Source organism: Folsomia candida, unplaced genomic scaffold, assembly GCF_002217175.1.
Source record: "Folsomia candida strain VU population unplaced genomic scaffold, ASM221717v1 Fcan01_Sc010, whole genome shotgun sequence".
Taxonomy (NCBI): Eukaryota; Metazoa; Arthropoda; class Collembola; order Entomobryomorpha; family Isotomidae; genus Folsomia; species Folsomia candida.
In genome coordinates, this window is record NW_019091202.1 from 4,979,425 (window position 1) to 5,118,769 (window position 139,345).

Below are 139,345 nucleotides of genomic sequence, written 5' to 3' on the forward strand. Positions count from 1 at the left end.
ATTTTATGGGCCATGAGCCTTGTAAGAATTATTCATTGAATAAATATTATTATTATTATATTATATATGTATGTATTTCAGCACGATGGTGGTCGCACCCAAAATGCGAGGCTGCCGCTACCTTCAATAAAACCTGGATTCCAATCGCAACTTTAGTCAATGCCATGCTCAACTTGACTCCGATAATTCTATTTCTGCACATACTCTGGCTACCACGACATCCTATCCACTTTCCGAACCTCTTCCCGCCCGACACCTTCATCTACCGCATCGTTTATATGGGCTACGTACCTCTTTTCGCGTACTCCTTGTTCCATTGGGCATCCTTCACTAGAACGTACGTCCTTGGGTTTGCCGCGCTAACAGTATTCCTGCTTCCCCTTCTAAATGAAGAGATACACTGTCCGAGTGGCAAATCTGGTCGTAATAAATCCAGGAGAAAGTTCCAATGTGCTCCTGATCTCATGGCGTGTCCGGAAAACATAGCAGTTACATTTCGAGGTTTACAACTGATCACGAAACAATTATCGTTCACATGCGGACCTTTTATTCCAATGGTGCAAGCTTTATTCGGGCAAATTTCGATAACCGCGGGATATATCATCATTGTTGAATGGAATCGTATAGACGCGTACAACCGTGTGGCGATCCCAGCCTTAGCAGTGATGATTTCTGTCTTCTGGGCGGCGTTTCTGACATTCGCGGGAAAAATGCATAAAAGTTCGGCGGCCTGTGTGAAATCGTGGAAACGTGGAGGGGAACAGTGGAGTCGGGCGGATGCGAAGTACATGGGGAGATTTAGGAAAAGCTGTAAACCCTTGTTTTTCGGGTATCCTGGAATTCTGACAATTACGCATAAAACGGTGATAAAGTTTTTACAAGGAATTGTCCGGGGGGTGTTTAGGACAGTTTTGGCATTGAAGGAATGAGCAGGATTAAGATAAATAGAGTCGAAGTACGAATACCTGTTTTGTCGGAATTTTTCAAACTTACATACTCATGCAATAAAACAAAGCAGCTGCACTGTTAGCTAAACTCATTTGCATATTTTTAACAATTTATGCATTTATTTAGGTCTTAAACGCGCTAAATTGAGCTAAATATATAAATGATAGTGTGCACATCTATGTTTTTTCCATCCCACACTCATCTTTTGGCACGTAGTCCACCAGATTTTCTGGATATCTTGTTGGCCTTAGTTTTCCACCACATTCAGAGATTTGATACCCGTTTAGTCTTTCATCTTTATACACACGTAAAAAGTCTTCAGTCCAGTTAAACTTGGAGGCGACGAGGTCGTAATAATCCCCCGCGATGGAGATTGGTGTATCCACGATGTATCTCAATGACGCCGCTAGTTGCACGGTGTGATAAGTTTCGACGCCAAAATCAGCCAAATGCGTGTCCACGTCGTAGCGAGACATGCATTCCAACCGACTTCTCGGATAATACCAGAGGACACCTTGGCACATTTCTTCATATGTGGAACGTCCTCCGATCACGGGCTTTCCCTTCCGCCAGATGGATGAATACGTACATTCGACGGATAGTTGGTCTCCAGGCAGAATTTGACGCGTTTCAAGGAGAACTTTGTTCTGCTGGAAGTTAAAATCGTACTGGGTGTCAAAATCGATCCAGGGAAGTTCAATGTTCCCGCGGAAATGGCGCGTCTTCATTTTTCGACCTTCAAAATTCAAACTATTAAGTTAATCAAATTTTCCAGAACTCATAGGAAATTCACATTTGATATCTTGTATTTTCCACCTCATCTATATTATAATTTGGAAATGTTTGTGTGCAACGGAAGTGAAAGTAATTTTCCGTAACGGAAGTGAAAGTAATTTTCCGTAACGGAAGTGAAAGTAATTTTCCGTAATGGAAGTGAAAGTAATTTTCCGTGACTTAAGTGAAAGTGGATAAAGTTTCACTTCCTTTGCCAACAGACATTCACAGCAGAATTATATACAATATAAATAGATACGCAAAAATATTTCGGTGGAAGTATGAACAATCCCACTCAAATAAGCTCTTGCCCAGCGGGAGACGGGCTGATACGCTAAACTTAGAGAACGATGAGTAATAAAATTCTTAACATGCCTTAAATATGAATTTTTCAAATTTAGGCACTTAAGTTTAGAAAACAACAGCTGGTACTTTAAATTGAAAATTTTCTGCCATCCATGCAAATGTCAAGCTACTTTTGTAATTTTTTATATTCACCAGATTTGTGTGAGTGCAGCATCGAGGCGAACACGGTGATCCCTTCGGGTTCTAGCGTCTCATGGGTGCACTGGGGACTACAATGCCCAACGACCTTGAAGGCATCCTGATTTGGCGGGATGGTCAGCGATATATCCACGGATTGGCCGATACCAAGTATTCCCGCGTCGACAGATCTCAACTCGGGCGTGTAATACATGACCAAACCGGTTTCAAAGAAGGCGCCCTCCAACAGATGTGGATTATCGTAATGAACTTCGACCATGTAATACTGCGCGGTAGGCGTTTCTCCAATCGGGAAACCAACATCTTCTGGGAAGATCATCATCTGCATATTTTTTTTTACATATACAATCGTGGAAATTAGGATGCCCAAAGTTTGTAAATCAGTGGGATTGAAACTCGCCCACTCTTAAAAATTCACTGGTGCAACAAAAATTCAAATTGGCAGATTCACCTTGCCACCCTTCGCCCACGTGTATACAATCGAGTCACACTGCGCAATTGGAAAGTATTGTGTCGTAGAGCAGTGATCTCCTATGACCCCGTTGGTATACGTGAATCGATCAAAGGCCTCCTCGTCCGTCTGATGTGGGGGCGCCTGACATGAGTAGACGACAAAGTGATGAGTGTGTTGAATCGAGTGAAAGCTAGGGAGCAGGGTGTCGAACTGGAATAAAACAAATAGTCGTCGACCATGAAGCTATAGTCCAATTTATGCGGATATATTTAGTAATTCGGGGGGTATAAGACTTAAACTTTTTGTCACAATTCTGGCAAAACCTGTACATATTTTCATAACACTTCAATCTCAGAAATGATGCTTCTATTTTGAAAAGTAAATCCACTAAATCTAGTAATTTAGACTATACGCTACTCTGGATTTAATATAGTTTACGTCAGAATTTTCATCAAATACCTGTCAAATTTGTCACATTCCGGGTACGTAATCAAGAGTAGAATCGTTTTAGTTTGAGGGATCGGTGAAAGTGAAAAGAAAGTAAATAGAGAAAACCAGGTTTTATACACACTTATAAATAGTGTTAATGTTTGTAACGTAAACCCCAGTTTGAATATGAGATGAAGCTATTAATTTAGGTAACAACAAATTTAGGTTGCATTAAAATTTAAAACGGATAACATAATTTTTAGGTAAAAAGACATCAAGCTAATTCTGCAGCGGAAAATTACAATTAATAGTATTAATTTAATAAGATTAAACCATGGTTCTCACCGCCACGATGTGGTGCTTTCTATTCAAAGTTGGTCCTTTATGGAAGGTGCACCAGTATGTTGTGTCAATCGCTGGCATTGTGATGTTCATCGCAATCGTGCAACGTTGTAAGGATGACATATTCAGTTCGGGTGTTGGCTCGGATCAAATTCAAACTTTTAGTCCCTCGGTTGGTCGCGCCGTGATAGGTGATCGTATCCGTGTCCCCGAGCGCCCAGATAATTCGGGTAGTGTCATTCTAAAAGCAGTAGCTTAAGTAGTCAGTGACTTAGTTAAGACATTAGCTAACCAACATTGCCAGTTACTTGCAACATGAATTATTTACCCCGATTGCAAAATCTTGCTCATTACACGTGTTCAAGAAACGGGAAAACTTTAAAACCGTCTTGTTTTCCCCTGATAATACATACGCTTCTAGCAGCCTCCAATCCTGTTGGGTATCCAGGACAGGTGTGGTTTGCCCGGTTGCATGGAAGTCCTTAAACACAAGGCAAAAATTTCAGAAAATTTTGTTTTTCAGTTTGAACTTAGTGTTTTTCATGCAAGTTGGGTAATCACATTTATGCAACTTTATAACTATTCCAAGTTTTTGATAACTTGTTAGAGAATCAACAAATGTGCTTACCAGACCGTACGTTGATCCATCCGGGCGCACCCCAGCGATAAAAATGTCCGCTCCAGTCATTCTTCCCGAAGGAGAAATACCAAACCCGACGAATCCCAATGTTCCCGCGACCACTTCAAACTCGATCCGATCTTCGACCACGTCCCATCTCAGGACATACTTTCCCTCACCATCTAACGTTTCTTCATTCATGTAAATAGAGGAACAAGGGGGAAAGATGTGCAGCAGTCCCGTGAAGAGAAGCAGGGTCAATATTTTTGCCAACATTAAAAAATATACGGTGTTCTCCGTGGTACTGCTTAAATACTTCAAATGCGAGCAATATAGCCGAGTCGCGCGGAATTTATGTATTCATCGCTAATTTGCGAACGTGATCCATCGTGCAAAACAAATAGAATAAGGGTTTCACATATATATGTATACCTAAAATCGAGCTGAAAGCAATATATTTTTTTTCATGGTACAGTTTGCATAGAGTATTTACGCACGTACTCCCATTCGGACGGTGCATTAAGGATGTATTTTATGTATTTATCGAGCCTGTCATAAACTTGAAGCAGGTTCTGATATTCTTAAACACATACATATTTATGTATGTTCTTCTGGAATCCGTGATATATTGAGTTGTGACTAAAGTTGAGAAACGAATAAAATTTGACAAGCCTTACGAAACAGTTTTAATTAAATGTGCTGATGCGAAATTCATGTCAGGCTTTTCGCCAATAATCTAGTTTAACATTCGAGTTTGGGCCACACGCTACACACATGTTTAAAACCACTTTACTCCCACTGATGCTTTCCTCCATACATATATACATACACAAATAGTTTACATTTTGATTAACATTTTAATTAACCTTGATTAACGAGTTATTCATAATTTTAACTTTAAAAGAACTCAAGACATGTGCAGGCATAAGGTCAAATTATGTGTTTAGAACTTGCATTCCACTCATCAGTCAGAAAGTATTCCTAGTAAAAGTTTAATTGGTCATATTGACCTTTGTAATTTTCAAGGCTAATTTACCACTCGAGTTCAAGGACGATGTTTGTGAAAACCATAACCTACCACAAAACCTGTGGTTTGTTTAAGCGATATATATGATGTGTACAGAGTGACGCAATAGTCGTAACATTTACCCAGTTGATTAAATAAAGATATACAAAATAATGCAGAGTTTAGGCAAGAGGTTTCTACTGAATCTACATGTTTGATTAGGTGTTTATTACATAGATAATTATTGTGGACACAGTTCGATTCTGAGATGTCCTTGCATAATAGTGGTTTCGAGAATGGTAGAAAGTCATGGATTCTTTAGGCGTCAAGCAACCAAATTTTAATCATAACATTTTAACCTTTTCGACTAACGAATTTCGTAACGGGGAAGGAAGATGTAAAATTGTAACGCTTAACGTTTCTGCATATGTACATACATAAGTGCTGATACATATGTACATATATACTTTGATTAACTGCATATGTAGAATGTTTTTCCCGAATCAGATTTGTGTACATATGTGACCCACTTGCGTAAAAATGCAATAAAGATTATATTAAACACTACAACTAATATTAAAGAGGTAATTATTTCCTAGAAATTAATTGTTCAAAAAAGAGTAGATTTAAGATCAATAAAATTACATGTACATGTGTATACAGAATTGTTTGTTTAATGTGTGCTTAATAGGTGTGAATATACATAACTACATACATAATAGATATACCTACCACGAGGGAAATTTACTAAACACAATTGATAAGCTATGAGAAAATTTAGTTTGTACACGGTTGAGCAAGGGATGAATTTACCATAAAATAGATTAATTACTATTCTTTTACACACTAAACACTGTGTAACTTACACGTACAATAGTTACACACTAATTCATTTACCCACTCAGCATCTAGTGTAAAACTATGGACACCAAATATGTAGTTTCTTTCTCGTCGTCATACATGCATAATCAGTGATTATTAATCACACGAGCACCAACAAGCTGACCACTATACTGACAATGCCTGCAATCGTGTCATACATCGCACTAAACTTGACAATTCGGATCGGATCTGATTGAATCCCAAATATTTTGAGACTCTTGACCACTCGGGACCAGTGCTTGTTCAGCCTTCCAGTTCCACTTCCGCCGCGATCTTGGCCGAATTTTATCCTCCCCAAGCACACCTCCGACTGGGCCGATACGGTACCGAACAGGTGCAAAAATCCGAATATCAGTTCCAACCCGATAATCGCGAGGACCACCATTGTCGCCAAGTCGGACGGGACGAGAACCGAGTGCAACCTGACGGATCCAAAGATGCCCAAAATCGTCAACACTGCGCAAGTCCACATCAAGTGAGGTATCCGACGGAAGGAGAAGATCCGTTGAGTTTGGTTTATAATGTAGAGGTAGGTGTAGTAGCGGTATTTCGAGGCGAGTTTGAATTTTGATTTTCTGTTAATAAATAATTAAGAAAACATTAGAGAAGTGTTTTTGCAGGCATAACTTTTCGCAAATGTGTAATAAATTAAACCAATTGGTGTGACTTCGGAGAAATATGTACCATGGGATTAAGCGTGATGCAAATACGTTGCCCACTAGGTGGCGCCTATTTATTGCCATTTTGTATTTTGTATAGTAAGCGGAAATTAAAACAATTGCGGAGAGGTGACAGAACTCGAAAGCTAATATAGGTACATGCAAATCATATTTTTGAACACGAATGGACATGGGCACGAACACTGGGTGGTATATACGTAAATACATACATAAGGAACATTTTGAATTTATTTGTTAATTCCATGTCCACGTAGACGCAAATGTAAATAAGTATTACCCGATTTTTAGCTTGGAAGAAACCCACATTATGTTAATTAGCATTTTCTGTCTGGAGGCAAATGTCAATTAATTATTTAAGACATAAGTTCTTGTCTGGTATCCAGCGAACTAAAGTAGTGTTAATCTCGGATTTGTCAAATTTACGCATGTGGTACATATATACCAGTGGGAAGAATTATTCGACACCGTATGCAAGTAGTATTTAATAAGCTTTTACTCCGAGAGCAACACTACAGTCCTTCACATTGTTCAATGTCGTCAGAATTTATTTAAGTTCTAGACATTACGAACAACTTGCATAAGTAGATAGTGCATTGAACTGGGTAAAGATGTTGCTCTTGCTTCGAAACTATTTATGTATTCTCACCAGAGGGCGGATATGTATGTATTTCTAACTTTTTCATTCCCAATCAGATCTTACTATAACTTCGTATACACACATCCTATCGAAGCATGATTTCAAAAATTCAAACATGGTTTTCCATATTTTACATATTTTAGGGTTTTCGTACATATACATATTTTCATACATATTTTGAGGTTTTTTCGTAAATACACATATTTTCCTACATATTTCGAGCATTTTCTAAAAATAAACATTTTAATGCATATTTCAGGATTTCCTGAGGAAAAAATATTTTTCTTCATTCAGACGTTAAAGTTGGATAAAAATTATACTTTCATGATAACGGAGTTTAATTCGTGTAAACGACTAGAAAATCCATTTTGCCCCATTTTTCAAGTCATAAAATTGCCCCTGAAAATCTCTAAATATGGCTAATGTCGTTTTACGGGTCATTACATGAATATTAAAATACAATACATAATAATTCATTAATAAGAGTGTTACAAATTTGAAACTTTTAGAAAATTAAATGCAAATATAGTAGAAAATTTCGGTTGAAAAATATGTTTTACGTGCATATTTTCGCGTTTTTTAAGTACATATGTACCTACCAAATGTGTCTACCAAATGTGAGTCTAATACAAACTGTTTTAAAGAACTTAGATTCGGAGTGTCATATTATTATAGCACATCACAGCCTCAGGTCTGTTCGGTGAAATAGGTACCAAAAGAGGGATTTATATCTATAACCTGCCCCCTTTAAACATGCCATGGACAACTTATGAAACTCCATACAATTTTGGGAATACGACTGGTGCATTCGTTACTTCTCAGAAAGCGCAGTTTCCTTGTTTTATCGGTGTAATCATAACTCCAAGACCGGAATTTAATATCCAATCGGCCCAAGTGATAAGCCAAGATGAACTCGCGTTCATTAGTAATAATCAAATACGTTATATGTACGATATTCTTTACGCAAGGTTGGCTGATGTTACCTATATCGACGAAATGTCCAATAGCAGAAGTTCTCTATTTATCAGGGTTCAAATCAACTTTAGGCGTATCATCATTTCCTCGCCCTTCATGGAAAATGTGTTTCAATACTTCACAACCCTTACCATCATAGATGATAAGGGAATCTGGTATCGCATGTGTTTACCGTGTCGAAAAAGCATGTATGGGGTGAATGTTTTGGAAACCGAGAAAGCAATTCTGGCTATAAGTAGCCACGCCAAGTTCTCATTCCTGCTTGACCAACCTAGTCATCTTTCGCTGGTCAGCAAACAACTGGTCGGCTACTTTAACATGAAAGAATCCTGTCGAGCTTATAAAATCGGGCCTTTTCAACTTATCCGAGAGGAAGGATATCAGGGACGTGCTATATTGTTTTTTACCCTTGCCTGCTTAGGTAATTTCACATGTGGAGAAGCAAATCCCAGTTGGGAAAGAACTGACTGGAAAATTGATGAAGAAGAAAGTAAAACGTACAAATAATTCATTTTCGTGGACGAATATCGGGAACGATTTAATGCACCTTTGCTTTATTTTACAACCATGAACCAGGGAGTTTCTTTTCTTACGTGTCATTCAATACAGCAACTATCGTTCCTATTATTTCTTAAGCCGTTTAAACCTGCTGTTTGGTTTGTTTTTCTTGTTTCGTTGGTCATGATTATCTTTGTTCTGGCGATTTTATTAATGATATATCTTAAATTTACCGCCTTTAAAGCGATATCATTTGCCAAGATGGTTGTGGTATCAATTGTGTTGGAGAAACCTACCCAAATTCCACGAGGTTTAGAGAGGAGAACTGAATTCAGAATAATGGTAGGTATATGGATGCTAGTTCAACTAGTTTTGACGAACGGCTATTTAGGCCTTAATATCACATCACTTTCGGCTCCACTAGAAGCCAAATCGGTAACCCAATTCGGTCAGTTGGCTAAGCCAGGATGTGCATCAGGCAATGATAAGTGCCACATTGATAGGTTAAATCGCTTGAATCAATACATCGCTAGTATCGACAACCATGTACAGGTATTCTGGCAACGATCAGCACATGACGAATCATACTGGCTGGAACAAATTGAAAATACTGGCTGGCCTCTCACCTACGACAGAAACAATACTTTGGAATCTATTCGAAATCAATCGATTCGCAAATTCGATGGAAATACGGATTTCATTTTGCTGCCATATTCAGTTGAGACAGACATGACTAAATCCTTTATATCAGACAATGACTTCTACCTCCGGCTGAGCGTGCACAATAACAAAACTGCATGGGATTTACTTCACCGATATTAACTACTTAAGGACACAATTGCCCATGGCAATATTGAAAATCTGCGGCTTCTCGATTTGCTGGATCCGTGGCACATCCCAAACCAAATTATTGGAAATTTGTCTGACCTGGCGCAACTTAAGAATAACTGGGACATTGAGCATCTCTTGGTCCAATGTGGTAGAACAGCCCTAATCCTAAAGGAATTTGAAATTTCTAGGGAGATCCGTTATTTTGAAAAGAATTACCCATGGTTGAAATTTTTTCGTTCAAAACTCCCAATTCTGACGGCCGAGTCAGGATGGGAATTTAAGGTTCAGGGAAACTCTGTCACTCCAAAATTATTTAGCAAATTGTAGGTCGCAGGAATTGTCCAACTATTAGAAACTTGCCCTTCGAGGGTTACTCAGAAACGGACTGAAATAACTAAAAAGGTCCACAGCTTAGTGGGAAGGAGAAACTCGGAGAGTAATGTTAGGAAGATAGCAATTAACGGAAATGTGCAGACCGTTTTTTGGCTTTATTTGATTCTTGTTTCAGGATCACTAGCAGCTTTAGGCATTGTTGAGTTAAACATTCTCAAAAAGGTAGTGGCAATTTTTCGTCTTGTGCATATGTTATTCAAGGTTAAGTGGAAATTTGTGATGGATTATTTGCTAACCTAGGTGAAAATGAATTCTTATCAATAAATGATAAAATGACATAACCTACTAAACTTAGCATTCATAAAAAATAAATTGATACACCATGTTGTAATATTTTGTTTTTGAGAATAAAAAAATGAATGAACGAACTCAAGCCCATTTAAATGAAACAATAAATATTAAAAGATGCTGACGCTCAGCTCCTTCGTTTTTTCGCCAATTCTCATACGTGCATGTATGCAATTATCAATTTGGACATAAAAAAATATATACCTATTCATATATACATACATACATATGTACGAGTCCAGCGTAGTTAATGTAGAGTACAACAGATTAGCCTAAGGTAGGAATAAACTAGCCCACTGATCTATGCAGTAACGTCAATTACTGTCATTATCAAAATCCACTTACCCCAACTTCTTCAAAAGTCGGATCACCACGAGCAGGTAGAAGATTAGCACGGCAAACTCCAAAAACATGCTGATCAGCATGACCGTGATGCAGCCAACGTCCACCCCCATCAAGACCTTTCTCTTCCAACCATTAGCCACATGTGCGGCTAGATTTTGCGGGCCATTCGGCATCAAAATAGCGGATCCATTGCAAGCCAACCAGTCCATAACAAATGTCAGCTTACATGCAATCAATGTCACGGTGATCCAGTCATGGCGACGAGGTGCGGATGGGGGCGCTAGTCCTAAATAAGTACATACATGTTAAAAACCAAATGTCGCACAAAACCTTTTTCCATATTTCGCATGAGAAGGTGAGGCAGAGTGAGAAAACTGGATGGTGGTGGGTATCAATCAACCACCATCGCGTATTCATGGTCGTTTGTCACATATGTGACAAAATCCGTAAGTTTGTAAAAACATGCGGGTTTCTGAAAAATTTTTAAGCTGCTCATAAGCCGTTAAAAAAACTCGAAAGAATATAAACTTTCACGCAAGTAAAGCATAAAGATATGTACGGATTTCCATGGCTTGCAATGAGGGAATTTACCGAGTCCTTGGTAATATTTCAAAATTCGTGAGCGCACAAACTTTCAAACTTTTACAAATCGTCAAATTACGCCGTATGTACATATTTAGAATTTTTATTGTAAAATAATTGCCAGACATTTCTATGGCCTTGTATGTAAAAATGATAGACAGAAAAAACTCGATACCGTTTTGGATATGTAGAAAATTGTAGAATTGATTGTGAACTCTTGTCAGAAATTAGAGACTTTTGTGACACTGATAATTTTCGGGGTCAATAAAAGTTCTGGGAGTGTATCTGACTTTTCATTGAGACAAGTTTTCTAAAATAACGAGTCAGAGTCCGAATCGGGTAGATTTAGTCGTCTTTCGCAACAAATATTGTCGTTCTATCGTTTACTGAAAGTTATCAGACTTACATATTTACTGCTTTTACAAGTTACCAACCACGGCGTGAATTGCCTCAATATTCGATTTAAGAGGACTTATTATTTTTCAGTATCGAGACACCATTGAAGGAAAATCATTACCATTTTCACGATCCATACTTCTCCCGATGGTGGTCAGGGCGTTGAGGAAATCTGCAAACTCTTCTCGGTTAAAGTAGCAGTTCAGAATGACCGAAACCGACCAGAAGTAGGCCTGCGTGTAGATAACAATCCAGCTCAGGATGATGTACCCCTTATGACATTTTTTGCCATGGTGAGAATTATTCGACCCCGATTTCAGAACACATTGTCCCAACTCGGTCCAAAAGAAGAAGTGGAACATTTGACCAAACATGTACACAAGATGGAGCGACATGACCACCACGATACAACGAAGGCCTAAATTTCGCTTTCTCGAACGCGAGATTCGAATAGGACGTTCCATCGAAGCGTTCCATTTAAACGGGAGGTTAAGCACGGTGCGACTATATTCAATCCAGGAGCCAAGTTCGGACAGACATCGGGATGAAATTAGTTGATTCATTTTCGAAAATTTTGGAAAATTGTGTTTTTTTTAATTTTGTGAAATGTATCTTAAACGTTTGTACTGTTACCCGTGTCACGTTGGAAATGAGAATGAAGAAACCTTAAAGAAAACGGGAATTAGAGTAACTTAATAAATACCCACTTAAATATTTACAGTGGCAAAGAAAATCATGACAATTTACTTAATATCGTGACGAACATTGTCACGTGTAGTAAATATTTGATCCTATTGGCCATATATGTACATAACTGTGTGTGCAAAAATTAATTGTGAAATTAAAAGCTGTTGTCGTATTTAATGTTAATTATAATTTATTGTTCGATAGACAATGTTAAAAATTAATTACGATGACATTCGAGGTCTATGTATCATTTTAATTATTTGTGACCAGTAATTATAGTAATTTCAGATATAAATATGTACATCACAAACAGTAAATGATGATTTGGATTATATTGCTGGTATCGTGAATATATTTATCGGCAATTAGATAATCACGACAACTACGTTTCTTAGCACGAGGATCATTATTAAAGAAATTCGCGGAAGAAAATTGCAACGTTTGTATGAGAAATAAATAAATATGTATTTATTGACTCAGGATTGCTTGGATTATGTTGACTAATAGTTCCAGTTGTCGTAAAAACAAAACCCGCAATACAAATAAATAATCCGTAAATATGACAAAGTTAGTTCATATAAATAAATAAAATAACGTATATTGATATTATATAATAAAAATATAATACAGTTCGGGTAAATATTTGTGTATATATGCACCCAAACCAAATTGAAGTGAAGGTGAGACTCTAATATAGGGATCTTGTAGGTTAGTCACTAATCATCAATTTTATATAACCCCCTTTTTATGAAATTTTGCATTATTTTTATTGTCGCTACATACTTTGCAAGGTTAAGTTAGAATTTATTATCGGATTAAATGGATAATGATTGCTAGATATGCATATGTACATATATATACCTCTTAGGCTCAAGAATGATAATTGTGTAAATATGAAATTTGGGAGGAATACATACATACATAAATACATAAATATGCTTTGTTCACCGTCACACGTATGTAAATATGCAATTCTCTTAAATTTTGCAATCTTTTGAGCATGCTCTTTTATGCGAGATGAGAAGACTTACCCGAATCGTGCACTCAATTTTAAGGTGATGATGTCCTCCGAAATTGCAACGTCAGAAATGATGTACTATGTAACTGTCCGGTTCTTTACAAAATCAAGGGTTTAATTTATGCTGCATATGGATATGTTATTCGTGCATATATGTATGTAAATAAATTCGAATAAACAACGACATATTCCCATTTTGAAGAATTCAATTTTGTTTACTTTTTGATCTTATGAACATAAAATTCGCTTTTCAAACATTAAAAATCTAGAATACATGTTAAATAAAATGATACATACACATTTGCTTGTATTGATGCTTGTGATCCTAATTTCTATGATTAACTTAATTTACTTGACATAATTACAGATAATTTTCATGGTTGTGAAAACGAAAATCTACTCCACAAAATGAGTACAGTTAAAAGTGTGGCATATTTATTAATTAGTACATGTACATATGTATGGTACTTAAGACATTGTATTATCAACTTAATTACGTTTATGCAGTTGTAGTGTTGCCTATCCTACATTAGTGGAATACATAGGTTGAAAAAGGTAATTTAATACTATTTACAAACTAACCACTTAAATGGTGCAAGCTTTGTGAAAAAGTGAACTTTATTAACAAATACTTAACAATAACCCAATCCACATCTGTAGTAAATATGTATTTTACACAAGTATTAGGCTAATACTTGTGTAATAATTGTGCTAATACTATTAGCATAGAATTATGTACAGATTGCGATGGGAAAATACTTGATAAACGTCTTCGTTTAATGCATAACCGGATTTGTAGACTACTTGATAAACTGAATAGACTAAAATAGTCTCCGAATGTTAATATTTATCAAGATGTGTGTGTACATACGAATGAATTTACTCCATATTTTCCATTCTATGCGAATATAATTCTTTATATTAAGTTTTTAAGAAATTTCAGATTTCTAGAAATTTTTATAGACTAATTTGACTGAGTATAAAATTCACTTTATTTCCTGCAATACGCAGTTTTAAGACAAATGTCAAAAAACAAATGTATGTATTTTACTGAACTCGAATGCTTCATGAATATGATTTTGCGAAACCAGATACATAAATCATGCAAGGATTATGTGGCTCACTCCGTGCACGGTGGGAATGAATTTAAGACGGGCGAAATATGTTAATCTGGATTATGACTACTGTCTCAAGCCTGCAGAAAAAGTGGTCGAAGGTTAACAGAAACCGTATCATAAAGCAAAGTATTATTTGGCATAATTAAGTTAATTAGTGAAACTCCTAGGTATGTATGTTGTCTGTCGGTCCTCCCACTTACAAGTTTCGGTTCAAGAGGGACATACCATACTAAATGGAAAAATTATTTAGATTGCCTCGACCGAAAATAAATATTTTGCGGTAATATTTGCCTACATCATTTATTTATAAGACGTTCACAAGTTGGCCTCTATGTTAGTGAAATGAGATTAGCGTATCTGTTCATGCAACTGGAAAACTGTAAAGTATTTAACTTTCTCGAATACGTACAATTATATTAACGAGAATCTATTTGCCTTATGTACTTAAATTCAGGGTCAAAAACAACCAATAATAATGTAATAAGAATTGGGTAGTGTGAATGTGTTACCATTTGAACTTGGCGCTGGGTTTAGTAACCCGTTTAGACGGGTTACAAAACTTGTTGCTAATAAAGGATGAAGGTAGGATTGCGAATTTTCCATAGAGCGTACCTCTTGTCGTGAAATGAAGGTGAAACGATCAATATACCAGTGGCCGCTTCTTAGGGTAGGAAAGATAACGCTTAACCGCAAATACCAATGCAAGACTGACCCTGATGACGCTTGATTGAAAACCGGAAACAAACGGCGGACAGTTGGAATTTCCAGTCAATTTAGACAGAAATCTACAACAACCACAGTACCATCTACCGAGGACCCAAAAAATTCTCAGGGCTTTTGGAGAAAAAAATTCAGACCGGATTTGAGAGCAGGGTACCAATTGTTCACTACACCGGGAAAAGAGGGGAATAGTTGCACCAAAAATACCGGCATTTGCCAGGCCGCTTTAGATGTTTTTTTCTAAAACGGACAGATTCTGCCCTTATTAAAACATAATTGGTTTTTTATACATCCCTGAGCTAGAGTATGAATTCGTGACTACTGAAAAACTTTTCGCTGGCATGCTTAATGAAGCAGTGAAATCTTTGTATGGGTTTCAAACAACCCTTAGTTCCACTAACGAAGGCTGCTACCATTATACTGCAATACAGTTTAACGCACTACCACACATTTATCCATATACATTCACAGGAAACCTCTTAATGCAGAAATGGGCTGCTACATTCCTACGGGGTTTGCTCCATCAGTTGTATTGGAAGAAAGACAGGAAGCAGCTAAACAACATTTGCAACGTGCAAGCTCGGATGAAGATATGATAATTGCCACTGAATAATTCGCTATGTACTACACTATGAACTTAGCTCTATGTCTACTGCCTGAAGCAAAAATATTCAGAAATTTTGAACTATTTAGATTTCGTTAATTTTTTCGTAATGCAAATATCAACAAACGAAAAAGGTACTACACACTAAGAAACCCGGTAACTAAGTTATTACCAGGCGGAGTATCTATGTGACTCTACCGCATGGTAATTAATTCATTATTGAGTCGTAGAAAATTAGTTACCGACTGGTAATATTTTCAAATTTCGCGATCGGGGTTATTACCGGTTTGGTAACAAAATGTCTACCACTCAATAATAAATAAATTACCATGCGGTAGAGTCATATAGATACTCCGCCTGGTAATAACTTAGTTACCGGGTTTCTTAGAGTGTAAGTATGTATACAAGTGCGCATTTACGCCACTCAAGAGGATTATCTTAGTCAATTACTACATGATCAAAGAAACTTTCTATTATTGCTAAGTAATTCAGATATACATATGATTTGCATATTGATTTTTACTCGCCTTATTGATTTAAAATGAGCGCAAAATTACCTTCTGACGCAGTTATACTTACTGCCAACTATTGAAACAAGCTATTTAGCTAAATTGTATTCAAAAATAGTCATCATTCTGTATGTTGGTAGTTAAATAAAAGACCAGCATCGGCTGAAAAATGAGAAAATGCGCAAAGTTTTGCGGACAAATTTTAAAAAAATCCGTAATGTCATTAACAAGATGTAACTTTCTAACTTTCTGTTGCGTCAAACGTCGACCAAAAGTAACTGCCAAACTAAATACAAGGAATCAAGATACATACATATTTATGTAGATATGGTAGAAAAAAATCGGAAACTGTCAATTATGTACTATATAAAAAAAAACATTTAAATGTTTCAAAATTTTACAAACCATGAAATTTCCTCGATTTTTGTAAGATTAACATTGAAATTATTTGGATAGCTCTATACTCATGTACGTAGAAAAAATTTAGCATAAAGAAGTAAATGCTGATATTTAAATTGTCTCTTTAGCCTATAGGCTAAATAAAGTTGTGCACACAGGTTGAGTAAAACCGAATTGATGAATTTTTACCCAACCTTGAGTAAACTTTGCTCAACCATAAACCAAAAATGATCCAATGAGGTTGCATGAATCGATATTTACACAATGTTGTAAATTTTGTAATCATAAATTGTGTAAATTGGAGTTTAAACAAGATAGATTAAAATTGTCACAATTGTTGAATAATACTTATAAGTATTAAATCACACAATTGCACTTGCCAGCACGAATATATATGTAAATATTTGACGATTATGTATACATATGTATGTATGTATCTATGTTAATGACAATTAAAACTGACCCAAATAAACTGATTAAATGTTACTTGTCGATGGACATCTTCGTTGGATGAGAATATGATGACAGCCGTTTACCGATGTCAAATTGATGGCACGGGCTGCAGGCAACGAGCAGTGATTTGGCAACACCGATAGGGGTAGCTTTAGCTTCCTCCGCATTACGATGTCCATTTATCTATGATAATCAGGTGGATATCATAATAAATTTGAACATGATATATTAGGGTGAATGATACAATAAACAAGGCCCCAAAAAAGGGAAATCTTAGTGAGGCTTGGTGTGACTACAACTAATAAATAAAATTAGATTGCAGAATTTTTGCATCACCGCTCTCAGTACCATTCTTTACTGGAAACATTAAGTAATCATTGAATAAATGACTCCCCTCAAACATTCTTGTAATTTCATGAGAATAAGAATTAATAGGATATCCAGATTATAGGATTATCCAGAAAATATTAAAATTAAATACTTGCAACTTTTGTAGCATATTTGCAACTGTTTGCATCTTAAACTTAAAGATTCGTAGTTCACAATTGTTACCCATTAAATTTATTCCAGGTAATTTACCAAACTTCTCATTCACTGCTAGAAACGTCTTCTCAAAAGCCAAATTAATTCAATAAATGTAAAAATGCATGTGTATGCGAAACAAAATTTATATTGGATCCAGTAAGAACGGTACAGAGAGCGGTGATGCAAAAATTCTGCAATCTAATTTTATTGATTAGTTGTAGTCACTACAGATTTAAAATTAGTCCAACTTTCTAAATCTGACGGGTAGTCCGACCCCATCGAAATGTAGCACGATTCCATACGTGTACCGGACATCTTCCAATTTAAGGTCAGTTGAAACTTCAAGTTTGGCCAGAATTTGGCACAGTAGAACTTTGAGCTCCATGTTTCCAAATTTTTGTGCTAAACATGGAAAATCAAGATAACAATTTTGAACGAATTTCAGAATCTATATATTATTTTAATTACCAGGGCATGATCTTGGACCGTGAGAAAATGGGAGGTAGGCATATGGGTCCCGGCCTATCAAATTTTCCGGGAGAAATCGGTCCGGGTTGAAAATTTTGGGATTTTCCCAGATCTCGGGATCGTTATGGATATCCCACGCGAGGAAGTGGACGCTCGTCCCTTTCGGGATTATACGACCTTGACCTGCATGAAATAAATGAGAAATAAGCCTGCTTTTGAATCATACCTAGAAATTAGACCACGTGGAAATTGACACGTGAAAAATGGAAAAGTACCACGTCACGTGGTCCACGTGGCATTAAATCTATGTAACATAATAAACATTAAGACAATTCAAGCAGAGGTTGCTGACATTGTAAAATCCGTAAATTCCATAAGCTTAAAAACTTAAAATTTTGCAAATACATATTTTCAACGAAAATTGCTTAGCTTACAAATTTGTTTACACTGACCAAGAGAGTCTGTTTATTATGTAAAAATTAGTTTTCAAAATTTTCGGATTTTACAAAGTTACAAAGGACTGCCTCAATTGCCTTATTATGAGTTTATCCTCGATTTTGCTCAATTTGTCGAGTTGAATTATGGAAAAACCGGAACCCAAATTGTCGAAAGATTGTTTACCAATGTCGACATCTTCTCCAACACATCGTCCATGAAGTGGGGTCGCTGGAAGTAGACGCATTGATTCTTTAAGAACTAGATCCATGTACTTTAATCTCCCGACGTCTTCCAATTTAACGTCAAAATCGGCCCCAATACCAAAAATGGCTTCAATTTCTTCTCTCAGCTTTAATTGGACTTCGGGGTAAAGTGCGATTAGGTAGAGAACTATTCTTAACACGGTTGATGGTACTTCTGTTCCCTATTAAAGCGATAGGCATCATTCGTATTTCAAAATTTTGAAACGAATTAATTTTGTTTCAAGAGGGCAAAATATTGACACTTTTTGATGATGCAAATTTGTTTGATACTTTTTTTCACACTTTGGCAAGTAATTCTCATTGCAAGTTTGTACTTTGATTGTACATGGTGTACACAATATTAAAGAAAATAATTTTGCAAATCAGTGTGCTAATTTTTTGCAAATTTTTTAACAGGTCATATGTGAAAGACTGAATTATCTATGCAAAAGGTTATGCAAATATTAATAATTTTACCCCCATAATAATAGTATTAAATTGATAAAATAATTCATCCACGTCCAGTTTATCACAGGTTGCGAGTCGTTGTTCGTACAATAAATGGAGATATGAAGTAAACTTGACGCTTCTTTTATCATCCGCCAACATTTTGCAGTGAATCTGAATAAAAATTAAAGAAATTTTACAAATTAAGGAGATGTACAAATATTAAAACAAAAATTTTTCAAAAACTAGAAAAATATGCACTTGCCTGATTGAAATGTTTCCTAAACATGGCAACATTCTCCTTTATCACTTTCGTATAACCGAGAAGATAAGCAGTCGGTGGTATATTTATCCATGGACGAATCAGTTTTGATTTGGCCACGTCCGAACAACTATTGCGAAAATATTTAGCAATATTTAAATTACATAGATGATTACCCTCTGCCTGAATAACACAAGTTTTCTTACTTTATTGCTGCTTTTGCAATATCGTGGGCAATATCTGGCTTATCGTGGATGGGATAATCAAACATGGTTTCTGAAAGAGGTCAAAGTTTCTGTAATTACTAACAATAATAAAATTCAGCTTTTTACGGTTTTATGCTTAAATTGTGAATAGTTTAAAAAGTCCATATCTGCGATTCCAAAATAAAATAAAATCTAAATATTTACATGACCTCCGAATAAGCCGAAAACTAGTTTCACCAAATTTTGAAAATTATAGCATAACTGAAAACCGCTTTTTTAATCTTCCGATTTTTGATGCTTTAGGCCTAATTTATACTCGTCATTTTAGCGTCATTTTAATTTCACTTTCACGATCGACTCAGTTTATACTTTTTCGGGTTCATTTTGCTTTCACGAAAAATTAACGCCATGCCAACAGCAAAATGATTGCAATTTATAGTTGCGTTCATTTCATTTTGCTTTCATTTTGGTTTCACTTTCACGCGGTTTTCCAAAGTTGAAAGTGTTTCAACTTTTGGAAAATGAAAACGGCGTTAATTTCTTTATAATCAACTGTAACTATGGTCGCACTATATCAGGCTGCATTGTAGGGTTTGTTTATTGTATTTTTACTTGTTACATCATGTATCCTAGGTTTTAATTTGTGGTATATTAAATATATTTATTCTATTTTGCTTCTCTGAACCGTAGTTTAGGGCAACAATTTAGATTCCTTCCAAATTCAGGATTTTAATTTTTAGTTGCTGTGAAAGCAAAATGAAATGATCGGAAAATTAATGTTTCATGAATTTCTGTGAAAAAGTATAAATTACAACGATGAAAATGACGCGAAAGCTATAGTGAAATTAAAATTAAATGAAAATGAAATGACGAGTATAAACACGGGGTTAATAACGTCATAGATTAAAAATTAAAGAAAAAAAACATACCAAAAACTATTTCCGTCGTTGTTTGGAACAAATCGACGTAAATATCTCGCCCTTTTCTGGTATCATTGTTAGAAAATAATCGGTCAGCTAATCGCTTCCCATTTTCGTTAAAAGACTCCAGAAACTTGGGAAAATTCGAGATCGTATTTAGTCCAGGATTAACCACTTTGCGATCCGCTTTCCAGATAGAAACTGTGGGAACATGTAAAATGTGAGATAATTTAGTAATTAGTTCCTTAATAAATAAATGTGAAGTGATGTATGCATGTAAATACAAACTTTTGTAAAAAAAAAAAAAAAACATAGTTACCTGGAGCTGTAACAATTGCATTTTCCCCGAGATAAAAATGACCCATTTTGTAGACAAATGCTTTATCGGAGTGTCGCGTGAATGGCAGTATTTTCTGTGGAGACATTTAATTGGATATTAGACGACTTGCGGGGAAAAAATTGTGATCTATCTTTTAATGAAGTATGTATGTAGATAAGCATCCTGCATATATTTGCATCGTGAATGGCACTGCGTATAGTTCAAATTTGTACATTTGTGAAATTAGAAATATTTACGTCTCATTTTATTTAGGGAAAGTTTGCAGAATAGATAATCATGCTAATTTAAGTGTTTATGTAGAAGTCACTGAAATTGTCGTAATTTCATGAATACAATGGATTACAAGCTTATGGTTTCCAGATAGCTGCTTTATTATACCGTCAATATGTACATACACTTATTTATAAATGTCCCACCTTAATCACTTCCGGTTCCTTTGTGAAGATAAATGACTTGAAGACGGCATCTACACAAAAGGTTGGGCCGCACCAAGTACACATCCACGAGATTATTCGCGGCCAGTCTGTAATGCAATGATTACCTTAGTATTTATCAAGAAAAGTTGAATTTTATATACAAATTTTTTAAATTTTGCCCAAATTATTGCTTACATTTCAGCGGTGCCAGAAAAATAGGGCCGTTTCCCAACAGCGGAAATGTTGGGGGAGTTGGAATTTTCCGTAATAATTTCCCATTTCGAGAAAATCTTGAAATTAACGTTTGGATTAAGATGAGGAAAATTAAAAATAAAATGCTACATGTGAAAAAGCTAGTCAGATAATTGGACTTGGTCAATAATTCCTTAAACTTGTCCATGGTTACAATGGAAGCTTTCAACTAATCCTTCCTAATGCAGCACATTTGGTGGATTATTGTGGTAGATAAGGACCAACGAATTCCAGGGTGCCAAACTCTTCAGGGTTCTTGTATGTACTTATGTGCATATTTACTTTTGTAGTACATGTATAATTATGGGCAAAATTACCATGGAGATAGCGAATAAATTATACAAATTAAAATAGTTTTTCTGTGTTCGATCTGCACTTTAAGAAATCCAGCATTAAAATTATACCAAGCGGTATAATTATTCTAATAGATGACTCGAACAAAGTGGTATTGATAAGTAATACCGTGTAGTAGTAATAGCGATGTATTAAAGTTTCACTGTATCGACAGCAAATTTTTACGGACCGGTATAATTTTAATATTAAGCGGTAGCAACTTTAGTTCCAAGAAATCAATACCTGCCTGACTGTATCAGACTTCTAACAGTTTACATATGTACATTTTTAATTGAACAAAATTGTAATAAATTTGCATCAAAGATTACATTTTTTTAGACCCAATAATTCCCTTGTTATTTGACTTTACGGGAAATCTACCAATTTAGTAAAATAATTAAGTTACAAAATTTCAATCACTAAATGAAATGCTAGATTTATTAATTTAGCAAGTTCCTGCATGTTTTTGGAACCCTATTTCTTGACGAGGATATTTACAAAACTGATTTTTATTTACAAGACCCATCATTAAGTTGCACATACATAACTACGTACATAACTACTAATGCAATTAATTTTTTGGCCAAGGGAAAATTGCCACACATTGCGCAACAATATTGGAAGTATCAGTAGATCCAGGTAGGTATAGAAACCTGTGTTCCTCCCTCGATGAGGAAATGTGGGTGCAATGTTTATGTAAGTTGTAGTCAGTTACATAAATATGTGCATACGTACGCAAATTATGTGGTAACGTGGGAATATCTGCAAGATGACGTACGTACATAAATATGTACATATGTACACACCTTCAGTTGCATTATACATGTAAGTACATATATGTAAGTAGACCTTCCTCAGTACCTGTATTTATTCTAAAAAAATTATATTAATTCATCACCGTCCGAAGAAGAAATTTGCATGCATATGTATATTATGACTCTGCCGATCCTATAGCAACGAATATTACCATTACAAAATGTTGTGATAAAAATTTCCTACTATGAGAAACAAACTGTTAAACATGCGGTGACGTTATGTACACTTCGTTCTGGTAATAAATTGCTCCCGAATTGGTAATAGTATGTTTCAGAGTGAAGAGTTTTCATTACCATAACTAGACGTTTACATATGTCCGTTATGTACTACCAGTGACTGTGACGGTATTTCCTGTGACGGTGAAGTCATTCATACGTACATGTTCTATAATAATGATTCAATACCATTTTCCTTAGAGTGTACAAAATTTAACACTCATAAACAAACTATGTATCACCACTCCGAAATGACGTTATTGCCAAAACAATACATGTGACTCTACCACCGTGTGAATTAATTCGTTATCAGACTTAACCGAGAACTTAACCGACGATTATTTGTTATATTTGACGCATGAACTCAAATTTTTTCAAATAAATATTTTTATTTGTGAACTAATGCAATCATATGATTTATCTCTGGACTACATAATCCAATTAGCTCAATTTTGTGAATGCACTTTCTAAGAACTTCTCACATAAATGTTATGAAATTTGTTTACATAACTCAAACGTTTTGAGCCAAAACTTTGAATTATGTATATATGTACCTTGAGTGTCGGAATACATATGTTCATACATAATATGTATATTATATATGTATATAATACATATATTACACGTATTATCTATGTGTAAAATCCCAATTATTTTTTTCCTCGCTTTCCACTTTTCCTGTGTTGCTCATGTAATAAGGGAAATTTACAACTTTTTTTCGATTAAATAAGCCCAAAGTAAGGGTGCATATGTATGTACATATGTATGTTGTACCAATGTGGATCACCCTCGCTTTGTTCATGCAGATTTCTGGACACCATTGTCCTCAACATATTTATTTACATATGTATGTATGTACATACGTTCATCCCTGCAGGGATGGGAATTTGCATATCCCAGGCAATTCTGAAACAGTCGAAAATTCACTAATCTGGTAATCTCATCATCTACGTGAATATCCAAAATAGAGAATCACCTAATTCCCAGTATTTTCCCAAAAAAATACAAAAGTAAAGATCAAAACAAGTATGTAGAAAATCAACTATTAGATGTTTTTGTCTAATGTACAATTACCTAAATAAATAAATGTGTAGGTAAGTATGTTACATATATCCTTGGCTACACATATGCAGATCAGGTTTATAATCTTCATGTGAATTTTACACATTTATGAAAAATTTCAAAATCTACATATGATGTTTGCTAATGTGCTTAAATAAACGTCATCAGTACTGACACATCATATGTATGTTCACGTCTAAAACCTATGTACACACTTAATAAAAAAACCGACAAGTTTTCATTCCACTTCATCTCTTTAAAATTAAATTTATTCCAAATTTCCCACCCCCGAAAATACAAACTTTCAATAACGTAGCGTCGCATCCGCCATTAATCTCAAGTAATGGTCATACGCCACAATTGGCGTTCTCTCCAAGTACTCTTCATCCCCCGGGGGACATTTCACCACGGGTTTAACGACATAATCTCCATCCGGGTTTATAAAATAGATGAAACTCTGCCTCGCCGTTTTCCGGATTCTTTCCACATCCAGGATCCGGACCCGGTGCGGGGTCGCCCGAAAAATCCCGGCTGACCAGAGTTCCATCAGTTGCGCGATGTTTACCAGGATCGAGCCCTCGATGGGCGTGGCTTCGATCCAACTTCCGTCCAGCCGCTTGACCTCCAAGCCCCCGACCATGTCCTGAAACAGGAGCGTAATTGTCCCCCAGTCGGCATGTTCCCCGCATCGGATCGCATTTGGCGGGATGCTCGGATCATTCGGTTCCATCGGGTAGTAGTGCAAAGTCCGGAATTGGGAATGGGTCCGAATTTTTGTCGGGTTGTTCATAAAGCTGTGCGCCTTGACGAAAAGCTCGTCGTCGTCGAGATGCAAATATTTTCCTAGGAGGCGAAGAAGCTTTTTGCCTACGTTGTTGCATTCGGGTCGAACGGCGTCAAAGGCGTCTTTATAGCCGGGGACTTCGGTGGGGAAATGTTTCTCGTCGAATTGCTCGAATCCCCAGGCGTCAAACATTTCACGGAGTTCGGTGGAGTTTTTTTCAGCTTCGTTTAGGCTGATGGAGAAAAAATTAGGTATAAATTGGATATGAATTCACATAAGATTAGGGACAAACATTACAGACATTGACCGCGGATATGTGAACTTATGGGAATACATTTAGTCACTTATGTAAATAATTTCCGCCGGTTGTTGTACAGAATACTTATTTTTTTAATTTAAAAATAAGTCTTTCTTCTCTTAAAAGGAAAACTATTAAAAATCTGCCGTACTGATGAAGGCATAGATTTCTAGGTTAAAGTAGCTATGGCTTGGTATTAAAGTTATACCGATCGGTAAAAATTTCTTAACTACTCTTACATAAATTCTAGACACGACAACTTTACATAACGCGTTGGTTACGTCATATTTGAATACCGCTTGGTACATATTAGATTAATACTGGATTTCTAAGAGTGTTTTTTTTCATGTTCTTGCACCATCCGCGGCTACTGATTACCTTTCATAAAATATCTTACAATTCATCTCCAGGTCCGGAATACCCGTGCCAGTTGATCGCAGCGTTTGGCTTCTTGTACTTATTTTTCGTCGCTGCTGACATAGTGAAGAAGCCTTTCGATAATTTGTGGATGTGTTCAATCTGAAAATTAATATTTTTCCATGTATAAAATAAAATACGAATTAAAAAAAATAGAAAACCGACCTTGTCCATATCCACGCCATGATTTACAATATAAACGAATCCAACTTCATTAAAAGCTTGTCCTACTTTTTCGACCAGTTGACCAAAAACGGCGTCGTTCAGGTCCTCATATTTTCCAGCGAGGGGGGAAAGATCCACGACCGGAATGGTAGAATCGCCTAGGCTGCCCATTTTAATTGCGAATTTAATTTTTGCAATATACCAGGATAGACCAAAATTCTGCGACAGACTGAGCATAAAGTGGTACGTGATTCAGTATAAAAAGAACTGGTCAAAGTCAAGTTTGCCCCATTGTTTTAGTTAATTACCTTGCAAGTGATAAGATAGGAGTGGCAGAAGTTATGCAAATATTAAATTCCCATAAAAAATTCTGCGCAAAAAATTAATGCAGAGTTGGATTGGAGTTTTGCACACGTGAAGTGATGCTGAGTGAGGGGAATTATTTGGGTGTCAGGTGTCTGGAATTATTTATATAAAACTGGTTGATCAATCGTGTCCACGTTATACATACAATAAAATAATTCTGTTTAATGTGGCGAAGAGGATTGACGATAAAAAATGATTTTCCATTGTATAACCTGGTTCAGGTGGATTTTTATAGCGGTGTTTTACATAAGGGTCATACATATTGTGTAATCTTTATGCAATAAATATTTTTTCACGGAAAGGAACTTTTTTTTTATAAAACTGGATATCCCAGAATTTTAGGAATGATTAATTAATTATTTTAGGAATGATTAACTCATGCATCCAATTGCTAATGAATGACAGGTAAGTAATCTGTATTTGTCCAGAATAAAGAACTATAAGCATATGCAAATTAGATGTCAAATTGACGATAAAACTTTTATTGTGATTCTCATTCTACAAGTCTGCAGGCATGAAATCCACTATTGTTTATATGAGAAGATGCTAGCCTTCAATTCATACACATGTGTATGTATGTAGGTACGTGTTAAATGCTGTTTTTCATGTTTTTAATGATCACCTTAACGGACTGTGCAGAAAGGATGTGATCGATTCGAGAAGGGAAGGGGTCATTCATGGCATCCTACATATCCTTCTCATGTTAATTATCACATGGCGCATATATGTCACCCCGAGGAGTAGGGGTCAAAATTACTTAAAATTGGATCACATGCTTTGTGTACGGCCCCTAAGAGTTGTAGAATAAGAGAAACTTATACGCATAAGGGCACTTTAATGCAAATACTTATATACATGCGTAGAGAAATTAGTTCGTACAATTTGTGACAAAATTTATTTCACTTCTTGCAGATATTTCCCCCAAACGTGACATTTTCTAAGCAAAAGTTTTACAATTGAGAATGTGTATGTACCAAAAATAAAAATAGAAAATGTTGTAATTGTCTTCCCATTTGTCACGTGCTAAATATTTCATCATATATAAATACATAAGTTTTGAACTATATTTTAGACGGGTTAAGGGTTCGTTGTGAAGTAATTGTACAAATAATGTGAAGGGGACACCCATCATCCGCGACGGCGCAAGAAAGCGCGCATTCCCTTTGACAGCGGTCGCACGCCGGGATGCGACGGGTACACGTGGCTGTGACACAAATCAATACAATTAGAACGATTTCATTGTAAATAGTCATTAATTTTAAGCATAAATAATGTCATGAATTTCAAATCAGTGACATGCTTTGCGCATTACCCCTTGCAAAAAAATGTGTCTTACTTTAAACTGTTCCACTCGGAGTAAGGCTTGTATCTAAACATTTAAATTGAAAAGTTGGATAAGCTTATCAAATTGGAGGAAAATTAATTCGTTATTATTTCTAAATACACTCTTAAAAATAATGTTGCCCTTTTGAAAAACAAATTAAGTAAACTATACCAAATCCAGAGTAACTTTTCCCTTTATCAAGTACTTAATGTTACTCCGGATTTAGCATAGTTTACCTAATATAGAATTAAGAATTTATTTTTTTTAAATGGTCAGGCTATTTTTAAGAGAATGGGAAATAATTTACCTTGCCATTGGTGGAATTGCGGGGGCGTGCATGCATTCACCGGTGTTGAAGTAGCGCTTATTTATTCCACCTAATAAAAATCAAAATCAATTTTCAATAACCAAAATTTCAGAAATTTATTTCTTTCTGAATGTTTCCGACTAACCCGGGCAATCAACCGGGACACACCGTTGTCCTCGGACATGCCATCCTTTTCCCGGTGCACACGTGACATCAAGTTCTTCACTTGTGCTGTCATCACCTTCTTCGCCCGATCCTTGACCAGATCCTTCCATGTCAACGGGAACTTTCGATATTTTCGTATCACTAATTCCCCCCTCCATTGGGGCAACTTGTGATACGTTAAAATTCCCGCCACGCACCCGCTTAATTTCCGCGTCCAGGAAGACGGGATCACTGTACCCGCGGAGGAGTGGAACTGACCCGCAGAACTTTGACACTAGGACGATCAGGAGGACGAAAGTGGTTTGATTTGCCATTTTTTTATGTAAAGTGCAAATAAATCAGCAAGTTGATAAAGCTCGATGCGAAACGGGAATGAGCTCAATTCATCAAAATGAAGGGGATAAATACGAGTACCAATTAATTTTCATATATGACTGACCTTAAGAGAGCGAAGTCACTTTAGTTAGCTGCGTAGATGCCGGATTTATTCGAAAAATATTACAAGTATACTTACTGCGGTCAAGCCGTCCGTCTGTCCGTCAGTCCGATAATTTTTTATACCCAAATATTCTTGCCCTTTACACTTCAATGTTCTATTTTCCGACATGAATTCTTTAAAATTTTTAGAAGTTATAAGAAGATCATACGCAAAATTTGAATATAATGAGGTCAATGTTACGCAAAAATATTTCATAATTAGCATTTTACCTCCGCTACTTTGCTGTATCCGTTGCTAGAATATATTATTAAATTCATGCCTTCCAGTTCTTATCGACGGGGGCGTTGCACAAGTACATGCGATAGATTCCCGTTTATTTAGTAATCAATGATTAGGTCAGAGTTTAGGAAGTGGATAATGTACAGAAAGCCTCAAGTTGGTATGCATGGCCCCCATTTTCGAGTACTCGACGCCAACCACGGTACCACAAAAAGACAGATTGACAACTACGCATATTTTGTTCTAGAACGGATACGAGTACGTGACCATGTAATTGGGAAAGATTGAGTGTATAAGTGGGCCATTAACAGAGTGGGGGACGGTGCACGAATGATGGGACAGACGTTTCTACACGAGTTTATTGTGGAGAAACTCGGACGTGCAGTGGTGATAACACTGTTAAGAAATCCAGTATTAAAATAATACCGAGCGGTATTCATATCGGATTCAACCAAATTGGTATCGACAAGTAAAACCGCCTAGTAATAGTTCGGTATTATATTTTTACCATATCATTAGCAAATTTTAACGGACCGATATAATTTTGAAACCAAACGGTAGCAACTTTAATGCCGAGAAATCGACACCTTTCTGACTATATCAGATTGCTAACAGTGTAAGAAAGAAATCCCTCCCAAGCGAATGACATCCTTAACGCTTGGTCCCCCCCAGTTGAATGAGAGATGAGTTGTTATTATTTTTTAAAAGTGATCTGTTGTTGTGACAGGCATACATATTGCTGATGACAAACTACACAATTAAGTATTTAACAGGGTTTATTTAGCTACATTGTATGTATGTACATACGTTGTCCACGTCATTTGAGATGATGTGATGTGTCAATTTTATTCCATTGGTAATGTTGCTTACTTGTATGACGAAAACCTAAAAATAAATAATATTTGAGTATTATTCGCATTATTTTCACGCAGACAGAAAGCTCTTAGTTTTATAACCATCCGTAAAAAAACGGGTTCTTTCCGAAAGACCCGAAAATAGTTATTTGCCAAAAAAATCGAGATGTGCGCTTAGATTAAATGAAATTCGCCAAAAATACTTCCATTAGTCCACAACGGAAATTGCATTAATCTGAAAATAAGTATGTATGTACATATTTAATCTGCTTTATTGGATTGGATTGGTTGACTAAAAATGCATGAATGTTTTATGGCTAATTTAATACTGGTTTCTTGCTGGGATTAAAAATATTTGTATAAAGCATAAAAACCAAACGAATTTTCCACACGATGACGCAGTCTTGAACTTAATGGAATTTTAGAACAAGAGGACATAAGGGACCTTCACAAACAATGTAAAAACCAAAATCGCTGTTTTCTAGACCCCCTCTTAACACGATCACTCGAGTGGTAGACCCCATCTCCGTCATTTCACCTTACATAATATATTAACCTCCCAACAAACGAACGTGATATCAATCTTGAAACTAAAATTATATATAGGCCAGCCACGTCAAATGCCAAGAGATCAATTATTATAAAATGTAATAAGAAATCAAATTAAAATATTACATAAACCTAAATAACTCTCTGTAAATATAAATGTTCGGGGAAACTATTTATTTCGTTAGTCTCCACGGTTAGGAGACCGGTATATTTAGTCCCGCGTCTACAGATTTCCCCGCACTAAAGTTATACCGATCCGTAAAAAAAATTGCATGAATACGGTTTGGTATTATTTTAATACTCAATTTCTAAAAGTGTACATCGTTTCACTGTTATACGAAAACTTTGCCATGTTTTACCAAGTTTTCTTCGGTATTGTGGAAACATTAAAATTTGTCTGGGCACCAAAAACTTTTAAAATATGGGTCCCAATATTTTTCAAAATTGCGGAAACCCTCTGCCTTTTGCCGGTACACTGGGACAAAAATAAATTCAAACTCGTCCTTTTGAGGAGCAAAGTGCGTCCCTTTATATGGAAATTTTTCGCCCTTTATAACACCTTCTGCTCAATTCTGGCCCTAAAAATTCTTAGGACGCTTTATCAAGAAAAACAGGATGCCGACAGCTTGATCAAGTTACTTCTTGACGGGACAGGGAGAATATTCGGATGCCTCGTAGTGGTCTGGATGGGACGAAATTTTAAGGAAACGATACCATTTTTTAATCAAGTTTACACCTTGCATTATCAACTGGCACAGAAAAGTAAGTCATTCCCAGACCTTGATACCATAAAAACTTATGTTGCCTTTTGAAAAGCGAATATGCCCATGTTCAGCATAAACTAAAATAAATCCCGAGTAAACTTTACTCTTGATCAAGTTGACGGTACCGTTTACTTAAAATAGAATTCAGAGTGAATCTAAATACAAATATTGGTATTTTTCAAAGGCAGCATTACGAATTTTTATGTAAGATTATGTATGTAATTCTGATCAATGAACTTGACAATTATGAAATCTAATATGTAAGCATGCATTAAATATGTAACAAGTAGAACAAGTAGTAAAAAATACACGTTTTGATTTCAGATAAACGAATACTGATAGGCGAGGATAATGGGCGTAATGAAGGTATTCCCTCTCCCCGCGTGAGTGTAATCATGTTCGTCCTCCTTGTTCCATTTTTACCGGTTGTGGAGCATCTAAAAGATCGTTGTAGTACCCGGTACTGGATATCAGGTGTTGTCCCTGGGAGTGTTTACCACTCCTGGTATGGTGAGTGCTCATTGAGATTTCACCGGTTTGAGGAAATTCTCTAAAGAAATAAGCTACATATATTTAGAAACCGTTAATCAAACATACAATAATTGTATTGTAGGAATTGTCATCACTGCCCTGCTGGAATTTGAGGTTACCGCCATTGGCTGGTACCTCGTGTTGTACGGCACTGCCACTCTCGTCTTCTACAGTGTATCAACCAAGTTCTGGCTAAAATGGGCTGTCAGGTATGTACTTACAAATTTAAGAATAAATTAAAGTACTTCATATTTATATTGAGGATATTCATGATTCATTCGTAGATATTCGTTGTATTCTTCGTATCGTAAAATTACGTACATAGTTGAAACGCTTACGAAATATTAACGTACCAACATTTACATAGGTTGGTGCGTACCAACCCCTGTTATCTGTCTAAACTGTCTGTTTCTTGTCTTATGTCTGTTTGGTTTCTACGTTATGCGTTAAACCCCTCCCTCAACTACCCGACAACGTTAATGTCCCAACGGCTTCAGCCACTTACTTATTTCGAATATCCTCACTGTTTTTAAATTTCGAACTTCCAATTTTCAGGGAAAATTACGCTGACTCGATGTTTCCGAAGAACTTGATGCTCTACAAAACTCTCGCTGTCCTCGCACGGGCACAAGATTCAATCTTTGGTCCTTCCGCGTGGCCAATTTTGCAATTGTGCTTGTCCGTCATGCACACGGCCAGTGCCGTTGCAACAATCCAGTCGTTCCGCGGGGTGGGCGAGCTCACCCAGGGGCTCTCTTTAGCAGTGTTGTTTGTCCTCTGTACCAAACTTGAGCACGCTTGTTTCATCGGGGCGGCGGAATTTTATCAACTTTCAGAAACTTTTAAACAAAGTATTACCCGGAGAGGGAGAAGGAACCGGATGGAATGTGTCACGGCAAGGTCGTTGAGGTCATTGAGGATGAATGTGGGATGTTTCTACTTCATTAAGATGGGGACCTTTAAGACCTTCATGGCTTCCGTGGTGGATAACACGATATCAGTGTTGATAACTTTCTTCTATTAAATATAGTTACGTGTAAATACATATGTGAATAAAATGTACATATGACAAATTATTTGAGTTGCATGACATATGTCTTGAGGATGCTATTAAATACCAAAAACGCTTAAACAGCACACCAGTTTCGGGTGTTTTTAGGATTTTAGGTGACCCTCGAGGTCCCCCTTCTATTCCGATAAGTTATTTGTTTCGCATGAAATACTTTATGAGGATATTGCCCAAAACGCCCATAGCCACAGCCACTTGAGGTGTTTTTTATGATTGCAGGTGACCATCGGGGTCACTCCTCTATTTCGATAAGTCATTTGTTCATTGTATAATTGAATTGTATGTTAATTTCTTGTTCTGAAAATTCGACATTGAAATATCGATATTTCGAAATTAAGACAAAAAATTTGTAGAAAACTTCTCATAAGACAATATGTTTAAACAAAAAAATCCCAACAATGCCGCACTACGTACAAAAATGTTCAAAATTATTTGGGGATTGCAGATCTGGGCAAAGATTTGCAAAAAGTCGGTATTAAGCAAACTTCAACATTCTGCCCCATTTTCTACAAATTTCATTTTTGAAATCCTCACTAAAATCGTCACAACTTTTTCAAAAATAATTTTAAACACGGACATTTTTGCCTATTGTTGCCAACCAATATACTTATTTACTGTTCATTGCTTGCATTGATATTGATAAATTGTGGAATATGTAGCTGAACTCCCCACGCACCTAAATAGTCTAGCTAGTCAATAAGTAATTGCTAAAAATTTTTGTTAGTGCATGTCCACGGGATTTTCATGACACGCAAGCATTACACAAGTCTTACTGTTGTTCATGTTTTTCATCATTATTTAATCACGCAGCTTGGTTTTATTTAAACTTGAATCCAAGTATTCTCGCTGTATTAAATATTGATAAGGCCAAAGGATATTTACTTACAACTTGATTAAAATACAACTACAGATATTTAAAAAAAATTCTACATAAGGTTAGGAACTACCTAATTAAAAACTTTAGAACAAGGGTATCGAATAAAATTTAAAATGATCGCGTTGAAAACTTTCATGTTTACTTTATGTATGTACTTATATTTACCAACTTTTCCTTCACACAGGGCTCAATTTGATGTAATAAATTGTAGTTATATGTATATATATATTTGGTAAAAGTTGATTCAGATTTTTTTCTGTCCTTCCCTTTTCTGTGATATTTTACTCCACTCGCGTATTTATTGCAAGTAAAAAATGCTTTCTAAGTCATTAGAAAGTTTCGAATTGAAAACTTTATATGGCTAAGAAGTTAAGTCGCATTTGAAACTTTCAAATATCATAAAATCAACGTATGTATGTGTAGTGGTAGAGTTCCGTAACGTGAAGAATGGGAACAATACATGGATTTGAAATTTGAAATTTTTTATTTCAAGAATTATTCTATAACCTTTTTTAGCTTTAGGCTTATCGGAAGTTTTATGACCTTGTCTTGATTTCCGAGTAACACTTGGCATATATAGTGCTTTTTCTTTTGTGGGTAGAACTTTGGCTCATCTAAGAATAATTCAGCGAAATAAAACACGCAAGTTTGAACTATTCAAGCTCTTGCTCTCTAACACTTATGTAGATATGTACTTGAAGAAAACGCTAAAACCTCCTTGATTTTGACTTTGACTTTGACATTGTAGATTTGTACTTGGTTGCGGATCTGTACACCGTTACAAAACCTTGTTTTACACGAACGGTAAATATCGCAATATTTCATCAGTTTGACTTGCTATCTTACTAGTTGATTGGGAACCTAATCTAAATCATGGATCTTGCCAACTTAGCCCAATACATTAACATATTCTCAGGATGTGTCGTAAATATCATTAACTACGAAAATATCAATATTCCATCCACAATATCAATCCCAATTTTTACAACCAGGTACAAGGTTTTGAATTTTTGCGATTTTGGGATGATACCCGGTAGTAGGGAACCCCTCGAATTCAAGATACTTCGACTAGATTCCGATACAAACTCAACGTTCCCCAGCTGCGCCCCATTCGAAACCAGTTTTGAAATACCTCTTCGAAAAAATGAGGGCCAACAGCGCGGTTGGAAATGTTTGACTCGGTTCTACATTTTACCCCCTGTCGAAGGAAAAATAGGTGTCATACCCCCAGATTTGTATGAAGAGAAATTTGCAACGGATTGGGACGTTATGACTCTCTACTATAGAAAAGGGTATCATATCCTAGTGCAGAAATCTGGAATGGATTTGGCGACTTGGGGCGAAGAAATGGCAATCCTTTTCAATGAAAATTCCGGGCTGGACATGCTCCTCCTGGTGGTAAATAATAATGCAGTCATAACTAATTTCCAATTTTGCTGCAGATACTGCAATGGCTGTTATCAGGTTTGTTACGAAATAATTTATGATCGAGTAGACGAAATAGAAATAGGCCAAGTGGCGCATAAATTTAACATAATTGGCAAAAATACACCTTGGTCAATTCTTCCCGATTGGTTTCACCCTCTGTGTAGAAACATTAGACTATCCGAAATCACAAAGGCAGGTGTACGCGTGGATGATGTATTGCTAAATTTGCTCTTATGGAGAAACTCTACCACAAAATTGAGAGAAATAAGTTGTTACAGATCTGGTCAAAATAATATACTAAATCTTACACAAAATAGTACACTGCTGCAAAACCAATGTTCAGTTTATGGACCTAAGCCTTCCATAATTGATGTTCGAGCTAGTCTTAACCTTGAACTGGTAACGAGTGTACGACCATACGGTTTTCTTAGTTGTTCTAAGCAACGTATTCGGCCAAGCTCATTGGAAAATTTAATACATGTATTCACATGGGATTTATGGACTCTGCTAATAGCTACCTGGTTTTTCCTAGGCTTCTTTGTCATGTTAACGTGGAAAAAGGATGTGATCCAATTATAAGTATTAACTACCGGATATAACATTTTACTCGAACAAGGTTCCTCCATTGTTCAGAATTCAAAGCGAGAAATCTATCTGTATTTTGTATTTGCACCATGGATCCTAATGTCGTTAATCATGACAAATTTAATCCGGGGTGACAACGTACAATCCACAATCGCACCACTTCGTGCAGTCCCGTAAGAAAATTTTAGTCAGTTGATTAACAGTAATTTCACATTTGTTCGTGGAAAAAGTATGATAGTTATGGATCGTCACGGCAGTGTATCTCGAGGTGATTGGGTTTTAGCATATATCTATTCCTTCTCAAATATTGAAACTTCTTCTAGTGTTATTTCTCACAAGGTGTATAAGCATTTGAGTAGCCATGTCAATTGGGACCATCGTCGTATTAGAGAGGAAACGAACCTCTGGTGGAGATATCCGTGGCAAGTTATTTCAAATTCGAGCAGATTTTCTTGCGCCACTGAGAAAATGGCATATTTGGGATGGATTAGTGAATTGGAAGAGGCAAAAGAATTATTGGAAAGGTATCGCCCAGGACCAGAGTATAGCATTGGAAAGGAATTCATAGGCTTGATCCCGACTGGATGGGAAATTCAGAATGTTGTGGACCCTCGAATTCCAGTGAGAATACGGGCCTTGCATCATTCTGGGATTGTCAGGAAATGGTTTTGGTACAGCGAGATGGCGGAAAAGTTGAGGAATCGGAAACCTTACGAGGCAGTTGGGCCTGAGCCGTTAATCATGGGAGGAAACATAGCACAAATTTTCGTAATCTTCTTTCAAGGCTCCCTTTTTAATGCGTTGATCTTTCTGGCCGAAAAAGGTTACACAACTTGCAGGAAAATTACATGGAAGGATTTGCGACAGAGGTATATTTTAGTATGTGTGACGTTTAAAAAAAATGATTGATATCACATACTACTATATCGTTTTGAATAATTTTGTCCGCATATTTCCAATCAGTATGGAAAGCTTTTCAGTATAATCCTGCAATGCGGTTTTTCGTGTTGCCGTTACCAAGTTTTACAAGAAAATAACATGGGTCGATAGGGTACAGTATTCTAATATAGCATATTTATTTGCATATCAGTATTTGCATATATTTGCATAGCATATTACGTCGTACTAATTCATAAAAGACCTAAGTGCAGGCGATGCTAAATTCAGAAAAGACCTAAGTGCAGTCGGTGTTTAATTCAGAAACGACCGAAGTGCAGTCGATGCTCAATTCAGAAAAGACCTAAGTGCACAGAAAAAAAGTAAAAAAAGACCTATGTGCAAGTATGTATTTACTTATGGCTAAATCGCGCGATATATATGAAAAATCATTTTGGCAAGATTTAGCCATATGTAAATACATACTTGCACATAGGTCTTTTTTTACTTTTTTTCTGTGCACTTAGGTCTTTTCTGAATTGAGAATCGACTGCACTTCGGTCTTTTATGAATTAGTACGACGATATCTATTATAGCATGTTATTCAAACCTTGCGGTGTGATAATTATGTATGCTTCATTGTAATTTATAATATATTTAAATTAAGTAATTACATTATTAATATGTATGTATCTTTAAAATTGCGTAACGTTAGAATAGCTCCCGGCCTTTGTGCATTATTAGAGGGGAATTATTACATGATTCTAACAATATTATAAATAAAAGTAAAATAAATCAATGCAAATTGACGTTATCCTCAATATTCATTTATTATCAATTCGTTAAATATGTGCATACAGATATGTTTCTACGTTTTTACATATTTAGTATGTAACCATTTATACGAAATCTTAGAATTTCTCTCTAGGTACGTACAACCTGTGTGATGAACTATGTAATGTCTTGAAAAATCTTGGCAACGTTAGTTGTGGTATTTCGAAACATCGATGACGTTACAGATTAATACATTCAGTTTACATTATTACATATCCATCTTTGAAATAAGGTTGGTTAATAAATTATCAGAAGAATGAATTAGTAATAAATACGTTTTTAAAAACATTGAATACTTTCCATCGTGCTTCTTGTAACCAAAAAATTAACCCTCATTTCTCACAAATTAGCTCAATCGGAGCTTTGAACTTGTACGACAGCCCGCCCGTATTTATGATAAGGACTTGATTCCAATCCTTCTTATCTTTCGGGCACTCCATAAGTCCAATTTCCACCGTGAATTTAACCTCCTTATCATAATCCAGTGGAATGCCGTCACAAGCGGACGTCTCCTTGGTTGAATTTGAACCCTTGTCTCACGACGAGTAAAACTTTACTTGAATTTCTTCTGTGGTGGAGCCATTTTGACGGGTAATTTCAATCCGGGAAGCAATCCTGCGATACTCCGTTTCCAACAGGTCGATCAAGTTAGAAGAATCGGAGGACAAATTCCCTACCCGTGAGGGTTGAAGGTCTTTCGATCGGTCGACGTAGAACTGATATGCCTATTCCGTGACGCCAAAGATGACAGTGGTTTGCGTTTCTGACATTAATTTGGCGAGGGAGGAAATCAACGGGTAGTCTAAGGTGTCTTTTCCTAGATATCTTCCATCCGGGGCGAGTCGACACGTTTCGTCGAAGGGTGAATCTTCTGCAAAGGGGGCAAGAAGATAACGTACGACTCGATGACTCATCAAAATTAGGACATTTTTCTATTATTTCTTGACTGGGAATTTATTTTAAAATTCTGGAGGACAAGATAGCTCATCGTTTCCATTAAAAAAATATACACTCCAGATATTGACAATTTTTGAAGGAGATCTTAAGGTTAAGCCTTCCGAAAAATTGGAACTCACCGAAAATGACTTAAAAACTCAAACCCATTCTACTAATCAAGTCACTGACCACAAATTCATCGTCCAGAAATTTAAAAGAAATTTCCAGAGCAGTAAACTGACTAGAAATGAGCAGATTTTGATGAATTTGGCGCTGAGTCGTCGAGTCCTACCTTAAGGAAATTATGACATTTTAATTAATAATTTTTAAATACTTAAGGGTCCAAAGCCGCCAGTTTGAAATGGAGCGTCCGTAACCAACAGTATAATTTTCCTGGTAAGCTTCCTCCACTTGATTTCGTCATTTATAGAGATTAAAAAAAATATAACCAACTCGTTTAAAAAAATTAAAATCTAATTCGTAATTTTAAAAAAATCGATGGTTTTATAGTGCAAAAAAGTAACTTTGCATTAAAGTATACAATGTTGCATTTACCTTAAAATTCATGTCATTTCAGGCATTTAAAGACATTGACAGGGCAGAGTAAGACAAAATGGACCGTGTAGTTATGGAATCTTAATTTCTTACTACTTACTCAACTTTGTCCGAAAACGCGCCAAAACCGAGGGTAAAATCTCTCGTAAATTTCTTCAATGCGTCCTCCAACCTGGAACTCAGGGCAACCACGGAATTCTTGTGGGGACCCATGGACCCCGAAATGTCCATCAGCAAGTACAAGTCTAACGCGTGGTGTTGAAGACGGAAGGAAATAGTGACGTTTTTACGATCCCCGGGTAACAGGTTGACAACCGGGTTTGACTGATTCGACGATCCGACAGGTTGTAAATTATTGGGTCCGTTATTACCCGATTTGTTGTAAATTTTGTTGGGGGAGCATCCATTTTTGGCCAAATTGTCGGCCGTGTCTCAGCGGTATTGTCCGGTAAAATTCTGCCCGACACAAAAAGAGCACTGGTTCGATTGGGTGGGGCAGGTTTGTGGCGTTGTGAAGCGGTGACACGGAGAACACTCGGGAGGAGGCTGGAGGGAGTCGTATTCCTGACAAAAGATGACATCATCCGGTTTGAAATACTTTCCGAAGAGACATTTCTTCCTGATGTAGAGGTTCAGGACGCAAACGAAGTAGGTGTGGCAGTCTTCAACGTCAGGGAAGATGCCGAAGGGGGTGGGACAGGTAAATTTGGCTGGAGGAAGAAGTCAAAAATTAAAATTTAGATTCACTTACACAAATATGGTTAGGGATCATCCATATATTATACGTCGTCTAAAAGGAGGGTTTGTGGTTTTGGATCGCTCATCTCAATCGTGTTAAGCATAACATGAGTAGGTTAAGAAATGAGAGGGTGGGTGGTATAAAAATCCGCGCCTTTTGATGACGTAATATATGTACGTCCCACACCCACTACAAAAATATAAGGACTGTGTAACGAGCTATGTTACAAAAATCGATGAGTACGAATCGTGTGTGCGATTTGCTTGGTGTAAATTAATGAGTGCAAATTGGTTGGTATGAATTGACCGAATAAAAAGATGTAGTTTATTTTCGCTAAAACCGAATAGCAGGATGGGACGAGGAAAATGTATTAGCCAACTCGTTCCGAATTTTATTTAAGATATTTAACTTACTTTGATTAATTGGCAATCGAATAAAGGGTAGAATATCGATCGGAGGAATTGTAGGGATTAAACTGTCCAACACAGGCAGTAGGCTGGGTACAGTTGGAGATAAGTTAATGGACCCATTTATAGACAATGATGGCAGCTGTGTTTTTAATTTAAAAAATGCTTTAAACCATATATATAATTGTAAGAATTTATTTTTTCTAGCGCATACCTGTGGAATTTGTAAACTCGGCAGGGTAGGAAGTTGGCATTTCGAAAAATGTACGACTTGCAGCAGAACTAAGGCTGAAACAGCCAGAGATAAAGTTAAGGTCATCATTCTGCTTAAACTTTTCAATCTCTGGAGAAATTTTGAATCGATATCGTGTAGTTTTATTACTTTGATCTATCAATCTCCTATCAATCGCAAATTACGCGGGTAATCTAACCTTGGGCAAGATCATTGCCACTAAATACGAAATTATTTGGGTTTAGTTATGTAAGCATTGGCGTAGCATCTTAAGAATTTTTGTACGCACGTCATTCCCCATGATTTAATGCGGCTGAATTTATTCTAAGCGTGGACCCGTCGTTCTTGTGATGTTTAATATTAAAAACTATATAACTTTTTACTAAAGTACTCGCTCTGGTTGGGTTAGGTAAGGCTTAGTAAAATTTGGGATAAGGATTGGCCAGGTAAAAGTTAGCCAATTATTAAGGGGTGAACCCTCTTTACATATTTATAAGATTGATACAAATACAAATATTTGCATATAGATATATTTGTATGTCTGTCTGTGCACGAGGTGACATAAGAACGCCTTAACATATTGACTTGAAATTTGGAACGTAAAAACAAAGGTTGACGTCAAAGAAGTAGATCACACCGGTCAAGGTCAAGAATGTCACGAAAGGTCGCGAAATGTTAAATTTGACAAATGCTTATTTATGTCAATTTAATGCGAAATTTGGTAAGATATCTGGATATTGGTTTTCCATAGTTAAACCCCAGGCTTACTCTGCAAAATTTTATATTTAAGTGGATAAAAAGTTTAATTTTTTAAGCAACTATTTAAATACACGTTCATGTAGGACGAACGAGTTTTTTCCTTGCATGCATATTTTTCGTTGGTGACAAAACGTCGTCTCCTGAATCATTACCCAAAAATAGAGCAGTGGATCTAGTGCCGCCGAGGGTGACGATTGATCTCCAAGTTATTTAGAGTGTCCAGATTATGTTTATGCCCAGTGGTTATATACACATTTCACTTCGTACATACATATGTAGTTCGTTTCAGAGTGGTGAATTTTTCATTGCTTAGACATTATTAAACCGTGATGATCGTTATTTATCATGGTGACGACGGTAGGTACATATGTATGTGTACTCCGGTCATTAATGATATAATACCAGTTTTCTAAGAGTATGCATATGTAAAAATATACCTATGTACAATTTGTATGTTATTATTTAAAACGTAAATAGAATCACTCTTAGCTTATCATTATACTGATAAGATAGTATTATTGAAAATTATGTAGGTTGGGTTCCAACATCTGAACTACATTTTATGTACATGCATGTAATAAATCACATCATGCAACACTAAGGACAAAGCGGTATTGGATATGTTTATTTTATTCTCTTAAATTTATTGGCAAAGGAATATTTACAATTTTTTTTAATAAATGCATAATTTATGTATGTCTGCACAAGACATGATTTTCCTTAATTAAGTGAACGGAGGATTTGGCCCGAGTTGCTTGTCGTACATCCCAAAACCTTGCTGGATTATGCCTGCATGCAATATCACACTTAAAAATGAACTATTAATTTCGTAGTGTGTTTACTTATGTTTGTCTGCTTACCTGCAGCTCCATCAAGTTTTGCCATCAAAAGTAATTCCACCAATTTGGACAGAGTAGCTGCCATCCCATTTTTTGTTACCCATCTTTGCAATATTTCCTTAATAAAGTTCAGCTTGTCATTCTCGTTAACTTGAACTTCCTCGGGCCAAGAATCATCTGAAAGGGCAGTCGCAAAACCAGACAGATTTTCGGTTAATTTCTTATCCCGAATTAGACGTCCTGCCACGTCCCGTGTCGGAAACATATTTTGTTCAAAATGGGAAGACAGGAAATGTGATGATTCCTTGATGCATGCAGTTTTCCAACTACATAATTTTAGCAAAGCTTATTTGGTCCACGAAGTTTATTTGTTCATGAAAATCATGCAAACCCCAGCTCATCATTCCAGTCCATCGTCCTTTCATAAATACATGCATAGCGACACGTTTATCAGTTGAGATAAGACGCTTGTAAATACATACCTACTTGCACCATTTGTAGTAAAGTGTTTTATTTTCGCAATTCATGATAATAAACAAATATGTACGTTCATTATAAAACGTTGATGCATACAAACATCTGTATATAATTGTAATGTTGGCAAGATTAATGAACTGCATGCAATCAGGCATATTTAGTTATGTAAATTTGTGCCTACTCCAAAACGCCAAGTTGGGGTCGCTATCCTCCAGCTTCTAAATAGCTGGAAATCTCATCCATGAAGTGTGAAGTTCACATTATGAATGAATCCAGAATCTGCGACGCAGGCTGAGTTCAACTCATTTGCATCATTCCTTCAAATAATGAAAGGTGCGATTTATGTAAAAATTGTTTTGATTGAGGATGCGCAGGATGTCGACTCGACTTGCTTATCGGGCAGTAGGCATGAATAAGTAAATAATGTCATTGTTTGTGAGCGAGATTATATCGAAAATCATCACGTATGTAGAATGGCATTAAGATTCTACTCGTTGTAAATAATCGACTACATATAATTTTCCCTTGTGAGCAATAATACTTTGAAAAATGTCTGTAATTAAATTCATTAAAGAAGCATTTCTTAAAGATAAAACCTTCCACAACAAATGGAGGGAAATATTTACGGAAATTTTGAGCGACGAAAAAATTGCCGAATTCGGGACCTGGGAGCAAAGCCTTATAGCAGGGTCTATGACCTTGGAACACCTCTACCAAAAATTGCTAGACCATGCGACAAGCGAACGTGGGGAGGCTCATATGTTGGGCTTGCTCAAGGAGACTCTTAAAAAGTCGAATTGTTTACAAATTTATGGTAAGGATTGATCAATTTTTCGTGCGGATGCTACCCAAAACTTGTATTTATAAGAGGGAAGAATAGGCAGCTATTTGTAAATTTGTCAGTGAAAGTGTCAAGTATTCAAAATAATTTTGAATAATCAATTAAAAATGTGTATTGCTTTTTATATAATTTTGTTTCAATTATTTTTTTATTTTTTACCTTAAAAATAAATTTTTCAATGATTTATACTAATCATTTTTTACGCATAATTTCTTTGTTCGACGTGTCTGTGTTTAAATTCTTGCGATTGTGGAAGGAATGCAAATTCTAGTATTATGAATAGCCATACATATGTACATCTTGAGGCATGTATGTAAAAGTCGGTACTGAAATGTTTAAAATTTGTATTTTTATCTGTTGCAGGGTCTGTGCAATCCTATCAAGGACACTCTTATCCATATTGGGTCAATATAAATAATGGCATAAATCCATTTTACGGTCGAGACAAACAAATTTCTAAACTGCTCAGGATTTATTTTAAACCTACGTCAGGCGAAATAGTAACACTGTGTGGATTACCAGGAATGGGAAAAACGGAACTAGTTAAACAATTTCTTCATAATGAACAAATAAAAAACAAAGTACCATGCATATGGATCGGCACAGACTCATTGCCCCGATTTAAGCAAGATTTAGCAAACGTGGCAGAGAGCTATCTTCCCAACCTCACACTAGACTTTAACAAGGGGGATCCTGGATCATTGTTAGTAACAATTGCAATTCATATTGGCAAAAGTACCAATCAAAAATGGATTCTGATTTTGGACGGATGCACAGCTGATACTGTCGCACCTAGTATTTTGGAAAACTTAGTGGATTCAAAGGCTATGGTCATACTGACTTGCCTCGATAGAAATTTATACTTTATTCAAAGGAGCCACTTGATTGACGTCACAGAACTTGACGAAGAATCAGCTCTAAAGTTTGTGAAATACTATTTGAAGTTAGAAACTGAGGCATCCATGCGACAGCTGTGCCAGTTTGTCAATAACTACCCGTTAGCTTTGGAAAAGGTTACCTTTTACTTGAAGTACAAACAGATTCATTATGTGTCAAAGGACACTATTCATGACTACATTGAAGAATGCAAATCAAGGTCGGAAACCTTGATTTCTATAGAATTCGCCCAATTTAGTGGGTCTAAGTACGGGAAAACAATACAAGAAACTTTAGCGACCACAATTGATCGAGTTCAAGCGCAAAGTAATACTGCGGATGGAAAGAACGGATATTCGTTCAAGTTGCTACAAATTATTGCATTTCTTGGACCAGATCATGTCGATTTAAAATTTTTGAGGCAGGCATTCACATGCTGGGAATTATCCTTTGATGATACAGTTTTTCAGGACAGTTTAAACTTCTTGAATGCACTGTGTTTAATAAAATGCGAAGCAGAAATCGGCCTGCAAATGAATACTACGGTTCAACAGGTAGTAAGATATCTTAAGCCAATAGACAGCCAAACCTTGCACAACATACTTATAAAACTAGAAACTAAATGCGAATCTGTATCGGAGATTAGACATTTTCTTTGTATTTGGGAACATGCAATGAAAGAGAAGGCTATCTGCTTAAAGTTGATTGTTATGGCTCCACAAATATCAAAACGCTTAGATCAGTGCTGCATGTACTCTGAGAGCTTGTGGTTTGCGCAACGCACAATAAATAACTTATGCGAAAGCGAGAGTTCACAAAATTCGGAACTGCTGTTGGAAATGAAGACCAATTATGGCCTAGCCTTACGGCGAGTTGGAAAAGGAGAAGAAGCTATAGCGTTATTCACTGAAATTATCAATGCTCATAAACCATACGACGAACCCTCTGACATACCATCCGACAAACCAATCGAAGGCATCTTAAAAATACAACAGCATCTGGCCAACTCGTATTATACAATACAGAAATTTGATGAAGCCCTAGATCTTTACGAGCAAGTTCTCGTCGGAAAAATTAAAATCTATGGGGAGAATAGTAGAGAAGTTAATCAATGTCATTCAAACATTGCCGGTGCACTAATTGGCATCAAACGATTTTACGATGCGGAAGTCAAACTTAAGGGGGTACTCAACTGGCAGAAAAGAAACAATATGCCCGAGGATGCCCTGAGAGTAACACATTCATTAGGATATTGTTATTACAAAACTAAAAACTATGCCCAAGCAAAAAATCAATTTGAAGTGGTTCTTCGTCAGCCGGACGATCGACTGCAAGCTAACGCCGCTAAAAGACTGATCACAGGGTATATGTTGGGGAGGACACTTTTTCATTTGAATGAGAAAAACTTGGCGGTAAAAACGCTGGAAGAAATCTTCCAAAAACAAGTAAACCTTATTGGCGCGGACAACCAAGATACGCTAGATACAAAGAAGAAGATTGATAAATACATGGTATGTTATAAAGTTTATTACTTTTACATAGATAAATAGAATTTGAAAAGTTCAATTAAAAGACAAGTTCAATTATTCTATTATGATATCTAACCGTTACAAACTTGCAAATAACTTTAGAAGGAGGACTGAAAATCAATATTAATCTGAATTAATAATAATTTTTGTCCTAGAACTGCATACTCTCATAAGTTTTAAGGCTGTTACTGATAATTCATGTTGCTTTGCATTCCTATATAGAAGCAAAATCATGGCGACAATCTAACAAAATTTGATAAAGTCAATCTCGAACATGATGTAGATTCCTTAACCTTTAGCGAACGTATGTGATTATTTGATTTTCCATTTATATGAATATTGAGCTTATGTATGTATGCATGAATTCTTGGCACTGGAATAGGGAACTCTATCCTAGAAGTGCCAATTAAACCCTTACACGCAGAAGAATTCCCAGATGGTGAACTATCCACGCAGCTTCGAGATGCAGATGATTTGACGCTACTTAAAATAAACTACCTTGAGCAAAAGAATCATCTGAAGCAGAAAAAGAGATTGATAAATAAGAGGATCCATAATCTGAAATTGCAATACAATGAGAAGAAAGTAAAACTGATGAGGAAGATATCCCAGTCTAAAGGCAAATAGCTATCTGTGAAATTATTTTTAGATTTATTTCCAAGTTTGTGCCGAATTTGCATCACTTTGGCGTCAGCCTTAATTAAATTAAATTACTAAAGGTGCGTTTATGCTTCACGTCGCCGTCACGTCCTCCTCCAAATCCAATTTTTTGATTGGCTAAGCGAAATTATCACAACGACCATTAAAGATTTTAAAACTTAATGGTTACCACATCCAATATCTGTATTTCGTTAATCTGAAGAAATTCATGTGCACAATTCGATGTGATTTCGCCACAAACAATGTAATAATATTTAATTTAGTCATTAAACCCCTCTGTTTATGATACGGATTATTGCAACTAACAATGCGATGGTGTGAAGTGTAACCCTCCGAATTGGTTGAAATTTTGGAATTATGTGGTCCAAGTCAATACAAACTACGTTTCTTGAGGCAGTTTGTGCGATGGTTCGAATTTGTCTAAATATTTGAGGTCAAAGTTGAAAAATGTGCAATTTTCCCGTTTGAAGGTAATGGGAGTGGGGTTTGCTTCCACCGCTTAGTAAAAATCGCCCATTTTTTGAACTTTGACATCAAATATTTCGACAAGTTCGAACCATCGCACAAACTGCCTCAAGAAACGTTGGTTGTATTGACTTGGACCACATAATTCCAAAATTTCAACCAATTCGGAGGGTTAGACTTAACACCATCGCATTGTAAGTATTTTGTAAGGTGAAAAATAGTGATCAAAATTAGATCACCAGCGAGTTAGGACTTATGATTTTTAGTAAAATATAGTAGAATAATGCAAACCTTATTTACATAAATTTGTACCTCGTCGCATACAGTGTTATTTTAAAAGAACTTTAAGATGTTCGAATTTTTAACAATGTAACGATTTGAAAGTATAAAGTATGTATACTGAAAATAATATTTGCACGATATTGTCGCAATTAATTTTAGTTGCTGGTTAATTCACATGTACATATTTATATGTATTTAGATTTTGGGATTTCATTATTTCTCATTAGTGATAATTTAAAACTTACACAATGAATTAACATTTCAGTGAACGGTTGGTTAATAAATAGTTATCTTGTCTATGTATGTATGTATGCAAATATACATAAGATGACAGAAGTAGTAAAATTAAGGTGTTTTTACAAACATATTATCATACTTGGATTGCAACACAGAAATCCTCTTTAAGCCATTCATACAACTTTTTAAGTCATGATTTTGGCTGACATTAACGAAATAATCACCTACCATTAAATGAAAATGTCTTAAAGAGTAGTAATAAAATTGTTGCGTGTTACCGAATGAATTTTGACGACTAACGTAAATATTGCTTTGCCAGATTTTAATAACCCCTCCTTTCAAGGAGTAATAAAAGCATGAACCAGCCGGATTACAGTAATTTGCATAAGTGACGCATATCTTTGTCATTTTATGACTGGGCTGATGTATTGCCAATTTTTTCCCATTTAAAGACAGTTTTTCTTGGACAGGATGGTGAAAACTTTCACTTCTACTTTCACCCAGAAATTTAAAGAATTTAAGGTTCATGCTTTTAAAATGGATAATCTGTTACGAAAGCTTGCCAGCCCCTTTTCCCACTCGGAGACTTCATACTTATCTCTTATGTCCTGGCTGACTAAATGGTCGCTAAGGTCATTTGCAATTCCTTTAACGTCAGAATCTGGGGGAAAAGAGGGCACGCGTTTTTTAATCATTGATAAAATACGACATTGGGTCATCTACGTCTGCACTGCTTTAATATGGTTCTTCTACAATGTCATGTATTCGTTCTGGTTTTATAAAAATATCTATAACTCGAACGGAAGCATAAGTCTTCCCGTTTGGCAGAAAGTAATTGCATTTTACTTTCTTATTTCGTATGATATGATATTTGGTCTTCACGTTTGTCTCCTTTTTCGTAAAAGAGAATTGCTCCAAGTGCTGAAAACTTGTGTATGGATTGAGAAGAAATGTGTGGGCAGAGGTAAGTACCTTTTTTAATTTCAGTATTAAAACAATACCAACCGGTATAAAGATGTAGACATGTATGAACTATGACCCGGAAAAAAATTGACTGACAAGTAATAGGATGCAGTAAGATATTTAAGTTTTCCCGTATCAGTAGAAAATTTTTACACACCGGTACAATTTTACTACCAGGCGGTAGCAACTTTAATACGGATAAATCAATATCTCTGTCAATTTACCAGATTTCCAACAATGGAATTTTTATGCCTGGATTTGCTGATTTTTGAATTTTATAAATTTCAGGGGCATCAGACTACGCGAAAATCAACATCCTTTCGAATCTTGATGCTTGCAAGTTTTCATTGTTTGCAATTCCTGTAATGTTGGGGGCGTTAGGAATTTTTAGACCCTGCATGCCACCCTCAATTGCAAACGCGGTTCTCCTTCAATGTCGGGATGGGTGGAGTGACCAGGACGCCGCATTATGGTTTCGGCTTATCAATGGCTTTATGCAGGGGTATGTCTGGTTCTCGGTGCCAGCAGTTATGGTGGTTACGATCAGTCGACTTATGCTGTATCCTTCAGTGATGGTGGAGTTGTGGATCAAGATGATTGAAGGGTGAGGTTTTACATTTTCCTGTTAAAAAATTCTTCATTCAAAATTCATTCAGTTTAAAGATTTGAAAAAAAATCGTTTATTCATTATTCATTTATAATAACTTGTATAATAAGTATTTATTCATCATTCATTTTTTATTCATGTTAAACCAAATTCGCCGTAGAGATTTTTCAATGTGCCCTATGTATTAAGCATAGAGTGCACAATGAATAATGCCTAAAGTTATTCATTCATTCCTCACGAATGTGAAATGAATTTATTCAATATTAATCCCATTTTTTTCAAATAATTCACACATCAGATATTCATGAATTTATCTACGAATGAATGAATAATTTATTAACCCTCAATTAAACGAATGAATATGAACAGGTACAAATGGTTGTTATTACAAAAATGAAATTTCTTAAAATTCACAATGTAATAATTTTCAGGCAACTGGCCCATTACAAATACGCAATTCATGGATTATCCGCTTTTCGTGTCGCACAAGTATTTCAAAACCTGGTCAACTCTGTCATGGGGAAGCCTCTCATCACCATTTTCGTCTCCTTGTCCATCATGTGTCAAATAATTTCACTTTACGTGATCATAACGTCCTGGGAAAAAATAAGTTTTGGCGTGTCTGCATTTTTCTACTTGATGGGAATCGATTTCTTTGTAGTAATTCATATCACGTTGCATTCTCTGAGTAAATCATACGTTGTGACTGTAAAGTTTGCAAAAAATATGACAAGTCTGCGGTCACAAAATGCATGGTTTAAGAAATTTTTGAGGTCCTGTCCTCCCTTAAAAGTGGGGATGGGAGATGGCAAGTTTTTCGACGGGTTGACATCATTCATTATTTGGCAGTTTTGTGTGGACAGGTTGATTAACATGTTGCTCCTGGATAAATAAATTGTTTTTTGAAATGTGTCATTTTAAATTAGACATTTTTGTTGTCAATTTTTTTGAGAATTTGAATAAATATGAACTTTCATGGAGAAATGTATGTATAACAAAGCTTAAGGTCCCATTGTATGCGGGTTTTGAATTCAATTTTTTGTCTCAACTTTCTCCAATACCTCGTAGCACCATAGTTAAATTGGAGACTCGATCAAAACGGATGAAGGGGAGCGCTCTGACAGAGAAAATAATAACTACCACAGAACCTGAGACACAATTTGAGGCTGGATGAAAAGAAGGCCTGTGTCCTATATGTGGCGTGCAAGTTCGCTATATCAGTTTCTATAGGACACAGTCGCCACCACTCAGGCACGGGCCTGAAGTTATCCCCCTTAATCTATTAACAAAGAGCTCTCGTCGCTTCATCCTTATACATCCATGACTTTCTCTTTGTCCATGTATTCAAATCGCCATTTCGACTGTGTTAATATCCGTGAATTTTTTTTTACAATTTGAACATTTTATTCCATCCAAAACTTGACAGTTTTTGGGTTTATGTTCTATTTTGTAGGTGATAATTAATGAATTCCATTTAGCTAGTCATGGAAGTGTTTATTTTGAAAATAAAATTTGTTAAAAATATAAAACACGAGGAAATAATTAAGACAAATATTTGGCATTCGCCTTCTTAACAAATTTAACCACTGTTTCGTCCGAGGCGCAAGGATCTTGTGCAGTATCTCTCCGTTGGTTCCTGTAATTTTGTAGGGATGATGGCGTGGTGCGTGGTTTCGGGGTGGGTGTGCCAGGTGGGGGAGTGCCTCCTACGCAACTGGGGACATTGTTGGGCCAGTCGCATTGCTCAGTGTCCTACATATACCCATATATTAAAAATGTTATTATGCTGCCTTTTTAAATTTTTACGAAGTTTGGCTCATATTTGCATATCCGAATATGAAATATTTACCGGGTTGTAGTACAGATTAGAGGCACACTGAATAAGGCAGGCACGCCGTCCGGGATCGCAGATATAGAAGTAATGGCAATCATACGGATGGGCCATTGGTCCTTGATAACCTTCCGGACAAATCCAGGTAATTGGGTCCTGGGAGTTGACAAGGGTAACACAATTACATAACGATAAATCTTTAAGGGGGAGAGGCATTTTAAGTAATTCTACTTACATCTGTAGTTGTTGGGGCTGGTGTAGTAGTTGTGGTCGTGGTAGTCGTTGGGGTCGTGGTCGTTGGGGTTGTGGTGGTCGTTGGGGTCGTGGTGGTCGTTGGGGTTGTGGTCGTTGTTGGGGTCGTGGTCGTTGTTGGCGTCGTAGTGGGTGTGGTCGCCGTGGGCGGTGGCGTTGTGAAAATGACGCATGGCGTCGTCGATTCATGATCACAGACTAGCAAGTCTTGATTCCATACTGTTCCAGGTGCACAACATTGCGCCTATAACAAAGTTTTGTAAAAAAATAAAGTTTTTCATACACACACAATTATTTATGTGCAGAAATTTTATAAATGAAATGTACATACAATCGCTACACCGTTGGAACACTCGAGAAACTTTTTGCAGTCGTACGGATACGGGTGGTAAGTTGGACGACCTGGTTCCCATGGTGGACAATACGGCATATACTGCGAAAAAAGAGAGAAATATAGTAAATACAAATTTTTGCAACATATTTATTTTGCATAAGTAATTTCTCACCTCCTCCTCAATCTGACCACATTCAGGGGGCTGTGTGACCTGGGAGCAGGCAGTCTGCATGCAAAAGGCGAAGGACAATAAGCAAACTAACTGTTTTGCGGTCATCATTGTAATTATTTGTTTGCAAAAAATTGTATTTAAGTAAATGTTTAGATTCAGCGAGGTTCTTGCTTCTCTGATGGAACTGACCATTATTTGCACAATTTGGTCCATTTTATACCAAAAAAGTTGCGACGAAAATATGACGACAAGCGAACGGACTGAATTTGTTACTTTATATGTAATGTCAACTATTGTTTGGATTGACAAGGTGCGTCAAAACAGGTTGACATTATTGTGTGCTGATAAATAATCAGTGGGACGGCCCGGTGTCAGTCAATAAGCCGCATAGGCCGCGGAACCAGTCTAGAAATCTGGAGGTTATAATAATATGCGCATGGATCAAGTTGAACGATAAGTGAGGTGCATTGATGATAAGAGGTTATCTATGTAAATGTCAGGTAGAATTATCGCGAGGTTTCTGCACCACCACATTTCCGCGTCCCCTGATTAAATACGATATGCGAGCGGAGAATGACGCTTTATGATTGTGTGGATCATGGGAAGAGTTAATTAACTATGCACCTGGATAAATATGATTGAGGGGTAATTTTCTGTTAAAAAGTTTCATATGAATGGACGTGCGTATGTACAAATTTATGCATGCATGCGAGCGTTACAAAGTGTTGACGATTGTTGTTTACTACGCAAATTCGAAATGTATTTACGTACTTGGTAACGACGTAGATCCTGATAAGTACGTCGTTTCATCTTATCTTTTAGACATGAATTTGTGTAATTGTAAGTTTAATTTAACGAGGTACGTATTCTCCTCCTTAATAAATACATGCACGCTGAATGAGGGAAATTTGAGACGGGATTAAAAATATGTATTTGTGTACATAAGTAATGCTAAAACAGTATTTTCAATAGCAAATAAGTAGTCATAAAATGTTATTACTAAATTTTGGATTATAATGATATGCTTTAATTTACTGATTTAATTTAAAAAATAAAGAAACAATCAAGAAAATTTAATTTTAATATGCTACCCGAACAGCATCCAGTTATTCATAAAGGAAGATTTCTCACAGCGTTTCATGCAGATTTTCATACAACAACGATTTTTTATCGTTTAGCGGAACCGGGGCAAAAAGAGAATACACGAACCAGGGAATCTTAAACTCCTACACCACGCCGACCGGAGAGAACAACGCAGTAAAAAAATAATAAATAAATCCCCCTTGGCACACCCCCACGGCAAAAACAACAGCAAAAATGCCACACAAAAATCATATCAGTAAAAAATTTAGAGTCCCAGCAACTTTACGACCTCCAACTGAAGAAGATTTCATCCGTCACCACACTTCGAGAGATAAGGTCATTTCCGTCATGAATCGCATTCATCGAGAGGGCCTTGGCCCCATGACCGTGAAGCAGCAGGGGGTCTCGACTCACGAGTTGATGGGCTTGGTCGAACCAAAAACCTATCCGGCCTACGACGAGGGGATGGAGGTCGAATTGAAGATGGAAAACTGTGTCGGCATCGATACCCAGGTGACGAATCTGGGACAGGTAAGGTTTTTAGGGAATTTTTGAAATTTCGAAAATTCAATGTTCTTATTTTTATGAAGGTTTACACCGGGAAGTTTTTCCTCTGCCGAACGATAACCCCGTCGAGCCGATTATACGGAGTGGACACTTGTGTGGAAGATGTCGAAGGAAGGAAAGCCGTGCGCCTGGCATTGTTCGATGGATGCTAGAATGGGGAAATCGGATTTCGAGGCTGTCCTCCCCTTGGGGACGGTGATGATCGTGAAAAATCCCGTCTTCAGGAAAGATACCCCGGAACCTTGCAACTTTGGAGTTATTGTTCAAAATCCGGCTGACGTCGAGTTGCTCAGTCCGAAAAGAATGAAAACGCTTTTTCCAGGTAATATTTTGGTAGGATATCGCACTAATAATTAGTAACTAATTAATTAGATTGAAATCAAGTTATTGATAAAAACCTTAATTATATTCTTTATTGAATTAGAACTTATAATTTAAGGAGGTTTCGTCGGAATACATGGGTGTGGTTTCTAAAAGCAATTTATTCAAGCTTTCGATGCTGAACTTCATCATCAGGACATCAGGACTTTTAACAATTGTTTGGAAATCGAAAACAGTACATTTCTCAAATTAAAAATGATATTTGTTGCATTATAATGTAGTTATGGAGTTTAAATAAGCGGTAGCATTAATGATGACCAAATGGGGTTGATATTCATGCCATTGTCTTGGTTTATGGCGTCGGTAGTTTTTCTTATGTGCAAACTTTCAAGAAATTTTCTGTGAAAATTTCTCCTTTCAGCGACAATAAGACTTGCTGAGTCTTCTGTTATCCGATGACTTGGATTTTCTAAAATGTGAAGCGCCACTGCTGATTTGATATTCTTCTTTTTGATATCATTTAGGTGTTCTTTTATGCGTTTGATGAGGGGGCGACTTGTTTCTCCTATGTATTTGTCATTACATGAGCATAAAATTTGATAAATTCCTACTAGGTCGGGAGGTGGGTTTTCCTTGTAATCACATATAAATTGTTTCATCTTTTTTCCCGTGAGATATCCAAATTCGCATTGAAGTTTTCTCCGGAGGTAACCAGTTAGTCGGTGCGTTAGTGCTCCCATGTATGGAAGAATGATTCGTGGCTTTGTTTCTCCTTCTTCAGCGCCATTTTGCTGGAGTGTCGTATTCGAGAATTTTTTCTTCATTCTTAATATTCGTTGGTTGATGAGACTTTTTGGGTAACCATTGTTTGTAAGTGAGGTGGTCACAAAGGTAAGTTCATCCTCTAAGAATTGGTCATCCGAAATTGCTAATGCTCTGTAAACTAAAGCATCAATTACAGCAATCTTTTGGGAAGGGTGGTGGTAAGATGAGTAATTTAGGTATCTCCCTGTGTGAGTGGGTTTCCTATAGACTTGTCCTTGTATTTGTCCATCATTATTATATGTAATTATGATGTCGAGAAAGGGAAGTTTCTTGTCTATTTCTGTTTCACAGGTGAATTGTATGTTTGGATGGAACGAATTGAGGTCATGCAGGATTTTGTCTTTTGTTCCTGATTTTATGCATGAGAAACAGTCATCTACGAATCGTTTGTGTAGTTTTATGTCCGGGTGTTTTAGGACGACCTTTTTCTCAAGTTCTTGGAGGAAGAATTCTGCGAACTCTCCGGAAATGGGGCTGCCCATTGGAGTACCATCATTTTGTTTGTATATGACATTTTTCCAAGTAAAATAGTTCGAGTTTATCGTGATTTGTAGTAATTTTAAAATTTCATCTGCACTTAATTTGGTTTTTGCTTTCCAGGTTGTGGATGTATCTAGCCTTTTCTTAATGATTTTCAGAGTTTCGTTGATTGGAACTCGAGTGAATAAGGACGTTACGTCGAATGAGACGAGTTCATATCCGGGAGGAATAATGAAGTTTTTGATATTTTGGGCAAATTCGTATGAATTTTTGATGTGTGTTGGGAAATTGGCAGTTACTTTCTTCAGGATTTTGTTCAAGAAATGGGCCAGTTTGTAGGATGGTGATGAACGGAAATCAACGATTGGTCGGAAAGGTAGACCTGTTTTGTGTACCTTCGGTAATCCATAAAATCGTGGGATTTTAGAGTTGGTTGGGGTGATATTTTGATGTTGTGATTTGTCAAGTTTTTTCATTTTAAGCAGATTTTTCGACATATTGCTGATTTCAACTTCTAATTTGGTTGTGGGATCATTAGGTAATGGTGAATAACTTGGGTCTGAGAGTAATTCTTCTATTTTGGTGTCATAATTTATTCTGTCCATGATCACGGTCAAATTACCTTTGTCAGCAGGTATGATAACGATGTTTTGATCTTTTTTGAGAGTTGTGCATATTGGTTTAAGCCAGTCGAAGGATTTGGTGACTTTATCCGGTTTTTTAATTTCTGAGTGTAAAATTCTCGCAATACCTGATCTGATGTGGTTTTTGTAATTTTCACTTTTCTCGAAATCCATCATGCATAGTTCAATGTTTATCCCTGCTTCGATTAATAAATCCTTGTGTTTGAAATTTGGGAGGGCGAAATTTAATCCTAATTGGAGTGCCTTCGTTTCATCCTTGGTAAGTTGTCGTTGTGATAAATTTAGGACGCTCCTTTTCATGCTTTGAATCTCTTTGTTCGTATCATAATTATCATAATTGTGTAGATCGGTGTTGTGTGGAGTGTGATCTATCTTCGAGGACTAATTTTTTTTCGTGAGAGGTTTTCGAACTTCTTCATTTGTTTGTCTCGGATCATGGCGTTTAGAAGATATAATTTAGAAGTCGTTCGTTAAAAGCATCATTAGAGACTGGCTAATTAAAATATTACTCAGATTTTTAATCATGTTAAGCTTAATTAGTTTGATAATGAAAATTAATTAGTCATCTAATTAAATACTAATGAACTTTATTAAATGAAGTAATTTATCATATACATACTTAATTGTTTGATAAGGTATCCAATGGAGTGCCGATTTGCCTGACGAATCTCGAAAAGTGTTGAATTCTCCCCTCGTCTGGGACTTCACTCCGGGACAAAGTGACGTCGAGATCGCGGCCAAGTTGAAGAACGTGGGAAACAAGGCCTTCCTCGAAAACCGGGCAACCGATGCGATCCGATTTTACAACCTGGCTCTGGAGTACTTTCCTGAGGAGGAGATAACTCCATCTGGGATGTCACTCTTATCGGACATCTTATCCAACAAGGCGGCCGCTATGATTAAACTGGAATGTTTCAATTCAGCTCTTGCTTGCACGGATAAAATTCTCGTGGTAGACAGCAGTCACGTCAAGGCGATCTATCGTCACGCCAAGGCTCTCCTCGGACTTGGACGATACGCCGAATGTCAATTTCTGAACGAAAAGCTTGCCCAAATCCCATCCTTGGGCCAAGCGCATGAAGATCTTGTCAGGATGAGGTGAGATTTAAGTGTAACAACAGTTTATAATTAATGCCTGATAAGTTAACTGTCTCCCAGCTTGTAGGCTCTCCAATTTTAATCAAATCGTTATTTATCACTCGTACACAAGTTTAATTAGTATGAAATTTGTCCAAGACGCAGTTTGGCGGAGTTGTTTGCACCCGAAGTAGAGGACAATATAAAAAAGGCTAAAATTTTTAAACTTTTCGGGCGGAATGCCAAACGTGACCACTGGGATAACGTGTCTTTTGTAAATTTCGTACCAAGTAAAGTTGTGCTCAATTTAGTTAATATAGTACAAATTTGATTTAACCAAATTATTAAATAATAATAATGATAATAATAATATTATTATATTATTATTTAGTGTTAACCATCGTGTTAACACTCATTTGGTTAAAATTTGAGAGCATACGGTGGGAGATCGCCATTCTGAGCCTATCATTTTTACATACAGATCCAGCATCACTGACCTGGGGAAACCACCGGGAAAAGATATTATCGCCGCTTTGCGACGCCCAGGGCCATCGTGTAAAGCTCAGCCAGATTTACCGGTGGGGATGTTGGACCGCATTTCTGAATACCGCGGCCCCCTTCGACTCGGGCCAAGCAACATTGGCAAGGGGGAAGGATTATTTGCCACGGAAGATCTCGCAGTTGGAACAGTTCTCATCGTTTGTAAACCCTTCGCCGGACTGTATGTCCAAGGAGAGGAGAAGGAAGAATTTTCAATTAACACAAACTGCTACAAATATCTTGTCGGCACGATGGCCAACAAGATCTGGCTGGACCCTCAACTTGGCCGTGAAATTTACACCCTTTGGGCTGGACCGGAACTGAAGTCCTTGGAGGATGATGACCCCAAAATTGAGAAGGTGGACATGGCCCGACTTGAGAAGATTTACTTCTTTAACGTGACAAATACCGGATTTGCAGGGTAACTACATTGAAAAAATTTTGCATAGGCATAGTAACATTGCAAAATCCGTAAATTCTGTAAGATTACAAAATATTACAAATGTTTCTAAGGCTACACATTTTGGAAAACATACTCCGTCAAGTCAATGGCGTCTTTTTATGTTGTCAAAAAAATTATAAAATTTCTCTACAAAACTTGCGGATTTTACAAATTACCAATGAATTGCCTCGTAATTGACAATCAGCACGTTCTAATTTTAATTTGACACAGGCAGTGTGCCGACCACTTCATTTCGGCCGGTATTTGGATCCCCCAGTCAAAAATTATTCACAGCTGCGTTGACGCCAATGTCATGATTGGTGTTCACGAGAGCAGCCTCGTCATGATGGGCACGACGTTCAAAGAGGTGAAGCAAGGGGAGGAAATTGTGTCAAGCTATGTCCCCCCAATGCTGCCGTTTTGGGAGAGAGATTTTATGGAAAGTCATGGTGAGCTTATTTGCTATCTAATTATTTTGACTTTGTCATTCCTGTTTCCTATTTAAATTATGGTTTAAATAAAACCTAGGAAAGTATTTATAGAGTAACCTTAATATTTGCTTTGTAAATCGTTTTATTTTAAAAAAATGCTTAAATCATTCGTCCATTTTTTAAAATATGAAATGCAAAATTCGAAAAGTTTTCAAAGGGTTTAGATGAACAATTGCTAAAAAATAGGCCATACTTGAAACAATTTAATAGAATTATTATTTAAAGAAATCTTTTTAAGATTGCTTAAAAACTTGTTTCATTTTTCTAAAAATATTTCCTCCTTTAATAAAGGACCTTTATTGTTCATGTGAATTTTTATACCTTCGTAATTAATAAGAATACGCATTATTTATGCCTGAAAAACACTATTTCAATTTTGCCCGTCTTTTACAGGATTTATCTGCAAGTGTCGCCTCTGCGAATTGGACCGATCCGAAGGTGCCTATGTAATCACGAAGAGAGAATCACTCTTGAAACGACTGAAATTCCACCCTCTCAAATATGCAATACGCAATTCAGAATCGCGATTGATACCGAATATGAAAACTATCTACGTTGACCTGGGAATCCTAACGGAATTGAAATCTCTTCGTGCCGCCACGCCCGACTTGAATTTTGCCATGACGAATCCCGAAATTTATAAAATGGCAACCTTCTTCCTTGATACAGGAAGTTACGATTCGTGTTTCCTCATCTTGGAGGAAGCCTACGCCGCCATCAGAAACGTCCCGCCGAACAATGTGAAGTATGCTTATGCCGAAGCTATTTTGGTTGCCGGCATGAAAATGCGCAAGGAAAAGGCCGTCCTGGAAAAATGGGTGGAAGAAGTGCGGAAATATTGTCGTCTTTACGCCGGTACGCTGGAACATGTTCGAGCCGGACATTACCCCACGATTCCGGAGGATTTGAAAAAATTTGGGATTGAATTCTTCAACGAGGAGACGGGTTAATTAAATTGGGATGATTATTTAAAGTTTTCCAATACTTTGTTATTTGTTTTGTCGTAAATTTGTCTTCAAAAATTTGACTTTAGTTTGACGATTTGGTAAAGAATGAGTAATTAAATTGACTGATGTATGTTTCAGAAATACTGTCATTGTTTTTGAAATCGTCTTTCCATATGTATTTCAAGGGTGTCGTAATTGAGGTTTTCACCTGTTACATACGTATTACATAAATTAGGAACGCATATGGGTTTGATTTTATGTAAGGGATGAATTTCTGCAAGTTTTTGGCAACAGTTCCTTTTGCATAAACTTTATTCCTTCTCTGCAATTTGGGGATTTGAAATTAATTAATCCAACCCGTTCTATCCGCACATTGGTCGCAGAAGCTGTGGGGACATTAACATTGTTGGATAGGGGAGGTGGGGGTTTATATATCTTCTTCTTATATTATAAGCTGGAAATGTTTGTCTGCAACGGAAGTGAAAGTAATTTTCCGTGACGGAAGTAAAAACGGAGAAAGCTTCACTTCCCTCGCCAACAGGTATTTCTAGCTAATTATATAGTAAAAATGATTCGCTGGAATTATGAACAATCCGACTTAATTTTCACGAAAATCAAATAATAAGCTCTACCCCGCCGGGAGACGGGCTTATACACTAGTTTAGAATAAAATTGAAATCATGACTGGCATTTTTGATCGCACCAATCACCACTTAATCAATTTACATGTGTGCGAAAAAGTAAGTTTATTTGCCTAAACACGGTTTAAGGTGTACGTTTCCATTCCTAATTGTGATCAACTTTGTAGTCGCAATCACAGCATGAAAATACTAGATTTTAAAATGCAGGTTTTCGCTTATCTTATTACGATTTTTCAAAACTAATGTTAACCGAACAGAATGAACAATGACTTTTTTCTTTTACAGAGAAGCGAAGCCGGGGCAAAATGAGAGTGTGCGAATGAGGGAATAATCTTTTATCCCTCGCAGACCAGACCACAGACGGACAACAGAATAAAGAGAGCTCACAAACCAGTGATGGGATTTTTGCCCCTCGTCCTCATTTTTGAGTGAGGAGGAAGAGTAAAGAGGGGGAGGAGTTAGTGTTTTTGCTCAAAAATGAGGGGAGAGGAGGGGAGGAGTAAAAATTTGAGGAATCGGTGAGGAGAGGATGAGGACTAAAACTTTGAGGAATTTGTGAGGAGAGGGGAGGATGAGGAGTAAAAATTTGAGGAATCGGTGAGGAGAGGAGAGGATGAGGACTAAAACTTTGAGGAATTTGTGAGGAGAGGGGAGGATGAGGAGTAAAAATTTGAAGAAACGGTGAGGAGAGGATGAGGAGTAAAAATTTGAGGAACTGCTGAGGAGAGGGGAGGACTAAAAATTTGAGGATTTGGTGAGTGGAGAGGAGTCCACCGAGTTCATTAAAACTCAGAGGGAAGGGGAAGTTGATACTTTTTCCACAAAATTCAACATCCGGGAAAAAAGCCGTTATCTTACCCATGTGTTGCTCGCAAGGCTGATAATTGAGAGGACAGGAAAGAAGCTTTGTAAAAAGTGCCTTTCGTTTTACTAAAAATAACAGAAAGCTTATAATAACAATTGCAATATTTTTTAACGCGCCAAAGTGCCGATCTATTTTGTAAACGTGCCTGGGGTCGGACAGTCCGACCCCATAATTATGGAATGCCAGAGAGTGTCCGAGGTGGAGGACAAGAGGGACGAGCCTGATGTAACTGGTAAGTTAGTCGTATCGTATATGATGAATTGTTTAATTAAATACTGATATTCGCATAATGTATTGTATACACATATATATACAAGGTTCAATTATAGATTTCTTTTATTTTCGACTTTAGATAAGAAGGGGAAATCTGCCAAGAGGCCTAAACTAGAAGTAACGTATCAGGATCCAAGTTATTCCATTCCAAAAGAATTCGAACAGTATTTTACATACATTTGCACGGTTGAAGGCGGAGATGGAGATGAATTTGATAGGAGTAAAGATGGTATTCGAGGAAAGTGCGCCAAATGCGACAAACCTGTTATGATATCGTCGGGGAATTATTACAATTGGAGGCGACATCTTAAGGTATGCACGTGGTGGTACTGGTGGTTCGTAATTTGCAATTGGGGTCAGATCGACTGACCCCACATGTGCTTTCTGTAATTTGCAATTGGGGTCAGATCGACTGACCACACATGTGCTTTCTGTAATTTAAAATTGGGGTCAGATCGACTGACCCCACATGTGATTTCAATTGATAGCACCATATTTTTTATGTGCAGATGCACGGGGTCACCGCGGAAAGTGTGACAAAAGGATCTAAACCCAACCAAATTCAAACGTTGGACAAATTCGTCGTGAAGACAAACAATAAACTGAGTTTTAACGACAAAAAGCAGCAACAATTTTTAACTTACCTCGTGGACATGGCTTCGGTAGATGGACTACCGTTACAATTTGTCGAAGGGCTTGGGTTTCGATCATTAATGAACTTCATTGGCCCGGAATTCCGAATACCATCGAGAAAGACGGTTTTGAATAAATTAGGGAATGGGGTCGACGGTATATTTCCTTCTTTGGAGAACGAAATCCTGGACCTCCCTCCTAGATCACTGCACGCAAGCTTTGATATCTGGACGTCATGCTCGCTCGAGAATCGATTCTTGGGGTAAAAATTCACTACCTTACTAGAGAATGGAAACTGGTTACGAGAACTCTAGGATTTAAGCAGATGATTGGTAGTCACACTGGGACTGCAATCCGCGAAGCATTTAAATCACTTATCATCGAAAGAGGTATTCCAGAAGACCGGCTTGGATTCATAATGGCAGACAACGCGGCAAACATATGCAAAGCTTTTAATTTCGACGACGAAATTGTGGATCCGTGGCAAATTTTTGTGAAACTTGGGGATATTGATAATGGGGTCAGACTGTCTGACCCCACAGATTCCGAAACTGAAGCGGGGAGCCAAGAAGTTGTAGCAGAGATTGAAATTCAAGCGGAGGAGGCTGAAGATGTGGAGATATTTGACTTAACAAATGATTTTGTTGCACACGATGTTGAAATAGACTTGAAAGGAGTAAAACGTCTTCGTTCCCTCGCACACACCGTCCAGCTAGCTATCAATGACGCTATCAAGCAAGATGATCAAGTCAAACAGATAGTCCGGTACATGAATTCAATCATAAGAATATTTCGAAAATCAAACTTAATGAGTGACGAGCTTGCATCGAAAACCAAGAACCAGGTCGTCCCGATTGGCCAGACCCGCTGGAACTCTATCCTTTTTGCAGCCGAGAGATTGCTCGAGGTAATAACAACTGGGGTCGGACGGTCCGACCCCGGATAATTAATATTGCAGCTCCTCCTTTAACTAACAATATTATTTTTTACTGTAGGAGGATGTTTTTATCGCAGTCCAGCAAGCATTAATTGAGGCGAAAAACAAAAGCCAGCGAGTTACAATCCCAGACCCTCCTTCTGTACATCAAAAAGCCTTAATTTCAGAAATGGTGGGATATTTGAAACCCTTACAGATCCTGACCGATAGGTTTCAAGGGAACGCCGTAATGTCTTCACGGGTTATTATGACCATTAGAAAGGCTGTCTATGATATTTCGCAATCGTCCCCCAAGGAACTTCTAAGCTTCAAGAAATTATTACTCACAAATATGGAGTCCCGATTCAACAGCGTCATGAAACAGGAAGCTTATATTCTTGCTTCGCTGTTGGACCCTAGGGTGAAAACTAAGCCATTTAGGATGATCCTCCCTTTCGCTCCAACCCTTACTGAAGACGAAGCCAAAGGACTGTTAAAAATCAAACTCACCGAGTTGTTACCGGAAATTTGTGAGGTATTTAAAATTTGAAATACTTGACGGGGTCAGACTGTCTGACCCCAATTTTCAAAATAAAATGTTACGACGGAACGGGGGTTCAGATTCTGACTGAACCCATTTTAATTTGTATTTGAGAGAGCATGCATGCTTACTAAACTAATAGTGTATATACATATTTGTGTAGGAGGATCCCGTTCCATCCACGTCATCTGAAATATCTCTTCATCAAAACTCGTGCGACGATGATATGGATTTCATGAATGTTTGCTCGACAACACCCACCACGTCGACTCAGGATGAAATGAGTTACATTAATGAACCATGTATCGGAAAAGATGACGACCCGTTGGTGTGGTGGTCACATAACGCCGTTCGTTTCCCAAAACTGTCGATTTTGGCTCGTCAGTTCTTATCAATTCCGACGAGCTAAGGGGAGGTGGAACGTCTATTTTCCATCGCAGGGAATATCAAGAGAATTCGAAGGAATAGATTGAAAAATGAGAATATAGAAAACCTGATATTATGGCGTGAACAGCGTATGGTGACCTTGAAAGATTCGCTTGGGATCAAACACTAAAAAATGACAGCTTGTTATAAACTCGGTGGAAGAGTAGACGGGGTTTTTAATAAAATTTTTGGGGGTCAGACAGTCTGACCTCGCTGGTTAATGTATTTCTGGTCTATGAAATTCTGGTGCTATATTTTAACTTCTTGATGCTGAAGTAACTTTAAAATTAAAATGGAATTCGTAAACTGTAATTAATATGCATAAGTTGTAATACTACAATTTTTATTCCGTACATACATATTTACATTTGTAATTTTTACTTGTGTTCAATTGTTTGGGGTCAGACAGTCTGACCCCGCTGGTTACAATTATGTGTAATTCTTGTCTATGAAATGTTTGTATTATATTTTAATTTGCTCATGCTGAAATAACGTTAAAATAAAAATTAAATTCGTAAACTATAATTAATATGCATAAGTTTTAATGCTACGATTTTGATATGTACATACATACATATGTAGTTTTACTTATAAATTATTTGGGGTCAGACAGTCTGACCCCAGTGGTTAATGAATTTCTGGTCAATGCAATTCGGTGCTATATTTTAACTTGATCCTGTTGAAATAACTTAAGTAAACATAATAAGTAAACATTGAATTTGTAAACTATAATTATATACGTTCGTTTTTATACTGCACATACATATGTAATTTTGGTGTTATGTTATTCACCAAGGAAGAAAATCACCTTGGAGTAAGATAAGTTTTAAAAAAACTTATTTTATTGTTTGATATGCCATTTACTATTTCCTTGAAAATGCGGAGTCTCTTGCAGTTCGTCTTTTCTCTCTATACCTGTCTTTGTCCTTTTTTCGGTCCTCATCGGTCCGCACACGCTCTGCAGTGCAAACCTTCATTACGTGACCTTTTTGCTTGCACCTCGTGCAAGTTATTTCACTTTCCTCTTTTGTAATTAATTCAGGGAGCCTTTTATTTTCAATACTCGCAATGCATTATCTGAACTCAAGTGTTTCTGTAATTGTTTCATAAGTACCGAGTTTTCCGCGCCCCCAACATATAAATTTACAAACTTAACAACACCTTCATCTGGCCAAATTTCGGAAACAGGTTTTTTGGGGATGATACCTACGTAATTTCGAAATTTCATTGCAGCTCTTCCTATTTCTTTCGCTTCACCAAAGCTAAAATTTTTTCTAACAAACTTTTCAATGTCCTCTTCTTCCTTCTCAAAAGGGTTTAATTGGAGAAGAAGAATGTTGGAGCGTACTACTACGTCGTCCTGTATTATGTCAAGCTTACTTTTCTCTCTAAATTGAACTGCCATCTTGTCCCAAATGTTCAACGCCAGTGCAGAGTCCAAAGTTGCGTATCGCAAGAGGTCATTATGGATTGGACGTGTACACCAGTTGGCTTTTTGTGGCACTTTGCTCATTTCCAAAGTGGGATAAAAATGCTTAAATATTTTATCGAATGAAGATTCCATGCATTCTTGTAAAACAGACCCGTGCCTTCCTCTTGGGCATAGTGATGTCAGCCTCTGACAAACTAAGCATTTTTCTCCCAACAGCTCAAGATAAAACCGCATAGCAATCTGGAGCTCAATGACGGGAAAAAGGTAAATCCCGAAATCCCTCTGCAGGGATAAATTGTCGGATTTTAATCCTGCCATTATTTTCCATGTGTTTGGAGACTCTAAAATAAACTTGAGTCCTGTTTTAATAGCAGGGCGCATTAGATGTGCACACGCATCAACGACGTAATTATTTTGCTCGGTGGAAATTTGAATGATACTTGTGGTACCTCGATACACTCCACGGTTATAACCTTCTAAATCTAATCCAATTACCTTCTTAGTTGCAAGATGCGTCACCAAATCACGGAGATGACGCACTGTTGAGACTAAGATACCTTGGCTGTCTTTAAATAAATCATAATCGAAGCTCAATTTCGCGAATACTTTTTTGTCAATCTGAAGTCCTTTGATCATATCCTCCAATGGATGTGACCCGACGTTAATTTGCTGGGAATTTGCTTTCAAGATCTCCTTAGCCATGGTCTCGTTCATTTCTTGCGGCTTTGTATTGGTCTTGCCAAAGAATCTTTCGCATTGCTGGACTTGTTCCCAGTATCGCTTTGGCTCCTGAAATTTGGAGATTATTTAGCATTTAATTTGCTGCACACCTACGTGATTAACTAAATATAGTATGTAAATACTACATTCATACCTTTCTTTTGTTTTCTGAGGCAATACTTATTGCCTCAAATTTTCCAGGTAAATCTGTGACACCTATTGAATAATCAGTACATATTAATTAGAAAATAAATTATTGACAAATTCACCGCTGAGGAAATTAAAAATCTCGAGTTAAATATAATCAATAAATCTCGTTGTAGGAGTACAAATAACTCAGTGGAAATTAAATTTGGCTTACATTTCCCTCTCTCGAATATCATGAACTCCACTGGCTGGCTAATGTCAGTTGGAGTAGTGTCGTCGTACCGATGTTTTGTCCTCTTCACAAATTGGTCAATTGATGACCACGGGTAACGGAAAAATATTTTCCGACCCATGCATACATCACCATTGCAGTTCAAGGCTTCTCCAGCCTGTTCTCTATCCCTAAAGATGACGAATCCTTGGGCGTCATGGGTTTCACTTTCCTCAAATATTTTCACGAGGGGCACAGGTCCAACTAAAAAGCAGTCGTCTAGTTAATTTATAAAAAAAAAATTACCATAAACCGTACCTTTATTCCTCAAAAAGCGACGCAAATCCTCTTCCTCCATTTCAGGAGGTGTGTTGAAAAAATACAACTTATCCATTTTGAATAAATTAGTTAATTTATCTTTAATTTGAATGAGTACCAACAATGGCGTGGGCTGACTACACCTCCACAAACATTATAGTTAAACTGGACAGAGCACTTCTTTCAAATAACAGAATCAGAGCTACCTGCATACGTTAAACATTGTAAGTATACATACAAGTACTCATGGAGCATTGCCGGAAGAGATGAGGGCAAATAAACGGTTAAAGCTGGACATTAGTTAAATAAAAAGAGCTGTACAATGCTCTGGGCATGAGAAGAAATGCTAATAGTTGCCATCGTGCCCAGCGTTCCCAACAAGTATCCAATATGCCCTTTATGTGTTCAAGTGAAAATGCTGGGAATTTCTGGGAATTTAAAGTATTTGTTGGATAATGTGTTGAACAGTCATGTATATGTGACGTGCTCTATATAACTTAAAATAACTAAATATGATATAATTTGCACTAAATTTAGCATTGCAAATATTAATTAACAGTAAGCCAACTGTATTTTTTTCAAAATGCCCAAGAAGTAGGACATTCTACTGATACCTAAATGTCATGGCCATGGCATAAGTACAACTCTATTCAGACCAAGCAAAATGTTAAACATTGTGTGTATCAACAAGTCTTCATCGTGCTCTGCCGGAAGAAAAGGAGGAGGAGGAAAGCAAGATAAAGATTTTTTAACAAAGGAAGATAAAGTGCAGATGCAATCTTGCAATGCATTTCGTAAGGCTCCGTCAAACTGGGTGTGGCAATACACAATAATAAACAATAAACAATAAAATAAGTTTTTTAAAAACTTATCTTACTCCAAGGTGATTTTCTTCCTTGGTGAATAACATAACACCAAAATTACATATGTATGTGCAGTATAAAAACGAACGTATATAATTATAGTTTACAAATTCAATGTTTACTTATTATGTTTACTTAAGTTATTTCAACAGGATCAAGTTAAAATATAGCACCGAATTGCATTGACCAGAAATTCATTAACCACTGGGGTCAGACTGTCTGACCCCAAATAATTTATAAGTAAAACTACATATGTATGTATGTACATATCAAAATCGTAGCATTAAAACTTATGCATATTAATTATAGTTTACGAATTTAATTTTTATTTTAACGTTATTTCAGCATGAGCAAATTAAAATATAATACAAACATTTCATAGACAAGAATTACACATAATTGTAACCAGCGGGGTCAGACTGTCTGACCCCAAACAATTGAACACAAGTAAAAATTACAAATGTAAATATGTATGTACGGAATAAAAATTGTAGTATTACAACTTATGCATATTAATTACAGTTTACGAATTCCATTTTAATTTTAAAGTTACTTCAGCATCAAGAAGTTAAAATATAGCACCAGAATTTCATAGACCAGAAATACATTAACCAGCGAGGTCAGACTGTCTGACCCCCAAAAATTTTATTAAAAACCCCGTCTACTCTTCCACCGAGTTTATAACAAGCTGTCATTTTTTAGTGTTTGATCCCAAGCGAATCTTTCAAGGTCACCATACGCTGTTCACGCCATAATATCAGGTTTTCTATATTCTCATTTTTCAATCTATTCCTTCGAATTCTCTTGATATTCCCTGCGATGGAAAATAGACGTTCCACCTCCCCTTAGCTCGTCGGAATTGATAAGAACTGACGAGCCAAAATCGACAGTTTTGGGAAACGAACGGCGTTATGTGACCACCACACCAACGGGTCGTCATCTTTTCCGATACATGGTTCATTAATGTAACTCATTTCATCCTGAGTCGACGTGGTGGGTGTTGTGGAGCAAACATTCATGAAATCCATATCATCGTCGGACGAGTTTTGATGAAGAGATATTTCAGGCGTTTTACTACTACAATCTTGCATGTAGACATGTAAATATATATTTTTGTATATTTTTATTTATTTTTTATGTATTTTTGTTGGTCATCTTAATAAACTGTTCAAGACTGGACGATTTGTAAAGAAGGGTCAAAACTTGACTAATTTGAGAGAGGATTGTCTTCATATTAACAGCAGTGATGATTTGCGACACTTGAATAAACAGGAGATAAGGAGGATAATTTGTAAGAGGTAAATTTGAGGACTTGTTGAGGGGAGGGGAGGAGGAGGACTAAAAATTTGAGGATTTATTGAGGAGAGGGGAGGAGGAGGACTAGAAATTTGAGTATTTAGTGAGGAGAGGGGAGGAAGAGGACTAAAAATTTGAGGATTTAGTGAGGAGAGGGGAGGATGAGGAGTAACAATTTGAGGAACTGCTGAGGGGAGGGGAGGGTGAGGACCTGATCAAAAGTCCCAACTCTGTCACAAACAAACAAATAATTATTTTAAATAATAAATAATTCCGTCTGGACACCCACTGGACAAACAACACCAAATATGCCGCCCCCTCACCCATGGGGTAACGTCCCCGCAACTTTACGACGTCCAACTGAAAAAGATTTAATCCGCCACAACACTTCGAGAGATAAGGTCATTTCCGTCATGAATCGCATTCATCGAGAGGGCATTGACCGCATGAAATTTATGCAGCAAGATTTTATGGGGTTGCTCGAACCAAAAACCTATCCCACCTACGACGAGGGGGTGGAGGTCGAGTTGAAGATGAAAAATTGTGTCGGGATCGAAACCCTAGTGACGAATGTGGGACGGGTAATGTTTTTATGAAATTGTTGAACTCAAAAATTCAATCGTCTAATTTTATTTGACATTTTTTAACGAAGGTTTTGACCGGAAAGTTTTTCCTTTGTCGAACGATAACCCCGTCGAGCCGATTCTTCGGAGTGGACACTGCTGTGGAAGATGTCGAAGGAAGGAAAGCCATGCGCCTGGCACTATTCAATTATTCCGTTGCGAGAATGGGGATCTCAGATTTCGAAACGGTCCTCCCCTTGCGGACGGTGATGATGGTGAAAAATCCCGTCTTCAAAAAGCCAGAGACGGATTCTCTCAACGTCAACTTTGGAGTGATCGTCCAAAATCCGGTGGATGTCGAGTTTCTCAGTCCCAAGAGGATGAAAACGCTTTTTCCAGGTAATATTTGGATAAGATTTATTTAAATTATTAATTACATTCTTATTTATATTCTTAATTACATGAGTCGTTAAATTGTTTATTGGATGACTACATAATAAAATTATTGACCAAATCATATTATTCATTAGATGAGTATTTTGTTAAATGAAGGGAGGATTATGTGATCAATTATTGAACAGACTTTAATCATTCTTTAATTTATGAATTTAACGATTAATTAATTAATTTCTTTACATAAATCTTTACCCAGGTGTCCGATGGAAGTCCGATTTACCCGACGAGTCTCGAAAAGTGTTGAATTCTCCCCTCGTCTGGGAATTCACTCCTGAACAAACCGACATCGAGATCGCCACCAAGTTGAAGAACGTAGGAAACAAGGCCTTCCTCGAAAACCGGGCAACTGATGCGATCCGATTCTACAACATTGCTCTGGAATATTTACCTGAAGAGGAGGGGAAGATAGCTCCACCAGCGTCGTCGTCACTCTTATCGGACATCTTATCAAACAAGGCGGCCGCTCTGATCAAACTGGACTGTTTCAATCCAGCTCTAATTTGTACAACAAAAGTTCTTGAGATCAATAATGGTCACGTGAAGGCGATTTACCGTCACGCCAAGGCTCTCATCGGACTAGGACGGTACTCTGAAAGTGGGCAATTTCTGGACGAAAAGCTCACCAAATTCCTATCCTTGCGCGTAGAGGAGAAAGATATTCTCAAATTGAGGTGCGATTTAATTAGAAAAATAATTATAATTTATTACGTAATTTATTTAATGGTTGATATAAAATTTAACAGATCAATCATTCCTTACCTGGGAAAACCCCTGGGAAAATAAATTATCGCCGCGTTGCGACGTCCAGCGCCACGGAATACGAAGCAAGCTCAGCCAGATTTACCGGTGGGGATGTTGGACCGCATTTCTGAATACCACGGCCCCCTTCGACTCGGGCCAAGCAACATTGGCAAGGGGGAAGGATTATTTGTCACGCAGGATCTCGCCGTTGGAACAGTTCTCCTCGTTTGCAAACCCTTCGCCGGAGTGTATTTCAAAGCAGAGGAGAAGAAGGCATTTTTGAATGGCTGCTCGTCTCTCAAGGAATATCTTGTCGGCATGATGGCCAACAAGATCTGGCTGGATCCTCAACTTGGCCATGAAATTTACTCCCTTTCGGCTGGACCGGAACTGAAATCTTTGGTGGATGATGACCCCAAAATTACGAAGGTTGACATTGCCCGACTTGCGGAGATTTGCTACTTCAACATGACCATGTGACTGAATTTAGAAATTACAATATAACTTATTTAGAAAAATGATGACTACAATTAAATTTGAAATGTGACATGACAGGAAGCACACTGACGGCTTCACTACTTCAGGTATTTGGATCCCCTCGTCCAAAATTAATCATAGCTGCGTGGACGCCAACGTGATGTATGGTCCTCATGAGACCAGCCTGGTCATGATGGTCACTACTTTCAAAGAGGTGAAAAAGGGGGAGGAAATCGTGGCGAGCTATATCCACGCACTGCGGTCGTTGTGGGATAGAAATTTTATGGAAAGTCATGGTGAGTTTATTTTGTTTAATCAGAGTTTTTTTTAATTAAGTACTTCCCCTTTGTCATTGGGTTGTTGGTGTTTCCTAAATTATAAATTACCAAAACTTTAGAAAATGGTAAATATTTTTATTTTTGTATTTTTTAGTAAAAAATTTTTGCATAGATATTGTTTGGTAATTTTCGGCAGTATGTATAATCTATTTTATTCACTTATCACTAAATAGTGTAAGTTATACCGCAAATAACTTGCGGAAAATCCTTCATACATTTATTTTCAAATGTTGTTACGCTTTTTGACGAACATACTTCACAAATATTCAAAATATTTCCCATATTTTTCAAATATATGTATAAGTAGGATATGTGCATATTATCCTATCGTAATCATGACATTTATACTTTTATACCTAAAAAATGAGATAAATTTTGTACATTTTTGACAGGATTTATCTGCAAATGTCGCCTCTGCGAACTGGACCGATCCGAAAGTGCCTATGTAATCACGAAGAGAGAAGCACTCTTGAAAAGTCTGACATTCGACCCGGTCAGATATTTGAAGGCGGGCAGTCTCCATGCCGACTGTGAAATCATTGGCGCCCTTGAAGAACTTCGTGCCGCCACGCCCGACCTGAATATTGCCTTGACGAATTCCGACATTTATAAAATTGCTTCGATCATCATGCTAAATGCCAATGCGGAAGAGCTTAATTTTCTGTGTTTGCTCATCTTGGAGAAAGTTTACGCCGTCATCGAAAACGTCCCGCCCAACTGTGTGACTCGTGCCTATGCCGAAACTATTTTGGTTTGTTGTATGAAAATGGGCAAGGAAAAGGAAGTCCTGGAAAAATGGGTGGAAGAAGTGCGGAAATATTGTCGTCTTTATGCCGGCACGCTGGAACATGTTCGGGCCGGAGATTATCCCACGATTCCGGAGGATTTGAAAAAATTTGGGATTGAATTTTTCAACGATTAATTAAGTGGGGAGGATGATTCAAGTTTTCTAATATTTTTGCTTTGTCGTCAATTTGGTTTTGGAAATTTAATATTGTTTGATAAATAATCGGAAATTAAATTGATTTAGATTTCCTTCTTTTTGAAAACGGGTGTATTTGTTTCTTTCGTTTACAAACATATATTATTATTGCATATTATTTATATTATTTTTACAAATACATATTACTTGAGTCAGACTTAGAGAATCCATGTTTTTGAAGATTCACCCATTTTGAATCCGGCATTTTGTAATGGAAATTAAAATTGAAACGTCTGCGGAACATACATTTGGGATAATTTTAGATTTCTCCAAACCGTTCAAACTTACTGAACTCCTCCCTTTCCTTTTCCCTTGATGTCCTCAGGACAATTTACATATCATGTACCTGTGTAAAAATGGAAAATATGTACATCTACATACTTTCAAAGTCTTGTAGATATCTAAGCCAACATTGCCATTCTTATTTTAGGTTAATTGGGGGATATCCATAAATTACGTCACGCAAAAGTCGCGAATTTCTAGACTTTGCTCTTCATTTAGAAATCATGCATATATTCTGTGCCCCGTTAAGGTGCTTTAAGAATTATATAGCCATGTAACGGCTGAAAATAGATTCGCCGATCCTTTAGAATATGAAACTATATTTAAGCCAGATTTCTTGCTCACATATAGATATGTATGCAAATATGCAATGTATGAAATGAAGCCTTAATCTCGATTATGGCACCTTTGAAATAAGACGTTTTCAAAAACAAGGAAAATATGTCTGCAACATAAGCAAGTCAATTTAATTACTAATTCCATATCAAATCATCAAACCAAACTTAAACTGTCCAAAGCAAAATGAACGACAAACCAAACTATAGAAATATTGGAAAATTTAAATATGAAATAATCATCCACACTTAATTAATCCGTCTCCTCGTTGAAGAATTCAATCCCAAATGTTTTCAAATCCTCCGGAATTGTTGGGTAATTTCCTGCCCGAACATGTTCCACACTCTTAAAAAAATCAATAACCGGTGGTATTGATACGTGACTCTACCGCATGGTATTGATCAGGTATTAAATTAATACTGCGTGGTAAAAAAGTTAATACCAATTAGTCTTAAAATTATTACCATGAGGTATAATTTCAATACCGGTTTTATACCAATATGGTATAACCGTTTAATACCAAGGCGGTAGAGTCACGTATCAATACCGTAAGGTTTTTTTCAATACCACGTTTCTAAGAGTGCAGCGTACCGGCGTAAAGACGACAATATTTCCGCACTTCTTCCACCCACTTTTCCAGGACAGCCTTTTCCTTGCCAAGTTTCATACAACAAATCAAAATAGTTTCGGCATAGGCATGAGCCACATAGTTGGGCGGGATGTTTCCGATGACACTGTAAATTGTCTCCAAAAGGAGGAAACATGGCTCACAACGCTCTCCTCGTAGCAGGACGGTTGCCACAATTTTAGACATTTCGGAATGCGTCAGGGCAAAATTGAGGTCGGGCGAGGCGGCACGAAGATCTTTCAAGGCCGTGATGGTTTGCAAGTCGAGTCTGAGAAAGTACATACTCAGATATCTGTCCGGATTGACGGTCAGACTTCTCAGAAGTCTTTCTCTCTGCAGGCTTACAGCGGCACTTTCGGATCGCTCCAATTCGCAGAGGCGACATCGGCAGATAAATCCTGTGAAAGATGGATAAAATTGACATTTTAATTGTATAAATACACATACTTAAAATACGATATATGTACATAGATATGGCTTGTAAATATTTCTAAAAAAAATATGGGAAATATATGTTCCATTTGTAGGAAGTTTTTGTGAAAAAACGAACAATTTTCAAATAGCTGTAAGTAAACTTGGATCTCCTTGGATTGGTACCAACTTCTCGCCGAAAACTATTGAAACTTTGATTGAAAATAGGGTTGCCGCGGGTAACGGGTCGGGTACCCGTTACCCGCATACCCGCACGATTCTTGCGGGTACCCGTTATCTGCGGGTAGCGAGAACTACCCGCACGGGTAACGGGTAGTTTAGTTTTTATTTAATTTTCGACGTAAATCAGTTCACAAAGAAAGCTAGCAGCAAGTTGGTCCATTTACCAACAAAAGCGGTAATTTATTATTTATCCATTTCAAAATTTGTGACTTGCCATTTGCCAGCAAGTGGCGTTTATAATAACGAGAGTTTCTTTAGGAGGTCACAGAACCCCACGCAGCCTGAAATGCTTTTCACGTCCCGAAAATGCGGAGAAATTATTGCTTCTGAAGCATAATTTGCCTCCTCTAAAATATCAGTAATAATTTGACTTGTATGTGTTTATGTAAGACTGACGATATTTTAATTTATACTTTAAAGGTGAAAAACTTGAATCCGATTGGAAGCAAAAATGTTATTTATAGACGATTTTGCAATTAAAACTTCATTTAAATCTAAATTAAAAAAAATCAAACTATAGATTGAACCTTCTTTCAAGCTACACCAAGATTGTCTAGCAAGTATAAGTATTTAAAAGTCAAGCCAAAAATTAAGAATCGCGTGATACTTTCCGTGGAATGTCCACTTTAAAGAAAATATTGGCGGCTAAGTTCTATTTTTAAGTAAATGTTCAGCAACTTTTTCCTCCACTGGACGAAAACCATGGTGGTCCTTGAACTCTGCCCCTAATAGCTGTCTTTAAACGGGCTATTTAAGGCTAGCCTCCATGACGTGGTCGTCTCAAAAAATCATTGAGTAATTTAAACTGCGCGAAATTTGCACCCCCTCTGGACTTTGAATTACATTAGCCGAATTATCCTATTATTTTACACCAGTTATTTTTATTTTGGCGTTCAAATTATTCAATTTCGTATGATTTCGTATAATTTGAACGCGAAAATAAAAATAACTGGTGTAAAATAATAGGATAATTCGGCTCATTCGGGTAATGTAATCGCGGATCCACGGACTCATCGCAAGATTTCCCATACGTTTACATACACAAATACACAGCAATATTAATAAATTTCAAACTAATTTTTCGTGACTTAGAAATCGAATTTCGAAATTCTGTACACCGCTATTGTTGATAATTAGCTGCTCAAAAATATGCATTTAAAATTGATCGATATGGATAAGCCAATTTTGCCTGATGATTAGCATGTGTTCTTATGGAATTTACATTATTTGTGGCATCCAGCCATTCTCAAGCTACCAAAATGTTTGATGTCGGCTCGAGTACAACGACAACGGGATGGTCTACAATATCGTCGACCAGAATTTCGAAATTCGTCCTAGTTGCTGAGATTTAATTAAAAATGTAGGGTTGTGACGTCACTGTTATGACGTAGGCGGCGCGTCATGGAAGCTTGCGTTAAGGAAGAGATAACTGATAATTCCTAATTTTTGGCTTGATTTTTTGATATAATTCGTTAAGAAATCCCGATGTAGTTTGAAAAACGTTCCATTGCAAGTCAAAAAGTTTGGTTTCAGAAACAACTAGTGACATTCCCAAAACAAATTATGGCATGCATTACTTGCGTATAGCATTATCTCAAACTACACATCAACCCAAGTGAGCAAATAATTAATTAAATCGAACTTATTCTGAAGTTTGGTTAGCTTTTAACTTAATTCTCATAACGGGTAGCGGGTAACGGGTACCCGCACGGGTACCCGTGCGGGTACGGGTAGTTGTGCTGCGGGTAGCGGGTCGGGTAACGGGTAGCATTTTCGCTACCCGCGGCAACCCTAATTGAAAACATTTTAAAAGTTTTCAAAATGTCACATCTAAAAGGTAATTGTACAAAATTGTACAAATCACATCAATATTAAGGAAAGAAAATTAAAAATACTGAAAGTATGGACCAAATCCTGAGGTTTTTGTATATAGAGTGGATACAACTGTCAAGTGTCTCGGTAGTGAGCGCAATAGCTGATTGTACTTCGTGTGTTAATCAAGTGGACGAGGCAAGTCGAGACAAAGCTTCCTGGAACCGTTTTGCTCTACCCCACTTGATTAACACACAGAGTACAATCAGCTATTGCGCTCACTACCGAGACACTTGAGAGTTGTATCCACTCTAGTTAATCAGGATGTGCCGTCATGACATATTAACATGTCAGAAATGTCCAATTTGTCAAACATTTAAAATTTGTGAGAAACATGACAGGTTAAAATTGGCATACGTAAGTGTCAGACACAATTGAATTGTGACAAATTGGATGGTAAAATTGATACATATCGGCTACATCCTTAGGTTTTAGTAATTTATAATTTAGCCGGGACACAAAGTGACACAGTAGAAACACTTAAAAAACCCTCGATAACCACAAACTCACCATAACTTCACACAAAATTGAATTTTCTTCAGGTATAAGTGCGCATAATTACGATATGACGATGTAAGTCGAAACGATTACAAATTTGTATAAACTCACCATGACTTTCCATGAAATTTCTCTCCGGAAACGGCCGCACTGGGTCGACATAGCTCGCCACGATTTCGTCTCCATTTTTCACCTCTTTGAACGTAGTGACCGTCATGACCAGGCTGGTCTCATGGTGACCAATCATAACGTTGGCGTCCACACAGCTATGATTAATTTTGGACGGGGGGATCCAAACACCGCAAGAAATGAAGGCGTCGGCATCCGCTCTGTCACAGTTAAAGTAAAATTTGTAATTATTTTTAAGCGAATGCAGGTTAATTAATTTGTAAGGTTTGTAGAGTAATTTTACAACTTTCACAAAATACAGAAACACTAATAATCTCAATTTAAAAAAATTGTAAGCTTATTCTCCATATAAATATTTGGCAAAGATTGTAAAAGTTTAGGTTGTAGAATTTTGTCACGCTCGTTATTTCGAAACTTATAAGTTACCTCGCAAAGTTAGCATGGTAAATCTTCGTAATTCGATCAATGTCCACCTTCGTAATTTTGGGGTCATCATCCTTCAAGGATTTCAGTTCCGGTCCAGCCCAAAGGGTGTAAATTTCACGACCAAGTTGAGGATCCAGCCAGATCTTGTTAGCCATCGTGCCGACAAGATATTCGTGGGGGGACGCATTCTCTGAAAATGCCTTCGTGTCCTTGGATTTGACATACAACCCGGCGAAGGGTTTGCAAACAAGGAGAACGGTTCCAACCGCGAGATCTTGCGTGGCAAATAATCCTTCCCCCTCGCCAATGCTGCTTGGTCCGAGTCGAAGGGGGCCGCGGTATTCAGAAATGCGCTCCGCCATCCGGGCCGGTAAATTTGGTGGAGCTTTAATCTTATTTGGCGGCCCTGGTCGTCGCAACGCGGCGATAAGTTCTTTTCCCGGTGGTTTTCCCAGGTAAGGGAGGATTGATCTGTTAAATTAGGTACTTATCAACCATTTGCTTAAGTAGATAAGAAACTACATTATGTTTCATATTAAATCCTATCTCAACTTGAGAATATCTTTATTCTCTTTGCGCAAGGATGGGAATTTGGTGAGCTTTTCATGCAGAAATTGACCACCTTCAGAGTACCGTCGAAGTCCGATGAGAGCTTTGGCGTGACAGTAGACTGCCTTGGCGTCACCATTGTTGAAGCCCAGAATTTTTTCAGTGTATAACTTATAATTTTCAAGTTTGTAGAATCGGATCGCATCGGTTGCCCGGTTTTCGAGGAAGGCCTTGTTTCCCACATTCTTCAAATGGACAGCGATCTCGAAGTCACTTTGGTCAGGAGCGAATTCCCAGACGAGGGGAGATCTAATCTCTCGAAAACGCAGAGGACACTTCCATTTGACACCTAGGCATAAGTTACTTAGTTAATTACTCGTTTAGTTAGTTCATTAATCGTCTAATATAGTTTTATAACGTGATGAAAAATCTGTTTAATGATTTATATAATTAACTATGTATGTAGCCATCTAATCATTTAAGGATTCGTGTAATTAAGAGTACACGTAACTAAACTAAGCATTGCAATTAATATTTTAATTAACTGCCCGTCCAATGAAGCATGGCATGACTTATCTAATCTAGAATAAAATCATGTTTGTAACTAATAATCCAATTTTTCATCTAATTAATTACCCTATCGAAATATTACCTGGAAAAAGCGTTTTCATTCTCTTCGGACTGAGCAATTCGACATCCGCCGGATTCTCAGCGACTACTCCAACGTTTGGTAAATTTCCGGGAAAGATCTTTCTGAAGACGGGATTTTTCACAATCATCACGGTCCCCAAGGGGACGACCGTCTCGAAGTCGGTCGTTCCTTTTCTAGCGTCAATCGAATAATTGAACAGTGCCACGAACGGGGTGTTCCCTTCAATATCCTCCACAACCGTGTGAATACAGCCGCCCAGCTTGCTCGACAGGGTTATCGATCGACACAGGAAAAACTTCCCGGTCAAAACCTCCATTAAAAAAGCACGATTTAATTAGAAAATTGAATTTTAATTGGTTTTACTTCATAAAAAACTCACCCGTCCCTCATTTTTCTCCAGGGTTTCGACACCGACACAATTTTCCATCTTCAAGTCGACCTCCATCCTCGAGACGATTTTGTAGTGGGGGGTGGGGTGTGTTCGAGGGGGAATGCTTTATTATTCGTTAATTGTGAATCAGTTAATCTCTTCTGGCTGGTCGGCGAGTTATGAGAGTGTAAAGTTCCCTCCTTGGCGTATTTTCGTTTTTCCCCAGGTTCGCTTCTTTGTTTCATGAAAACCTAGTTCCCGCGACGAACCCACCTGGCTTTTTTATTTGGAGTGAGCCAGGAAGGGTTCGTGGAAAGTGCATAAGGAAAAACGCCACGATAGAGGTACGATTTCTGACCCCCTATTGGTAGCATTAACGCAGCGCGTGGTAGCTGCTGCACGCCCGAGCAGTGTGTGCTTCGCCCCACGATGGTGGTGCACCACCGCTCATATCCACATATCTTCGCATGAAAAAATTACGTTGGAAGCACCTAGGTGGCGTCGGCACCCCTATTTGGCACAACGCACACCATCGTAGAGCATCAAATTTCGGGAGACGCGACTCTGAAATTGGCGAGAATATGTTCAAATAGGGGTGCGGACGCCACCTATGTGCTGCGAACGTAATTTTTTGATGCCAGGATATCTGCTGGATATAAGCGGTGGTGAGGCGAGAGTTGCAGCCACCACGTTTGGCAGAAAATGCACGAAATCGTGTGTGCTCCCAAAATCTCACTTTTTCATCTGTTTTGCGTTGGCTGTTTTTCAAATACACTTTCTAGGAACTCTAACTGTGTATCAGTTAGAGTCCTCGCAGGAACTACCCAGTAATGGTCACTTTTGCACGAAATTTCCACGTTCGTAGTCCAGCCCAACTTGAATTGATTGGTTGGAAGAAAGACGAAGTCGTACTCGGACGAGTTATCGGGCTTGTCGCCAAGTTTGTACTAATTACGACCAACATAATTTAAATAAAGCTCGATAAAACTTGCACGAGCAATTGAAAAAAACGAAATCGAATTTAAAATTTTTAAAACTCGCCTGGAGACCATCCCGATAAGGCAGAATAACCGGCAACATGTCGCCGTCAGAAGTGAGTTTTGATGCAAGAATACCATGTTTAACGGGGGTGAAGTCGTCCTCCATAATTCTCCTATTTAAACAATGGATGTTTTAACTTAATTTATTGACTGCAGACAAAAATAGACACGTATTTGATATTTGCAACAAATAATTTACTGTGTTGGTAAGAATAAAGTAAAATGTGAAATGAAGGATAAATAATACCGGCTGATTGGGTTGGTGCCTGGAAAATTAAATAGTGAGGTGAGGAAAGAAGTTCCTTAAGGTTACTCTAAGGAACGATGTTAAATGATGCGTTGGCGCGTTAATCTCACTCTACCCCAATCCTATGTCTTTAAATGCAATTTCAAATTTCTAAAATTGAATATTCCATGAGTTTTGAGATAAAATTCCATATCGATTTCTAAAAGTGCGGAATAACTTTACAACTAAACATGTGACGTTGTTTACTCAGAAAACAAATTTACTATTTAAACCAGTGTTATCGAATTACATTTTTTGAGCAAGCGTTTAATCTCTGAATTAATACGTAAAACATACCGATTTCCCAAATTTACACGAAAAATGCATACGTATAGGAAAGCTCTCCTTCAAAATCTTTTATTACCTAAATTGGTTGCAAAATTCCTATTCTCCATGGATAATTATTAGTTGCATAGTTCCATTCGTTGTTGTAAGTTGTAACACATTAAAGATAGGGGTGCGGGAAGTTGGCGAACGGCGAACGTGAAGTTAGCGAACGCGAACCAAACCGTGAACTTGGCGAACCACCGAACGGCGAACGTGAAATTGGCGAACCAGCGAACCAAAATGTGAAATTGGCGAACCATCGAACCAGAACGTGAAGTTGGCGAACCAGCGAACCAAAACGTGAAATTGGCGAACCAGCGAACCAAAACGTTAAATTAGTCTTCACTATCATACATATGACCCCAGAGGGAGGATAAACTTTTCTAATCAACTAATCATATTTTGGGGTCAGTCGGACCAACCAACCAACAGTCGGTTGGTCCGACTGACCCCAAAATAGTTATTGTAGATGAGATATAGGGCTTTAGTATTACATTAACGGTTCCTCAGAAAAGCACAGGAATAGACAGGATTTTCAGCTTGAAGTTTTTCCCATTTAGCCCAATGTTAAGCCAAGTTTAGGCATATGCCACGCCATAACCACTCGAACGATTGAAATGAAACTTTCCAAAATTGAACATCTATGTCAAAGGTACTAAAGGGGGTAGTTAGTTTTCGAATCGGTGATAATAGGTTTTGGCCAAGAAATTCAGTGTTCCGGACCAGCGTGCAACCCCACCGGCGTCAGGGGGTGTGGTCGGGCCAAATGAGATTTTTAGTGCAATTGAATGCAAAATAAATTCTAACCCTCAGATGCGCAAATCAATTGTCAAGCCAAAATTTATTGCGAACTTTATTTTTAGCACGAGTTAGGGCTTATGGCACCGTCATGTCCGTTCGTCCTTCAATAAACACGATAGAGCTAAAACGACTGAACCGATTGACTTGAAACTTTTACCATGTGCATGTTGGACAAAGTTAGGAATCGAGTTCGAAGAGGTGGAAATCGGTCAAGTGGTTGACCGGTGGGGGTCGTCGGAGTGGGTGGGGTATTATGCACCAAAATTTCAAAATTGTGTTAGAATGCAGAAATTTGGCATAGAGGTCCGTCTGAAAGAATATGAAGTGAAATAGGAAAATTTTTCAACCGGAGGTACCCGAGAGGGTGACCCATACCGATTTTTTAAAACTCATCCAATCGAGCTGAAATTTGGTGTGAGGATTGGTACTAATGTATGAGTATGAATTTAAATTGGGCACATTTTCACCTGGACAGACCCAATGGGGTGACCCACACCAATTTATAAAATTCATCACATTTAGCTGGAATTTGGTGGCAAAATTGGTAATGGCTCCTAATGGAACATTACAAATAATATAGGGAAAATTTGCATCTGAAAGACCATACATATGCATATGTATGTATTTATACAACTCAAGTCACCATATATATGGTGACTCGGATCACACTCGTATCAAACTGAAATTTGTTAGGCTTCTAATTGTTCAAAGAGCAATCTTGGATTTAATAACTGTGCATGCACACGTACCTGCTTGAATTATTAGACAAGTTATAACAATTGTGTAAATCGATGTGCGTCCTTGCAACTATAAGCACGATATTTTTAACAAGATTTATCTACGGTTAAAATTAATTGATTTATTTTTTGCTCTGCTATGGCGTTAATGAAGATTTCATTTTATGGTGAAATTTAATAAATCATAATTTGGTGGAAATTTTTAATTATCATCAATTATGCTAATTATGTTACGACAGGTTAAAAGTCAGGCTCATTACAGCTCAATGCGAAATATCGAGCCAGGCAAGGGTGGAAATTCGTGGTCGCACACTTTAATTGCCTTGAGGTGCCGCGTGATAGAGACGTCAAGTCGACATGAATTTAAGAATCTCCTCGGCCGCACTTATGAGTTTGATAATCAAAACAGATAACCCTCGTAATTACTCCGCGGTGTAAGTAATTTATTACCTGATTACAACGTTAATGACACATAATGCACGGGACAATTAGACGAGGCAACTATCGTACGGTGTCATGGGAAAGATGCTAAGTTGTTTTTGATTGTGCATGATATGCCATATTAATTCTTAATAATAATGACTTTACTATTGATAACGACTAATGAGTACCGTCATTGTACCAAAATGAAAAAGAACACTGGAGACAATTTCGTTAATGAGGAGATGAAGTACTTTAGAATCATTATGTACACATATATAAACGGCATCAATCGTTGTATTTGATTGCTATATTCATGGACACGATCATGAAAAGGGCTTGATTTCTTGTTCCTTGTGTGAAAATAAATAATAAAAAATATGACGTTAGTAGCTCGACGGAATTGGGACAAAGTGGAGCCCCTAACATTAGCGGAAGCTATTTACAAGGTGGTTGGGGGGGACTGTATTCAGTTAGCGGAGAGTTTTTCAGACCGAAACTCGGTGTGGGGGAGAATTGTACACAAAATCAATCCAGCAATGACAACAAAAATCTACAGATTTTGGGCAAAGGTTGCATATGATACAAATAAGATGAATATACGGGTAAGACCAACTTATGTATCTGTAATGAAGCTTTAGGGGTTAGTTTGTAGCAATTGTGTGGCAGAAGTTAAGTGACAGAAGGTGAGAATTTTGCAAAAATAATGAGGAACTTTATTTGTAGTACCCGAAAACTTTCATTAATTAAATTATAATTGAGTTCCAGGATTTACATTACAATTTGTGCTCGCTACATGGGAACCAATATGTCCAACTACCTGCTCAGAAGAACGAAGGCGATGGATACAAATACTATTGTTACTGCAAGAACCTAGAGAACGAAAGTTCAAGCTGTGAACCAAGTTTGCCGATGATAAACTGTGACAATTGCACTGAATGGTATCATTCAGCCTGCGTGGATATCCAGGTTTCAAGATTCAAAGGAAAACGAGTATGGAAGGGCCCCCAGTGTAGCGAGCCTGACTCATTTTTGATCCCCAAGATTTTTATGACTTTGGCGGTGGAGAACAGTGGTACTAATACCAATTTAATATAACATGAATTTGTAACAATCATTTTATATGCACAGATAATGAAGAGGAACAAGTTTCATTTACCGACTACCTGAACCGAAGCAAGTCATTGAGTTTAACCCGCGAGCCATCGGTATTTTCAGGTAGGACAAGTGCACATATTGCAAGAATATCCCATATTTTGACAACCATTTGTTATTCAGGGAATGGAAGAAGTCGGTTGACGTCAACTCCAAACAAGAAAAATAAGAACATAACTTTCTTTCCTTCCTCATTACTTTCTATTATACATAGGAGAAGTACTTTTGGTGATAACCAGAATGAGCAGTGTAAGTCTCAAATATTCCATTTAAAATTTGAATATGTAAGCATTTAAATATGTAATTTTATATTCTATACATATGAATATATAGTAAAATATGTAGTTGAAAATTTGACGATATTAAATATAGTAAGATCTATGGACCATCATTAGCCTTGGTGCTAACCTTGCCGTGTGTTTTAATACTTTAGCCAAGCCGGAGACGACGACAAAAGTTAAGCTCGATGATGATCTTCCCCAGAGCAGCGATGATACGGCGCTTGGCAGCGACGATGGTGTTGTGGCTTATCAACAAAGGATGGAAGGACCGATAAAGCACCACGTGGACTTTACAACAACCATTTCATATACAGAGTGGACTGAAGTCCAACCACAAGCCCAAGGTGACCAGCGCGATCCACGATATCAGTGGAAACTCCCAGCCACAATTTGGACTCATCGGTTCTATGAGTTTTTTAAGAGAAGCTGCACAGAAGAAATGAAAGGATGTGTATTAACATTTGAGTATAACCGAGTTTATCCAAAAAAGAGTGCGCGAAACTATGTGACTGCCAGTGCCATTTGCAAGAGAAAAGACTGCAGCATGAAATATAGATTCGAGATAGAAAAGAGGCCGAAAAAGAATAGCGATGTCAATATAGTAATAAAGTAAGGGATGCAATCTTCACAATCTGTTTAACTAACAACAAAAATATTCTAAATATAAATATTTGCAGGCCGAGTGGGGCATTGGAACATGATCTAGCAACCACTGATAAGCGTCATTTAAGCGGCATTCGGCGAATCGAAGCGCAGAAAGATTTGAATACAAAGAGAGCAAGCATCTTCAGGAGGGAAAAATTTGGATCGGAGGCTACAGATCAAACATCATTAGAAAAGGGTGATTATACAGAAGTACAATCTCAAGATGTACTTCGAGTTGCACGAAAGGAGGTTGGCGATATTTATGCTTAATTAATGCGTTTATGGCATGTGATAATTTGTCACGTAATTACAGATACTAAAGAAACAAGACTTGCATGAAGATATTTTGCGGGATCTTATTCTAAGGCGTGAGGAAATGAGAAACTATCCACATCTTTCTCTTGGACATGTGCGAGGATACATTCAGCAATTGGGCGTTTTTCCTTTTACGGTTCTGCTATATACTCAGAAACAGATTAACATTTTCAAGAAAGTTCTAGCATGGAATAGTGATATAGTTTTCTACCTAGATGCTTCCGGTAATTAGATAAAAGAATGGATAAAAGACTTTGCAAGACGCCAGACGTCACTGTTCTGTGTTGTAATTTGTTGCGTGATATACATATGTAGTACATTTGTACATAGTCGGATTATAATAATATTGTTTCGTAGGAAAGGTCTCCAGTGCACTTCCAGTTGGATTGGATCAGACAAGGCAATTTTATTACGCATTGGTAATCAAGTTACCTTTGGGGGATGCACCGCTTATTCCTGTGGTAGAATTCGTCACGAATTCGCATAGTGCTGTTACAATATCTACCCAACTACGTTATTTTCTTGAACAGTAAGTATATTTCAAATTATTAAACATACATACGTGTCGTTCCAATACAAATGCTGCCTTGCATTGACGAAATATAAATTATTAAATAGAGTTCGTAGTCAAACGTCGATTAAGAAAAGTGGCTGTGGGATTCGAAGGATTGAAACAGGTATTTATTCATATGTACTAATTGTTATATAACTAAATATATGTAGATGAGTATTGTTGTTTGTCCATATTATATAATTAATACATAATATAAATTTGCATTTTAATTACTTCCACCAGACGATTCAATGGCAATGATTAGTGCGTGTACAACGGCTTTGGAGGTTGGGACAGTGTTGAATTACCTGAAAATTGCATGGAAGAGATTAAGTGAGGCAGCAAACGGCTATGGAAAACGGCACGTTCCTTATGTCCACCACGTATGTAGAAAACATGCAATGGATTTCTTGCACAAGAAAATCAGCGAACACTTCAAAGGGAGACACACAGCAGGTTATGCTGACATTTGCAAAAGCAAAATGACAAGGGGAACGACACTAATCGACGAGGATGGTTCCGAACACGACGTCGACGTTGATACCCATGATGCAATTGGAGTAATGAAGAAATGGATGCATGGTTTTCTCCACGGCAGAGGTAGATGAGTTGGTTTGTATTCGTTTTAAAAGTGCCTTACTTTGACCGTGTATCAATTATATTTAATTTCAGATTTGTATAGTTTCTGCCGACGGGTAATGGATGTCGTAATTCTGTGTGGTTGTAGAGATATTTCAATTACTGTACTTGAAATTACTAGGGACATATCCGAAAAAACGACAAGAAAAGGTATTCTAACGGATTCCTAATAAGAGACGTAATTATTAATTATTCCTTATCATTAAGGAGCCCCATGGGAAGTTGTAAACCTGAATGAACTTCCGAGTGACCCACCATTCTACCGCCAATCTCCCTTTAGTCAATTCGCAATAATCGTGGCCACGGAGTATGATATCCAACTAGATTTCAGTGATCAGGTTGAGGATGACTACAGCGGAGCTACCAATCCGTATTACTGTCCACCATTTTTGCGTTACTTGATTAAACACGTTCTGGTCATTGGTTGTCTTTTCGATCACTCGCTCATGCGTTTAAACGACATAAGTACTTTGTCTGATACGCAAGGCAGTGTTGAGAGCTGGAATGAGTGAGCTTAATGTTTTTTATAATAAGGTTTTGTTCAATAGAGCTATCTTTAGTCTAATCTTGTTAAAACAAATTATTGTTAATTATAGCATCCTAAAAGTGGATGAGTTGGCAGCTGCGCTACCAATGAGAATAGGGAGATTTTGCTCAGCGGAGGAGAAAATTTTGAAAGGTATGTAATTGTGAAAATACATTTATCGCTAGCTTCCCAATCAATTTTTATTTTTTAGGTCGACTAAACGAGTTTGACTTAGCACTAGCACGATTACTTCGCACATCCAATTCAAGACGAGACTCGTATGTGGAGGATGAGCGTGATGAGGAGATCATTTGCAGTAGTGCCAGATCTAATCAATTTAAATCTGGACAGTTCGGCAGCCAAAATAAAAATATGAAATCAAAAGAGATGGGCGACGTGGAGGTTCCTGAATCTCAAAAAGAGAGCTGGAGACCCAAAAAATCGAAACCACCACCTTCTGGAATTCAACAGACTGAATTACACCACCTTAACAGGATTCCATGGGGAGGGTTCTACATGTTTGAGGGTAAGAAGGTATCTGCAACCAACACGTGCGCGATAGATTGTCAACTTCAAATCATATATACGATGTATAAAATATTTCCTGATGTTAGAGAGCAAATTAAATCGTACGCGACACAAGGTAACTTTGCAGGGACAATTTTAGCAAGGATTTTTGGACTTCTAGATAATGAGTCATTTGATGAAGCGAGAGGTTTAACTTTAAAAAAATTAATGAATTATAGCCCAGCAATTTTGGAATCTGGGGATTTTTTTGATTCAGAAGAAAAGTTCTTGGATGCGATTAGGACTTTAGTTCCAATCGTGCGGCGAAAACGATGCAAAAATAGTATGTGCAATTTGCATGATAAAGCTGATCAATACGCAACCGAATTTTTTGTCAGCAATCTGCTGGAAGCCAAGACCAAGTTCAACCGACAAATTATAAAGTGTGTAGCAGGCAGTTGTAAAGGAAAATTTAATTGTGAAATTTGGTACAAATGGCCTGAGTTTGGCCCATCTGCATTTTTGACTTATTCGGTACCACTACCACAAGGTAATCATGTATTTGTCGAAAATGACATACTCATGCGCCACAATATGGTCGATGAGGCATTTAAGGTCTTCGCGTATAGTGTCCGCCGGGGAGGAGCTCATTTTTACGTCGTGTTCTGTTATAATCGTAAGAAATTTATTTACGACGGACTGACTGCTGGTCGCCTTCTAGAGTTCAAACCCGCCCCAAAGGGTCATTCCGTTAGCACGGTGTGGTTGCATCGGGATCAAGTTTAATATTTAATTTCTTCGACTTTAGCGTTTATTAATTAATTTCAATTCTTGTAATAGTATCAGATAGTACATATTTATTACGGTAAAAATAAAATCAATTCAATATAATTCATCTTGTTGAATCGCCCACTAATTGTAAATAGCCATATGTAAACCGAACTGCACCAGAATTTTGTATCAATTGCATGCTCAACGACATTGATTTTGATTATATGTAATGAATGCAAATGTCACAACAGGAAATATAATGGGAAACTCGGAATTAGAAAGTTAGAAATAACGTGTCGACGGGGTCATTGTATGTCCTCAAATGTATTTGTGAATGTATGTATTTGGGATCATTGCAAAATCATTCACAAGATCAATTCACAAGATTACAGCTTGGTTACTTGAGTTAGAAACTCTTTTGTTAAATTTTTAATTTGTCTGGTAAATAAGTAGAATATTTTTTAAAAAGTCAAAAAAGAAGGGGCCTAAAATGATATGTAGAAATATTTGTAAAAAAGTCGTTTCAAGTATTGGTAAATTCACACATTTCGCATAGTCCTTGACAAAATTCGACAAAATTTCACGAGTTCTTGAACTAAATGTAACTTAACTAGAACAGTGTAATCCGGCCACAACAAATTGTCTTATTGAATTTATGATTATTACTCGTTCATCAGTCTTTGATAATGCGAAGAAACTTCAGAGGTGGAAGATGCAGACCAAAGTCAAGCGTTATAAGAGCAGCAAACTCGGATGGTAAGATGTTATTCTCAATCGTCTGCAACAAAATGGTAAATGATTAGTAAACTTTTTGATGAACTCGAATTAAATACAACCTATGCGTAACCAACCAAATAACTGACCTCAATAAAGTCTCGCAATGGTTCAACTTTGATACCGTTTAATTTTGGGGATAGGATGAGACATGCCCCAGCCATCCATGAATTTTCGTTAAATCAGAGCCGTACCGTGAAATTTTCAGGCCTGGTATGAGCTTCAGTGCCGGGCCCTTCATGTTAAATATATTCGATATTACGCAATCGTTTTCGCTCCAGAATACTAGTAGTATTTAGGAACGAAGTAATATTTTACCTATTTAGAGCACACTATTTTCCCAGATCCAAGGGAAAATAGTGACAATTAAATTGTAATTTTAAATTGCTCAGACACCGAAATAACTCGAACCATAATTTTCGTTTTCCTGAATGTTCGTGTTTTCGGTTGTGCCAGAATTTGTGAATACATTTTAAGCCAAATCAGGGTTTTTCAAAGTAATAAATTTTTACCCCATTTCAAAAAATTAAAGCACTTTATTGCACAGAATTACATTGAGTTTAAGAAACTTCCACAATTCAAAAAAAATTTCGAATTTACTGGTCTGTAACATTTTTTCAAAATTTCGAAATAGCATCAAAATTTCAAACATTAAAAGTTTTTCCAAAAACAGTTTTTATAATTTTATTGAGGTAATTTTTTAGCAAACATGTTACTTGCTTGTTGAAATAGAGCTAAAATTTTAAAATTAACAACGTTTTGAAAAATCCTGCTTTGGCTGACAATGTATTCAAAACTTCTTCCACAACCGAAAACACGAACATTCAGGAACATGAAAATTACCGTTCGGGTTATTTGGGTGCGTGAGCAATTTAAAATTGGTCGGGTCAAAATTTGAGGAAACCACTTCATGCCGACCCATTTTAACCTTAAACGAATTATCATGCATGGAATTAGTATGCGAGAATCTGTATTTTTCTCCCTCGCATGAAAATATCACGGTAAAAATAGAAATTCTCGCTCACGGATTCCGTCATAATTTCATTTAAGCTGAGCATTATGAAAAATCCTGAAACACGTGTTCAATTATTTGTCTAAGGTTACATAATTATCGTGGTTTCGTCAAAATCGGAGCGAGACCTAAGTTTATACCAAAGTTTGTCCCTGGCTTATGGTAAATTTGCTCCCTAGCAAGGCACATTTCAAGTTGCCAAAAAACATGAGGGTTCAGCTAAGATGACGATTTTGCATATTAATTTAAGATTCGAAAGTCAGGCTATTAAAATTAAAAATTGTCCAGTATGTCTGCTCAAATTCATACAAAAATAATTACCCATGAAATACAAATAATATCTAGCAGTTTAATGTTAGGTACATCTAAACAAAACCTTTTTTTTAATCTTCAATAGAGAAAAGGTCCATTATACCTAGTGGAAAGCTAGCGACCGAGCCCGGGCCCCTGCGGGCCCCGGGCCTGGTATTTGCTGCCACCATATACCACTGTTGGTACGGTACTGTTCAGATGGACGCTGTAGGTTGTCAGGTTTCTTATCACTATGCCTAGGTCTTTGTGCTCATCCGCCAGAGCATTCTTAACCTCCATGGCGTTGGCCTCAAGCTTCTCAATTGGTACATGCAGTTCTCCTTTCATACGTTATAAGAAATATTAACAATAATCTTAATTAATATAGTTCTCACAAACTACATGAAGTGGCTTACGCAAATCGCTACTCGTTGCCAATCCAAACATATACTTATAACCCACTCTCGGATATTGCTTATCTCGAAAAAAGTGCTGCACATTTTTAACAGTTTTCATCATAGCATCAGGAACAACTTCTTTTCCCACGAGATTTAGGTAATGAGTATTGCATCCATAAGTCCAAAGATCCGGTCGTTTTTGTGAAATTAATTTTCGCATTAATATCATGGTGGAGCAGTTATCCGTGACTACCGCCCCGATTTGACACCCGAATTTATCCTCGGCATCTTCAAGAGCTTCCATCGCAAGCGTTGCACAATATGCAGCGTCCTTTGTATCTGTAGTGGTGGCGACAGCGTTGACAAATATCGAACCATTCGCTTCAATACTGAGGCAGTGAGAAATAACTGGAGACTGCTGTATTGCGCTCCATCCGTCCTGCATCAATGTTGCGAATTTAGTCTCGGCAGATTTCCTCGCGTCTTCGCAAATTTCTTCATAAATTTTATTAAGCAGCGATCCACCAATTGTCTTTGCTGATGGTGGTTTATAGCTTGGTCTTAATCTTTGCATAAGCTTCACAAATTCTGGATTATCAGCTGTGGAAAAGGGAAGATTGCATCCAAAAATAAATTTTGCTACTTGACTGTTAATCTTTTGATGTTCATTCGCTATTTTCTTAAACATAGTCGGGAGTTTTTGCTGAAATTCCACAGATTTGCTTCCTGTCGCTTCGATTACGGATACATCATTATCATTTACTGAAGGTTTTGCATTTTTTAAATTTTGTTTCGGCAATTGTTGTTCCTGAATTCCACATGTTTGCAAATGCTTCTTCAGCCTCTCCACTTTGGCCCACTTAAAGAAGTCGCCACATTTGTTACAGGTTGCGCTTTTGCTATTACTGTCCTTTTTTATACTAAATTGCATTCATATGTCGTCATCCTTCTTTCGTCCTCCTCCATTGTTTCCATTTTTTGTTGCCTTAACATTACAAAACAAAACGAGTGAGTCCAGAGAAAGTTAATAGTAGCAAATAGAAATAATCAAACAAGAATTGAGCGTACGGATATTTTCGGTCGCTTAATTTGATTGGGCGAATTTTGGTTATCCACGTCAGATTCATTCGGTTCCAGGTCCACTATATATTCTAAATCAACTGATGTGCCTGGCACTGAATCAGAAACGTTATTGTCTGTATTCGAAGTAATGGACGATAAGTCACACAAATCTGTTAAAAAATAAGAGCATCAAAGAATGTTCAGCATGCGTAATTTGCATCGTATGTAATTATACCTTCTAATCTTGTTTCTAAAATGGTTTCTAAAATATATCCTTCAGTTCCATGTGAATTAATATCTAAAAATTAGGAATTTTTAAATAATCATGACGATATATAAAATATTATATTTATACCTGAATTTACTAAAGACAAAACAATAGGTTCGTCTGTCACTTTGCTGCGAGAATCAGTATTATTTTCATCGGGGCTGGAATCTGAGTATTAAAATATTAGCTAAATTTCTTTAAAAATGTTTTAAATGTGGCCATATACCATTAAACAGTTCGTCCAAGATTTGAGAATTTGTTAACTTATCATTACAACGTGTGTTTACTTTTCGCTTCCTGCCCATTTTCGAAAACGTAATCTAGTGCAAAATTTACAGGAACAAGTTGGAAATATAGAAAATACGACTTCAGTTAATTCTTCCCATTGTGAGTTGCATTCAGTGTGGAGACATTCGTTAACAAAGCCGCATAAACAAGTGCAGTATTTAGTCTCGTGAGTTTACGGAAAAACCCCGGAAAAACCCACAAAAACCCACAAAAACCCCATTAAGCATTGGGGTTTTTCCGGAGATTTGATACCCCAAAAACCCACAAAAACCCCAAAAACCCCAACCCACAAAAACCCGGGGTAGCGTACCCTGATTGTGAATTTGGATGAAGACGAGGAAGAATATCAGAGGATTAGCGAAGAAGAAGGGCTTCCTCCTGACCCAGCGGAAGCTAATCTGGAAATGATTAGTTCTATTTTAAATTCTATATACCTAATTAACTACGGTCATATTTACCTTCGAAATTTATTAACTATGGTGCCTAGAACTTTGTAGGCAAATTGTATTGTAGTTGCATGCATAAACTCGGTTTTCTAAAATTTTCCCTTCCGTTATTATTTATATGAGCAGTCGCATGAAATCGCCTGAAATAACATTAATTTTGTCCAAAATATTTTTTTTATTTGGGCTTAGTGAATGGGAATAATTTTATTTTGAATCTACTAAAATATACTAAATTCCATTTTAACCTGCACAAGAAATCATCAATTTTCCCCACCGCTACCACCACCGGCAGTGATAATCATCAATACTTTATAAATTTCCATTTAAATGGCCTTAACCTCGTGTAGCGGCGTATTTTTTCCAAAATTAAACCCAAATTGGTCGCAAGCTCTCGGTCAAAAAATTTACTATCAAATGAGCCAACCTTACGTAGACACGTAACTAAGTAAACTTCACTTTGATATGTATGTATTCACCTTGATATGTAGACCTTGGTATGTATGTATTCAACTGCAACTTTGAAAACCCGAGATTTCGCCCGAATCATTCGTTGCATGAAAACAGGCTGAACCAAAATAGCTAGAGAATTGTGCTTTACCAAGGCATTTTTTTAAATTTTTCGAAATGATAACTACCTTAGGTAGAAAGTCCGACGCCTAAAGTTTCAAATCTGTTTTTTGGCATCAAGGAAGTGTTAGCTAGCACGGGGCTTAGCATTTTTACCATTCTCCTGGATAATACACACATTTTAATCCTTTGTATGACTTGATAGGACGAAAGCTTAAGGAATTAGAGATTTTTAAAATACTGGAATTAAGCCATCTACTTACGTATATATCAGTGTGCATAAATATTTTTGTCCGTGCTTTCTCCTTGGGGGGTGGAGCAAGGATGAGTTTTTTTCTAAAAAATTAAAAAGTCTGAAATTTCGTGGAGTTTTCCCAATTGCTTCCCAGTTATTTATCATGACTATTTCGAACCTTCTGATAAAACCAGCATTGATCAAATTCCAAAGCATCCACCCCACGGGGGGATTACATTGGTAACTCACAAATCCACACGCACTCGGGAATTAGTTTGGCATACAGCGATACATATGTATCCATAGAAAAATTAGCAACGCTCAAGATATGATAATTATGATTTCATACAGTTAAGGTCAGATATAACTAACAGTAATGAAATAAATAAATAAACAATTATGTTATGGACGCACTTTCTTCGCATTGCTAGAGATTTTTTAACGTTGTAGGCAATGCTATTGGTGTTGCTGAGTAATATTTCTAGCGTCGCCAATAACTTATTATGCAAAGCGAAATCATAACCGAAATAAAAAATCATATAATATCCTTGCTGACTTATTACACACAACTAGCCTACGGCTATATATACCTATGCATATATTCCTCATTTTTCCATAAGCATATACCCTCTCTTGCCCATTTTCTCATTACGCAAAGTACGGAAGGGACCTCACCATGCTGTGCGTTTGGATTATAGTGCAACGACAGGAGGACTGGACTCAAGACAATCCCTTCCACACATTTTTCATTAATACATACCACCGTCCTTTTACCATTGTTAACCCACTACAGAACGCGCGATTCTGGAGAAGTTCGCCGTTAAAATTCCATGTCTTCACGGAATTAAATCAGTCACTTATCCATAATTTTCACAATGATTTGTGCTAACGCGATGGTAATTTTGGTCATTGGATTCCTCTCATGCACGGTACACGTCGCTGCAAAATGGAAAGAATAGTAAGTTTTAATTAGCCTTTTTAAATCCATTAATAAATAATTATGACCACATGCAGAAATTAAATTATTGTTATGTATTTATCTATAATTAAGTACTCATGATATTGAAATTAGAAATTCCTGATTCATGCAATAAAAAATAATAGGTATATATGCAGCCAAGCTCGTTAATACTAACTACTTTAAATTGATGAATTTATAGTGACGGGTGGCACTGGCACACTTTCGGGGACTTTACTTGGTTAATGGACCTCAAGTACACCATTCGTGAGAACGAGGGATTCGCGAGAACGAGGGACGAACCTGCAGAAAGGTAATTTTTTACTAAAAGGATAATAAGATTAAAAAGTTTACGTTATGCAACAAAGTTTAAGCTTTAATCTACGCAGGGTTAAACGTTTAGCCGAGCGACCCAAGAGGACATGGATATCCGAAAACCCTGGCAAGGACGAATGTTTGCGCCTTCGACCTGGAATTACGGAGTTGCAGTATGGTTACAACCAATTTTATTTTCGTGAAAATCCATTCGATCTATTCCCAGACACCAGCCCACTTTTTCGATTCACCTGCAAATATATTGATTCTATCGATGAGGATTTCCAAAAACCCAAGCAAATTTTACGGATTAAATTATCACAAGAGGTAGTAATTCAATTCACTAAACTCTTGTTGGTTCAAAAAATTAAATGGAGTGTGAAACGATCACCGCTAATGTGCAGTTTTCAAATGTTAAGTTTAAATGCATGTGTTGAATGCAGGGAGTTTACCAGCAAGTATTCCGGAGTTCCAGTATGAGTTTTCAGGAACAAATAATGTCGCATTACCTAAAATGGACTGCAGCGACTGTTGGAAAAGTTTTCCGGGGAAAACTGGATCTTCAAAATGAAACAACGGTAAACTTAACAAATATAAATTACCAAAAGCCGATTTCACAAATTGGCTAGTTCTTCGAACTCGTTTACTAACTTCGAATCAATCGGTCGCCACCCTTTGGTCTATCCTGACAGAGAGACAAATACAAACTTCAATTTTTTATTTATTAATTGATGAAATTTTAAGACTTTACTAATAATACCTCTTCTTTTTTGGTCTCGTTTAAGCATTTTTCTTATATATTTTAAATATATTTGGTAGGCGGAAAGCAAGTAATGAGACATGAAAATTAATATGTGTTCTTTCCATTTATAGACAACAACCTATGAACAATCGTTGTTTTCCGTACAACTCTCTGATGATTTGCAGCCTACAGAACACATTACCAAACAATTTAATGCCCTGTTGCTACCCTACGCTGAGAACTGTTTAAGTTATCACAGGTTTATATCTGTGAGTATCTAATTTGTTTATTTTATTAACGATGCCACCTGCTGGGGCTTACCACACTTATCATTTTTTTTATTTTCTTTTAGGTGTTTGGTACTCACTGGAGGGCAGATGCAGCTTTCGGCGGAAGCATCGTTATGGTTACTAAGCACGATTCTTCATTTAGGAAGGCCAGAATTCAACTGCAGCAAGGAGATCTAAACCTGAACATGGATGCGTATAAATTTCTACTTCATCAAACTAATCCGCATTTTTCCTCAGATGCTGTCGAGGAAACATTCGAATCTCATGGAGGCCTGTTTACCCCTGAGACGACACTGGCTGAATGGATAAGAACCTTATCAACCGCGCTAGCCATTGTCAGCAGTAAGTGAACTAGTATTTAAATGCGGAAATCTTTAATTTAACTTAATGATAATGGAACGCAGGTATCGATACACCAATATCCGAAATTTTTCGGCATTATACACCGGACGATGCTAAGATGATGGCCTTTGCACAAGCCATGCACGACGAAGAAGCCCACCATACAATAAAACGTGCCATCTCAGTTATCAAGTCCCTTCAAACTAGTCCTCGTATTGTCCTCTTAGCTCTGTCATTCCTTGAAGAAGAACTTGAATACGTGAGGCCAGCCCAAACTGCCGTCAAAACATCTAAGTGGATATTACGAGAAGCACCAAAATATAGTATAACCCAACTACAAGTAACCATTCGAAGGAAAAAACTCAAATTTGAAGGTGTGTAAATTCCAATTAGTTTTTAATTAGGTTTGTAAATGTTGTTTTGTCATTGTCTCACATCCGTAGGTGAGTTTTACATCCGGTCAATTTGGATTCCAGTTTTCTATGGCATCTGCACCAATGTCAACAAGGGCCATTTCAATTCGCACATGGACAATATTGACGCGGCGGAGATACACATGCCTGATCCTTTAAAATGCTTGGATCTCTACAAAAACCACAACTGTACTGACCACCTTGCTCGAATTAAGTCGACTTTTGAACTGGAAAAAATGCGTGGATTTTCGTCCTTTACGATTTGTGGTATTCTTTGCATTTTTACAACTTATAGAATTTCAAAGCTGCAATAATAATAAATGTTTTAGACGTTACAGCGCCTTGAGAAACCCATCAGGAACCACGACCACTGGACCAATCTGCTATTTCATATTTCCATGTATTTGTTAACTAGACGGCCAATTATTTGATATTCTGATTTGAAGTGTTAAATATTTTATTCAGTTTAATGCAACATGTCCAAAATTTATTTGGAAGTTATTATTAAAGTTATACAATTAAAATCAACCATATTTGCTGAAACCTCCTTTTCTCTTCACAATTTAGTTATAAAACCCAAGCGTACTGTAGTTATCGTTCGTGGATACTAATGAACTATTTAGTAATGCAAAGCCCTTAATGGATAATTGCAAAAAGCGAGTAACCCGAGACCATGAAATTCTACCCATTTTCAAAATTTTAAAAGCCCGAGGAAATTGTTGACTTTTGTACATGTGGTTCATTTTATGTAGTTGTTCTTATCGTAAGAAGTAACGTTTTTGTTCGCTGGTTCGCCAACTTCACGTTTTGGTTCGATGGTTCGCCAACTTCACGTTTTGGTTCGATGGTTCGCCAATTTCACATTTTGGTTCGCTGGTTCGCCAATTTCACGTTCGCCGTTCGGTGGTTCGCCAAGTTCACGGTTTGGTTCGCGTTCGCTAACTTCACGTTCGCCGTTCGCCAACTTCCCGCACCCTAAAGATAGTGTGTGCGGAAGTATGGATTGTAACATTGGAGTAAGAATTATACGGTCCGACGAAGACATCCAACAACTATGTCAGAAGTGGTATTTAACTATTTTATTATGTTCACCTTAAGAAAATAAAAATATCTTAGAAAAATTTTGAGCTCCAAAATTTTCCCTGGGAAGGTATGAGAATTTCGGAATTTAAAGTGATGTAGGTAAGGAACAACATATCTCGGGAACGGGTCGATGAAATTAGACAAAACTTTTTTTCTACACTCTTTGCATATATACCTTGGTGCGTTTTTCGAATTGAGTGGAAATTCGAACTCCCAACTCCGAAATTCAAATTTTGGAAAATTGGCCTGACGCAAAAATTATTCTTACCTACTTTTTATATTAGGCCTAAAAATCAATTTTTCAAAATTTGAATTTCGGAGTTGGGAGTTCGAATTTCCACTCAATTCGAAAAACGCACCAAGGTATATATGCAAAGAGTGTAGAAAAAAAGTTTTGTGTAATTTCATCGACCCGTCCCGGAGATATGTTGTTCCTTACCTCTATCACTTTAAATTCCGAAATTCTCATAACTCCCGATGGAAAATTTTGGCGCTCAAAATTTGTCTAACTTATTTTTCTTTTCTCAAGGTTAACATAATAAAATTGTTAAATTCCACTCCTGACATAGTTGTAGGATGTCTTTGTCGAATCCTATAATTTTTACTCATTGATATGAATACGTATGTATGTACGTATATATTGTTTTGGGGAATTTTTTTCGCCAAAAAGGTTTTTGCTGTCCCATTTTGATTTTGTACGAGTATGTACCTACATACAATATCGCAAGATTTCATCATTTGATTAATTTAAGTTTTAGATCAATATGTACAAACATACATACATACAGTCAATGGAAAAAGTATTGGCAACCCCCACGCCAACTAAATAAAATTGGCTATAACATTGGAATACATTATACAATTAGCATGAAAATTTGTAGGCCTTTAGCAAATATAATGTAGTTTTCGATTTTAGTCATGTTTTATTGATTAAAATTAGATGAACACAGTTTTTAAATAATTTGTTGGAAAATTTGCAAAATTAACCCGCAAAAAGTATTGGCAACATTTGGCCCAATTAATTACGCGAAACAATTTTCGTAACCACCTACCGCGACTCATTACGGTAAGTTAATTAGGTGACAAGATATGACGTTAGCTACATTTTAACTCCGCAATTGTATTGTCTGGAACCAAAATGGCGACACCAAATGAACTATATTTGGCGCGGCGAGAAATATTCATTTCTTTTTCGCAAAAAAACTTTGATATCGAAAAATCAAACAGAAAACATAGTTTTCCATATTTACTGTTGGAAATGTAGCCAAAAAATATAAAATGACAATTTTAGTTTCTACTTTTCCATGATGGGAAAGAAAAAAAGTCACCTACGCCCAAAAGTAGCTGATGAATCAAGCAACAAATTACTTGAAATCGGAAGATTTCAACACCCAAAGCCAATTAGAATTTGAGAACCAATTACGGAGTCAATATTTAATACAATATTGTGATCAATCAAAAATCATACAATGGGGTTTCAGGGTCCAGTAGCCCGATAGAAGAGAAGGCCCCCAAAACGAACCAACTCAAGATATTTAAATCAGCTAAATATCACCCTAAATGGACTTCCAAAGGATGAAGAAGGGTCTAGAGGTCTCACATAAGTAAATTTAACTTATTGGGTGCGGGTTGGATGGTTAGAGTTTGGAGGATGCAAAATGAGGCTCTAAAAAATGAATGCTGCCGTCTGGGAGTCAATCACGCAGGAGGATCGATTATGGTTTGGGGTTAAATGACTAGGTCTTGGCGTAGTTACCTGGTCATTATCGATGAAATCATGACCAATGAGGTCTAAATAATTATTCCAAACGATAATTTGAAATTATTTGGCAAAAACCTGACATGGGTAGGAATTTAATATTCCAAAAATGCTGTGACCCAAAACAGCTACCCCAAGTAACGATGCAAGTTTTTGGAGACCTAAGAGTTTAAGCTTCTTTCGTTGGTTGCACAGTCTCCCGATGTGAATCTGATTGTCCGGGTACAGAAAGGAGAGACTGGTGGAAAACCACTCGTCGAAAAAAGAGCTGGCCGAAATTTCGAAAAAGATTAGGCAGTAATGTCAAAAAGTGTTATTAAAAGACTTTTCGAATCAATTCCAATGCGTATTTCTGCTCGTACTGCGTCGAGGGAAGGTGATATGTATTACTAGAAGCAGTTTGTCGCAATAAAATTGGCGTTTCTTTGATTTATAATTTTTTAAGTTAGAGGGTGCCAATACTTTTTGCGGATTAATTTTGCAAATTTTCCAACAAATTATTTAAAACATGTGTCCATCTAATTTTAATCAATAAAACATGACTATAATCGAAAATTACATTATATTTGTTAAATACGTACAAATTTTCATGCTAATTGTATAACGCATTCCAATGTTATAGCCAATTTTATTTAGTTGGCGTGGGGGTTGCCAATACTTTTTCCATTGACTGTAGTGTCGCCAATTAAGTATCATTTTTTATTTACGTAAATGAATATGTAGAGATAAACCAGCCCAACCGTTCGACAAACGCAGTTTCCATTATTTAGCGAAAGGCAGAGTGAGACTCGGATTCTGGTGGGTATCCACCACCACGGCTGACTGTCGTTGCCAGTGCCGTATGGTGGTCCGTCTCACTTCTCACTCTCTTCAAATTGTTTACCGGGATTATGAACCAACTCGTGTTGAGATGCTTTTCATCTCTCACACGAGTGGTTCATTTTATCAAATTCTCCAGTTTTTTAAATAAAAATAATTTAAAAAAGTGCGAGTTTTTTAATAAAATTAATTTTCGAGTGGATGTCACCATTATACATACATTCAGAAAAGCTTAAGTTTTAAATTTTGGACGATTTGGATAAAAAAATTTGCTTATCTGAAAAATTGATAACTTCATTAATACGCCTCAAAGCGTTGATTTTCGAATGCACATCATCATTATACATTCAGAAAAGCTTAAGTTTTAAATTTTGGACGATTTGGATAAACTAAATTTGCTTATCTGAAAAATTGATAACTTCATTGATAAGCCTCAAAGCATTAATTTTCGCATGCACATCATCATTATAAATTCAGAAAGGCTTAGAAAAGGCTCAGAAAGGTTTTAAATTTGGGGTTATTTGAGGCTGTTTTAATGACTTCGGTAATTACGATTATGTATATCATAAGCAACCTTGCATTTTGTTACGGCTCTTGCTGTGTAAGCCCCTCCCTCAGAAACTTTGACCCCAAAAAACTCATTGTTCCGGTCATTTTGAGTCGGGCAACAAAAGCTGAAAATGTAGCTTTTCTCAAGGAGAAAAATCTGGCATCAGGTTGTCAGACTCAAAATGACCGGAACAATGAGTTTTTTAGTGATTTATGTGTATGCAAAAAAAACGCCAATTTTCAAATTTTGAAACTTGCTACGTCAAAATATTTGTATTCATGGGGGAATTAAAATGTCAAATACAACTTGAGGTCTAATTCTTTTTTTACGGTGTGTACATTAGTTTTCTCATTTTTCCCAATTTTTTACCGCAATTTTTTAAGGGGGGGTGGTTGCATATAATTCAAAAATAGTTATGCTAAGTTGATCTTTGCAACGGCAATTCACTTTGCAATTTCTTAAATTAAATTCGGTGATATCGATGCGAAATACTATGACACCGTATCGCTCATTTCACCTCTGTACAAAATTCTCATGGTGTCCAAAAAATTCAAAAAGTACCCATAATTAAATGAATACATATGTATGTATACATACTAAATTATTAACGAGTAATTCGTTATTGTGCCCCAACACAAAAAATACTAAGGTTACGAAAAAATAATGAATACCTTTATAGACTAATTATTTTTAAAACCAATTAAACAGTCCGAATTTACTTCACCAACTTCCCTCCTTGAATTACAAATCCGTCATAGCAGTACAACAAAGGATCCCCCGAACCGACAGGATAAATTTTCCCCTTATTTCCCACCTGGAATAAGTACGCTTCGTTACAACCGATTCGAATTTCTTGACGAATCTTATCCCGTTCAAGTGCGTCCAACTTTGTAAAACTTGTAGAATCAATGCGAACATTATGCATGGCGTACATTAGAGGCATTAAAACCTCAAAGTCCTTCTCAGTATAGTGCCATTCATACGAGTACATATTTTGGCGGGTTACTTGTAATCCATTCAATTTTAAGGTAGCCATAATTCCCGCCAGTTGATCCTCGACAGACTCTTGCTTTAAATATTTTCCGAAATTCGGAATCGAAAGTGGCTTCACCCCGAAAATGTTAAAATAGAAGAGACCACCCTGTTTTAGTAGGCGGGAAAGGTTTTGGCACGCCGTTCTGATGTCAATGACCCAGTGGAGTACGTAATTTGAGAAAATTAAGTCCACCTGTCCGGCGAGACGGGTTAATTCGGGGTCCAGTTGTGCCCACGGTATGGAAATGTCTTGGCAAAGAAATTTGATTTTGAAATTCCCGGGCGTTGTGTTTTTAACGGAGAAGGAAACCATGTCTGGGTCATTGTCGATTGCGATGATTTCTTCGTTTGGGATTGAGTTGGCCAAGAATCTGGTCAAGTTTCCCGAACCGCAGCCAATGTCGAGTATTATGGGAAATTTCCTGAAAAGTGAATATATTTACATATATTTTGGTTTAATTTAGAGTGAGGTGATTACTTTTTCAATTATTTGCTACCTTGCCGGATAATCGGATAAAATAGTTTGAATTAAGTTTCCCCTCTTCAAACTGCAGAGAGCTTCTGGAATTGTAATTTTGCGGTGCTACGTCCATCCCTAATTTATTTTCTAGTAGTTTTGCAAACTCTACTGATACATACGATGTGAGACGTATGTATGAACTGTGATCAATAATTTGGACAAATCTCTCTTTTATATGGAACCAATAACGTTGCATTTACGTACATATATGTGAAAACAATTTGGGATGTCTTGCACGAGTTGTCAACGTGGCGGTTTTTGATTTATGCTGGCAAATGATTAACACGTGTTTTAATACCTACGTACATACATAATGTATGTATGTATGTATGTATAATGTTGTAATACATATAGTATCTGTATATACTACATGTGTAGTAGTGGAACTTGCTTCTTAACTTAAAGTCCACCCATAATGGATTATCCATTACATTTGGAACAACACCTCCGCGGGCATCCGCGATCTTACATTGTATATTTGATCATAATAAGAAGTGCCATTATATTTCACAAAAAAATATTTACTGCCATCGGCCATGTAGCTATTAGATAAGATTACTTGTCCCATAGGGTTCCGGATTGATGGTCGACAAACAAGTCGCCGACACATCATTGGTCGTCAAAAAACAGGTCGCCAAACCAACTTGTCGACAGAGACTGGTCGGCACAGTAGATCGGTCAACATGACATATTGGTCGTCAATTTCAATTGGTCGACAAAATATGTATTGGTCGACACTGCATGAATATTAGTTTAAAACGAATCGAAGAAAGATTTATCCATGTCGCTGCATTTGAAGAGGTTTTTTGCGCTGGCCTTCATCCCCCCGGGTAATGTCAGATTGGCGTTTAATGAGTTAAAACTTTCGGTTGCATATCCAACACATCTGAAGAACGATGTAGCTTCCTTCTTATATTAAATGGCAGACTTATATGGGAAGTATATGCGACTCTACAGTCTTATTTACATCCTCAGGGAAGAACAACATAATCTGGCAGATGAAATAGCCGCAAGGATTTCAGGAAAACTGAGTCGTCCAAAAAGTACTCATAAATTGCCCTTGATGCTCGTTTGCGTATTTATTACAACTTTTAATTGGCGTCGACCAATTTATTGTCGACCAGTTGAGATTCGCGACCAATATGCCGACCGATCTACTGCGTCGACTAGTCGTGACAAGTTGGTTTGGCGACCTATTGTTTGACGACCAATGAGGTGTCGACGACTTGTTTGTCGACCATCAGCCACCTGTCCCATATGCTTCCGAGGCATGTATGCATGTAAATATGTATGTGCATAAATGATATGTAATTGATGATTTAATTTGAATATTTGGAATAAATTCGTGCGTTATGTTAAAAAAAAGTATGTGCATAAATATTGAGGTACATACTAAAAAAATATACATATTAGTATGCATGTATTAGTATTTATACATATTTATTTGTGCATATATATATGCATAAATAAATATGTGCTTGAGGCAAATTTGCAGTTAATAATCTTGTTCATAAATCGTAAAACAAGTTATATAATTGCATGCATCGGTATTGCAATATTCGATTTATATTTTCAGACGTATGTATGTATGTATGTATCTTTCTTTAAGCTTTCGAATAAATACATACAAATTATACTTATTAAAATATAACGTGTAACTTGGAGTGTAATTTGCAGCTTCAAACAACCCACCCACCGTGGAAAATTTTGCAAAAATAATTATGGTAAGTATCACTAGCATGCATCCAGTGCCTTTTAAATAATAAATAACTCTTCTTGTCATGGTTGTCCTGTGTTATTTATCTACATGTATTAAAAATAGACGTTTTAACCAGCTTGCAAACATTTTCTTTGGGTACATTTTTCTCACAAGCAGGGCATTAAGTTAAAACAAGAGTCAGGGGTATAGGAAATTATTATTTATATATGTAAATTCGCGCTTATGAATGTATGTAAATATGTAAGCATATGTAAAAGAAAGGCACGTTAACAACTCGTGCACAATTACATACATGTGACCAGCTATGCACGTATGTACATACGTACTTAAATGCAAAACGCTATGTAAATACATATATACATACATATGTATGTATAGGTATGTACGTTTCGAATAAAAGAGATATTTGTGCAAAATTTGCCCAGTCAGTATTTATGTTCCATAGCGTCATGTCAGACATTATGGTATGAAATTGTATACACATTTGACAAAACTAATGTAGTACTAATGTGTAGTAGTAATCACATAGTAGTCGATGATAAAAATGTTTTATTGATTTACCTTAGAAAAACAGTGTCTTTGAATAATTGATTGGAAAATTTGCAAAACCAGCCCACAAAAATTTGGTAACGTTTAACTTTAAAAATCGTAAAGCAAACAAACTCCAATTTTGTTTCGTCTTCACTTCATTTTCAATTAAGAGTACGCATGTACTTCTTCACAGGGTAACATTTATTTTTAAGAGTGTAAATATGTATGATTCTGTAGTAATGTAAATATTGATATTATTTATTTATTTGAAGATATTTAACTGAACTCCATACATACATTTATTGCAAACAGTAACAAATATGGCATTAGTAATTCTCAATTATTACCAAGGGAGATCAATAAATTATGTCCGGAAAAAATCACGATTTCCTAAAAGCCCCCTCCCCCTCTCGCGTGATATAATTTATGCACCGTCCCCTATGTAATCATTATTAGTTTCACATTATTAGATTCACACGAAAATAGAAACTTATTATAATTTAATTACTACATTCTCGGCATGCACTTCAGATCTTATTATAAATATTAATTTACATTCACAAAAATTCTTCAATTATCTCCCACCTCCCTCAATCTGTTCATCCACTCGTTCCTCACATATGGAAATACTTCCGGCAGTCGGTGCGCTTAACGATATCGTATCTCAACCTCGACATTCTCCAGATTCGGAATGTCGAAATTCCTCAAAGTTTTACACCTCTGCTCATCCCCTTCTTTGGGCAGAAGACTATCAAACAAGCCACCATACGTGTTCCAAAAGTCATCCGCATCATTGTTGCACATCGGCTTCACTATGATTGCACGAATCGAGGGGAGATGCCGGTCATACTTGATCCCGAGGTCATCCCCACCCGGGAACGTGAACCTTACCCGCGCCACGTGTCCGATTCGACAACCCCCATCGTCGTCCCCGTCCTCGTACGAGTTTACGTTGTCAAACTCTCCACAATGAAAATCCAAAGTCTTCGTGTTCGGAAAATAAAACAAATTCACGACGAATCTTGACCACTCTTCGTCCGTGGAGACGGGAAAACTTAGCAATTCCACGGCACTTGCGAATTTCTCCAGGGCACCCTCAAACCCGGGTAGGCCCAGGATTTTCAGAGGTATCGTGAGCCTCACTTTCTTCAGGGGTTGACTAAACCCTGCAAGGGACATGATCCCATCCTCTGGACGGCAGGTTAACACGATTTCCCGCAAATTTCGATACGCGTGTATACATATGAAGCGTGGGGACAGGGAGTTAATATCCCCACTTTGGGGATATATTCTGCGCATGTTATTCATATAGACTTATTGTTGATTGTGTATTTATATAATCATGCACGTCTATTTACATACTACGCTGTATGTAAATGCTAAGCACATATCTACATACTTCCTGTATACATACATAACTGTGGAAACATCATAGTAATCCTATGTGTACATGAAGACGTGACTATTGACAATTGACGATTAAAATAATCAGTATCTAAATATACAGTATAGGCAGAAAGTCATTATACCCTCATACTTTTTGTACATAAAGCCTCATATTGTTCGAGAAGCTTGAGAGGATGAACTGAAATTTTGCACAATTACTTACTATGATGTAAGGTTTCCGGAACCATACTTTGGATAACGGCGTGGCACAAGCAACGACACGGTGAAATTATATCCAAAATTCCGACAGGAAAAAAGTCTTTATACCCCAATTAAAGTCTAATCAAAAATGTGTTCATAATTTGTTTGTGTTAAATAACAGTCAAATTAGCACCTGGGATGTCCTCCCCCATCGTTTAGGAAGGCAAAAACACATCTTGGCATCGAGCCAAAAAATAAGCTAGTGACAGAATTGTCCTTATTCTCCTATTCAAGATATATGGCGAGGACCAGTGCTTTGAGGTTGGATAGCATGTGCTGAGAAATTTTGGGCTTCACCATTGACCATAAATGTGCATTAACATGCTGTCCGATGATTATGGATGGCAATTCAACAATCAATCTCCTTTGTTGAAAACCAAATCTTCAATAATTTTGATGTATGCTTTGGATCGCCTTACTATTTGAAAATATAATTAATCCCCAACGGTTATTTCCTCACGTTATCATCAAATTCCAACTCAGAACGTCGCAGTAGTAGTTGGAGTACATTGCTACTTCGATTGTACTAAAGTTTCGGACGCCCATCCACAACGTCACGCCCAAACAATTCGATTTCCACCCCATTCTTAATTGTTAGCGTACTGTACTTGATTTTGTCAGCGTGCCTTTGCTGAATCCATATTCCACTGGTCCCAATTTGAACCAAGCAGGTTGATGTTGACCTCGGCGAACAATATCTGCAGTTTCTAACATTTAGCCGTCCAATTATCATGATTTTTAGCCCATTTAGAGCTGTCTGCAATATAGGCCTCGCGGAGAAATAGAATTTTCAATGTTGCTGGCTGTCGAAATCCATCTTAAGCGATCCTACCTTTTGTAATTCGCACAGAAACTCGAAGATTATATTCTTCCCTCGTTTCCAAGTTGATTTTTGGTGAAGATAACCGTGAAATCTTTGGGCTTTGGAGAACTTGCCGTGATCAGTCTATGGGGTCGTGAGCCATGTACATGATAAAGCTGTTAAATTCCATTCGATCCCAAACTTTTTGCAGTTCTGGACGATTCTGGCAACTCTACCATTCCTAATGGGTAGTTAGTCGGAAATTCTTTGGTGTCGAAGATTTTCATCATCAAAATTTACGACAATTTGTCTCAGGGCGGGGTTAAGGTGTTTTTGAGTGATTATGAGCTAATTTTAGTAACGGACAACTAGTTCAGCATTAGACAAATGTTATTTCTCAATTAATAATGAATTATTTGGTGCGTGAAAGGCGATTTAAGATTTTATTTTCAAAAATTACATTACAAGTACCAAAAAGTCAAAGGGTATAAAGACTTTTTTCCTGTCGGAATTTTGGATATAATTTCACCGTGTCGTTGCTTGTGCCACGCCGTTATCCAAAGTATGGTTCCGGAAACCTTACATCATAGTAAGTAATTGTGCAAAATTTCAGTTCAATTTAGTCCAACCTCAAAGCACTGGTCCTCGCCATATATCTTGAATAGGAGAATAAGGACAATTCTGTCACTAGCTTATTTTTTGGCTCGATGCCAAGATGTGTTTTTGCCTTCCTAAACGATGGGGGAGGACATCCCAGGTGCTAATTTGACTGTTATTTAACACAAACAAATTATGAACACATTTTTGATTAGACTTTAATTGGGGTATAAAGACTTTTTTCCTGTCGGAATTTTGGATATAATTTCACCGTGTCGTTGCTTGTGCCACGCCGTTATCCAAAGTATGGTTCCGGAAACCTTACATCATAGTAAGTAATTGTGCAAAATTTCAGTTCATCCTCTCAAGCTTCTCGAACAATATGAGGCTTTATGTACAAAAAGTATGAGGGTATAATGACTTTCTGCCTATACTGTATCAACCTGTTAACTTAAGATCGCATGTCGAAAGCAAATGAGTTGCTCAGAAAACTCATTTTATTTCTTATTAATATGTGCTGAATAGGCATACTGACATACTTACAATTAACTCTTAAATATTCGAGTACGTAGTATTAGTATGTACCTATAATTAAGAACCTGTTTTAAATAAACTGTTATGTTAACGTATTGCTAGGCTTATGTAAGTGCAAAAAAGAATCGATCAGTGTCCCTGAAATCTTGATCACAGGTTGCGGATGTTCTTATCTCCATCGATCAGTCGTTAAGCATTTTGTTCCTGTTTCTCTATTAAAATGACTCAAACGACTCAAATTCTATCCATATTTTCAAAATGTTTTGTAATTTTGTATCAAACTTCCCCTCCCGTATGGGATCACGGGTTATCAGACATCCCACAAATTTTCATACACAATTCTCTGCCTCGTTACACACACCAACAATTCAACAAGGATGCAATATTTTTCGCAAAAAACGAAATAAAGTATCGCATCGAAAAGCTGACAAATTTCCAATGTATTGCGGAAATTGAACATGGCTGGTTCCCATTTCGGACAAATGTTTTTTATGAACCCCAAATAGGATTTGTCCTTCCTCCAAGAAACAATGACTTTGAAGCCGACGAACTTTCTTTTAATAACCCCTTCAAAACTTATCTTTTTAGATTTCGACTACTTTTGACCCATCAAGTTGAAACTTACAACGACCCAAAATTATGGACTGATTGGATTTCTTCCCAAAGCAATTGGGGTCTTGGTGATATGTCCATGGCACACCGAATTATTATAGAAATTCGTGCAGAAAAGCAAACCCTTAAGGTCTGGTTAGTCTGTAAATTTTGCCATCCAAAGTACTTCACTCTTGTGCCCTTCTACAATTTCCTAACTTTCTCCCATATTAACAAAGCGTTCTCGTATTTGGACGCTATAGGCAACCAAATCTCTTGGGATCTCAAAGATAACGCTAGATGGTACGAAGATCTCACTGGTGGAGCTCAAAATTTCAGAATTGAAAGTCCAGACTGCTTCGAAATTAGAAAGTATAATCACCAACGATGCGTCACCATGGAGTTTATACTCTTAAAAGCCGTGATTTCCTCTATATCTACCTATTACAATGTGACAATTCATGACAAGATTAACCCCGCAGGGAAAAACGTCAATTACTCGTACTCCTACCCTTTGCTACAACCATTCAGCTGTCGCAAGCCGTACCACTGTCGACTTATCAAAGTTGAAGCAAATGTTCCCACCCTGCAATTTTTCGGCTGGCTTGGTAAATTTTCGATTTACAAAGAGGATGGGTTTGAATTTCTTACTTGCGATGGAATAAAACAATCCAGGGAAGCGATAAATTTCGCTGGTTACATTGACGCGTTTGACATTTGGACTTGGACCTTACTGGGAATCATTATTTTAGGAACGCCATTAATTATAGCTGGCATAAGAATAAGTCCATGCACTGTGTTCAGGCACGAGAGATATGACTTTGTGGTATTACCATATGTTAAACTCCTCCTAGAACAAGGCGACCCTTGGCTGACAAACCCTAGCCGAACGAGGTTCATCTATCCACTCGTGACGACATGGATGCTTATTTCCATCGTGATCAGCAATGCGTATAAGGGAGAAAACATAACACATTTGACATCACCTAATCAGCCCAAGCTCGTGGAAACGTATCAAGACTTATTGGAACGTGGTTATGTAATCTATTCCAAGGCTTTTAGTGCAGATGCAGTATACTATTTAACTTTGCTTGGCCCGCTTAAGACAAGTTGCCAATTCACTGAAATTGGAGTTGCGATGGGTGACTTGCCAAATACTTTGATAACTTTCTACAAAAAATTATCCAAGATAATTCGCCTGCCACCGAATATATCCGAGCTGATTAAAGGCAGATCAAATTCGTCATATGTAGACGAAATCGCAAACTGCAACAAGACTGTGCTAGCCTTGCGATCTGACCAGATCGAAGAATACTATTTGCTTATGAAAACCCGGAAAATTTCAAGAGGAACTGTGGTAGTGGGTAAAGAGAAGTTGCTTAAAACCTCTGGTGGTTTTATTTTAAAAGATTGGACCAGCAGTAAAGTCCTTGTAGCCTTCAGTGCCTTAGTTCATTCTGGCATTTGCTCCGAGTGGTTGGATAATTTGAAATTTAATAGTCTTTTACCTCTAAGGAAATTAGCGGCTAGGGTAGATCAAGGCAAGCTAACATGGACCGGAATTGGAATTGAGAATAATGTTGTGACTATATTTTATTTATTGGTGATAATGAGTACTATTGCGACAACCTTGTTTTATGTTGAATGCAAAATGAACTCGTGGAAGTATCGATATCATATGGTGCGGATGATAACTGTTAATTACTGGTGGAGCTGCTTCAGACGTCTACCAAATCTTGTCGCTTCGATGAAGCCATTCTTGGTAATTTTTCGCCGGCCTCGCAATATTGAAGGAATAATAAGTCAGAATTTTCAGTGGCGGCACGTAAAATGCCACCCGTGTCTGGCGCGGTTCAATTGGTGGCATCGACCTCAGATTTGTTGTAAATTGTAAAATTATTTTAGTCCATGGTGCCAAATAGTGTGTATGTATGTATGAAGGCGTACATGTGTATATCTTCTTTGAAATTGTATCCAAGAATTATATGCTTCTAGCTTAATGCAATCTCTGTCACTCAATCAAATCGAAAGCCTGAAGCATGTGATATAAAATCAACAAAAAAATGACATGAATGAGAAAAATGAAAATTAACCTACCCGGAAACCGTAAACCCTACTCGGCCCCAGTGTTTAAAGATCTCGACTCGCCGGCAATCTTAATCTTGGAGAATATAGGCATGTAACCCCATATCCGACCGGCCCCTTACGCAAGATTCAACCTGCCGAAACCCTCGGGTTTATCCTGATCTCTTAACCCGGTTCATCTCTAATTCTGGTATTGAATTTTTAAGCGTGCAGGCAACGACATAATTCTTCCTAGAAGTGATTTTGACTTCGTTGAGCATATCTTAATTTACTTTTTATTCAAGAAATTTCGTGTTATCAATAAAATTTAAGTAATGTATTTGAAAATAACTTTAAATATGTATGTATGTACATATTACCTATATTTATATTTGTACTCATCGCTCAGCACCTTATGTATGTTGGTACATGGTATGTAAGTGCACCATATTTAAGCATGACTCATGGCCATCTTCCATAACACGAGCCGAAAACACAGGCTAAAATGTGTCTACTAACGGTGGCAGTCCTTGCAATCTCATTAGCACTGGCACCTAGTTCAGGATTAACCTCTGCCAACTCAAAACCAACAATGTCCACGGTTCTGTACAGCTCTTCAAACATGGTCAGCGCTTCTCTCAATGATAGCCCGCCGGGAACTGTAAAAATATTTAAATTTCAAGAAATTAACAAAAATTTTAACCTAGTTTTGGCAGATCCAATCAGTCGTCTCGAATCGGATTTATTATCCGAGCATTTACTAAAACATGGATCCAACGTGATCCGACCCAATTTCTCAGTCGGATCGTTTCGGACCGGATCCTTGCTACATGGTCGGATCAGATAACCAACACTACTTCCAAGAATCGCACTCTAACCTGGAGTTCCAGTCGTATGTCCGATCTCCAGATCGTCCAAGGAATCAATATCCATCGAAACGTAGATCGGTCTCGTCCACCCGCCAATCCTGTTGAGCACCATTTCAACAACGCCACGAATTCCGAGCCTGTCCACGTCCCGCATAGTGTAGTGTGCCATCCCCAATCGGTTCAATGTCTCGGTTTCCCCGATATCAACGTCACGCAGGGCAATGTGAGCCACGTTGGCGGCAGGAATTCTGAAAATGTTGGACATATAAATTTAATGCCGGGAAAAGTAGCGCTATCTAATTTTTTCAAAAGTTATGTACCCACCTCGGTACAACCCAGGAGAAAGGGGTTAAATTAGCGTTAATAGCGTTCAACTCGTTAATCACGAAGGAAAGCGGCATCCCATGCAAATTTCCGCTAGGGGTCGTTTCAACCGTGTTGATGTCGGCGTGCGCGTCAATGTAAATGACGGCCAAGTCGGGATACCTTTCTGACATGGCGTTCAGAGTACCAATGGCCATGGCGTGGTCGCCCCCGAACGTTAGTGGGATCCGGTTCGCTTGCAAAATTAGTTTGGTATGGTTGGAAATCTACATAAATTTCCGGAAAGGAATAAATTAGAACTTGATCAATATTAAACATTTCGGCCAAAAAATTTAGTTAATTACATAATGCGTCGCCTCTGCGACAGCTTCGGGGTCATTGACATCCACCAGCGCCCCGACTGACGCTGCCTGGAAGAGTTCACCCAAATAGACATTTCCATAATCGAGAATGTCGTGACCCACGTCTCTAAGAAATTCGACAATTCCGGACCCTCGAATTACAGCGGGGCCATTTTCGACGCCTGGTCTCGGCTAGAAAAAGTATATATTTAACATGATAAAATTTCATGAATTAAAATTAGCAATTAAAATTAGTAATTAAAGAAATTAATAGTCTATTACTTGTCCTTTTTGGATCGGAGCACCCTGGACACCGATTCTTCTCAGGTTTATTTTCTCCTGCGGAGCCACGTACGATTGTGATATACCTGAAAATTCAAAATTGTTTAGTTCAACTTAAATTTCCACGCCGATTTTTTCATACTTTTTATATTTTTTACCACATAATGCAAAGACCAAGAACAAAGTGATAGCCCTCATTTTAATCGATTCTTGTATCAATTTGCCTCAACTAAGGTTGTTATTTATTTATTTAATTATATAATTGTTGCGTAAGGCCAAATCTCCAACTGATACCCACCACGCCTACCGACACACCTTTATATAATCGATTTTTAACCCCTTATCAAGCCCCGATATCCCGTGAAGGTGTGATCTCACTGGAAAATTGTGCAACCCGGTGTCACTTTTATTATGATGGATTTCACCCTAAACGATATAAGTGCTACCTAATCACGACCATTCATCACCATCACGTCAAGTGAGTTATGTCATCCGACAAATTTCAACTAATTAGTGACAACCACGCCTCATTTTTCGTTGAAAAAGGAACATAACGCGTCCCAATTTCCTGGTAAAATCCGCATTTAAACATATCCAAATGTTTTGTTTTTATTACCTCAAAACATCACTTTGACTGACAGGAATTCAGTTTATGTGTAAAATGTGTCGCACTTTTGGTTTATCGATATATTTACATATTCAGAAAAACAAAACACTCGACTTTCTCGTGAGCTTAATTCCAGCTAAATACTCGTAATAAAGTAAAGTAGGTATGGATGAGTTGGAATTGTAAAACGTCACGGAAAGGAATGCAGATCTGATGCGTATTTTTGCATAAGTTTGTTTGCTAATTACGCAACCTGGTTGTAAGTACGGTGCAGGCAGGATTAAGTTGATTTTGGGAAAATTTCTGCCATCAATTCGTAAAGGTCAAATTCGTTACACTTAAAATTGAGAGAATGTATATGTATACATATGTATTTATGCATGCATACATACATATGCATAAATACTACAATTTCACCCTATTTAAGTACATGAAAATACCGCATTCCTATTGCACGGTCCCTTTCTGCAATGCAAGCACAGAACTTACGTACATATGCACTTTTTATATAATTGCTTTTGCGGTGAAGTTATTGGGCTCAAATAAATGGACGTATATATGTATGTGCATACATATATACATATATATATATACATATACAATGTAAATACATATATAAATACTCGTAATTAATGGCAAGAATTTTAGTATTTTATGTATTTTAGTTATACATATCTATTGATATAACTAAAATTTGGAACATGTCATCTTTTCATATATATGTACATAAGTCACTCTCGTCCTTTGAACAATTTGTTCAGCGTGGAACAGCCACTCCTCCCATTGTTTCCATAGCGACATAAAAACGTAACGATTCCACATAACACATAATATGTGTATTAATATGTATATGTAAATTATACATATGTAGCGATTTTGTTTGCATGTTCCAAATTTTTCGCCCTCGCTCCTTAATATCGCAAGATATTTACTGGAAGATCTACCAATTTTGCTAGCTTTTACAAAAAAAGAGCATACAAGACTGGTCATAACCGGTATGAATTTGTATGGGGAAACCCCCTCCACAAGAGGGGATTGTTTATCTACCTAGTCTAAACTTAAAAAGTGATAGTAGAGTAGATGCTATATTAGGTTAGTTTTAAGGAATTTCAAATTTATTTTTATTCCATTGAAAAGCCAGTTAAATTTCATGTAGGAAACATGTATCAGACTTGAAAATATATTCCTCCTGTGACCATGAAAAATTGGTTACCAGAGGAGGAGCCTCTATCCAAAATACACACGAAATTTATTGAAAAAGTGTATCATTCCCGGGTCAGAATTTTTTTTGTGACCCTGACACTTCGATGGGGCTCAGAACAGACCTTTTCCTCAACTTTAATCATGATTTGGCGGTGAAATCAATTTCGGTTCGAAAATACCAAGGACAAACTTAAATCGGAAATGAAGTCAGAAATAAATTTCTTCAGCCGGGTTGTCACGAATTTCGCTGCATTTTTGCTGTGGGGCCCTGCACATAGGTCGGTGGCTTTCCACCCAATATGGACTGGTCGAGGGGGTGTTCCATCTTCATTATGACGCTAATCAAATATTTTTTTGAACTATCTCCTCTCCATAATCGAGGAAATTGGGCGGTTTTTGTCCGATTCCGCCGATTCCCGCCAAAACCATGAATGCAGCCCGATAAGATAGCATTCGACCTCCGTTTCGTAAACAACTAACCCTAAGAATATTTAGCATAAATTCTGCTTCTTTTTTTGTGGAAATATGGTTCCATCTTAAAGAAATTCCCACCGATAAATGAAAAATTTTGTTTGTTTTTGAGGGAAGTCGATTTATTGACCTTAGCTTGGGTCTAGGAAATCTGTAGCGTGTGACGCTTTCTACCATAAAAGGCCTCCATCTTAGGATCATTTTTCAGTGCTCATTTCATTTCTAAAGTTGAAGGGTCATTTGTATGGCCAAAGTCTTCGACGTCAGACAGAGATTTTGTGCTATTCTGGCGTTCAAAGCTTCGGACATCACTGTAGTCCTCCTTGACCTTGGACCACCTGAACTTTTATGTCATAAATAGTCACTGTCCCTAGGGTTAATTTAATGGGTTGGGCAACCAGATCGTAGTTGCCCTTGAATTTCTACCCTATATCTAACATTGTGAATTTTTTGTCTCGCGTAAAAAGTGAAAACTTATTGTCGCGCGCGTATGGTAAAGCTCTTCTAGCTTTTGACCTAGTGAAGTCATGCAAATGAGGTTAACAACAATGATAGCCACTGAATGCATGTACAAACTGCAACATACATTTTAATTTTATGTTGACCAGGTCAAATACTACGCTCTACTATCACTTCTTATGGTTAGACTAGGTACTAAATATATAAGGCAAAGTTAGCATCATATGTAATAAAACTTGGGGATATAGAGATTAAACTAATCCGGTTATTTTGCACCTGTATGTATACATATACCAATTTTGTACATTCCTACAACTTATGTGTAAGGATCGTGCATGAAGAATGTGTATGCAAAATTCTGTCCACTGGCTCTTCGTGTAACCTAAAGTCTTAGGATAACATAATTTACATACATATTTATATAGTACGGAAGGATGTTTTAGTTCATACCGCTTCAAACCCATCACATCTCTTATGCGCGTCCCCTTCCAACAAGTATGAACTAATTTATGTTACAGGTTTCGTGTGCATAAACGAAATGATGAGATGACGGTGACCGGCTTAATCCCCTTGGTAAGGGGGTGATACTAATGAAAGTGGCAGTTGGTTTATTGTGTGTAAAAAATGAATGGTAACAGGAAAATTGGTGAAATTTATATAAATTATAGATGGGGACTGTAGCTACTTATAATTGTCCACCAATGGTCCAAACACTCCATTCCTTCCGATGGAGCGAAGCTTTTTGCGAACGGTCGCCATGAACGTTTTGCCACTGTTTTCCCCAACGAGTTTTATTATTGCCGTCATGACCTGTATAAATTCTCGCAAGTTTTTGGGTGGTTTTTGTCTATTGGAATATTCCTACTTGATTAGGGCCCAAAACCGTTCAATTGGACGCGCTTGAGGGATATTTGGAGCGTCGTCTCTTTTTTCAACAAAATCGATATTTTTGCTTCGAAACAAGTCGGTCACAATCTTGTCATAGTGGGGTGTCGTCATGTCCATGATATGCTTGTTTTTGATGAAGGGGGTCAATCTCTTTATGATACATCTTTCAATTAGAGTTTAGAATTCAAAGTCTTGCAAATAATAAATAATATTTCTTGAGAAAAGCTATGTCCACTCTCTTCACTACTTTCACCGATCCCAGGAGGGCAGGTCGGCAAACTGATTTTTTGAAATCCGCATTTCCGCGTTCCTCGTATCTGTCCAGTACTCGGTTAATTTTGTTCCAATGGATTCCTCCATTTGGAACAAAATTGCGAGTGTTTTTTCGATCCCTGAAACAAAAATTTTGGTGCGTTTTGGCAAAACCGTTTTGCGACTTTGTCGGAATTTTTTGCTCTCATTTTAGAACGAGTAGAGATAACGGATTTTGGTTTTCGGATTCAGAAAGCTGATTAAATTCTGAATGAGACGTAATAGGCTTGAAAAATTTAACATGACTCCTAAAACAATTAAGCGAGCGGGAAAAACTGCCACTTTCATTAGTATCACCCCCTTAAGTGTTTAATTTAAGTGATATTTAGGCAATTAATCAACCTGATGGGAATTAAAAGGTATGCAAAGTGGGCTAAGTAAGCGTATGTGACGTACATATGGAAGCACTTAAGTCGAGGCGTATGACACATGTCATGTATTTGGCTTTGTTGCCCATATCAACATATGTAACTACTTATAATAAATTTCACTTTCAAGTGACACAGTTTTTCACAAATCTAATATTTCATGGAATTCCGTTCAGCGCAAGTCGTACACTTTTACAAAATATTTAAACACATTTAACAAATAAATCGATATCTATAGAACTTGTGCAAATTCAAGTGTTTTGAATGCATATTTATGTTTTAATTTATACGGAATTTATTTTTTACTGGGAATAAGGGAACAAAATATGTAGGCTGGTATATGATAAATTTGATCTGCACAATTTAGCCTTAGAAAACAATGCAATTTATTAGATTTTTACAGGTACCTTAACTTATATAATGCCAGTGGTGTCGACTTTTTTTAAAAGGGGGTCGCACTAGGAAAATTAGAAAATGGAAATCGTCCCGTTATTTTATTTCACACTTACCACATCGTAGTTACATCTCATTTAATAGTAATTGATACCATAAAAAATCATAATCTTTATAACAAATTGGTAAATTTGTTTGTTACAAAATCATGTCAATTCTCGGAAACACTCATAGTTTCAAATTCAGTCCGTATTTCGGCCAGCATTTCATCCCTGACTTGCTCAACGACTTCCTGTTTGACTTGGGCAAGAATTTCCTGCTTCAATTTCGTCTTCCACCCTACACCCTTTCCCGAATCGGGGGCTCGGACAATCTCCGTGGTACTGATGCTGTTACCCGATTTGGCCTAGTCACAAAATTTGTAGTATGCATCAAGTTTAGGTCAACATTTGTATACCGAAAAAATAATATTTATGAAGATGAATCACCTCAACTTCCGGTATGACATTGCTCATCTTTCGCAATTTGTATTGGCAAAATAAGTGGAGTTTGTGCACGGAAAATAAACCCGCCATTGCGCCAAGTTTATAAATATCTTCATGGCTGTCGTCCTCCGCAAGGCCTTCAACTTTTCCGGTGTATAAGTACTAAATAAAAACATGAACCATTACAAATAAAACATTCTCAAAATTTGAAATAAATATTTGCATCATAAATCTACAACATTCCAAATTTCATGAGTTTTCATGTCACTTTCGAAACTGCAATAAGCGTAAATTTACGACAATTTCCAAGAATTCCATGCTCGTCAAGCTTCGTAAATAAAAATATGTAGGCAAAGTTGATGCGACTTTTCTTTCGGAAAAATTAAAAGTCAAATAGTTACCCAAGTTAAATTGAAAGTTTTCAAGAAAGTTTTTAATTCTTTTTAAAATAAATTTGTGCATATTTATTTACGCATACACCGTTAAGTAAGAAGGTCGTGAAAACCTCCACTAAACAAATTTATTATGAATAAAAATACAGATATAACGGTTTTTAAGCGAATTTCCGATTTTGAGTTTTTCTTCTGCAGAAAATATTACCCTTTCAAGGGAACGTCCATGCACTGCGTCATCACAAAACGTCTATTTTTTGCGGCCCACCCACCCACCAACGCCTTCCCATATTAAGCTTAACGAACAGGATAGGCGACCCAAAACCACCCAACCACCTATTTAATGACGTTTTACACGGACGACCCCTAAATTGCTGTAATACTTAAGTATGTAGGTACCTCACCTCAATCATCCTCCTAAACTGGGAAATATCCAGGCCCGGGTATCCCGTCGTGTGATCCAACATGGCGTAATAATCATCCACCTGCTGCCCTGGAATTTTCGGGTCTCTTCGCCTCCTCATAATTGCGCCCAGAACCAACGACCCGGCCGCGACGACGGATTCTTTCACGTAAACCCAGTATTTTTTATTGTTGAATTCGGCATTGAAAATGAAGACGAAATCGGTCCCGAGCCCGGTATGCGAAAAGTTGTATAATTCTTGGGCCGAATAAGTTTCCTCATTCTTCAGATGTGTTTCAAGATAAAAGGTGGATTTCTGTGAGTCAGAGGTTATCAATTAGAGAAGATCATATACTCTTATAAATCTGGTATAGTCTTCCCTTGATATCCCGGTATTAAAGTTGCTTCCACTTGGTATTAATATTATGTATGTACACCGGTCCATAAAAATTGGCTACTTTTGCTCGCTACTATTGGTGATATGATAAAACTTTAATACCGAGGTATTACCAACCACGTTCTAAATACTTATTACCGCTTTGGTAAACGAATACTGCTTGATATTATTTTAATACTGGATTTCTAAGAGTGTATTACATACATACATAGGCACATAATTAGTGTTCACTTACGTAACGCTCCAAAACCCGGGTGGCGAATTCAGATCCACCGTAAGCCATGATTTTACTTAATTTCTCCAAAATAAATATGTACGAACAATTTAAATAATTTAATGGAGGCGTTGTGTGATTATTTATTTAATTGGGATTGAAGTTCTTAGGATTAGTAGTGTGATTTATATACGCAAGCAGTGCGTTATCGTGAAGCTGAAGAGTGAATTGCCCAAGATTTGGGTTCGATTCTGGTAATAAATAAACCGTCACAACGAAGGTAACCAAGGGGTGAAAGAAGTGTGTTATCCGTATTTCAATTCAAATTGATGCATGTATGCAATTTGACCTTTAAATGACATTTCATGACCTTTTGACCTTGATGGGTGTGACCTACAGTGCCCATCTTCGAACTCGTCCTCTCTATTGACGTTAGGAGTTTACGTTCAAAATTTCAAGTGTCTATGTCTTTTCGTTCAAAAGTTATCGGAACTACGGACAGACAGACGGACGGACGGACGGACGGACGGACGGACATAACGATCTTATAAAGGGCTTTCACCCCTTAATAAATACTTTTATGAGACTGTGCAGAAAGCATGTGATCGATTTGATTGAGGGAGTTACATAGGGGTCAAATCCTTCCCATGCTCATTGTAACATGGGGCATATGGATCACACCAGAGGGGTAGGGGTCAAAATTACCCGAAAATCGATGACATGCTTTATGTACGGGACCTATCATGTTTGAAGGGAGTTAATTAAGGTAACATGTTGTAGTGAATATGTAAGACGACCCTTTTTACAAACTTTCTAAACTATTTCTGTCCTACCCGTTTCAAAGGTTAAAAAGGTTAACAATGCATGTACGTGTGATTTACATATTTACACATTATGTACATATTTGTATGTATAAAGGACTAAAAAAACCTTACAGGATTAAGAACCTTATTTCTAAGAAAGTTCTGAAATTGGTTGGATTTTTATTAACGTCATCCACCGCAACGATATCATATTAGTTTTGTGATATTAATATATACAATTATATACAGATATTTTGTAGGTTCATATGTAGCGAACTACATACATACATATTGGTGATTGGAATTATTCAATCTATTGTATAGAACATTAGATACATGTATGTAAGCATAACGCTAAACTATTCACGTGTCGAATGTCATAATTAATTCGTTCTACTAAATTAAAAATAAAACTTAACATTAATATTTAACAGTTTAAACACCAAAATACATACTTCTGATTTCTATGTATTTATTATTTATTTATATGTGAGCCGATTAATTATTATTAACACCTTAAAATACAGTAAAGATACAAACGTTGAAACACCAGAGAAACACCGACACAGTACTTTCCTTCTGTTTGGCTGGGTCATATTTTCAGTTACAAATACCCCTGCACACATCCCTGCTAGAATTACGCAAATAATAAAAAAACGTACCAGATTTGATAAAGTTACAAATTTAGAATTTAATTCAGCGTCGCTTGTAGTTGTCGCATTGTTCGCCTTATTTATGGAATTGGAAAATCTTTGTATCCAAGACTTGGATCGCTCCATCCAATTTGATTCCCACAAATGCAGAAAACCAAACTCATTCGTGTAAGTGTCAAATTTTGATAATTTCTTAAAATATGGAACATTGAAAGAATTATAAAAGTATGAACTTGATCCAACGTTTAGTAAATAACAGTTTGACAGATCCGCCGATTTCAACTTAAATTTTAGATTGGCTGCAACTAAAATTTTGTAAAGCAATAATTCCAAATATTGTTTGGCATGAGTATAATCCATTAAAATCCCGAGAACTGTATCATTCATGCTCTGGAGTGTTATATCGTAACTCATATTCATAATATTTGCCAGCCATAAATTTATACCGGGTTGGACAAAAAGAAATTGTTCTAATTTTCCAATAACCCCATACTTTGCAAAATTAGAAGTAATGTCCTGGCTACTATTGAACAAAAAATTGCATCTGAAATTCTCAATGCAGATGATCTTATTGTTAACAGAACTGTTCACGAATTGCCCCACGTTCTCAAATCCAGACAGACCAGCGGGAACGATGACTTTACTAGTAAACAACGTTTCGTACGAGGTGTACAAAATTATGCACATCAAGACTAACGGTAGTTGTCGGGACTGGCTGGTTTCAAAACCTTGACGAAACAAAGCCGCTGTCATATGTGAGATTTCTTCGCCTATTTTGCGGTCTTCTTGAAAAAATTGCAGAGCTATGAATGTCCCGCCAGTGAGCCCAATCATTACCCAGACTTGATGGCTAAACGGATTTAGCCAAACGGACCAACCTGCTGGTAGACGTTGTCCCGTTTGACAATATAGAATTGAAGGGCTCCAATCTGAAGATCTCGTTGAAAGGGGGTAGTACCATTCTAATGGGCGTTCAAACCTTATCCGGGCAACAAACCCGGAACCGGAACCAATAAATACGGTGAAGTTGAGTACATTTTGAAGAAATACGATTCTGGCGGTGCTTACTCGGCATATATATGTCCAGAAATTAAAAGACCAGATGTCACTGGCGTCATAACACATCTTGTGGCGGAACCATGGATGGGCTGGAACAGTTTATAATTGATTACTACATATAACATACATAAGTTACCATACCCAGCTATCACTATTCAGTATACTAATCTTTATAAGTAATTTGAAGACAAATCGCCACCAGTGGAAGAGCTATACTTTGGGAATTCTAAAGCTAACGTGAGACTCCATCAGTCACAGCATACGTCACAACAATGACGTCACAACCACACCTTTTTAGTTATTTCTCAGCTGCCCGACGGAATCTCAAAATTCTTTCTCGTTCCATTATACTTGGATAATACCGTTGTTGTCCTACTCAAAGACATTCAATATCTCAGTGGTCTTTCGTGTAAAAAGATTTACTTTGAATTTAGAAATTAAATCATAATACTAATGCCTCGGAGGGTCACGATTTATCACCACTATTTTACAGTGTATACATATGTACATACCTAAGTCGGGATCAACAAATTCAGTAGGTAAAATTCCAGGGAAGAATTCAACCGCGACGCCGTCAAGACTCGGAAATTTTTTAAGCAATGATGACACGATAGAAAAATTTGGTGGCATTGAGCGAAAAATTGCGCCATTGTTCCCTCTTTCCAAGTAATAAAACCGCTCCGTTGTGAACAATTCGACGAGAACTAGGCACGGTGAGGAATATAGCCTTTTGTGTAGTACGTTATCCCCTAACGTGTCCCTGATTAAGATTACAATCGTCTCGGTTCGAAAAACATGATAGTAATAATGATCTGTAAACTCTTTTGGTAATATTGATTTAGTGAAATCGACGTAGAAAATGATACTGCACCAGGCCTGATGTCGTTTCGGCATGTTGGCAACACTCCTTAGTTTGCGGCGCGAGAGATCTAACCTTCGTGGCCATTTTGTGTGGACAAGCCAGGAAACTGGGGAAGATTCAAGGCGGCCATGTATATTCCCAAAGAGGGACAAGCCCTGTTCAAAATCCCCGATTTGTTGGTAGTGCAGGGTGCATTTAAATGTCGGCAGTACCGGGGCAGTAATCTGGGCCAACTCTGCGGCGAATTTTGACAAGAAAGCGTCACAAGGCTGGACGTAAAGGGGGATGAAAAAGATTAATGTGTATCGCATTTTGAAATTATGTTGGCTGGTTTCCTGTCCAAAAGGAACAGAGAAAGAAGAACAGAGTGCAAAAATCTGTATTGGAATTGAGTTGTTATATCCTTCATTTGATCGATTGAATATTTCGTGGCACACTCTACGAAATCTTACAACTGTGCGACTATACAGATGAAATTAATAATATACCACCCCTCGGTGACAATTGGATGCAAACAACTCACCACCAGCCTGGTGGTACTATGACAAAATGATAAATCACCACGTACAAGCACACAATTATGTATGTATGTATGTACCTACAAGGGAAAAACTCGGATCCCAGGGCCGGTAGGGTCACGTCTGTCACCAAAATTTTTAGAGTGTATTATTTAGCATTTTACATAGGTAATTACTTATTGATTAACAAATACTTGACCTTTGCTGACTTATCTGTCAACAAGTTTGCGTGTTGGCAAGATAATACTGACTCATGGTAAGTTTGATGACTTATACTTCTAAATTAGGCATACAACATTTGACCTTTAGTTCCAAGTCAAGAAACATCAGTTTACTGTTGTCAAATGCATATTTACCAAATTGCTTTTCTTATATTCTAATAATAAAATAGTCAATAATAATAATATATATTAATATTATGATTTTCAAGTAATTTATGTAATAGATTTTTTGTGTCATATAACAAAATCGGCCAGATACATACATACATAACCTGTGAGATTTTTTTCGTATGGTTTCTAACCGAACACAGTTTGTCGAACAGTAATATTTACATACAAATAATAAATATCCAATATTACTATCTACACATTGCATTGTGGAGATGAATGGTGGTGTAATCTTGGGTGTGAGGAAAATAGCCCGTCCGTCCTGGTCTACCGGGGGCCGACAGCAGCACGACCAGGGGACAAGTATTCAGTTTTAAGCCTAGTTCTCAGGTCGGATTTTTCACGCGAAAAAGATTACCAAAAACGAGAAGAAGAAACTTGAGTAAAATTTTGCAATTTGTATGAATTTCAATTAACTCCCTTTAATAAATTTTTCTCTCATAAATTGGCCTAAATTGACCTTCGCTCAAGTGTTACTTACATTTAGTCGATTAGACTGGATACAAAAATGGTATGATAATGGGTATGAAAACAGCTACAAAATTTGCAGGGTGCATGATAAGTAACCAAGAAAAATTTTGGTTGGATGCAGTTACCTTTTTTTAGAAAAATGTCACATTTCTTTACGAAATAGCTAAATGTCAACATTTTTATTTTTGTACGTTTTTTCTTGAAGGAATTAGTGAATTTTTGAGGAAGATGATCTGTGAGGAGTTTAAATCTTTGCCAGGGTTCGGAAAAACCCGGGGTTTTACTCTGAAAACAACTACCCCGGGGTTTTACTGGGTTTCACTGGGTTTTGGGGTTTTACTGGGTTTTACTGGGTTTTACTCTATGCTTGGGATGAAGTACTAAAACTTACAATGTTACGTCAATTTGTTAAATTAATGAATTTTGTCAACAAACACCTTCAATTCAAAATGTCAGGAATACAAGAAAAATACGAATTTAATCAAACTCCAAGTTAAGCTGAAAATTATGATTATTAGATCATAAACAAAATTCGAAATAAATAGAGAAATTTACGGAATATGGCTCAGAGTACTTAATTCGAGTTAGATATGCACCTGCAAACTGATTCTATTGATTTATCTATTTGAATTTAAGATAAAACTTAGTAAAACCCGAGTAAAACCCCTTTAACATAGTAAAACCCGCTGGGATTTATTAATTTACGACCCAGTAAAACCCAGTAAAACCCCAAAACCCCAACCCAGTAAAACCCGGGGTCGGAAAACCCTGATCTTTGCGCTTATGAGAGAACTTGGAAAAATTGTTTTTAATGGAGGTCTTTCAGAGTATATTCTTCGATTTTGATTAGTATTAATCGGTTACTTATTTAACTGGTACGAAGTTTGCAAAATACGAGATCTTCCGACGAACATGTTTATGTAATTGCGCATGCAAAGTCTCATGTCATATATTTGCACACATGTGCATATGTATTAAATCCTTCAATTTTAAAGTGATGACAATCTCGTGATTTTATTTTATCTCATCTTGGTTCAGTCTCATTTCATGCATACATAATAATCAAACTGAATAAAAAAAATCCTGATCAAATTCGTATTTATCTCGTACAAAATCTTCTTAATCCTCGGAAGTAGTCATAGTTTAAAATTCCGCCCGAATTTCGGCCAACATTTCATCCCTGAGTTGCTCAACGACTTCCTGTTTGACTTGGGCAAGAATTTCCTGCTTCAATTTCGCCTTCCATCCCAACGCCTTGCCCGATTCGGGGGCCCGCACAATCTCCCCGCTGTTACCCGGGTTTTTCTCATTCATGGCCTACATAGTTACACAATTTGTAATGTTTAGCAACAATATTTTTGGCAATATTTATTTTGCATACTCAAAAAATATATATAAATATGTAAATGAATCACCTCAACTTCCGGTCTCACCAAGCCCCTTCGCATCATCATCGATTTCTTCTGGCAACATGCCACAAGTGGACGCACCAAAAATAAACTCGTCATTGTTGAAAGTTTACAAAGCTCTTCATAGCTGGCGTCGTCCGGAAGGCTTTCCACCTTTCCGGTGTATAAATACTAAACAAAAAACCATTTCAAATATTTCAAAATTTCAAAATATTTTTCACAAAATTCACAATGCAAAAGAAATGTTCCATCGCAAAACGATAGAATTCACGCAGTTCTTGGTAACTTTGTAAAAGTTTTGTAAAATAAATTTACAAAATAATGTGACGCCCGTGATCTGAGTCAGCTTAATAAATTTGTAAGCCACTTTTCCCGATAAATATTTGTAGAATTTTGTAAGTTTACAGACTTCAATTCCATGCATAATTATCAATTATAATAATTCTTTAGAACGTCCATATATTACGTCATCATTTTAGTTGGTGCGTGGTTTAGGTCTTCCTAGCTTTCCCATGCATGTCAAAATTCTCTCTCCCTTAATGTAAACGTTGGGTGCTAAAATCTAGAATTCTTTATGACGTAATATATGGAGGTGCCCTTGTTAACTGAATTTTTCTTTTGAAATTTTTGCCCAGAGGATGTTCACAACTTATGCCATGGCTGAGGGAAAGGTGCAATAATTTTGCGTGGCAGGCCAATTTACGGAAAATGTTATACATAAAGGGGTCCAATGCATGACAAGCGCAAATTTTTTTATGACATGATTTATCGATGTTCCCCTGCACAAAATATGAGCTTTTAAATAGCTACTTATTTATCTCACCTCAATCATCCTCTTAAACTGAACCATATCCAGGTCCCTGTACCCAGTCGACTCATCCAACATGGCGTAATAGTTCTCGACCGCCCGTCCGCTTATGTCCTGGGCTCTTCGTGTCTTCATAATTTTGGCCAGGACCTCCGACCCAGCCGCGACGACAGATTCTTTCACGTAAATCCACATGTTTTTATTGTTGAATTCGCCATTGAAAATGAAGACGAAGTCGGTTCCGCGTCCTTTATGCGATAAGTTAAACAATTCTTGGAGCGAATAACTGTCCGCGTTTTCCAGAGAGGTTTCAAGATCAAAGATCTTTTTCTGTAAGACATAAATTACTTATTAATTGCAAAAATCTGTGGTGAATACATGGAAATACTTATCGTATTGATTTCTAGGTGGTAAAGTTGATTCCGGTTGGAATTATATAAAACTACGCCAGTCTGTACAAATTTGCAACGGATATGGCAAAACTTTAATACCGAGTTACATACCGTAAAAACTCAAATAGTAGCCGTTGCTCAAATAGTAGCCGGGTCTATTTTCATAATTTTGTAAATAGTGACCGTGCTCAAATAGTAGCCTTGCCCAAATAGTAGCCTTATTCGAATAGACGCATCTCTATTTCCATACAACCACACTTCTTGAGAAATCAAGATAATTAAATTCTAATTCAATATAATCGCAATTATACACTATCGAAACGATGAGTTGATAACAAAACACGAATTTATCTCATCGAAAAAATCATTGAAGAGCAGGTCGAGCAGAATAATATTCCTATGAACTACAAATCTAAGGGCAAAATTGGCGTCGTTATTAAAATTTAATTTGAGTTTGATTCAGGAAATAAAAATAATAGTCGTATGCAAATAGTAGCCGTGTCTTTCTTTATAATTTTATAAATAGTGACCTTGCGCAAATAGTAGCCTTGCTCAAATAGTAGCCGGGTCCTAGCCACCGATTTTATAAATAGTAGCCCCCGGCTACTATTTGAGTTTTTACGGTATGTATGTATATACTATTCGCATATTTAGGCGTGTCACCTCATTTGCATAAATCTCACTATGCCCATTTTCGGAGATACGGGCTTCCATATTGAATGAACTCGCGAATGCGTCAAAATATGCAAATAAGGTGACCAGCTATAAAAATTCGATAGTATTGTATTACTTATCAATAATATGTACATCCTTTTGTAGAGTCATATTCATATCAGACTCTACTGTACATATTTTAAAAAAAAAGGTCGTCTTTATTGATTCCCAATTTTAGCCATTACATTTGAATTACAAGTGAACCAAACCTCACATAAGTGAGAAATAGATGGTCACAGGTTCCTAACTATGGTGCCCGTAGTGCAATGGACACCGCACAGACCTGTGCAACAAGTCAGAGAGGAAAACCACAAGGGAAAAAACTCTCAGCCAGTACTGGGAATTGAACCCAGAACCTCCATTCGGCTTGAAGCACAGTGTGATTACCACTCGGCCACCACTGCCTGCCCACCTATGTATTGATATCTACATATGTACCGCTTGGTATTATGCGAATACTGGATTTCTAAGATTGTATTAATGATCTTGTTCACTTACGTAATGATGTAAAACCCGACTGGCTAATTCACATCCTCCGTAAGCCATGATCCTACGTAATTTCTCGAGAAGAAATATGCACACGAAAAATTTAATAATTTGATGGCGGCGTTATGTGATTGAAATTATTAGGGACGTGTTCAGTGCTGCGTTGTATGTAGTGGACTGAATTGTGAAGAGAGACTTGTCTAGAATGGGCTTCGACTCGGTTTATATATGTAGGTATTTACCATTATTTTGGAAAAGGTTGCATTTGGTAGTGGCGAGTATGTAAGAAGACCCTTTTTACAAACTTTCTAAACTATTTATGTATGTATGTACCCGTTGTAAGCTACAATCACTTAATAAGGGCGATTGGTTACAAAGGTTAAATGTTTATATATGTACGCATTTTTGATTTGTTTCGTGTAAAAGGCAATGTACCAAAGTTTGAAGCATCTGAACCTCACCAGTAGGAAGGTCATACTTATTTATTTAAGTCAAAATTAGAATTTCTTGGAACTTTTCAATAATGCTTGGAATCTTTGTAAATGTGGCCTATTTAGTTATGATGAATATTTATCTACTTATACTTTATTTTAAAACTTAAGCTATGAATAGAAAGATATGGATACACTTTAAATAAAAATGAGTGAAATTTAGTCAAAAAAGGTTAAAATTTGGTTAAAAAAGAGGCAAAAGGTATATAAAATTTATCAAACCGTAGTGCAAGGTTTATTCAAAGTTGTTTAAAATTTGCTCAACGGGCGGATAAATTTTACCTTTGGTTGTATCAGCCTCTTTTTTAACCAAATTTTTTGATAAGATTTTTTTAGAGTGCAAAAAAATTTGCATTCATTGCAATACGTATTCACCAATTTTTTATTAAGTCGAATGACAAGAAAGGCAATGCGATGGCATTTAGAGTTAAAGGCATGATTTCCAAGAAATATCTATTTCGTTTGGAAGGGTTGATCGAGAATAAAAAGGCATCTGAACCCTCCCTTCATGACCAATGGGCCGATGAAGGATCTACATACCTTAAAAATGAATGGAAGGAGGTTGTTGAACCCATCTAATTATTTAGATTAGAAGGGTTCAACAAGGTTCTGGATTATTTTAGTTTGCTTTGATCTGCACAATGCTAAAAATATGGATAAAAAGCTGGTGGATGAGTTTGATTTTTGCTGCATTTAAAAGGTTGGTATGCATAAAATTTTATGCATGTATGTACATATATGTATGTACAAATACATATTTAAATATGTATGTATACAAAAATGAGATATTAAGATATGCACATCCCAAACTAAAAGTTTATCAATGCCATTATTTTATTCAGCCTCGAAATTTCGTGAATTTTAAATTTTAACCATTAGTTTAATCATTGGTATGGTTTTAACCATATACCGTACAATTCAAATAGTAGCCGTGCGTTTTTTCATAAGTTTATAAATAGTGACCTTGCTCAAAAAGTTGCCGTGCCCAAATACATAGTAGCCCAATCAAAATAGTAGTCTTATTAGAATTATATCCGTGCGTCAAATGTACATACGTACAACCACACATCTTCCCAGCTCATTTGCATAATTCAATTACAATTCAATATAATCGAAGTTACACAAAATCGAAGTGAACACGAAATTCGGCTCACCTAACAAATTGATTAAGAGCAGGGCTATTGTCATCGATTAAAATTCCAAGGGAGCAATTGGTGCCCTTCCTAAAATTTAATTTATGTAAGCTTGATACAATCGCTACATATGTTCAAATAGTAGCTGCGCATCTCTTTATAATTTTATAAAAAGTGACCCTTCTCAAACAACAGCCTTGCCCAAATAGTAGCCGGGTCCTAGCCACCGATTTGGTAAATAGTAGCCCTCGGCTAATACATATTTGACTCGATTTACAATACTTGAAACTAATGGAGCTACGTATTTAACTAAAATGTTATTTTAATTCATGTCAATATTTCTGCATGTTATCAATTTTCCTACTTCTTCAACGCCAAAACTGCCCTAAACACCCCCCGGACAATTACTTGTACAAACTTAATCACCGTCTTGTACGTAATTGTCATAATCCCAGGATATCCGAAAAACAAGGGTTTACAGCATTTCCTAAATTTCCCCATATACTTTGCCTCCGACCGACCCCACAGTTCTCCCCCTCCACGTTTCCACGATGTCACACATTCCCCCGAACTTTCCGACAATTTTCCCGCGAACGTAATAAACGCCCCCCATCCGACAATAATCATCACTGCGCAGGCTGGAACGACCACGTGGCTGCACGCATCCAAACGCTTCCATTCCACAATGACGATATATCCCGCGGAAATTGAAATTTGTCCGATTAAAGCTTGCACAATTGGAATAAAAGGTCCGCATGCGAACGACATTTGCTTCGTGATCAGCTGTAAACCTCGAAATGTAACTGCTACGTTATCCGGATACGCCATGAGATCAGGGGCACATTGATATTTTCGTCTTTTGCCGCCAGATTTATCACACGGGCAGTGCCGTTTCTGTCCTTGGTCCGGCCTGGAGAGTAAAATTCTCGTCCGGCCTTTTATGTGCAAAATTGCTAAAATTGATACAGCGGATTTCTATCGCTTATTTCTTATCTACGGCTATGGTCACAAATACAGTCGGTGTCTCATTTGTTCGTGGAAGGGTTTGGCAATTTTCTTACCCCACAGGCGGAATTTTTTAAGGCAAAACTTATTCCATATGACGGCCCTTGTTCTTAACTTCAAGAATGCATCGCTATTTACCCGATAAAAAACCTCCAAGGACTTTTCTAGGGCATATTTCTTCCAGTCATTATTTTAAGGGTTCCAAAGTACTTGAAAATTCGGGATTCGTAAATCGATTCCGGATTTTCCTGATGAGTTAAGTCTATATTTTTGTAAGAACTGTACCTATCTAATCAAAAATCTATCTAAATCTAAATCTAATCTTTATCTAATCAAAAATATTTTTAATTTCTGATATACACAAATTATGAATTCCGAAAATCTCAAGTTCATATTTAATTTTAAATTAAATTATAGCTTGCTACTGTATTGACAAACTTTTTTTTTAATTCTAACCAATACAGGGCTTTTAAAAAACGGTTTAGAACCATGTTTCCAAAGTGGAAAACCGGGTTACTTAAATTTGCCAAAACTTCTACTACAAACCGGTTTTAAAAATCTCCCGATTTTGGATGCTCCAGAGATGCGACTTGATTGGCAAATTTCGCGAAACAGAAATTATCGAATAAGTTATGTACATTAAGACAGTTTTAGTTATAGTTGAAACCATAATTCAATTTCTCTTTGTCCATTTTTTGATAGATGCGTATTTGCATTTGTAACACCCCACTTTCGTGCATCAAAGCTCCTAGAAAAAAAGTAACGCATGCAATTCAGTTTATCGCTCGGAAATGTTCGAACGCGTTCATAGATCATGACCAAATTAAAGAATAATATGTACCTGGCCATTGTTATGAAAGAATTTGAAGCTAGGTTAGACCAAAAAATATTTGATGAAGTAGGGATCATATATTTAGTGCAAAATATTCGAAATAATCGTGGGAGACTGAAATTTGGCATTGTGGGTCGACACAGATAGAATGCCGAACGTATTTATGCTCGATTGATAGTGTAACGGCCTCTTCAATTACATATGAAAAATTGTTTGATAGGGTTAATAACTCAAACTTGAAAATTTTTCAACTGCAGGACTATTTATCTTATGCTACCTTAACCGATTTACAGAAATCGTCTCGGAAGGCTTAAATTTGAATATTGTTTCATATTGTGAGATCATTGAAACTTTTCAGAAGTGAACAAAATCGAGATTCAATTTATAACTTTGTAAACGCTGCTTAGGAACGTTATGTATAAGTTACATCTGCTACATGTACTTCGGAGGGTCAATTATATCTAGTGTCTGCACCACCCGGCCGGTACGGCCCTTCGGGCCGTCCGGCCTGGAGAGTGCTCTCCACCCAAAACCAGTGCTCCTACCGCCCTGCACACGGGCAGCATAGCTCTTCGTTTAGAAGTGGGAGTAAGAATACGGTTAATGCGGAAAAACCGTGGCAACACGTTTTTACGAAGGCTGCCCAATGGAACAAGGAGTAGATGAAGGAAGGAATGTAGATTATGTAAACGACCCGGTAGATGAAGGTATCATGTGGGAAAAGGTTGGGAAAGTGGACGGGATGTCGTGGTAAGAGGATCACGTGTAGACAGAAAGTTACCGGGGTCATGTTAAGCATGAAATTGACGAAGGTTGCGATTAGAATCCATGTTTTGTTGAAATTAGTGGCAGCCTCGCATTCTGGGTGGGACCACCATCGTGCTGAAATATGTAATTTTATTATGTAGCAGGACTTATGTAATGTATGTAAGACATGTAAGTAATGTAATGTAAGATGATTTTTAATTATATGTAAAACGACAGTTAAGACCATATCATAGCTGTATGAGATGAAAAACTCCATACACATTGTATTTTGCATAATTATTTTTGCACAATCCTGCAGAAAATTTGTAGCGCTATTACATATTCTGCAGAACCGTACATAAATATGTGCATAATTCTGCACACATTTCTTTATCGCTCTGAATAGGAATTGGGTCAAATTTCTGCAGAAAATTGGCCAAATTTCTGCAGGGAACCCGTTAAAATTTTACACGGGCCTGGAAGAGTGAAAATCGTGGAAGCTCAATTTAGCCATACAATTTAACAGATATGTATTTACCACTGAACTTCATCCCATACAGAAACGCAGTGTTCATCAAACTTGCCACATCTTTCCCCTTTATGGCCAACATCCACAGAGACAAATTTCCAGCAACCACCCCGTAACAGCAGAACAAAAATAAGTTATAGTTGACAAAATCTCCCAAAATTTTGTATTTTATGGTTTGCCCAAGCACTAAAATTGCCAATGTTCCGGAGGAAATTAAAACCATGGTTGCATTAGCTGCGTGTTTCTGAGAAAACTGCAATCGTCGAGTCTTCCCATTCCAGAGGAAGGGATAACTAAAAATATTTCCTGTTTTAACAGTGTTTCCAAATTTTTCGAAAAATTCTTCCGTAAACATGTTGTCGATTTCGTTAGTCAAGTTGGAATGGTTGGAAAGTGAAGTTGTCGATAATATATAGCTTGGAAGGACAAATTTATGAGGTTTTCAACCGTCGGAGGCGATTTATATGTATGTTTTTCTCGATATAAGTACATACAGAAATTTGCATTAGTAATTATGCCTGATTTTATGGTAATCTAACCAAGTGGAGCATGTAAATGCTGATTATGCAGATATATCACTCGGTAATGCGCGTGCGCTATTTATTTACACCGAGAAATCCAGAGGTTTGTACATATTATGGTCGTTCACGTGTATATTATTAAGCAAAATGGAATGTGTGCAATTTAAATATCCTATGAAATTTTTCCGGTTGGTCACCTCATTTGCATAGTTTTAGAGGGAACAGAGCATATGCCACATTGGAACTCGTGTCGCTCAAAATGAGATATGCATGTATTTAGTGAAATTTGTGCTGAAATGAGATGACCCGAACTCTAGATACATATCTGTAATGGCACTAAACATGTTTTGATAAATTGGCAAATCGAGAAAAAATTCATTGACGATGCATGAATCATGTTCATACAAAATGTAAATGTCGAGTAGGGTAATGCTATGGATTTGCCGAAGTTTTTGGATTTGTACTTGACCTAGAATTTATGAACCTTAAGCAAACATCGAACTTTACTCTGACGTAAAATAGGGTGAAAACCAGTCGACCGTGGCAAAGTTGACCCGTAGATAATCTTCTGTCGAGCAAAATTTCGCAAAAGCTTCGTGATCCCGTTATCACAAATATAATTAGTTAAGAATTTTACCTTAACTATGAATATCATAATTTTTAGTGCAAAACCAGGAAACTCGCATACTTCGCCTGTATGTATGTATAGTACTAAAACTTGGAATACTTACATATATATGTTAGTTAAATACATACATAACTTTCCAGATTTTTAAATTTGTGACTCTTTGCAAAAAAATACAAAACACTCCGATTTCTTCTCGACAAATTTACTAGATATGTACATATGTTTGTATTTACTCCGTAAACTATGTTGGTATGCACTAAACTAAAACTATGTATAAGTTTATTTATCTGATTCAAAATATGCTTTTGAAAGTAAAATGTTGTAAAAATAATCTTACATTTTTGAAACGTATGTATGATACATAATGTATCCAATGATCTTTATGAAAACTAATTGTTTTGTACTTATGTAGAATTTATAAAATGTAAAACAAGTACAATTACAATAAATAATGAATTTTAATAAGGTAAATAATGTGTTTTAATCAGCATAAAAAGCAACCTTTGATCAACCAAAGAGTAAATTTTAATCATTCATTGATTAATTTTTAACTGCTTGTTGAGTAAAAATTCCACAACTTGTGTAGCAAAAATTACTCAACAAAGTTGAGTAAAATTTAACCAACGGTTGTGTCATCCTCTGTTTTACCCAACCTTGGACAAAATTTTACACAACCTTGTAGAAATTTTCTACAACTTTGTTTAGAGTGTTCTAATCACCGTCCAAAATGTCCAAAATTTTGCACACTGTTGACAAAAGCGTGCAAAACATAAAATGGAGCAAAATGTTACAATTTGTTTTACAAATCTAGCCATATGTATTTTATCCCCCTTATTATTTTGAGCATTTACACGGCACTAAATGGAATTTTTTTTCAGACATGTTTCTTATGAGAAATTAAGAAATTTCCCAAACAATGCTGTATTTCGTATCAAAATTCTAAAATTAATGAGAGGCTGCATATCCGGATCAAGATTTGCACAAAAAATTGGTAATACAGAAATTGTAACGGTTTGTTTTATTTTCTATTTTCGATACTTTTGTGCCTTTTGGACATTTTGGACGCCTGTGTATTCCATCTCACACCCTGTCCGCACCCAACCCCGGAGAATCTACCCCCTCAAACGTTCCCCACCTCAAATTAGGAAACGTGTTTATAATTTTCTCGAAAAACTCGGAACAATCTACCATCTCAGAAATATCGCTATTTCGAGGACATCCCATTTTTTTAAACAATTTAAACCCCATCCTTTTCCCGAGAGGTAGAGGAATCTCAAGATCTCTCAATGTCAGACATTTCCCCTTCAGCAAATATTTAGATAAAAATCCCGCACACATTTCGAACCATTTTTCCTCACCTATTTCATCCCCAGGCAGACGCCTTATTTCACACTTATCCAGCTTCGAAACCACTAATTTCTCCAAAGCTGGAAATTGCCTCGAATAGTTGATATGTCCTGGTCCAAGTTCGACAAATCTTAAATAAAGTTCTGGAACGTGGCCCTTTTCATTACCTGACAGAGATATCCTGCAAAACTGGGATAGCCCAATTTCGAAACATTTTAGTTTTGGTAACACGTTCGGCAACGTAATTGCAAACCTGCCTATTGAAATACATTGTCCCCGGGGGAAGTTATTATCCGTAGTTAGTTTCAATTATTCAAGCTTATCCGCAAATGTGTCAAGGATCACGTTATAATTTCTCGATTCGGTCCAGCATCCGATCTGTAATTCTATCCTAGTCAAACAAAGAGATCGATTTTCTATCCAAAGGGGTACGTTTGAGTCATATAATTTCCCCAAGAGTGACTCAATTGACCCCTGATTGGATAGAAAATACTTGAAAACGTGTTGCGGAATGATTCCAAGCCGTAATATTTTAAGGTTGGGGAATAACGAGACGATTCTGAGGATAGCCGTCAAACTTACGGCACGAAGGAGGTCGTCATACGTTAAATATTTTGATTTCAGGTTAATCCCGAGTTTTACAACGGTTGGAAAACTCTCTGATTTTGGGGGGACAATGACACAATTCTGAATCGTCGGAAAAATTCTGAGATATTGGGAAGAAATTTACAAATGATAACTAGGGGCAATGTGAGATTAGTGCGAGGACGTTGGTGTGCACGGCTTCTGTGGAGAAGTAATCCAGATTTAGTTCGGTAATGTGGGAGGTCGCTTCTGAGGTGAAACTTGCTAAAAGGTTGGCCTGCACGGGGGAAAGATTTTCGAAATTGAAATGAGAGAGAGACACACGTTTGTAGTGGTTTCCTCTGCGTTCAAGATAGCCCGCCATTTTTCTTGGGGTGAGTTCGACCGCGTTTCGAGAGACGAGTACTTTTCGAGCGGCGACTTCAAATCCGCGGGAAACGAGGGTGAGATTGTCACGGAGGTCGAGGGATGGAATGAATGACATTATTTGGCGTAGGATCTAGAAATCGAAGGGTCACACTCTTAAAATGATGGTACCTTTATAAAAAGTAAATACGCTCTGAATTATGTATTTATTATGTAAGTGTACTACACTTATAAAGCTAGTAGAATAGTACTCTACTATGTAGCAGGGGTGGGCAAAACACTTGGTCAAGAAACAAGATAAAAGATACGATACAACATACAAGATAGTGTCTTTATCTTGAATCTTTGTCGTCTGTTCAGAGAGGTTTCTTGTATCTTCTAGACAATCGAATAGTATCTTGTGTAAGTATACATATTATCTAGATTTGCCTCAATGTTCATGGCCTCTAAATTTTCAGGGGGTGGTCCCAAACCCCTCAAAGTAAATATATTCTGAATCCACTTGTCAAGATTTTCTAATGATACCCCCGTTATGGGGCTATGTGACACTTGGCATTGCATATATCACAACATGGGGAAATTGATATTTATATTGATATATTCCCTTCACTTCCTTTGCGGACCACTTCCGTTGCCGACAGACATTTCCAGATTATAATATAGAAGAAGATAGACACCGTCTGTATCTTATCTAATTTGAAAGTATCTTAAGATTTAATCTTGTATCTTGTCAACTTAATTTCTAGGAAAGTATCTTCTTTCAGCATTTTTTTCAAAATTTTAGAATTTTGAAAAAATTCAGAGCATAACTTGATGAAGGGTAAGTTTATCTAGGTTTACTAAATATATACATATTTAATTCAGAGTCAATTTACTTTGCAAAAGGGTAACATTATTTTTAAGTGTGCTGGGAAATTTGATAATGGCAGAAATAATTTCAATTATTTAAACCCATAAGGAACTAACCTCAGGAAGCGTTATGGCCACATGTGGACGTGGAATCTCTGGTTCCCAATCCATTTCAGAATTATGATTCCTTCGGAATCTACATATTTATTAAAAATAAACCGTCGCAAACGCGCATACGGAAGTAGCTTCAGACGTACTTCACCCCAAACGGTCCCACCACAACTCGGGAACACTTAATTTCACTCTATTTCATCTATAGATTAATTTTTTGTAAAAATCTCATTTTGCCCCGACCACACCCCCTGGCGACGAGGGGGTGTGGAACAACTCGGGAATACTTAATTTCACTCTATTTCATCTATAGATTAATTTTTTATAAAAATCTCATTTTGCCCCAACCACACCCCTGGCGCCTAGGGGGTGTGGCACAACTCCGGAACACATAATTTTACTCTATTTCACCTATAGATTAAATTGCACTAAAAATCTCATTTTGCCCCAACCACACCCGCTGGCGCCGAAGGGGTGCGGCACAACTCCGGAACACATAATTTTACTCTATTTCACCTATAGATTAAATTGCACTAAAAATCTCATTTTGCCCCAACCACACCCGCTGGCGCCGAAGGGGTGTGGCACAACTCCGGAACACATAATTTTACTCTATTTCACCTATAGATTAAATTGCACTAAAAATCTCATTTTGCCCCGACCACACCCCCTGTCGCCAAAGGGGGTGTGGTCCGGTTGCCCCCAAAAGTTGATAGGATCCTCCCCCTGGGGTCCTATGTATGATGGCGAAAACCGATTTCGATTATCTCGATCCGTTCTCCTGATATCCTGCTGACAGACAGACGGACAGACAGACGGACAGACAGACAGACAGACAGACAGACAAAGTCTTCACATAAAGTAGCTGAAGCTACTTAATAAATCGTAATAATTACTATAGAAAAGAGTACGGTAAGGCAACACGTATACTGTAAATAATCTGGTAATAAACATTACCGAAAAGCACAAGTATATGACTTTACCAAAGTGGTGAAGATAAGTTGTACGGTGTGGTAATGGCTTGGTAATAAAGTTTTACCATCATGGTAACGAATTTTTACTACCTTGTAAAATATTATTACCAAATTTATTACCGATAAATCATTACCTTCGTGATTTTACCGGATTATTAACAGTGTATGCATACAATTGTAATTAGTATTTACTTCTGTTGGTATTGTCGGTTATAAATTTTCACCTCACAAAATATTTTTATGACCTGCAGGTTAAGGTAGAAATGCAAAATGGACGATGTATGTATGAACATAAAGCGTACACTCTTAGAAACTGGGTATTGATCCTTGAAAAATTTTAATACCGTCGTGCTGGTATAATCACGCAGTCACGATTCGGTATTAAAATATTTCGAAAAATCAATACCACGAGCTTGTACGTGGAGAGTATTAACTTGTAATACCGAGTTGGTAAAACATCAATACAGATTTTATACCACGTTTACCCAGTCTCAAGTGTGTCCGGTATAGACTTGTGCGCGAGATTTAGAAACTACTCACTTGCAGTTGCAAATCGTTCTCTTTTTAAAACATAAAAGTAAGTGCTAAATTAAGTAGTTCGGCTGGTGAATTATTTGGGGGGGGGATTGATTACATCAGATGGAAACTTTGACACGTTCTTATTAAAGGGTAAGCTTACATAAATTTATTTATCTTTTTGGTTTACCTTTTGGTACATAGGTATTCCATAAAATTTTGTTATTTTCTGCTTTATATTAATTAATTTAATTCTTCTATATTTAGCGAGATCATCTACCAGTTTCTAGTTCCGGCCGTGAATGTTGGATTCAGGATAATTTTAGGTTGGTGAATACATTTACAAATAAGTACAACGATTTAAAATAAAATAAACGTGTGTAGAAATTCAAATTTCAGCTAATTGACAACTTGTTTTTCACTTGTTTCAGTGGGAGATTTCCTATCGAATTTGGAGGTAATTTTGATAATTTTGAATCAAGAAAATAGATGTAAAATAAATACCCCAAAATGTGATTTATTTAACAATTTATTTTTTAAATTACTTGTGCTTGTACAATAGATCCAGTCAGCTCAACTCTTCTACATGTGTGTAAGCTAGATACTTTTATGATTAAGTTATTGCATCTGGTTAATTTACATTTTTTGTAAATATTTATGTATGTCATTTAAAATTTGTTGATTTGTGAATTACAAGTTGTAATTGTATCAAATAAATAACGTTAAGATCAATACCAAGCAGTACTAAACCGTTATTTTTCTTAATGTATGGTATCACTGGTTAATACCGCATTTACTCATTTAATACCGCATCGTTTTCGATTCCTACCCCACGGTATTAATAAAGAATACCATGATGCAAAAAAAATCAATACCGCAAGTCACATTTTATACCACGACGGTATAAATGCAGAATAATACCGCTTGGTATTAAATCAATACCAAAACGGTAGAGTCACATATGAATACCGCCTGGTATTGATCTGGTATTGATTTTTCTAAGAGTGCACCCGGTCTTAGTAGGCGGGATAAGTTGCCGTACGCCGTTTTGATGTCGATGACCCAGTGGAGTACGAAATTGGAGAAGATTAAGTCCACCTGTCCGGCGTGACGGGTTAAATCGGGGTCCAGCTGTGTCCAAGGTTTCGAAATGTCCTGACAAAGAAATTTCATTTTGAAATTCCCGGGCGGAGTGTTGTTTACGGAAAAGGACACCATGTTCGGATCACTGTCGATTGCAAGGATTTCATCATTTGGGATTGAGTTGGCCAAGAATCGGGTCAAATTTCCGGTACCACAACCAACATCCAGAATTAATGGAAATTTCCTGAATAAACATTTTCGAATTTGTTAAAAATTAAATTTTTATTTAATTAACTTTTCTAAATAATTGCCTGTTCGGATTGTCGAATAAAATTGTTTGAATTAATTTCTTCCCCTTTTCAAATTGCAGAGAGCTTCTAGAATTGTAGTCCGGTGCTGTTAACTCCATCCTAAGTTTGTTGCCCAGTGTTTTTCTTTATAACTGACAATGACGCTATAAAACTTGCTGTGGTCAAATGTTTGCACAAATCCCTCTTTTATATGAAACCAATAAAGTTGCGTATTTATGCTCGTACGTATGTACATATGTAAATATGTACCCGGTCAAAATCTGATCATATGCAATTGTTCATGAATTGTTAGCGTGGCTGTTTTTAACCGAAGTATTTAAATTGTTATGTATTATGTAAGTAGATGACGGTGAAGTGTGACGATAATACATACTCTTTTATGTATTTATGACAGCAATTTTTGTTCCTACCTGAGCCATTCCTCATAATTTAATGTGCTTTTGAGGAAAATGTTGCCCCAAATAAAATGTAAACTATGAAGTTGAAACATCTTTTTGTTACTGCATACGTAGCTACATAAGTACATATTTATGTAACAGCTCAGCCAGGCATGAAGGAAAGTAAGTTACATAAATATAAAACTTGAAATGGTGAATTTTAGGCAAATTAAGCAACGAATATTTGTTAATGGAAAAATTACACAGGTACAAATGTGCGTCAAAGACATATTTACATATTTTATGTAAGTACACACCTACATAATATGTAAATATGCAAGTAAATACACGGTTTTATTATGAGGGGATTTTCCGCAATTGTGCACTTCAGAATTGCGTTATTCTGTTCTGAATTCTGCAATTAGACTACTTGCCACAGACAACGAGGTGTCCACGAAAAGGATTTATTTTAGCTTACATACATGCATGTGTACATACTGCAACCTTTGTAATGCTGTTGCATAAGCAACTTTGCATTCCAAAGGTCAAGGGATTCAAACTACATAGATTTAGTTTGCATGAAAGGGTACGATAGATTTTCATACATTGCTCCATAAAGAGAGTGAGAGTAAAAACCCACTATTTTGTATTCACTTTCCATATCTACCAGTCCAGGTATTAAAGTAGATTTTTCACATTAATTATATTTCATTTTGTGGACGA

At 37.0% G+C, this 139,345-nt stretch overlaps 21 protein-coding genes and 1 long non-coding RNA gene across 23 annotated transcripts; 10 read left to right on the plus strand and 12 right to left on the minus strand.

Moving 5' to 3' along the window:
- Positions 1-2,194: 2,194 nt before the first annotated feature.
- LOC110854500 (dopamine beta-hydroxylase-like) lies at positions 2,195-2,554 on the minus strand. The gene has a single exon (XM_022102932.1). The coding sequence runs from the start codon at positions 2,552-2,554 to the stop codon at positions 2,195-2,197; it is 360 nt and encodes a 119-aa protein (XP_021958624.1).
- A 964-nt stretch (positions 2,555-3,518) lies between these two features.
- LOC110854502 (DBH-like monooxygenase protein 2 homolog) lies at positions 3,519-4,271 on the minus strand. Its single transcript, XM_022102933.1, has 3 exons — positions 4,080-4,271; positions 3,780-3,932; positions 3,519-3,692 (listed from the first exon to the last, which is right to left on the minus strand). Exons 1-3 carry the CDS (start codon positions 4,269-4,271, stop codon positions 3,519-3,521), a joined length of 519 nt encoding a protein of 172 aa, XP_021958625.1.
- Positions 4,272-16,083: 11,812 nt separating this feature from the next.
- LOC110854674 (cytochrome P450 4C1) lies at positions 16,084-22,466 on the minus strand. Of its 2 annotated transcripts, XM_035855505.1 has the most exons (11): positions 21,551-22,466; positions 21,356-21,462; positions 20,919-21,012; positions 20,609-20,800; positions 19,680-19,749; positions 19,477-19,603; positions 19,242-19,385; positions 18,706-18,946; positions 18,085-18,267; positions 17,865-18,018; positions 16,084-17,274 (listed from the first exon to the last, which is right to left on the minus strand). In XM_035855505.1, exons 1-11 carry the CDS (start codon positions 21,753-21,755, stop codon positions 17,271-17,273), a joined length of 1,521 nt encoding a protein of 506 aa, XP_035711398.1. In that variant the 5' UTR covers positions 21,756-22,466; the 3' UTR covers positions 16,084-17,270. The 2 variants fall into 2 exon arrangements, with proteins under 2 accessions (XP_035711398.1, XP_021958830.2); XM_022103138.2 differs by lacking the exon at positions 16,084-17,274 and having other exon boundaries at positions 17,795-18,018.
- Positions 22,467-24,280: 1,814 nt separating this feature from the next.
- On the minus strand, positions 24,281-25,926 carry LOC110854553 (UPF0676 protein C1494.01). Its single transcript, XM_022102997.2, has 3 exons — positions 25,698-25,926; positions 25,513-25,634; positions 24,281-25,049 (listed from the first exon to the last, which is right to left on the minus strand). The coding sequence occupies exons 1-3, from the start codon at positions 25,866-25,868 to the stop codon at positions 24,338-24,340; spliced, it is 1,005 nt and encodes a 334-aa protein (XP_021958689.2). The 5' UTR covers positions 25,869-25,926; the 3' UTR covers positions 24,281-24,337.
- A 1,005-nt stretch (positions 25,927-26,931) lies between these two features.
- Positions 26,932-28,877, minus strand: LOC110854698. Its single transcript, XM_022103165.2, has 5 exons — positions 28,568-28,877; positions 27,840-28,471; positions 27,695-27,764; positions 27,400-27,432; positions 26,932-27,267 (listed from the first exon to the last, which is right to left on the minus strand). Exons 2-5 carry the CDS (start codon positions 28,171-28,173, stop codon positions 27,192-27,194), a joined length of 513 nt encoding a protein of 170 aa, XP_021958857.1. The 5' UTR covers positions 28,174-28,471; positions 28,568-28,877; the 3' UTR covers positions 26,932-27,191.
- A 12,307-nt stretch (positions 28,878-41,184) lies between these two features.
- Positions 41,185-41,750, minus strand: LOC110854680. The gene is made up of 2 exons (XM_022103145.2): positions 41,433-41,750; positions 41,185-41,361 (listed from the first exon to the last, which is right to left on the minus strand). The coding sequence occupies exons 1-2, from the start codon at positions 41,674-41,676 to the stop codon at positions 41,297-41,299; spliced, it is 309 nt and encodes a 102-aa protein (XP_021958837.1). The 5' UTR covers positions 41,677-41,750; the 3' UTR covers positions 41,185-41,296.
- Positions 41,751-42,373: 623 nt separating this feature from the next.
- Positions 42,374-46,881, plus strand: LOC118436856. Its single transcript, XM_035855490.1, has 4 exons — positions 42,374-42,702; positions 43,093-45,116; positions 45,357-45,438; positions 45,517-46,881. Exons 1-4 carry the CDS (start codon positions 42,438-42,440, stop codon positions 45,759-45,761), a joined length of 2,616 nt encoding a protein of 871 aa, XP_035711383.1. The 5' UTR covers positions 42,374-42,437; the 3' UTR covers positions 45,762-46,881.
- A 1,030-nt stretch (positions 46,882-47,911) lies between these two features.
- Positions 47,912-49,352, plus strand: LOC118436855. Its single transcript, XM_035855489.1, has 2 exons — positions 47,912-48,345; positions 48,780-49,352. The coding sequence occupies exons 1-2, from the start codon at positions 48,107-48,109 to the stop codon at positions 49,240-49,242; spliced, it is 702 nt and encodes a 233-aa protein (XP_035711382.1). The 5' UTR covers positions 47,912-48,106; the 3' UTR covers positions 49,243-49,352.
- A 469-nt stretch (positions 49,353-49,821) lies between these two features.
- Positions 49,822-51,146, minus strand: LOC110854593 (salivary glue protein Sgs-3). Its single transcript, XM_022103053.2, has 5 exons — positions 50,938-51,146; positions 50,763-50,864; positions 50,415-50,675; positions 50,198-50,335; positions 49,822-50,100 (listed from the first exon to the last, which is right to left on the minus strand). The coding sequence occupies exons 1-5, from the start codon at positions 51,127-51,129 to the stop codon at positions 49,891-49,893; spliced, it is 903 nt and encodes a 300-aa protein (XP_021958745.1). The 5' UTR covers positions 51,130-51,146; the 3' UTR covers positions 49,822-49,890.
- A 1,044-nt stretch (positions 51,147-52,190) lies between these two features.
- On the plus strand, positions 52,191-52,739 carry LOC118436683. The gene is made up of 2 exons (XM_035855200.1): positions 52,191-52,551; positions 52,611-52,739. Exons 1-2 carry the CDS (start codon positions 52,255-52,257, stop codon positions 52,737-52,739), a joined length of 426 nt encoding a protein of 141 aa, XP_035711093.1. The 5' UTR covers positions 52,191-52,254.
- Positions 52,740-53,440: 701 nt separating this feature from the next.
- LOC118436684 lies at positions 53,441-55,157 on the minus strand. Its single transcript, XM_035855201.1, has 2 exons — positions 53,520-55,157; positions 53,441-53,473 (listed from the first exon to the last, which is right to left on the minus strand). The coding sequence occupies exons 1-2, from the start codon at positions 55,155-55,157 to the stop codon at positions 53,441-53,443; spliced, it is 1,671 nt and encodes a 556-aa protein (XP_035711094.1).
- Positions 55,158-55,334: 177 nt separating this feature from the next.
- Positions 55,335-58,357, plus strand: LOC110854503. The gene is made up of 4 exons (XM_035855202.1): positions 55,335-55,955; positions 56,416-56,895; positions 57,148-57,365; positions 57,801-58,357. The coding sequence occupies exons 1-4, from the start codon at positions 55,711-55,713 to the stop codon at positions 58,355-58,357; spliced, it is 1,500 nt and encodes a 499-aa protein (XP_035711095.1). The 5' UTR covers positions 55,335-55,710.
- Positions 58,358-61,184: 2,827 nt separating this feature from the next.
- LOC110854504 (zinc finger BED domain-containing protein 4) lies at positions 61,185-62,632 on the plus strand. Its single transcript, XM_022102935.1, has 3 exons — positions 61,185-61,673; positions 61,762-62,217; positions 62,387-62,632. The coding sequence occupies exons 1-3, from the start codon at positions 61,185-61,187 to the stop codon at positions 62,630-62,632; spliced, it is 1,191 nt and encodes a 396-aa protein (XP_021958627.1).
- Positions 62,633-69,978: 7,346 nt separating this feature from the next.
- LOC118436843 lies at positions 69,979-71,139 on the plus strand. Its single transcript, XM_035855480.1, has 2 exons — positions 69,979-70,169; positions 70,604-71,139. The coding sequence occupies exons 1-2, from the start codon at positions 70,034-70,036 to the stop codon at positions 71,131-71,133; spliced, it is 666 nt and encodes a 221-aa protein (XP_035711373.1). The 5' UTR covers positions 69,979-70,033; the 3' UTR covers positions 71,134-71,139.
- Positions 71,140-71,915: 776 nt separating this feature from the next.
- On the minus strand, positions 71,916-77,446 carry LOC110854505. The gene is made up of 6 exons (XM_035855350.1): positions 77,220-77,446; positions 76,641-76,916; positions 76,019-76,489; positions 75,575-75,792; positions 72,403-72,837; positions 71,916-72,156 (listed from the first exon to the last, which is right to left on the minus strand). The coding sequence occupies exons 3-6, from the start codon at positions 76,378-76,380 to the stop codon at positions 72,089-72,091; spliced, it is 1,083 nt and encodes a 360-aa protein (XP_035711243.1). The 5' UTR covers positions 76,381-76,489; positions 76,641-76,916; positions 77,220-77,446; the 3' UTR covers positions 71,916-72,088.
- A 4,057-nt stretch (positions 77,447-81,503) lies between these two features.
- LOC118436860 lies at positions 81,504-86,623 on the plus strand. Its single transcript, XM_035855495.1, has 14 exons — positions 81,504-81,805; positions 81,969-82,275; positions 82,332-82,418; positions 82,479-82,604; positions 82,789-83,245; positions 83,314-83,530; positions 83,595-83,820; positions 83,954-84,125; positions 84,215-84,273; positions 84,393-84,749; positions 84,822-84,938; positions 84,996-85,296; positions 85,385-85,467; positions 85,526-86,623. Exons 1-14 carry the CDS (start codon positions 81,581-81,583, stop codon positions 86,605-86,607), a joined length of 3,816 nt encoding a protein of 1,271 aa, XP_035711388.1. The 5' UTR covers positions 81,504-81,580; the 3' UTR covers positions 86,608-86,623.
- A 6,123-nt stretch (positions 86,624-92,746) lies between these two features.
- Positions 92,747-93,643, plus strand: LOC118436685. Its single transcript, XM_035855203.1, has 4 exons — positions 92,747-92,891; positions 93,094-93,204; positions 93,281-93,533; positions 93,611-93,643. Exons 1-4 carry the CDS (start codon positions 92,809-92,811, stop codon positions 93,641-93,643), a joined length of 480 nt encoding a protein of 159 aa, XP_035711096.1. The 5' UTR covers positions 92,747-92,808.
- Positions 93,644-93,653: 10 nt separating this feature from the next.
- LOC118436764 lies at positions 93,654-95,435 on the plus strand. Its single transcript, XM_035855358.1, has 6 exons — positions 93,654-93,784; positions 94,080-94,217; positions 94,301-94,580; positions 94,643-94,954; positions 95,024-95,260; positions 95,323-95,435. The coding sequence occupies exons 1-6, from the start codon at positions 93,683-93,685 to the stop codon at positions 95,337-95,339; spliced, it is 1,086 nt and encodes a 361-aa protein (XP_035711251.1). The 5' UTR covers positions 93,654-93,682; the 3' UTR covers positions 95,340-95,435.
- Positions 95,436-109,511: 14,076 nt separating this feature from the next.
- LOC110854574 (arginase, hepatic) lies at positions 109,512-111,377 on the minus strand. The gene is made up of 6 exons (XM_022103031.2): positions 111,220-111,377; positions 111,062-111,147; positions 110,783-110,971; positions 110,439-110,704; positions 110,124-110,362; positions 109,512-109,904 (listed from the first exon to the last, which is right to left on the minus strand). The coding sequence occupies exons 1-6, from the start codon at positions 111,257-111,259 to the stop codon at positions 109,708-109,710; spliced, it is 1,017 nt and encodes a 338-aa protein (XP_021958723.1). The 5' UTR covers positions 111,260-111,377; the 3' UTR covers positions 109,512-109,707.
- Positions 111,378-115,731: 4,354 nt separating this feature from the next.
- On the minus strand, positions 115,732-117,892 carry LOC110854677. Its single transcript, XM_022103141.2, has 4 exons — positions 117,675-117,892; positions 117,044-117,358; positions 116,251-116,409; positions 115,732-116,168 (listed from the first exon to the last, which is right to left on the minus strand). Exons 1-4 carry the CDS (start codon positions 117,720-117,722, stop codon positions 115,974-115,976), a joined length of 717 nt encoding a protein of 238 aa, XP_021958833.1. The 5' UTR covers positions 117,723-117,892; the 3' UTR covers positions 115,732-115,973.
- Positions 117,893-123,395: 5,503 nt separating this feature from the next.
- LOC110854585 lies at positions 123,396-126,420 on the minus strand. Its single transcript, XM_022103045.2, has 4 exons — positions 126,230-126,420; positions 124,641-124,955; positions 123,824-123,988; positions 123,396-123,725 (listed from the first exon to the last, which is right to left on the minus strand). Exons 1-4 carry the CDS (start codon positions 126,275-126,277, stop codon positions 123,552-123,554), a joined length of 702 nt encoding a protein of 233 aa, XP_021958737.1. The 5' UTR covers positions 126,278-126,420; the 3' UTR covers positions 123,396-123,551.
- Positions 126,421-136,893: 10,473 nt separating this feature from the next.
- LOC118436795 lies at positions 136,894-137,782 on the plus strand. Its single transcript, XR_004835705.1, has 4 exons — positions 136,894-137,004; positions 137,119-137,177; positions 137,283-137,308; positions 137,414-137,782. It is a non-coding gene; the product is annotated as an uncharacterized LOC118436795 (long non-coding RNA).
- Positions 137,783-139,345: the final 1,563 nt, after the last annotated feature.

Excerpts from the sequence above, each read along its gene's own strand:
- LOC110854674 (XM_022103138.2), bottom strand. The coding sequence starts at position 21,755 with ATGGACAAGTTTAAGGAATTATTGACCAAGTCCAATTATCTGACTAGC. Across the intron at positions 20,801-20,918 it reads TGCAATTGTTACAGCTCCAG|TTTCTATCTGGAAAGCGGAT; the intron begins GTAACTATGTTT and ends ATGTTCCCACAG. Across the intron at positions 19,604-19,679 it reads ATTGCAAAAGCAGCAATAAA|TTGTTCGGACGTGGCCAAAT; the intron begins GTAAGAAAACTT and ends TTTTCGCAATAG.
- LOC110854698 (XM_022103165.2), bottom strand. The coding sequence starts at position 28,173 with ATGGCAAATCAAACCACTTTCGTCCTCCTGATCGTCCTAGTGTCAAAG. Across the intron at positions 27,765-27,839 it reads TGTCCCGGTTGATTGCCCGG|GTGGAATAAATAAGCGCTAC; the intron begins GTTAGTCGGAAA and ends GATTTTTATTAG. Across the intron at positions 27,268-27,399 it reads TCCGAGTGGAACAGTTTAAA|CCACGTGTACCCGTCGCATC; the intron begins GTAAGACACATT and ends TTTGTGTCACAG.
- LOC110854503 (XM_035855202.1), top strand. The coding sequence starts at position 55,711 with ATGTCACTCTTATCGGACATCTTATCCAACAAGGCGGCCGCTATGATT. Across the intron at positions 55,956-56,415 it reads GAAGATCTTGTCAGGATGAG|ATCCAGCATCACTGACCTGG; the intron begins GTGAGATTTAAG and ends TTTTACATACAG. Across the intron at positions 57,366-57,800 it reads AGATTTTATGGAAAGTCATG|GATTTATCTGCAAGTGTCGC; the intron begins GTGAGCTTATTT and ends CGTCTTTTACAG.
- LOC118436855 (XM_035855489.1), top strand. The coding sequence starts at position 48,107 with ATGTTGGGGGCGTTAGGAATTTTTAGACCCTGCATGCCACCCTCAATT. Across the intron at positions 48,346-48,779 it reads TGGATCAAGATGATTGAAGG|GCAACTGGCCCATTACAAAT; the intron begins GTGAGGTTTTAC and ends AATAATTTTCAG.
- LOC110854574 (XM_022103031.2), bottom strand. The coding sequence starts at position 111,259 with ATGAGGGCTATCACTTTGTTCTTGGTCTTTGCATTATGTG. Across the intron at positions 111,148-111,219 it reads CTTGGTCTTTGCATTATGTG|GTATATCACAATCGTACGTG; the intron begins GTAAAAAATATA and ends TTGAATTTTCAG. Across the intron at positions 110,972-111,061 it reads CTCCGATCCAAAAAGGACAA|CCGAGACCAGGCGTCGAAAA; the intron begins GTAATAGACTAT and ends TACTTTTTCTAG.
- LOC110854677 (XM_022103141.2), bottom strand. The coding sequence starts at position 117,722 with ATGGCTTACGGTGGATCTGAATTCGCCACCCGGGTTTTGGAGCGTTAC. Across the intron at positions 117,359-117,674 it reads CCCGGGTTTTGGAGCGTTAC|AAATCCACCTTTTATCTTGA; the intron begins GTAAGTGAACAC and ends TCTGACTCACAG. Across the intron at positions 116,410-117,043 it reads AGTTTAGGAGGATGATTGAG|TACTTATACACCGGAAAAGT; the intron begins GTGAGGTACCTA and ends GTTTTTATTTAG.
- LOC118436860 (XM_035855495.1), top strand. The coding sequence starts at position 81,581 with ATGACGTTAGTAGCTCGACGGAATTGGGACAAAGTGGAGCCCCTAACA. Across the intron at positions 82,276-82,331 it reads TTTGGCGGTGGAGAACAGTG|ATAATGAAGAGGAACAAGTT; the intron begins GTACTAATACCA and ends TTATATGCACAG. Across the intron at positions 84,750-84,821 it reads TGGTTTTCTCCACGGCAGAG|ATTTGTATAGTTTCTGCCGA; the intron begins GTAGATGAGTTG and ends ATTTAATTTCAG.
- LOC110854585 (XM_022103045.2), bottom strand. The coding sequence starts at position 126,277 with ATGGCTTACGGAGGATGTGAATTAGCCAGTCGGGTTTTACATCATTAC. Across the intron at positions 123,989-124,640 it reads AGTTTAAGAGGATGATTGAG|TATTTATACACCGGAAAGGT; the intron begins GTGAGATAAATA and ends TTTTTTGTTTAG. Across the intron at positions 123,726-123,823 it reads TGGTGAGACCGGAAGTTGAG|GCCATGAATGAGAAAAACCC; the intron begins GTGATTCATTTA and ends GTAACTATGTAG.
- LOC118436683 (XM_035855200.1), top strand. The coding sequence starts at position 52,255 with ATGCCACACAAAAATCATATCAGTAAAAAATTTAGAGTCCCAGCAACT. Across the intron at positions 52,552-52,610 it reads AGGTGACGAATCTGGGACAG|GTTTACACCGGGAAGTTTTT; the intron begins GTAAGGTTTTTA and ends ATTTTTATGAAG.
- LOC110854505 (XM_035855350.1), bottom strand. The coding sequence starts at position 76,380 with ATGGCGGAGCGCATTTCTGAATACCGCGGCCCCCTTCGACTCGGACCA. Across the intron at positions 75,793-76,018 it reads TACCATGCTAACTTTGCGAG|AGCGGATGCCGACGCCTTCA; the intron begins GTAACTTATAAG and ends TAACTGTGACAG. Across the intron at positions 72,838-75,574 it reads AAATTTCATGGAAAGTCATG|GATTTATCTGCCGATGTCGC; the intron begins GTGAGTTTATAC and ends CATCTTTCACAG.
- LOC110854502 (XM_022102933.1), bottom strand. The coding sequence starts at position 4,271 with ATGAATGAAGAAACGTTAGATGGTGAGGGAAAGTATGTCCTGAGATGG. Across the intron at positions 3,933-4,079 it reads ATGGATCAACGTACGGTCTG|GACTTCCATGCAACCGGGCA; the intron begins GTAAGCACATTT and ends CTTGTGTTTAAG. Across the intron at positions 3,693-3,779 it reads AGCAAGATTTTGCAATCGGG|AATGACACTACCCGAATTAT; the intron begins GTAAATAATTCA and ends TACTGCTTTTAG.
- LOC118436685 (XM_035855203.1), top strand. The coding sequence starts at position 92,809 with ATGATTTGTGCTAACGCGATGGTAATTTTGGTCATTGGATTCCTCTCA. Across the intron at positions 92,892-93,093 it reads GCTGCAAAATGGAAAGAATA|TGACGGGTGGCACTGGCACA; the intron begins GTAAGTTTTAAT and ends ATGAATTTATAG. Across the intron at positions 93,534-93,610 it reads GGATTAAATTATCACAAGAG|TTTTCAAATGTTAAGTTTAA; the intron begins GTAGTAATTCAA and ends GCTAATGTGCAG.
- LOC110854553 (XM_022102997.2), bottom strand. The coding sequence starts at position 25,868 with ATGGGCAGCCTAGGCGATTCTACCATTCCGGTCGTGGATCTTTCCCCC. Across the intron at positions 25,635-25,697 it reads ATGGCGTGGATATGGACAAG|ATTGAACACATCCACAAATT; the intron begins GTCGGTTTTCTA and ends ATTAATTTTCAG. Across the intron at positions 25,050-25,512 it reads TCCGGACCTGGAGATGAATT|CCTAAACGAAGCTGAAAAAA; the intron begins GTAAGATATTTT and ends TTTCTCCATCAG.
- LOC118436764 (XM_035855358.1), top strand. The coding sequence starts at position 93,683 with ATGAGTTTTCAGGAACAAATAATGTCGCATTACCTAAAATGGACTGCA. Across the intron at positions 94,581-94,642 it reads CGCGCTAGCCATTGTCAGCA|GTATCGATACACCAATATCC; the intron begins GTAAGTGAACTA and ends AATGGAACGCAG. Across the intron at positions 94,955-95,023 it reads GAAAAAACTCAAATTTGAAG|GTGAGTTTTACATCCGGTCA; the intron begins GTGTGTAAATTC and ends TCACATCCGTAG.
- LOC118436843 (XM_035855480.1), top strand. The coding sequence starts at position 70,034 with ATGTATGGTCCTCATGAGACCAGCCTGGTCATGATGGTCACTACTTTC. Across the intron at positions 70,170-70,603 it reads AAATTTTATGGAAAGTCATG|GATTTATCTGCAAATGTCGC; the intron begins GTGAGTTTATTT and ends CATTTTTGACAG.
- LOC110854504 (XM_022102935.1), top strand. The coding sequence starts at position 61,185 with ATGGCAGACAACGCGGCAAACATATGCAAAGCTTTTAATTTCGACGAC. Across the intron at positions 61,674-61,761 it reads CAGCCGAGAGATTGCTCGAG|GAGGATGTTTTTATCGCAGT; the intron begins GTAATAACAACT and ends TTTTTACTGTAG. Across the intron at positions 62,218-62,386 it reads TGTTACCGGAAATTTGTGAG|GAGGATCCCGTTCCATCCAC; the intron begins GTATTTAAAATT and ends ATATTTGTGTAG.
- LOC110854500 (XM_022102932.1), bottom strand. The coding sequence starts at position 2,554 with ATGCAGATGATGATCTTCCCAGAAGATGTTGGTTTCCCGATTGGAGAA.
- LOC118436856 (XM_035855490.1), top strand. The coding sequence starts at position 42,438 with ATGTCTGTAATTAAATTCATTAAAGAAGCATTTCTTAAAGATAAAACC. Across the intron at positions 45,117-45,356 it reads AGAAGATTGATAAATACATG|AAGCAAAATCATGGCGACAA; the intron begins GTATGTTATAAA and ends ATTCCTATATAG. Across the intron at positions 45,439-45,516 it reads TTCCTTAACCTTTAGCGAAC|GGAACTCTATCCTAGAAGTG; the intron begins GTATGTGATTAT and ends GCACTGGAATAG.
- LOC118436684 (XM_035855201.1), bottom strand. The coding sequence starts at position 55,157 with ATGAAAAGGAGCGTCCTAAATTTATCACAACGACAACTTACCAAGGAT. Across the intron at positions 53,474-53,519 it reads AAAACCCACCTCCCGACCTA|GAGAAACAAGTCGCCCCCTC; the intron begins GTAGGAATTTAT and ends ACAAATACATAG.
- LOC110854593 (XM_022103053.2), bottom strand. The coding sequence starts at position 51,129 with ATGGTCAGTTCCATCAGAGAAGCAAGAACCTCGCTGAATCTAAACATT. Across the intron at positions 50,676-50,762 it reads GTTCCAACGGTGTAGCGATT|GCGCAATGTTGTGCACCTGG; the intron begins GTATGTACATTT and ends ACTTTGTTATAG. Across the intron at positions 50,101-50,197 it reads CTAATCTGTACTACAACCCG|GACACTGAGCAATGCGACTG; the intron begins GTAAATATTTCA and ends GGGTATATGTAG.
- LOC110854680 (XM_022103145.2), bottom strand. The coding sequence starts at position 41,676 with ATGTTTCCGACACGGGACGTGGCAGGACGTCTAATTCGGGATAAGAAA. Across the intron at positions 41,362-41,432 it reads AAAACTTGATGGAGCTGCAG|GCATAATCCAGCAAGGTTTT; the intron begins GTAAGCAGACAA and ends TATTGCATGCAG.